Source organism: Saccoglossus kowalevskii, chromosome 19 (assembly GCF_978046115.1).
Source record: "Saccoglossus kowalevskii chromosome 19, keSacKowa6.1, whole genome shotgun sequence".
Classification (NCBI taxonomy): Eukaryota; Metazoa; Hemichordata; class Enteropneusta; family Harrimaniidae; genus Saccoglossus; species Saccoglossus kowalevskii.
Window position 1 is genome coordinate 10960770 of NC_140659.1, and position 121896 is coordinate 11082665.

General features: G+C 35.2%; 5 protein-coding genes and 1 long non-coding RNA gene across 6 annotated transcripts; 2 read left to right on the top strand and 4 right to left on the bottom strand.

The window, feature by feature from the left end:
- Positions 1–11400: 11400 nt before the first annotated feature.
- On the top strand, positions 11401–13165 carry LOC100369395 (vesicular acetylcholine transporter-like). The gene has a single exon (XM_002740716.2). The coding sequence runs from the start codon at positions 11451–11453 to the stop codon at positions 13065–13067; it is 1617 nt and encodes a 538-aa protein (XP_002740762.2). The 5' UTR covers positions 11401–11450; the 3' UTR covers positions 13068–13165.
- A 14618-nt stretch (positions 13166–27783) lies between these two features.
- On the top strand, positions 27784–54526 carry LOC100369252 (choline O-acetyltransferase-like). Its single transcript, XM_078014386.2, has 14 exons — positions 27784–27825; positions 28960–29154; positions 36119–36237; positions 36909–36962; positions 44047–44227; positions 44405–44582; positions 45483–45679; positions 45920–46020; positions 46384–46521; positions 46712–46834; positions 47424–47562; positions 47865–47927; positions 48979–49116; positions 50978–54526. The coding sequence occupies exons 1-14, from the start codon at positions 27784–27786 to the stop codon at positions 51245–51247; spliced, it is 1938 nt and encodes a 645-aa protein (XP_077870512.1). The 3' UTR covers positions 51248–54526.
- A 1072-nt stretch (positions 54527–55598) lies between these two features.
- Positions 55599–100528, bottom strand: LOC102807550 (protocadherin Fat 4-like). Its single transcript, XM_085493682.1, has 37 exons — positions 100463–100528; positions 98763–98954; positions 98005–98103; positions 97111–97230; positions 96298–96480; positions 94780–95032; positions 93968–94255; positions 93081–93462; positions 88835–89064; positions 88344–88453; positions 87969–88076; positions 86705–86882; positions 85984–86078; positions 84806–84952; positions 84482–84578; positions 81951–82250; positions 80774–80943; positions 77503–77701; positions 76625–76845; positions 75755–75961; positions 74534–74641; positions 72985–73102; positions 72051–72334; positions 71502–71642; positions 69988–70100; positions 69425–69582; positions 68734–68886; positions 67924–68063; positions 67134–67352; positions 66394–66482; positions 62393–62455; positions 61845–61925; positions 61236–61466; positions 60440–60526; positions 58836–58880; positions 57337–57445; positions 55599–57175 (listed from the first exon to the last, which is right to left on the bottom strand). Exons 1-37 carry the CDS (start codon positions 100526–100528, stop codon positions 56231–56233), a joined length of 6729 nt encoding a protein of 2242 aa, XP_085349808.1. The 3' UTR covers positions 55599–56230.
- A 355-nt stretch (positions 100529–100883) lies between these two features.
- Positions 100884–104613, bottom strand: LOC146730269 (uncharacterized). The gene is made up of 3 exons (XR_014927392.1): positions 104514–104613; positions 102510–102629; positions 100884–101022 (listed from the first exon to the last, which is right to left on the bottom strand). It is a non-coding gene; the product is annotated as an uncharacterized LOC146730269 (long non-coding RNA).
- A 119-nt stretch (positions 104614–104732) lies between these two features.
- Positions 104733–106676, bottom strand: LOC146730270 (cadherin-99C-like). Its single transcript, XM_085493683.1, has 3 exons — positions 106647–106676; positions 106318–106557; positions 104733–104936 (listed from the first exon to the last, which is right to left on the bottom strand). The coding sequence occupies exons 1-3, from the start codon at positions 106674–106676 to the stop codon at positions 104733–104735; spliced, it is 474 nt and encodes a 157-aa protein (XP_085349809.1).
- A 1600-nt stretch (positions 106677–108276) lies between these two features.
- On the bottom strand, positions 108277–121663 carry LOC102804449 (protocadherin Fat 1-like). Its single transcript, XM_085493684.1, has 19 exons — positions 121270–121663; positions 120856–120901; positions 120132–120179; positions 117211–117279; positions 116572–116711; positions 115094–115141; positions 114681–114773; positions 114110–114199; positions 113873–113995; positions 113173–113368; positions 112888–113021; positions 111540–111731; positions 111191–111361; positions 110214–110375; positions 109844–110052; positions 109477–109606; positions 109250–109341; positions 108692–108782; positions 108277–108465 (listed from the first exon to the last, which is right to left on the bottom strand). Exons 2-19 carry the CDS (start codon positions 120893–120895, stop codon positions 108277–108279), a joined length of 2217 nt encoding a protein of 738 aa, XP_085349810.1. The 5' UTR covers positions 120896–120901; positions 121270–121663.
- Positions 121664–121896: the final 233 nt, after the last annotated feature.

A 121896-nucleotide genomic window follows, 5' to 3' on the forward strand; every position in this document is an offset into this window, starting at 1 on the left:
TAGGCTTGATATTTAATTATTCGAAACCCAATAAGAATCCTTCGTTGAAATTCGCGGTGTGCACACTAATTGGCGACATGCTCAGTTGTTATTTTACTTTCCAGTCATGTTAGTTAACATTTATCAAATTCTCTAGATCTGAAAATGAATCAATTTCTAATTCAATTATTCAAATTACGTTAGCGTATATTCTTCACATCAGTGAATTTGTGTTGAAGTTTATTAATACTTTGGCTAGAATGAATAACCACATTATTGTGCTTATACTTCAATATATATTTTCGTTGTTGTCGGTATCACTGTTCTTAATTGATATAATTGTTTTCAAAGATTATACGACCAGTCTAATACGTTCACTTTCAACAACGATCGGACCAGTAAACTACCTATCTCGTCCACAGATAGTCAAGCGCACTTATACGCCTCCCAAAATTGAAAACATCTGAGCCCAGGTTATATATCTCCGTGTCGTATATTTAATTGAAACTGATAGCAGCGAGATTAAACTGTCTTTATTAGACCTATATATTAGCTGCCGTCGATCTGCGCCTTTGAAAGCTACAGCGTTGTTTAGCGATCATTGGGGAGTGAACGACCCGGACTATGAATATCTCCCGTTCTTACTTGAACGCCGTTGTTTCACCTATGGCTATGGCCGAGCATGCTTCTCTCCGTTTCAACTTCCTATACTACATCGTAGTTATACGACAGCCCGAAATTACCTCGATGCAACGTCAAAACTGTTGTGTGTTTTGCTAGCAGTATTTAATTCAATGATGCGCATATAAACCATTTAACCCGCTCTTTCCCATATGATTGCTTATCTATAGTAGGTAATTATGCAGGCGCCTCCAGTACGGATGACATACGTGCTGTCGTAAGTGATGTAAGACAATTGCATGTACATTGCGTCTTATCTATCCGGTAGTCTATCAGACGACTGGAAACAGTGGCATTTCCCGCCAAAAAACAAAACAAAAAATATTCCACAATTTTTTTTTGCATTAAATTCACGGTAACGTGACACGTGTCATTCGTTAAAGCAAAAATGTGGGCGGGATTTTGCGCGCATTACCTATTTCTTTGCTAGAGTGTAGAATTGTATGTACACTGTCTTGAGAATGCGTTTTTTTCTATTATTATATTACTTTTGAATAATTGGATTCATGACCAGTATAAATAATATTATCAATTCTCAGTTCTAACCTGAAGGCCACTCTACTGTTAACAAATTCGAAGCAATTGGTACTATATGTTTCACTTTGTAAAAACAATTTTCTATGCGGTCTATTTTTGTGATAATAAACTTGTAAAGCGGCAAGTGATGTGACAAATTACTCTCACGTAGATTAGTACGCGAGAGCAAATCAAAGCGCCGCTTCAATGGATTCAACTGCAATCTGAAAGGGGGATCGATACGGATAGAAATTATTTTTTTTTTTTCAAATGCAAAATAGCGTATACGATGAGCAACAAACGAGTCAACAAACTCGAAATAGTGTGAAATATCGGCATCACTGTGACAACAGTTACGGTGTATTACTTGACACAGTAACACGAGCTTCATTCGAATCGGAATCCGTGCTCCGAGTCCTATGAATAATGTATCTTACAGTGAGATTGTATTGGGTAAAATTCATGTTTAATATTATTTTTGTGGTTTCTTGTTTATTAGCATAGTAAACCACGTGACCAATGATTTTTAGAAGGTTGCGTCAAAGGAATTCGTGTGTCAAATAATAACAGCCCTAAATACACATGGATATTGTGAGTTTAAAATTGTTTGCGATGTATTCAAAATGCACAATTCAAGTTGTGATAATAATAAACTCAGTGATGGTTATTTGTTTAATTTAATTTATTTTAATTTAATTATGCTAATTCAATAATTGGTGTTGTAATCTGATCAGCATAGTATAAACTTATGAGTTTCATTGGCATTGTTTTTTACTCCACTTGGAGTTATGCGCTGTAAATTTAGCTAAATTCTCTGAAATTCAACGCTGGGACTGTAAAACAATCTGAGAGGTAAATAAGGCGGACGTGTCTGACGGAGGCAGCCCGTAAATGCATGTATGTTGTCTTGATTGCCAGCGATGTAAATTTCACTTGCTTTCGCAGAAAAAAAGTGACAAATGACGCTAATTGTGCGCATGCGCAGGTTATTATGTGAGAACATTGATGCATCCGTGTAGGAGTTTTGAGTGGTAAACATCCGTAAAAGCAGGCATCGCCGAAATTCAATTTTAAAACTGCTGACAGAGTGTTAGCATCGCCGCGTCGAAAAAAAGCTGTCCCAAGGAAACAGAGGTGAGTGTTGAAGTGATGTTTTCCATCGATGATTATATGTATTCCTGGCGATCGCGCTTAGCATGTGCTTCCAGTAGGAACGCGCACGTTATTTCTTCCTACAGCAACTAAATTCTTACACTAACTATAGGCTTCATTTTAAATGTACTTCACATCTTCGATCATAGCAACCATACATTTGTGTCAATCCTAGGCAATAGTAAGCTTCCAATTGTTCGCAACTTACACTCGACTTCCTTACGTATTAGAGGCACCGCGTTTGGCTGATATTAGGTTTGCAGGTCCTATGAAGGATCACCATGCCAAATGTACGTATAGGTCCCGCTGATGTGCGCATAATAAGGCAATACGGCGCACCAATCGGTGTTATGATTGAGCGGGTCTGCAAGAGACTGTCGCAATCATCGGGACGGTGTTTGCTCCATTCTTGATAACATTTAGCATTGTTTTGGCATGAACTCGGTGAATTGTAGCTGGCGGAAAACAGACTAAGTGCGTATTTAGGCAAAGTGAGACGATTCAGGATGTTTGAGTGCAGTGACTCTTCCGTTTGTATTGTGTCCTTGAAAAAAAAATCACGCAATAAAAATCTCCTGAAACAAACTCGATCTTTTGTTGAACAAAAGAGTAAAGGTAAAAAAGTAACGCGGTAATGCTTTCCCCGGGGCTAGATACGTGACTCTGTATATCATCATTCCAAAATAATATTGCGTCACACTGATCACTTTCCATTTGTTCACGTACATTTACGCCGCCAGCATTCATATCATTGGCAATTCGTCAATATTCATTTTGTGGGGTCGAAAGGACAGGTTAGTCACCATACACGCGTTCCACCAAGAAGAAAAAAAAACAATCGGTGCGAGCACGTAGTCAAACTGACCAGACTTGTACAGTAGACCACGTTATTGAAACAACTTTGGTATCGCTAATAATTTCATTTTTATTTATTTACAAGATGATATTGATCACAACTTTTGATTTTTAATATGAAAATGCACAGAAAATATGCGAACATAGATCCAATATTTGCCTTTCCATTAAAATCTAATACGTTGAAGGATGTGAGTTAAAAGCACGGCCGTAAATCATAGCTAACATGCAAATTAAAAAAAAAAAGACTTCTGATTGATTGTATGGACCAAGGAAAATATTCACTTCACTGTTTCCGACTTTAGTCTTTAGCCGGTCGTATGCCCACTGTTTTGTAAGATTGGCTGACGACTGCTTATTCAAATACCGCCATGCTACGGGAAACTCAAGATACAATGTGCACAATGCGCATGCCTGTAGCACAGATAACCTAAGTTTGATTTTCCAAATTTCATCAAATTGCTTTAATTGCAAATATTATTTGAAATTTGAAAGAAATCATGTCATTTATGGGTTGTTCAGGGTCTATGTGTTTAGTTTAAGATAGTGCCCATCGTATTCGATATAGCAGGTGAAATAACGACTGCCTACATTAGTTCATTGCCTAATTGATATGTTCTAGGATATTTTTCAGAAACTTAAGTGAAATGCTTATTGCCGTTCATAAGTACATGTCACATTCCAAAACGTTATTGCACGTATCTGAATACTCCAACTATTACCAAGTGCCCATCCGTTCATGTTGTGTTCCTTTTGAAGGAAAATGGCGCTCACTAGAGCCGGAGTACTCAAGCTTAAAGGGCGGTGGTCGACGCGTTCTGTTCGATATGGAACTCATAGCGACGTACACAATGCATGTAAATATACATTGTTTGTTTACATAAATTTCGAACACGCCTTTTAATAAAACTGAGAAAAAAAACTATATATATATATATATAACGGGTGAAGGCACACGAAGGCGAGTATTACAGTAAATTAATATTGAGGCGGTATCGAGAATACATTCTCTCGTATATAAAATCCATAATTTGAAAAAAAAAAAAAAAAAAAACGTATCACATAAATAAGAATCTTTAATTGAGACGTACCTCAAAGGAAACACGTATTTAAGGCGATTGATATTTTTCTACCCCCGGTAACTGTTTCAGTGGAAAAGATTGATGCTATCTATGTCTATTCAATTAGCGTAATGAAATACCTTTACTGTGTACATTTCGACGTCATACATATGCTAATTTATTTAAGTTCCCTTTCAATTACAACGGTTCCGTAGCACAAGCTTCGCGTTTCCAAAATGACGTGTTTTTTTTTTATCCTAGGCGCTTTGTCAAATTAAACAAACGTATTTACAGCTTGATTCAGATGGCTCGACGTTCTGATTTAGCAGTTTATTGTATTCAGACGTGTGATATGATTTCTTTGCTTCTCGCTGGCTGGTGGTTAATATATTTCGCAATGAAGAGCAATTTCTTCTTTTGAATAATCTGTTCTATATCCCGGGCGTATTTACGATGTCGTGATGAAATTCTATCGGCCTTTCTTTGTAGAATGTTCGCTTCGGTTAGCGATATTTGAATCATATTTTTTTGTCAATAATTATATGAAAAAGATACCCGTCTCTGTGAACAGCCAGCTGCCAATTTAAACATAACGCGTAAATTTGACGTGATATAGTAGTGGTGCCATGTTGGGAAGGACACGTTCGCCGATTAGACGAGCTCTCGTACGCGATCGATGCTAATTTTATTCTGTGATACGACAGAAATCGTCGTAATTTTCATTTCTTTACATTTCCAGGCCAGTACTTTCACATTTAATAGGAATGTATATTTAGATTTTGAAGGTAATTCTGTTGATTCGGGAGTACTCTGATAACAACAGTAAATAGATACACGCCGACTTGTGCTCGAATCGCCGCAGTTGTACGGACTTTAATTGAAGACTGACTTTTCTGATCAATACATGTTCACTGATATTTCCGAATAGGAACTCGGTGAAGATTGTTTGGTTTCAATCAAACCTTTGAATGTCCAATTCGTCGCCGAAAACATAAAAAAAAAACAGTAAAATAAGCATGACAATTGTCACGGTTGCAACAAAAAAGCGCGTGGTTCTGGGGAACATGAATGTCCTCTATGACACGAGCATTTATCTAATCTCCCCTAACTCAGACCTATCAATCGTTCAGCTGATTGATTACGTTCAAGAAACCAGTTATAGGCATGAACGACATAGTGTGCGGAATGATTTTTTGTAGTTCTCGTGATGACCTGTGGTTACCTTATCTGGCATGCGTCGACATTTCGTCGGTCTCTAGAAAAGTTAGCTACTTCTTCTATTTCTTTCCAAGGGGGAGATTCATCTCATCTACCAGAACGGTGAATCTTGACAACCGATCACAATCTATCATTCAGTCAATTGAGTCTGAGCGTTGCCCGTCGCAACAAATTACGTTTGCCCGAATTTGTGTTTCTGCCATAAAATTGACCCTGATCAGAGAGACATGTATTTAATTTGCGAAGAGATTGAGATACACATTCAATCGAATGGCCGCGTGGTAATTTCGTACTGGCGTTGATTAATCATGAGTCTGACTGTCTAGGACGTTGCTCGTTCTTTCACTTGACTATCTGCGCACATTTTATCGCACACGATTTGCATACGTCGCTACCCAAAAAGAAAATGGCTGCCAGTGACGTCAGAATAGGGTGCGCGTCGACTCAGTGTGCCGTATATGAGCGGATGGGGTACTATAATTAGTGAATATCTAAAATGTGCAAATAGTTTATTTATGACCGCCAATGGTACAGTAGTTTAGTTCCAGTGCTCTGTGAGCCAGTGTTTAAAACAAAACAAGAAATCTGACATCGTGACAAGAGCTGAAAGCAAACACTATATGTTGGTCGCCACGTGCCTTCTTTTATGTTATAGAAGTAATTAGAATGCGACGGTGCATTGGGAAGCAGACAACGCAGGCTATGATTGATGAATGTAATTTAATTCTGCCAATTGCATGCAGACATCCCATACACTGAATTGTAGGTTATTACCTGGCTGTATTTATGTCCTACTAAGCCATTTAATCCTCTATCTTAAATGGTGGATTAACGCCTCGGGGGTTTGGAGTTTCAACTAAATCCCCTCGTTGAGAGAAAAAAAAACTATAAATAGTGCATACATGTTGAGATCAGAGTGTCACGTGTGGCCTCATCGTAGCTGCGCAGGCAATACCATTAAAGATCACTGTTGTTCGATAACAGCTTTTTTTTTCGTTCTTGTTTTTATTTTGGTAGTTGGTGTTTGTAGTAGCAACATATAGACAAACATACCACATCGTGTTACTCACGATCTTAGCACTATTATTCTATTTCTGAGAAAGTCAGTAAACTGTCAGATGCACCCTTAACTTCAGTGGAAAATACAGTTGTTGGTATTATGTTTGCGCATGCGTTCTTGAAACTAGGTCAGAGTTGGCAGGTGCATATTAATTTTTAACTTCAGATTAATGAATAAACATCGTGGCATTAAAAAACGATTTCTGTTAAATTTGTTTCGTATACTCCGCGGAGATGTTACCTTTCAATTGAGTGGTTTGTGCATTTAAAGAAGCTGTATGAACGAAAACATATGTTTCAATTTTGTTCACGTTGCGTAATAATGTATGTAGTTGACAAAATCGTAAAAAATTCGTATTGTTTTTGCTGCACACAAACAGTATTCGATGACAAATAAAAAACACTTACACGCATGCGCAGTGAGAGTCACGTATCGACATACCCAGTGCTCATGCGTGTCAGATGTTGTGACTTTTCCATAAAAAAACAAAAAAACTTAGTTTTGTGTTGCAATAGTTTTTAGTTCATGATAAAACATATTCCAATGCTTTCAACAACTTAACATACATTAAAAATATTAATAATTATTCATATTTCATCTTTAGTCAGTATTTAACTCCAAAAATATCGATACGGATTACTATGGAAACACAATCAACTGTATACATGTATTGGCTTGCTCAGCAATTGCGCATCTAAAACTAGTTTCTCTTAATATTGACGATGTAGATTAAAAATGATTTTTATTGAATCTTTGAATCACAATAAGATCTAGTTCCTATAATGCGAATCACAAATGACGGCCATAAAACGTACTTTTTGACTAAGTCCTATAGCAAAACTGCATCAAAAATATTAAATAGATGACTGTATACTGAACGACGCAAAGACGAGCACTGCAATGCCGGGAGCAACTTCATTTAAATACTACTTTTTTTTAAAGTCATCTTCTTCTCGCTGAATACATTTTCAAACGCCACTATAACTGAAACGGTTGCATATAAATTTAACCAGACGCATATATGTTAGCAGAATTACATCATGTTCAAATCAACGCAAATATAAATACATCGCGTGATATTGGTAAGATGATATATCTTTCATTCATATTTGCAAACAGACACATTTGTAGAGCCATTGGCTGGCGACCCTGTGCCACAACCTTCAATTGTCAATCATTCAAACCAACATACTTTTTCGATTAAGTATGTCCTCGTTTTTTTTTTTCGTCCGACAAATCAAATCATATCATGAATTATACTATTACCTCATCTCTGTGAAAACTATTATACTCCTCTGCCGGCACAATACAAAACGTTTAATTTACAAAAAATACCATTGCTATAGTTGATTGGTCCTCGCAATGCCATGTGTTGTCAAAAAGCTTACTGTTGCACAGCGATAGCAACAATAAAGGTCGGGGAAACACATTTACGTCACAATCTTCGACCCCCTCAATGTAATATAAATCAGCGGAAAATAAAAAAAAGTTCTATTTATTAGACCGTGCTTGACGGCTCGTGCACTAAATAAACTGCTTGGTTATTATTATTTAATTTCCTCTCCCTCTTAAAAAAAACATTGAATCAAATGTTTCCGATAACTCGGTTCACAATTTTCTTTTTGTGTTTGGTCAGGTACTACACAGGATCACGAGTTATTTTACAACTGCTATTGTGCCTTGAATGACATTCGGTAAAATCAAACGAAAATTAGGTATAGCATGGTGTGGTTTAAAGGCATACATCTATTTGTTCTGAGTCATTTGACATATATTAATAACAACACGTAAATTAGAAGGTTAACTTCGCCACATGCCATGCTTAGTATCCAAACAAACCCATAATGCAACGTCGATGCGTGGCATTGTGGGATACCGAGACGCGTGACTTTGCCCACGTGAACAAAGCGGATATATTCAAATTAAGTGAGCTGGGATACCACGTTGAATCTGTGCTTTAAATCAAATTCAACAAATAACAAAATCGAATGTTTTGTCGAAATACATTTGGCAGTAATGAAGGACACCGAGCGTGATAAGCATACATTTAAAACGACAATTATTCGCATTGCTGCGATTATCATTTAAATTATCATAATTGTTTGATAGATTTGTATTTGACGCAGATATGCATTGTGAGCACCCATGCAAACACGTGAACTTGACGTGCAGCGAAATATTATTAGAAGTTTCTTTAACGACGTTATGCAAATTGACTACACACTACCAAAGTATCGTTAACTGAATAAACACGTCTTTGTGCACAGTGTCGCTGCCATTGACCTAAACCTTCATCGCTGATACATATGAGTTGTTTGTACGAACAATGAACTTGACGTTGATTTATTTCAGAGATGATCAACACACTATTAGCGAACCATTCCGACTACTAACAACGTCACGCTATATAAGGGCATTCACGCCATGCACATTGCGGATACTTTTAAATCGATACGATTACCGTAACGCTGTTCAGCCTCGGCAAAAACTATTCAATCGTTCTTCTCTATTAAAATTCCTAATAAGGCATACCGTTATTCTGCTGACCAAGTTTTATTCAATTCGGAACGCTCTTCGTTTATGTGTCTTTTTTGCGATTCAATTTAGGAAATAATCTATCAGAACAAATTTCCGCCATTCAATTAGAAACATCCAGACTGACAAGTGATTAAGCGAGCGTGACAGTAATGAATGGAAACAACAGATGTCAACATGGGACGAACTTCTCGCGGTTTGAGTGACCAGGAAAACACCGTGTTCATTTTTTCACCGAGTCCAGTAATGTATCCTAAATTATAAATGAGATATTATAATATAATATAATAGAATAGAATATAATATAATAGAATATAATATAATATAATATAATTTATTCGGAGGTAACTGCAATGTTTAATTGAAATCAGTGGATTTTTAAAATTGAAAATGTCCACTCGCGCGATGTGCGTTATATCGGCACATTTCTGATCGTACACATACACTACACCTTAGACCTTTCTTCATTCAACATCGTGGCACACTATATTGACATGTCGCAATTTGGTCTCATCTCGCAGTCGTCAGTCGCTTCCTGAGATATTTAAATATATACCCAAAGGAAGTGATCAATATCGACATTTATAGCTTACAGTTTACTGCCTCTTTTGTTTCTTCAACAAAGTAGCTGTCTTCGTCGCATGATGGACAACTCTCACGTTTTGTTTGCAAGAAACTCGATATCACGATGCCATATTTGCGGATTGGTTTATTAAAACGATAACATCCGATATTTAATTTGTTACATATGCATAGGTCATCTCTCAAGACGGATTTCTACTCACTACATAATATGAACAACTATCGAATATCACCAAATGGCATTACTCTAAAATATAATCAGTAAGCACATTGACATTGAATAAAAATACAAGCATTAATGCATATCCCAATGACTATACATTTAGAATGTATATGCCTCAATCACGTTTTTATCATTCAAGTGAATACATTAATTTTGATGAATAATATAAAATATAAAATTTAAACTTGACATTAGTTAAAATTTAATTAGAAATATTATTGGCTGCCACATTTACAATCGAATGTATTATACAACTAGAAGTATTATTTGGTTGAGATAACAATGTTTTGAAATCTGCCTGTGGAAACTATTATACTCTCAAGTTTCTTCTTCTTAGACTGTTTAAAGCAAGATCATAGCCGTACTCGATTTACTTATTGCTAAATAACAAGAGCTTGAACATTTATCGGCGGGGAAATGGGATTCGCCAGGGGATATTGAAATCCGATTTAAGCGTCAATTAAATAAAGGCGACATATTTCCGGGACTATGTCTTTTTGAATGTACTTTAATTTTGACTGCCTGCTGCTAAACCCAAACGAGATGTTTTAATAAGGCTATTTGACTTGTGTGTGGATTTAATGACAGTTGCGCTGCGGGATTTGCATCTGAGGATACGAGTGCACGTTACCTGTGTATTCTAAAGAAACTGTACATGTCAGCCCACTACGAGAAGAGTGTTTGCACAACTTCATATCCGATCCTTTCAATAAACATCTAAACAATCGCTACGAAAACAGTTGTGAATTGAGCTCCGCTAAACCAGTTACAAAATTTGTTATACAAATTAGCCGTGAAAAACTATTTCCCATATGCCTGAATGTTAGCATGCGAAATTTTGAAAACTATGAATTAGTGGTGTAACACCTGAATAATTATATCTATGTATTTTGTTAATTTAATATTGCATCTACAGTTTTTATGTAGAAGAATTCATTGAATAGTTTATTTTGAGAACTGTAATTATGCCACCATTCATATCTATTCAGTTTTTTTTTTATTCCGAAGTGGTAGATAAATTTGTATCTTTACAGACTTGCTTGTGCCGAGCACCTTGTATACTCGTGGATAATTCTAGCACGGAATACATTTTGTTATACTCAAGGATTTCACAGATATCTGTTAATTAAATGGGATTTAATGAATAATGTCCGCCTCCACTCGTAGACTCCACGTCACTCCGCGCAATAAAATGAACTCCGCTGAATCGCTAATAACATTGTTAATTGAGATCGTCTGTAACGCTTTCTCTAATTGCACTGAAGTCACAGTCAATTTGATTCCATCGATAGAGAGCTTATCTCTAGCTTTTAAGATGATTTGAAACTTCTGCAAGCACCGAGTTTGTTTTTTAGATGCGAGAAGTATGACATGGACTACAGTGGACGGTGAATGCTAATGATATTGGCTTTTGTTCCACCTGAATATAATCTCGCTGACTTTGGAACTTTTCTTTCTATTCGAAGGATAACTGACGGACGTTTTGCTTGCTGACTGGTTATTACGCAAAGAGTCGACGTGGAGTGACGGTGTGGGGATAAAGGCAAATCGCAAATAAGTAAAGCAAGTGACCGAGCTATCAACAAATATGGCAGTGTTAGGCATTCCCACAGAGTCGGTGACTCAGTACTGGCAGATGTTTCTGGAGAAGGTCCGTAGTCCTGAAACCCAGAAAAAGCTAGTCTTAGTTATAGTGTGTATAGCTTTGCTTCTAGATAATATGCTATATATGGTCATCGTTCCGATTATACCCAACTACTTGCGTAGTGTCGACGCTTGGAAAACAGTACAGACAAGCTACCAGTTGAACACTACTTTTAACTGGTCGCTCGTCAATGGTTCGGGACCAACAGAGACAACGATTGAGTACCAGAATGAAGACATCTCGCTCGGCGTTCTCTTCGCATCTAAAGCCATTGTTCAGTTGCTTGCAAATCCGTTCTCTGGGACTTTTATTGACAGAGTTGGCTACGACATACCAATGCTTATAGGTTTGGTGATCATGTTCGTTGCCACAGCAGTTTTCGCCTTTGGTGATACGTACTGGGTTTTGTTTGTCGCCAGGAGCCTACAGGGTGTCGGATCGGCGTTCGCAGATACTGCGGGGTTTGCCATGATTGCTGATAACTTCCAACAAGGTGAAGAGAGGAGCAGAGCACTTGGAATTGCGCTGGCTTTTATTTCATTCGGATGTCTTGTGGCACCTCCTTTTGGGGGAATCCTTTACGAATTCGCTGGCAAGAAAGTACCGTTCCTGATTCTTGCTACCATTTCTCTTCTGGATGGTTTTATGCTGATGTTTATTATCAAACCGTATGACCGTCAAAAACGTATTCAGATGCCAAAAGGAACACCTATTTATAAACTTATGCTTGACCCATACATCGCCACGACAGCCGGAGCGCTAGCCACAGCTAATATTTCTCTCGCGTTTATAGAACCAACCATTGGTGTCTGGATGAGAGACACTATGAACGCACCTAGTTGGCAACAAGGCATAATATGGCTGCCTCCTTTTGTGCCTCATGTCATGGGCGTAGTTTTAACTGTGAAACTGGCAGCCAAGTATCCACACTACCAGTGGTTAATTGCATGTATAGGCTTATTCACCATTGGTGCTAGTACAATGATAGTTCCTTTTTCAGAAACTTTTGGAGTTCTCATCGTCCCGTTGTGTGGCATCTGCTTTGGAATAGCTTTAATAGACACAGCGCTTCTACCAACTCTTGGCTTCTTAGTTGACGTTCGTCATGTTTCTGTCTACGGAAGTGTTTACGCTATAGCAGATATATCCTATTCTCTAGCTTATGCCTTTGGTCCTATACTAGCAGGTGAAATCGTACGGGATATTGGTTTTATGTGGTTGAATATAATAATCGGTTTGCTCAGCATAGCCTACTGCCCAATGCTTTTTATTATCCGACGTATCTACGACATGCGTCCTCAAATGTTTGAAGACACTGTTCTTTTGACGACTGATCCGCCAAAAGGTCTTTATCGCATAGCCTTGGCACAGAATAAGAAAGGGGACATTGGTGACGGACTTTATAAAGACGGTATCGTGAGAATGAACGGATCCATCAATGAGCCCCGTACTGACTCTGACGAAGAACCAGATTCTTCCCCGAGTCCAAAGCATAAAGTCCATGTTCGGAGAGTGCACCCGCGCGATCAGTATGGTACGTTATCTGCTGAAGAAGATTAGATAAACACTGGCCTTAGTCATCATAGACAAAACTTTAAAACTCTGCCAAAATTAGCGTTGTCGTCATTGGAAATGAGTATTTATCAGTATATATATATATAAACTCATAGTTGCTGTTGACATAGGAAGTAAAGTAAGCAAATAACACCGAATATACGGCAAGGAAAATACTACGTCAAATTATAGTAAACACGTACTGCGTGCGTGACTCGAACTGGCGCTCGCGTACGGCACCTAATCGCCTAGCTTCACGCTACTACACGCCTTCCCTTCGGCCACCGGGCATCCCCAATGTGGCACGGATCGCGTGGACGGGTTTCATGTTCTCTGCACGTAATAAGCTCGGTTATTAAGCATCCTTTTTGGGGGATGCCCGGTGGCCGAGGGGAAGACTTAAAGTGGCGTGAAGCTTGGCGATTAGGTGCCATACGCGAGCTCCGGTTCGAGTCACGCACGCAGTGCGTGTTTACTAAAATTTGACGTAGTATTTACCTTGCCGTATATTCGGTGTTATTTGCTTACTATATATATATATAACCAATGTTCACCCGTATGATGATAACTACCATAATAGCATCTTTGCATGCGTACAATAATTTACGAATACAAAAGTATTGTTGAATATTGAATTAAATTTCAAATCAATTCATACGAATTCATGAATTGTAAGTACCCAACATTGATATTCATTTTATATTCAGTGAGTTTTTCTATATTATATGAGGGTTTATTCGTTCGGTGAAAAATATGTCGTACTGATCTTTAACCCCCGCACTGTTCCTTGGTTCTAGAATATGCCATAATACACACTGTTTGTTTTCCCGTGTAATGTATATAAACGTTTAAGTTATTAGGAGAGATATTTATATTTAAGCAGATGAAAGTTCTTCAAGATGCAAGAAAATTGCGAATACTGCACAATTGTTTTGTTTTATTTTCTCGACAGCCGCATAGACGTAGCCGTATACACGGGATTGCTAAAACCCGGTATGTCAGTATAAAGCCGAAAGGGAATATATTCGGTGACAGGGCAAACAACTCGCTATTTCCGTGAACCTTTAATTAGGTAAATCATTGTTCGGTGTGTATTTTAATAGACTGATCGCTTCCTAAACTGATACATTCCAACAAGCCAAGTTCACAATTCGGTTAGTTAGAACAGGGGAGCTTATGAGAAGGAAAAACGCCCATGTGTGTATACATTACGTTAAAATTTGAATTTGACATCCGATTTTTCATGCGAACAAAACTGGTTTATTCTCGCACGCTTGTCCCTGTCCCAATATGTATGATACTGCCGTCTAAATACACTCACTGTAATTTGTTCTTTATTTGTCTCTCTGGGCATAACCATTGCTTCTTAATTCCTTGCATACTGCTTATCCAACGATTGCTTTATTGGCGTAACCACTTTATCTTAACCACACCGAATAAGACAGAGTATTCCACCGAGATACGTCTTTAAGTCAGTATCGTTTAGCCTCCGCATATATGCCCATAAGACGCTTGGCAGTGTATTTTCCCTAATATTGTTTGATGTATTTTATAACAGAACAGATCGAAGCGTGTGTATAATTCGTTCAAGTATGTCGCCCACAGTTTTAACATTCTCCCACTTTCATTTTTACAGTAACGGTTTATTTTGTTGTTGTTATATTACTGTTTCTCTGCCTAATCCCGTTGTATCTAACGTGCACCCCACACACGAGAAGAGTGTCAGTACGGTATTTGTTTTTATGCAACCCATCAAGTGTAAATGTACATAAGTGTATATGAACGTGTTTATTTGTGAATGTAAAATTGAATATATATTCGAGAAAAAATTGTGTTCATGATTTATTTATTCCAACATCTGTTTATTGCTTTTCATCTTTTGTTATGTTCTTCAACCACACAAAGTGGTTCTTATCACACATTGCAATAAAGTCAAGTCATTTCGAAAAAAGGTCTTCTAAATTGAGTTTCATGTCTGTCAAATCAACTAATTGAATCGCCGCTTTGCTTCCCAATGAAGCGAGCAAAATATTTCTGTGGCGCCATAATCTAATATCATGTAATTTGTATCGTCCTCTGTAAATCAGGTTGACGATGATTGGAAGCAAGGAGTTTTCCTCTTCGCGTGAATCGCCATGTGACGTCACTACAGCCTAATTATTATGCAATCTTATCAATGCCTGACAAATAATAATTAAAACCCGTTTTAATACGCAGCACTGTTGCGAAATATGCTGTGTACTGAGCATGCGCACTATGCGTCCACATAGAACACACACAGTCCCACTGTGATGAACACATACAAAAAGCACGGGAAAAGAAATTGTACACAGACATGACAAAAAAGTGTCTGGGTCGTGATGTGAATTAGTTACAACCACTTTTCTATCTTGATTAAACTATGTATTCAGTTTAAAGAATTTAATCTGGTTCAGTATAGCGGTGTATTTGAGTACAATTCTTCATTCAAGGTTTGTCTTGCTCTTCAAAATACACGTAACATAGTGATAGCAAATCACAATGGAAGGGGAAGCAATATATGACAATGCAATTATTGAAATGTTGATTTAATACTACCGGGACTCCTGAAACCTTGAACGAGTTTTCATTTATTTGTCGAGTCCTTCAATAATTGTTCAGGTCAGTATAAGAGGTTGTACGAACGTTCGAAACCACGTGGACTAGGTCATACTAATTAGTTGAATATTCCCATGTAGTATATTAACATAAATACATTCAGCCTCCAAGCAATGTGAACGTTTACTATCTCCGACAGATGTCTAGTAGGATGGAACTATGGGCATTTTGAGACATGGGAAAACTTTCCTTTGCACAAGATGTTGCCAATAAAGCGCTGTTATAGCACGAGTTTATAAGAGTGGGCGATATTTAAATTCGCTCGTTGGCAACCCTACTTGTTTATATTGCGTGTTCAATAGACGTTTTCAAGAAAGTGACGACGATAAAATGAAGATACCGGTCCACTCTCACTGCAGAAAACATTCAAAGTCATCATTACGACAACCATAACCCGGGAGGGCGTCACAGACGACGTCAATGTCACGAAGGATATATGCTGCTGATCTGCACTGGCTCGGAAGATGAATTCTGATTGGCTAAAAAAACAAAAAACTTGTGGCGTTGAATGCACGTTCATTCTCAGTAATGTTATGCAAATTAGAAATTCAAACTAGCTAATCATTTACAACCTTCCGAGCCAGTGCAGATTAGCCCGATATATGCGAAGCATATATTGTATGTATGGTAATTGATTCACATATGGGTAATCGCCAAATAAGAGGATTTGAGTTATTACGGGATCAATGTTGGGCTGGGAAGGCAAAGTACGCTAAACTCTAAATACAAGATCAATAGTACAAAACTACTTTTAAATGAATCTGAAATACGTAGACGACATGCATTTGTAAAATAAACATGTTGTCACCTCAAAAACAAAAACACGGCAATCAAACTTTGTCATGTGTAAAATCTCACCATGTAATGCGCATGCTCGTCGATTCAGTAATATGTACAAGAAATTCAAATTGCATTGATCATTAAAATGTGTTCGCTACCCAAAAAAAGTTAAGTAATAATCGTCTAGCATGGTATTCCACTCAATTGTGCATAAAACTACGTCATATACATGTGATAATCGTCCATATTACTTTGATTTAATAGTACTTACCATTATTTCACATTTGTGTCGTTAATTATTTTGTAGCCGAACAAATTTATTTATCGTAATCTAGTGTCAGATCAATATATAACAAATACTAAACCACTCAATGTTGTTCACATTAAGCTCATTCGCGGGCAATAGGTTTCAAAATGTTTCAACACTTTGGATGTTGTTTTTTTTCAAGAAAAACTGTATAAAAATTTCAAAAATGAATAGTTTAGGATATTTATCCATATGAGTCTATGTAAAAAATGTTGATATATGATGGGACCTTTTCACCATAGAACCAATACCAAATTGTGTGCGAACAATTGTTCACTGAGGTTTGCGAACAGATTCTTAAATTGAAACCTCAATGTAAATTACAAGGAAACCTGACGATCTGTTTTAATGACAGGCAAATGTTTTAACCTCATCCAACAACATACATACTCAATGGTCGATATGATTACCGCATTTTAGATAAACACAATGTTTCTATCATATTATATACAGAAGTTCAACACAAGATTCCCAAAGACAACACATAAAGAACAACAAATGTGTGTCTAACTCAGTGAGAGTTGTCGGCATATCAATTATCCGCTGACAGAAATGCGAGGGATAAAAGCCATTAATTTGCACCCGATAATCGATAATACACAATCAATATTTCGGTATTCGGTGTTTTATGAAAAAATCGATGACAACTTTGTTGATACATGTTGAATTAGTTATGCACGACATATGCAGATATCACCATGGTGTCTTTTAAATAGTTGTTATCGTGCAATGGACAAGTACAGCTGTATATAATGTAACAATATGAATATTAAAGACACACTTTCGGGCTCTTTAGTTTCATTATTATTACGATAATAAAAGTTTACACAATGCTTGATTCTAAGATATTCGATTTTAGGAATTTCGCAGCATTTACTGGGAATCCGATTAATACAAAATGAACAACAAAGGCGAACACCCGAACAAAATTGTTGAAACATACATATATGTTCCTTACTAATAAACAATTCTAATCTCATGTTTTAAATTGAACAGACAAGATAGTTGCTAAACTCTGATGCAAGCTGCACAATCGGGCTCATAAAGCTATTTTTGTTAACAATATTTTTTTATATCATACGATATCAAAAGTCACTGCCTTCTTCTGACGGTTGTATTAACAAATTCAAAGTGCAAGTTTTGACGATCGTGGAGTTCATTTTGTCACATAAACTATATTCTATGTTTCAAATTATGTTACAATGCACTGTGAACTTTTCGTATCAAAATGGCATTTCTGTCAATTAAACATGGATTAGCCGTAAATCTAGTTTTCGATCATTTTGATGATTTATACCGTACTTGTATTTACGACTGTTTTCAATCAAAACAATCAACTACAGCGACCATTTCAAATTTTAAGTAAATACCACCAAAATGCAATTCTCAAGATAAGAATGTGACCACATTTAATTATTGATGAATGCAGCCTTCAAAACGCTGCCAAAATACAACCGCTTTGCATTACATTCTTGTAAGGTAATACATACACAGCATCGATTACCATCCAAGAAGTCTCTTTATTAATTCCGAATTAAATGTTTAAGCATAGATTTACTCAACAACTAATTTTTGTTCAGTCATTTTCATGGAAATTTTAAAAATTTACGGAACGACGTGCGCAGCCATAGATAACGCCCAGGAGGCCCCAAAATGAAAGCGTGCCCTCTGTAGGTAATTAGACCGTAGCAACGCGTTGCGCCATACGTCGTTTTTCGGTTCTGTTGGAAGTTTATTTCTCTTTGTCATCATAGCTTACTTCAATATTTCACAGTTCTCCACATTTTTGGGTCTAATTCTGACGGTCGGACGGCCATAGCGTGTCGTTGTTTACAAACAAGCGTCTATCCGTGAGCATTTTCCTTTAGCGTGCGTTGTATCCCCCCGATTTAAACCCAGAAATTGCATCCATCTGGAAAGAATTTCGGCTAATGGATTTGGCCTCCCTATTGTGTTTGCGGCACACTCACCCATGCTTTTTTTATAGAGTTCAAACCTAGGTAGGATATTAATAATAATTCCGATGCTACAGTGTTGTTTTACCTTATTTGCATTTAAGTGTATATTATTTTGATAGAATCAATTATAATAACATGCTGAGAATTTTGTGCATATTCATTGCATTATACCGAAATTTATGCAAAAGAAACAAAACTGCTAAAAATTCCCAGTATTTCGCTACATCAATATTTTTGGGTACGTATAGTTAGTATTTACACTAGGAATCTGCATAGTCGATGATTACGAACCCGGTACGCCACTTCAACGTTATCAATCAGGACGATATTTCCCCCAGTGGACAAAGTGACGTCATTGATTCAATTTACGACGAAGATGCAACGTTCATTGAAGGTGTCAACTAATAAATCAGCATACAGAAATACATAATTGATTGGCAATTTGTTCGCTTAGTAGTCCAATCAATCAGCGGCGGAAAACTCGTCATTTATTTGCTTATTTTGTATTAACCTATAGTCGTACAATCCTCCGGCAAATTTAGTACCGGAAACGACGTACTCGGTCATCGACATACACAGGTAACCTGTAATAATGGAATTCACTTAAAGTTTAATTCACCTTCCCAGTTGATGAAACATTTCTCAAGTGTGAATGTGCTGGACATTGGCGGCTGTAGAAAAAGAAAATACCGCACGTTAGATATTCTGTTAATTCTGTCTATTTGGAAAAGCTGTTTTAAAAATTGTAGGTTTTTCTGTTGCAAACAATGTTGTATAAACAGTCCGGTCCCGTACACTAAATCAGGCAACTAAACTTTATGTCAATCCAATACTGTTGTTTCTTGGAAAAACATTTTCCTTTCCCCGAGGGATTACAGGAACATTTGCGTTCACGTTAATGTCAATATTTGTTTATTCAAAATAGTTAATTGACCCATGATAATTGAATATTCATAATTTCTATTAGTTCTAGTGTTACTTCCTCGTACTACAATTAAACTACCGAGAAGGCACATCCCATATCCGGCCGTTCAGCTAGCAGTGACGTTATTACAAGCTGTTAATTTAATTTGTAATCACTGAGAATAAACCGATCTATAAAATGCTCACTTTAAGTGGAATATGACATTAAGTTTACGTGCTCTCACGTAGGAACTTACGGCACGCGAATGGACTAAAGTTATGAGTCGTGGAAAAACGCGACCATGTGTGTAAGCATAATAGTACAAAAATATATACGCACAGCAAACGATACTAAAGAATTAAAAAAAAAACTTTATTCCGTTCAGATCCAATTAATGAAATGCCCTGTGACGTCACACCTGTCATGTAAACTCTCCGAAGATTTAGACGACCTTAAAACTGCTGATAGCTATAAATTAAATACGTGAATCCATTTCGAGCACTGTCGCACAGAGCGCGTTAATAAATTGATAGGCGTCAGAGGGCGCGGTGACGTTAGTAAATGACCGAACCCCATCGTTCACGTGTACAGAGACGTACTAAGTTTGAATGCATTTTTTTCCATTGTCTGTCAACTGGTCGATAAGCCAATTTCTCCTAGGACGCACAGACAAAATATTGGAAGCCGTACGATACTCCGTACAAAATGCGTTAGCACAATATAAGGCATAATTTTGGGTCATTTCCGAACACTCACATCTAACTACCATATTGGGCTTCATCTTGGATGTTATGTATTCCACCGATACTTTATTAGAAATGCCCGAAACATTTAATTAAGGTATCAGGGTTTTGTGTCTGATAATTTCAAGACACAGAAACAAAACGCTAGTATCGGTGGTTTTGTTTGACAGTTTCCAGACATAGGGGTATGTAAATGGTAAGCAAAATTCAGTGAGAAACATTTTGTAAGTCAGCAGAAACGTGCTCACCAAATCAGGTGAGGGATTTTTTGTCGTAACTGGTGAAGGGAGGTGATATATAAAATTGACCATCTGCACACGCGTGTTTCAATCATTTCATTAATGATCCGTTGGAGGGCGTTTTTTGCGCATGTGTAGAGTGCCAAATTTATGTTCGGTATCTTAGCACGTTCCAATCACTGATTCTAGCGGAAACTACCCGAAAAGGTTGGAAAAAGATTTCTATTTTAGTAATTTGTTCGACATTTTCAATTAATATATGAACTGATCGACACTCGGTAATAGGTCGAGCTAAAAAAATAATAATTGTTAAGGTATTTCGAGGTTGATGTTTCCTCCCTTGTTTATATTGTAAAGTAGCGGACCCATGGCCAGCCAGTCTTTCACAGATTTCTGGCTTTGTGGACACAAATAACGATTAATTTGCGAAAGTTAAAGTGTTGTGTGGTCATGATATGTATATTTTTTTAGTTTGGAAAATGTGTGTAGTTGCACGATCTCTCATAAACATACGTGCTGTGGAATAAGAGAGGCACTGTAAATGGCCTGTAATGTCGTGTTTACTCCAACAGCTATGTATATATTTTGTTAGCGATAGGTTTACTGTTGCCCAAACGTATCGTTTGGCTGTGAAAGCCCCCCCCCCCCCTCCCGATTTGTAGGAAACTGAAAAACCATTTCCCAACTCGTCTTTTTTAGTTTCCAGTCGTATTCAAGATGGCTGCCACTATATAGTAAATATAGTTTATTTTATTATCACTGTTTGCCAGCTGACTGTATACTAAAACACTGATAATTTGAATGCAAAAGCAAATATCCTGGTTATATTTATTTAGTAACACATAAAAGTGGCATAGTTACAATCGTCTGTCTGTGTGTTTATTTGCTAACATTCTTTTTCAACAACCACTTTTATAATTAGTAACAATTAGATATGGTAGATGGGGGCTTTGTGACGTCCTGCAGACCTAATCTTTTGTTTATATTTGCTCTAGCTACCTGTGAGTGTAAAAGATCTAACATTGCTGTTGTTTTTTATAATATCCCCAATTACATGTGTTCTTTTTGTGTTTTAGTATTATACTCATTGGCAGGACACTTATAACATTCCCTCAAAGTATTTAAAGGACGGTTAAATGTTTCTAAATTGCTTCATCGTTTGGGGGTAAGCCCACAAGACCTGGGTCGTTTTTTATTATCAACTTTATCCATAAGTGAAATATGGATAACACACTCGATATATTGTATTAGTCTTCTCGTAAGACATAATCCCGATGCTTTAACTTGCTGTTTAAAGGATGATGCTCGTCGTATAGCGCGTGTCAGAATTTCAAGTGAATAAACAATGTATTTTACACGCGTTGCATACGTCGCTATGAGTCCCACATTGAACAAAGGCTACACGACGATCACCACCAAGTGTCTGAAAACCGTCAACCAAAACCCGATAAAAATATTTAGAATTGAAGGGCATTTATAAAGAAGCCTAATACCGCATGCAGTTAGTGGGAGAGTGTTCGAAAGCCACCCTAAATGTTTTAAACTGTTTGGAGGCTGTCTATATATTGGGTATTGTATTGTAATGTTATGGGTTTCGTATGGCTTTCCATAAATACCTGGCTTCACTGCATTACACAGACCATTAGTAGCACATCTTATTTGCATAACGCTATATAACTTCTTCAATTTCAAACACATGTACAAGCCATAGGCATCATTCAATAAATTAAAAATGTTTGCAATTTTAAGGGCGGTGGTCATCGCGCAGCGCGTATTCAAATTTCATGTAAACAAACAATGTATTTTATACGCGTTGTGTACGTCGCTATGAGTCCCATATCGAATAGGAGGTGACACAAAGACCACAATTCTTTAAGAGGCTGGTTTAAAACAAGAAATTAAAAAAAACGTGAAAATTTGTGGTTTATGTACCAAATTTTGATATTTGTTATACAGAAGACCTTATTATACATTCATTAAAAGTTATGCTGTATCGCAGTGGGATCCTGTCACTCACCTGTAACTCAATCACATTTAATGACGCTACTGGGTAGACTGACATCCGGATATTTTTTCCCTTTCTGTAGGTTGTATTGTTACTATCGACAAGTCAAACCTTAATTTAGAACTCCAAGGAACCATCGTCGATTGAGGAAATCGTGACCCGCTGAAAGCAGGGCGAGTGTTACCATCGATGTCCAATAGGAGAAGAAAAGATTTCATAGGAAATAGACATCTCGATGGAGAAGATGATGTCGATGCGGATATCAAGGACCCGATTCTTACGGTAAGTCGAATCCTGTTAACATTTTGTTAACATTATGTGTAAACAAACAATGTATACCGAGCGGGCGACAAATAAAACAGGGGGACTACAATATTTTGTCAGAAATAAAAGAAAGTCTGATGATCTGATTGATTGCAATCTGGGTACATACATTACGATAGTATTTTGTTCGAATTCAAAATAGGTAATAGCTAATCATTGTCTTCTATGAAAAGCATTTTTTTTAATTCCATTTCCATTTAAATGCGAGTAAGATCGCCTCATTCTTATTTTGAACTAACCTGGAAAATATAAATTATACAAAGTATTTATTTTCACTACGAGAGAAAACCGGCGATATATCCATCGCGTGACTGCTTTATATATGGCAGCGGTGGCCTAAATCGTAGTTATTAATAAAATAAAGCTAGCATTCCCATATGTTGACTTTCATTTTCATGGTCGCCTGCGTGTTCTTGAGCAGTTGTCATTGTGATTAGTAATGGTATTTATACACAAAACAAATCTCACATGGAACTATTCTGAAATAAAATATGGTACATTGGGCAGGTTTATCTAAAACGACTTTTATCTTCAAAAACCTGTCTTTAATCTACACAAAAATATCCGTATGAGTTAATTATGCATTAATTTACATTTTGTGGGTAGTGATCGCTTCCACATCTGTAAATATATTCCATATATATCACCCTGATATTCGCTCTGATATATAGTGCCGTTGTCACCTTATATATATCAGAATGACAAGGCATACTTTAAAATGTCCAAATATAAATAACGTAATAAATGAATAAGGCACGACGACGAGTGACTGCGACGTAACAGCGGTTGTGTTGATAGTTTCCGAAATCTACAGACAAACCGCGGCCTCACTAACTTCTTGCGCAAGGCATTTGTATTAGCGCTGTCAAATGGAGTTTAATAATTGTGAAAAGAAGTACATACTGCTTTACAAACAAACGTCATATTCGACATTTATTTTTGTATTCAATTTAGAAGCACTTGTCAATCGTATGCTGATTGTCAATATAGATTTTCCTGATTTGTTCTGCTCTATGCCCGATGTCATATTTTGCCAGATTCATATCAGATGATCGTATTGTAAAATTTGCAACAACATATCTGAAAGTGAAGGCATTATTAAAAAAACACTTCCACCTCAAAATAAAACCGAGATAATAATTACCACTGAGTGTTACAAATACCACTGTAATAAATGAAAAAATGCAGCCCCGCTTGTTTTCAAGTCTCTTCACCACTCATAAGAAAATATCTCTCTGTATGCACTGAATCTGTCATTGAGTTTTCTGTCTCTATAAATCCGTCATTCTAATTTGATTTTTTTATTAATTTTGAGACTGACTGACTGACTTACTGATGTTTAATCAACTTTATCCCTCTGATAAACTGTTTAGGGTAATGTTAATTGGACATTTTGCAACAGAATTGAAGAAGTCGTGGTTCAAAGGAAATATTGTGTAACAAACTAAAAACGTTAGGTTTGAAGAAACCATATTAGGAAATAGTTTGTAACAACGCTGGGGAAACAACATTCTGAAAGCTTTAGTAACAACACTGGAAACGCTATAGCTTTAAAAAAAAGCTATAGACGTCAGTTTTTTAAAGAAACCTCAATGGAAAACATTTTGTAACAACAATCATTTTGTAATTTTTTTTGAATTTGAACAACACCGATAACATGGTTCAAATAAACCTCATTAGAAAATATTGTATAACGAAACTGAGGATGTCACGGTTTGAAGCAAAGGTATTAGAAAACATAAATCGGAAGACGTCATGATTTAAGGAAACCTTATCATTAAAGATTTCATAACAACACTGAGAACGACATGATTAAAACAACTTTATTAGGTAATCATTTTGTAACACTGACGACGTCATGGTTTGATTAAACCTCATTAGAAAAAAGTACTGTTCAACAAAACTAAGGACATCATAGTTTAAAGAAACTTTATTAGGAATCATTTTGTAACAACTGTGATGGCGTCATGGTCCGAATAAACCTCATGAGCAAATATTGTTTAACAAAACTAAGAACGTCATAGTTCAAAGAAACCTTATTATGAAACATTTTGTAACAACAGTGATGACTTCATGGTTTAAAATAAAAAACTCATCAGGTAATACTGTGTAACAAAATTGAGAACTTCATGGTTCGAATCAATCGTATTAGAAAATGTTGTGTAGCAATACATAAAACGATGGGTTTAAAGTATCTTTATTATAAATCATTTTGTAGCAACACCAATGATGTCATGGTTCGAATAACCCTCATTAGTAAATATTGTGTAACGTTGTGGGTTAAACAAACTTTTACTGATGACACCACTGAGAACGACATGATTTAAAAAAAAAACTTATTAGGTATTCAATTTGTTACAGCACTCATGGCGTCATGGCTCGAATAACCCTCATTAGCAAATATTATGTAACAAAACTGAGGTTATGGTTCAAAGAAACCTATTATCAACATATTGCGTAACCAACAATTGAAACGTCATAGTTTAAATAAACTGTATCAGGGAATAATGTGTAACAAAACTGAGAATGTTATGGTTTATAGAAAGCTTATTAGAAAACTTTGTGTAAGAACACCGATGACGTCATGGTTCGAATAAATCTTATTAGCAAATATTGTGTAATAAAACTGAAAACGTCGTGGGTTAATAAACCTATTTAAACATTTTGTAACAACACCGATGACGACAAGGAATAACAACAATCCCCAGGTAATACTGCGTAACCAAACTGAGGACGTCACGGTTTGAATCAACCGTATAAAAAATGATGTGTAACAAAACAGAGGACGTCAAATTTTAAAGTAACTTTATTATGAAATATTTTGTAACAACACCGAAGACGTCATAGTTTGAATAAACGTCATTAGCAAGTATTGTATCGCGTCATGGCTTAAAAAAACTATTAGGGAACATTTATTATCAATACTGATGACGTCATGGTTTGAATACACCTAATTAGGACATATTGTGCGAAAAAAGAAATACGTCACGCATGTTTGATGTATTATTTGAAGAAGCATTAGCACAGTTTTCTTTTAAATACCTATAACCCAATTTTAAATTGTCAGGCGGTTTCATTGGTAGACCACATACCTTTCCTGCGTCACGTACAAGGTGTGATTTGGTAGCAGCCATTATGAGTTTACTGATAGTTATTCTACGACCACGAGGACGCTAACGGTAGTTAACGGCCTGTTTAGGGTCAGGTTTATAGTAAACGTCCGAGGCCCGAAACTATATATCATTATTAGTATGTCAGATATTCATTAAAAAAAGTTGGTTATTTATTTAATGTATTCCTTATCAGAATTTTGGTCAAATTTAGTATGTACCATTATGCAATCTCACAACATCGTTAATCAAACTACAAATACTACGTAACTTTAAAAATGACAAGGTTCACTTCAAGGCGAGTGTGATACACCTATTTCAAGATTTGCTTTTGCAAACAATTTAAAATGTAAATGTTATTTATCGAACCGACAAGTTGTGCAAACATTTTTTAAACCAAGTCGTGTTCGGAAAAAATAAACACATTTCATCAAAGACGTCATTGTATTGTGACAGTACATTTCTAAAACTCATACGATATTGATTTCAAATGATACAGTAATTATTCTTAAATTATTTTTAGAGTGGTATAGTTAACATTAGTGAGGTGCATTTGCCGAGTTGTGAGTTCGAATCTCGTGCTGCATAATTATATGTTAGTATATGTGCCTGTAATTTCAATTTTATTCATAATACGTCTTTTCGTGTTACTATGACGTTCAGTCTGGTGGCAAAACCTGGTTAGGCATTATGTAATGGGTTTGGGCCACCTAAAAATGATCAAATTCAGAACGTAACTGTTACACCATCATTAATAACTGTGTAATTTAAACCCCTCGACACCTTGACAAGACTATTTTCAACCGATCGATGTCGTTGTTGTTATATTTATTTTGTTGTCCATGGTTTCATACGCTTAGGCGTAGGATATATAAACGAACCACTCTATAACAATAATACATCATCGGTGTGTAGTTAAGCCTGAAAATTAAATTAATAGACTATGAATAATCTCGCGTGATAATGAAATTAAAGCGTGTTTTACCCTGTTTTTCCGAGCCGAGCGGTACAGAGTTATACACGAAAGTCGAATAATTTCAAAGTAATATTTCGACGCCGTAAGAAATTTTCAAGAAAAGCCAAGGACATCACATGCTAGTGACAGTATGCAAGTAGCGTAAATTAAACGATGCAACATATAGAGAGTAGTTTATATATGCCGCCGGGCATTTTACTAAAGGAAGGCAAAGATGCATTCAAGTTATTAAAGACACATCGCATGAATGGTTATAATAAATATTGGTACGTCCTCTTTAGAAAAATGTATAAGTGTGAGGCAATTAGCATAAATTATGCATGCATGTGATGATCAATGAGACATCCACTAAAGACGATGGATGTAAAAGTAAATTATCATAAAAACGGCGTTTCATCAATGCGCATGTCTTTGTTCTAGCTCCAGTGATTACCAAATAGGCTCGAGTATTGTAATCTCCATTTACTGTTTAATATTTTATCCTATAAATATAATCGAGTGATTAGGCGAAGTGTTTTACAGAGACAGGATATCCGCTCGGGAAACGTACGACTTGTACATGGGTCTGCAAAAACCTTACAAGTGACAATTAAGAGAGAAGTCGTCTGGCGATTACTAATGTAGTGATAGAAGTTCTGGCATTATACATGATAGGGCAGTTGTATATGTCGGTGGATTTGTGATCTGTATTGTTTTTAAATAAGTGATCACTTCTTTTGCTGGATTAGAGTGAAAGACGATGCAGGCAGGTACCAGTGGAAATGTTCCCGACGAGACGCAAGTAGGTATTCCGCACACGTCACGGCGTCTGGAACGTGGTTTGCACATTTCTGTTAGATATTGTTTGTTACTTTTGAAACGAGTCGTTTTTAATTGTCTTACGGGATTGTCAGCCGTTAAATAAACACTTATAATTTCGATCACTATATAAAATTATAAAATCAGTTTGTATGCAACAAATTCTGAAACATTTGAGCACTAGCATCACCGAATCAGACATAATTTTGTCATTTTGTCAAGAGTCTCTAAATTCCATTTCAGGATTTTGTTGGTTAAGATATCTCATGAACTGTACAAACTATAAAGCATTTATGGTGATTACAGGGATTAGAGAGAGGTTTCTTTCAGATCATATAAAGTAGAAATGCAATTTCAACTCCAACAAAATAATATACACTTTATATTGATAAACTCCGTTGTATGTTCAGCAAATAATATATGGTAACTACAGTTAATACCGTCACCTACAGATTACGGGGAATATTTTAATTATTACAAATGTTTTTTCACCCCCTGCATCGATCGAAGTAGAGAAAATATACCAAAAATATATTAACACGTTTTATCCAACTTCTCAGTTCCTGAACCTAACGGTAGTGTCATATTTAAGTACTCGGGTCACGTATGACGTAATTATTAATCAGAAGAAAAAGTCAAAACCTGGCAGTATAATTACGCACATTAATTGCCGAAATAACTGTATGGAAACAACACCGGGTTTTGTAAATCGAACTTAATAAACACGTCGAAACAAATGATTTAAATCCTTGCGTGTTTGTTACGTTGTGTTTAAACTGTCGAAGTCGATTACACTTGTTATGTGCGTTCGATTTCACGCAAAGTACATTTACCACAGTTCCAGCACGGAGTCCACTGATGTTTGGCGATGTTTCTGTTGAATATACCGCGGTAATCTGACTCAACACGACTTTTTTTGAGAAAAATGTATATTTCGACCAATATCTCTTGCATGATCCATTAAAGGAATACATATTATGTTTATTTGCAAATTAATTTTATTTTCTATGCCTGGTTTTAGAGTTGGAGGTACTTGAGCATTGGAAGACAACTCACAAAGATGGGCCAGACACCTATATTAGTTAAATACATATTATGCATACTTGTATATTTTCAGAAGCCATTACCAAAATTACCAGTACCCCCTCTGAATGCAACTTTGGAAAAGTATTTACAAATTTTGAAGCCGATACTATCTGTGGAACAGTATGAGAACTCGAGGAAGATAGTAGAAGAATTTGGAAGGGCCGGCGGGGAAGGTGAGCGATTACAACAAAAGCTGTTGGAATATGCTGAGACGAAAAGAAACTGGGTGAGTAGCGGTCAGTGTGGCGCGACACAAGACTGTTTATTTAATGCGTTATGTGATTAGGCAGTCATCGCCCTTAGAAGAAAACGTAGTAATTACGTAAGACGCAGCACTAAAGCTTAATGAGTAGCACACTGCCGCCATTTTGATGAAAGTTATCATAACCCGCAATACGCATGCGCAAGAAGTTGGACGCGTCCACCATTGCCGTGCATGGATGCATAGTGTCCTTCAGATGTAAATCGATATATTACCTGTATTATGCGTTGCTTGAGCATTTACTAGCGGTGTTTCAATATTTCAAGTTCAAGAATCCCACTAGTCCGTCCGTAGCAATTGCACTACTACTCGGTCTATGCGTTGACTGATACGATTTAAGACTTTCATTGTCAGGGAAAATATACAGGACGTTATCTCTAAAATTACCCACAAATGACCTCTTTATCATTTGTGCAACAGCGTCTTTTCACAGCTTATACTGACAATGAGCAAGTTTGCGAACATTGAAAGTAAAAGATCGATGTATGCTGCAACGTTGGGCAGCACAGTGCCCACAATATTTATTGTTGTGTAATTAACAATAGAGCTTAAACTATCGAATGTTTGGAACTTTTGCCAAAATGCTGTGTAAATTAGAATAGTATATGTTTAATTTGCGAGCAATTTTAAATACGTACTTGTTTAGAGAATCCGCAATAAGACATCGAGAGACTCTTGCCGTACAGTGTTCGAAATTGAGCAATAAATTCGATGTACTCAATATCAATGTTGAAAAGCTGGAAAACGTCTTGCTACATACACTTCATTTATAATATCAACACACCCCTGACGTGAGTGGTTTTTGCCAAATTGTTTTTGAATAACCTATAAATAGTTTGATTGTTTCACTCAAGCATAATCTTATCTAGAATGCTTGGAATGATGACGTCATAATTGACTTGATTAGGTTGGCTCTATTCTGAGCATGTTTAGATCACGATGAATTATGTAATCAGTTGTTATACTGATAGTACTTATGACATCACCTTCGGCTTCCGGTAGTTTTATTTTCTCGTTTTACGTGCTCTGTATTATGACTGCGTACTATGTAGATACAGATATCGAGAGTGTGCGTGAATGGCATTTAGGAGATGATCGAAGCAATGCAGGTGTTTTGTATAAACACGACGTATATACGTGTCACGATCAGGTTGGGTAGAAAATCAAGGAATAATACTACGGTAAGGTTATTATGTCGACGATGTCCAAGAACAAAAAATAGAGGTCAAATCCGTTGATGAAAAACTTACACCGGTTCGGGCAAATTGGAATACAACTTATAACGTGATTCATTATATGGTTATTATAAAACATTTTGCAGTCATGCTTCTTTTCTATAAATCGATCAAAATCTATTCTAGGTGGAATATGGATATCTGATGGAATTTTTTTGATTTTTGAAAGGCTTTCAGAATTATTACGTGTCGGGAAAATGTTGTTTTGGTATCGCTGAGAAATGTATTAGTATTTATAAATAATGAAGAAATGAATGAGCTACCCGATCGTTTATGCTTTAAACTTATTAAATAATTTCTGTATAAACATTTGACTGGTTCCGTTAATATTTGTTGTGTGTGGAAAATTGTTTTTAGTTTTCTTATTTATCCTTGTCCACGCAAATGCTGTCTTTAAATAAAACAAGATCTCAAATATTAAGGCTTCATACAGGACATTAATTGAACGAGTTAATATGCTTATCATTAGTCATTCAGCCGATCCTAAGTGCTACCGCGAAGCAAATCTGATCGACTAGCTATTAAGAGAACATATCAGCTCTGTTTTAATTACTGATTGCAATCTACTGTCAAGTCTCTGTAGACATGACTTGCTTATCCAGACTCATTACTGCAAAGGATCGCAAACCAAGACGCGCAGAACATGGGAGACTTTAAGTTTGGGTCAGACAAAGAAATGGCTTGAAATTATTATTTTCAGATATTCTATGCTTTATTGACTTTAAAAATTAATGGGCACATGTTATTTCATCCCGCATAATTAACCAAAATGTTGGTTAGATTGCAATCGTAACCTTGTAGTCTTTCACCGAAGGAGGTGGTTTCTGTCATTATTTACTTTTCAATTATTGCGTTGGACAAATCGCTTACTGGTGCTCTGAGCGAGGATACAGACAGTCTCGTCCAGTACAGACAAATTAAGCAAATATCTAATGAAATTTACTTTAATGTAACAGTTTATTCAAACTCATTGAAGGGTAAAGATATTTTGAAGAAGGAATTCACTGGCCCAGACTATTAGTTGAGCGGCGCCGTATGTGTATCGTACTTTTGCTTCATGCATGATGTGCGTACATCCACTGTGTAGCGTAGTACAGAACATGTGCATACCACATACTTTGGAGTCACATACTGCCGAACTTGGCTCGCGCTACCAAATGTTTATACGACCCGCTTACCGCCCATTATATGCGTCGTTCAAACATATCGCTTAAAAAGATTCTGGTGAATTGTAGTGCAAAACACAAACAAACATACGTTCATGTGTAATATATCACTGTTTTGTCAACAACATTAGCATACTAGGCGGCGTTATATCAGCTATAGTTTCACTTTAAACACTGCGCCGTTTCATTTTATCGAACTGGAAATATACAAGTAATACATATAAAAATATATAATTATATATAAGTAAGCGATTACCGCCAGAGTGGAATCAATATTCGCGCACCAATCTAATTGCTGGAACTCTCGGCATTCACTCGTGTCTGCTGGCGTCAGTGGAAGTACCGTATTTTAGTATATGATGCGTATTTACAGTTGCATGATTTAGATATGACATCATTAATAGTCCAACTGATAACATTCTAAATTGTGCACAGTGCAATTCCCAACGAAGAGAAGATTTAATGTACAATAGTAATCATACCCAAGATCAAAATAAACATGTGTAATATGTATATAGGACATTATTAACAAAGTAACCATTTAATAGTACCCCTAGGTGTAACTTACATACATAGCACAAAGTAACCATTCAATGTACACTAGTAATGTCCCAGTTAAATAAACAAAAACACATGTTTAGGTAGTATCCCCACGTCTATATAGAGCATTATTAACAAAGTATTTATTTAATGTACACTAGTAATGCCCAGGTTCAAAATAAACATGTTTAGGATAGTACCCCCACTTTCTACATAAAGCATTATTAACAAAGTATTTATTTAATGTACACTAGTAAATTTACTAGTTCACAAACACCATGTTTAAGATAGTACCCCCACGTCTAATCAGAGCATTATTAACAAAGTATTTATTTAATATACACTAGTAATGTACTAGTTCACAAACACCAAGTTTAAGATAGTACCCTCACGTCTATATAGAGCATTATTAACAAAGTATTTATTTAATGTACACTAGTAATGTACTAGTTCAGAAAACCATGTTTAGGATTGTACCCCCACGGATATACAGAGCATTATTAACAAAGTATTTATTTAATATACACTAGTAATGTACTAGTTCAGAAACACCATGTTTAGGATTGTACCCCCACGTCTATACAGAGCATTATTAACAAAGTATTTATTTAATATACACTGGTAATGTACTAGTTCAGAAACGCAATGTTTAAGATAGTACCCCCACGTCTATACAGAGCATTATTAACAAAGTATTTATTTAATATACACTGGTAATGTACAAGTTCAGAAACACCATGTTTAAGATAGTACCCTCACGTCTATATAGAGCATTATTAACAAAGTATTTATTTAATATACACTAGTAATGTACTAGTTCAGAAACACCATGTTTAAGATAGTACCCCCACGTCTATACAGAGCATTATTAACAAAGTATTTATTTAATATACACTAGTAGTGTACTAGTTCAGAAACACCATGTTTAGGATTGTACCCCACGTCTATATAGAGCATTATTTACAAATTATTTATTTAATATACACTAGTAATGTACTAGTTCACAAACACCATGTTTAAGATAGTACCCTCACGTCTATATAGAGCATTATTAACAAAGTATTTATTTAATGTACACTAGTAATGTACTAGTTCTCAAACACCATGTTTAAGATAGTACCCTCACGTCTATATAGAGCATTATTAACAAAGTATTTATTTAATATACACTAGTAATGTACTAGTTCACAAACACCATGTTTAAGATAGTACCCCCACGTCTATACAGAGCATTATTAACAAAGTATTTATTTAATATACACTAGTAATGTACTAGTTCAGAAACACCATGTTTAGGATTGTACCCCACGTCTATATAGAGCATTATTAACAAAGTATTTATTTAATGTACACTAGTAATGTCCTAGTTCAAAATAAACATGTTTAAGAAAGTACCCTCACGTCTATATAGAGCATTATTAACAAAGTATTTATTTAATATACACTAGTAATGTACTAGTTCACAAACACCATGTTTAGGATTGTACCCTCACGTCTATACAGAGCATTATTAACAAAGTATTTATTTAATATACACTAGTAATGTACTAGTTCTCAAACACCATGTTTAGAATTGTACCCTCACGTCTATACAGAGCATTATTAACAAAGTATTTATTTAATGTACACTAGTAATGTTCTAGTTCAAAATAAACATGTTTAAGAAAGTACCCTCACGTCTATATAGAGCATTATTAACAAAGTATTTATTTAATATACACTAGTAATGTACTAGTTCAAGAACACCATGTTTAGGATTGTACCCTCACGTCTATACAGAGCATTATTAACAAAGTATTTATTTAATATACACTAGTAATGTACTAGTTCAAGAACACCATGTTTAGGATTGTACCCCCACGTCTATACAGAGCATTATTAACAAAGTATTTATTTAATATACACTGGTAATGTCCTAGTTCACAATCACCATGTTTAGGATTGTACCCTCACGTCTATATAGAGCATTATTAACATAGTGTTTATTTAATATACACTAGTAATGTACTAGTTCACAAACACCATGTTTAAGATAGTACCCTCACGTCTATATAGAGCATTATTAACATAGTATTTATTTAATATACACTAGTAATGTACTAGTTCACAAACACCATGTTTAGGATAGTACCCTCACGTCTATATAGAGCATTATTAACAAAGTATTTCTTTAATATACACTAGTCATGTACTCGTTCACAAACACCATGTTTAGGATTGTACCCTCACGTCTATATAGAGCATTATTAACAAAGTATTTATTTAATATACACTAGTAATGTACTAGTTCACAAACACCATGTTTTGGATAGTACCCTCACGTCTATATAGAGCATTATTAACAAAGTATTTATTTAATATACAGTAGCAATGCCCAGGATCAATATAGACCCTCCTTATCCAATCATATTTATGTTTGGTAATTGATTTAAGAGCGACAATATATCATATCTTTGACATAATAGCATAGTTTTGGTTGTGGAGCTCGAAAAATAGTTTTATTCGAAATCAGGGTAAATATTGCTAATTTTGTGTACATTTATTTAGATGTTTCCAAATTTAGATATATATATACATATATATATTCTTCTTAGATAAGCAGTTAGGAGTTATTTTTTGAAACCTGGCCTATATTATTGTATGGATGAAAACAGATAAATAAAATGATTAGTAAAGCGCTGTTGTTCGTTAACGATTGGGGCTATTTATATAGGCTGAAGATCATGTGACTTTACATTCAATGGCGTTAAAACGGTAGAGTAACTAAGTCTATAGACTTCATTCTACTGCCGGAAGCATTTTCAACCAACCTCTGTTCAGCAAATTGATTATTTTTCTTGTATTGGAAATTGGATTGGTTTTGTTGTGTATAGAGTAATTTAATTACCCAACCTTGGGAAAATGTAGAGCGTGTTTTTTGTTTGAAATTAACGCCGATTTGATTATTTTAACGAAGAAAGTACGGGTATGGAGTTTCATTCTTGGCAAGAAATTTAATAAAATATTCCGAGGTTGTGTTTTCTTTTCAATTACAAATAGAATTCAATACACAATGTAATCTCGGTGTACGGTGCTGCATGGAGTTCCACCGTGCCCTCTACTAACTAAATCTGCGCGAACAACTACCTGTGAATAGAACGTGATCAATTAATTCGAAGTAACATTAACATGGTTATTCAACAGACTTTGGCGGTTTAGATTTTTCAGTCTAACATCAATGTTATGGTTACATTAGAAACTACGATTTCCCCACAATATATAATGTCGGCAATGTTCCGATTTATGTTTTTTAGTAATAATATTTAAATGTAACCAAAACTGAAAATACGTGCCAAGGACTGCTTTTAAAAAAAACAAAAAAAAACAACGAACACCTCAACACAAAAATATGTACTAGTTATATGAGTATAGTTATCGTTGTGATACGACAATAAACGTGACATGTCAAAGATCCATTAATTAATTCATCTACAATGTGACTGCACTGATGTTTTTTCATCGCGGACAAGTAACTTAAGTGTCCTTTCAATGCTGCGATAGTCTATTTTCCTTGCTGATTGTACATTTCTTATTTCACCCTATTATCTTATCATTTTCTCAAGTCGGCGATGTACTGTATTGGTAAATAGCTAGAATATGGCTGGCAACGTGTGTCCAAAATAGTGTAACATACTGGTATTTGATTGTGTCGCCAATCGTTGATGTGGTTGTTAAAATTACTCAGTGTTGTCTCTTACTGATGAAAAATGCACACTCGATTTGATTGGCAGTAAATGGAAACGCATTTAATTGCCACTTGAAGTGTTGGGTCACTGAAAGTATTCATTTTGTTGTCTATACTATTTGATGGGTCGGGATTAATAACATTTGTCGTTACTAGCTGGATCACAACTTAATAAAACATTTCCAAGATCGTTTTTTTTTTTTAATTTACCAGGGGTATTTTAGGATCATTCGGCTATTGCCTTTATTTTTTATCTTTCTCAGGTGTACGATTGGTGGCTTGACGACATGTATCTTCGAAATCCGTTACCACTACCGATAAGTTCTAACCCTGGCATGGTTTTCCCGAAACAACCGTTCCATGATCAAGCTGGACAGTTAAAGTAAGTAGACGGAGGGGTGTCCAAGGCCATGACAACAACTCACGCTAAAATCGCAAAGGTTCAATTTCCGTATAAAGACTCCCCCGCTTTAATTATTAAAACTCATGTCACGTACGTACTCCGCTGAGTCGCATATACCCATGCTGGCACGGCATTGGCAAGAGCGCCACCAGTGGCATGATCGTCACAGATGCAACGTATACTCTCGGACTGGTTTTATCAGATAACAAGAACCTTTGATTGTAATCCCTCTAGCAAGAAACATTTACAATATATTCAGATCCATTAGTGATGCAGAACAGTTGTCTTACACTGTACTGAGTGATTAAGCGAAATTTACCTGAGAGATCTTTCCACTAAAAGATGAATGAAACTCAAAAGATTGACTTGGCATGTTTTCAGATGCGCAATAAAATTGTAGGTCTTCAAACGTAGAGTGATAAAAAATCAATACTAAAGGCGTTTAGAGAAAATAATTTATTTCAGCTGGAAATAATTTTCACCGAAAATACGTTTTGGGTGTTTTGTTTTGATGAGTTGAATGTAAAATATAGGAAAGAGGTATATTCACTGGATTTTATTTTCACTGAATCATTCCTTCAGCGAAAATCAATTTCAAGCGAAAATGGAGTATTTGACAGTATATCACATGTGAAGTTTTCTATTTGCAGGTTTGCTGCAAGGCTAATATCGGGTATATTGGACTATAAAGTCGTAATTGATGCGTAAGTTCATGTCTATTATTTTCTAGTATGGAAGAATGTATTAAAATTGATGGACGACAAAGAATTAAAGCAATATCGGCGATGTAAACAAAGTTTCTTACACCCGTTAACGTTACAAAAAACTGCATCGCTAGAGGGCGTAATACAGAGAATAGGTTATTTGTATTTCCAAGTAAGGCTAAGAAAACTGTTTCTATTCCAAAACAAAGTGCGGTGCGTGTCTTTTTTTCTTACGTTTGTGCCTTCTGTCATTTTACAAATCTTTGCTTTTTTTTTGCTTAATGCAAATAAACAACTGAAAATCCAAAAAAAGATGTATTTTCAACAAACATCGAAATGAAACAATTGCACATTTACAATGTTGTTATAATAGAGCGAAGACAACCACGATTGCATCAGCTGCCTGACTTAATACAGTTCTCAACATCGCATTAAATAGTTTTCAAAGAAGAGAAACTGTTCAGAAATATAACCCTCGATATTTCCGGAAATCGGTTGTGTGAGGTTTTCGATAGCACCCGGCATTCGATTAGTACTTGATATTCCATAGACTGAAACTGCGGAAGACGTAGTAATGGAAGCAAATCATCACGTAGACGAATTTGTTATTTTGTATACATTTAACCTTACTTACCCTACACCTAATCGATATTAAGTTATCGATTCAAGCAGAATACAAAGGTATTCAAAGGAATACACCTAAGTGGCGGCTACTCTGTCTGAAGTTCCAAATAAACAATTGTGTCAATTCGAAATCCTCAAAGTGGTTCAGACCTACTGTCCTCTGGAATATTTCTGTCTAATAATGGCCGATGAAGATATTCTGTTAGGGAGACTTTTTAGCAGTTGATGTGATCAAAGACATTATCTTTGAATCAATGGCGTCATATGCTTGAACTATAGCCCTAAGCTCGCCCTGTATTATTTAATAGTGGTTGGTGTAATGTTTTTTTTGTGTGGAACTAAAGTCAGAGAAATACAACACGGGCAATGGGTTCCAGTGTCTGTTGGTCTCCAATCACGTTAATCAAATAACCATCCCCATACGTATTCATCAGATATATCAAGATAAATTTTTGGTGATGCCTGGTGATGTTGTTGAACACATGTATATCAACATTTGGATAGAGAACTCTCTCTTAGGTAATTGTCGGAGAGCCTCCAATCATGTAAATAGCGCCAGACTTATGGAGATCGACTTATGATAGAGATATATTGCATTTGTTATCAAAAGTGACAAGAGTAGTAGAAATCAAGGACCCAGTTGCAAATTCATGATCAATACTGTCATATAGTGTTTAATGTACCTACTACCTTCCCTGGTATTTCCTAAATCTGAATTAGACCTAGCAGTGGCTCACCCTGTCAGAGATATCTGGAATGCCAAATTGTGCTGTGAACAATTTTGTTATTCGACAGGCCTATTTTTATCAGTGTACTTCTGCATTGATATCCTGGCGATAGTACCACAGTACTAGTTCTCAGAGTAGTAAGTTGTTGGGTCTAAAAAAAATGAGCCCTTCCAGTCTAAGTTTCTTAGGTTTATTTTTACCTATTCAATGAACTGTTTTTCTAGAGAATTATAGTGTTTAATTATTATCATGTCTCCCCAGTTGTAAAGCGACAGTTTGTGCTATTATCTTCTACCTAAGGTCAGCTGATTTTATATGTAGTTTCCGTGTTAAAGGACTTAGGCACTGCAAAACCTGGCAAACTGCCTGCCTCGGGGAGTCCTGTGAATAATGACTTGTATTGCCGCCTTTATGTCATTATACATAGTGTGTAATGTAGAAACCATGTAAATCATGTAGAATAGAAACTTAAAGGAAGCATAGGTACATTTGTTCAGTCACTAGAAAGGCCGGCTATAGTGAAAGAGCCTAGTGCCGCCAAATGCTAAACTCTCTTGGACCATTGGACATTCATGTTTGCGTGTGGTCCACGTCCTGCGGCGTATGCCTTACTCGTATTAGTTTGACACTCTTCTAGTGTCATTAAAAGATTCCTTTCTTGTCTAAGCACATGTAAGCGGGTCCATTCGATGTAGTGCTGTTGGCATTATGTTCTGTTCTATAAAGTTGATAAAGACAGTGGTAGAGGTATTGCTGAGATAGCGGTAGAGGTATTGCAGAGATATCAGTAGAGGTATAGTGCAGATAGCGGTAGAGGTATTGCAGAGATAGCGGTAGAGGTATTGCAGAGATAGTGGTAGAGGTATTGCAGAGATAGCGGTAGAGGTATTGCAGAGATAGCGGTAGAGGTATTGCAGAGATAGTGGTAGAGGTATTGCAGAGATAGCAGTAAAGGTATTCCAGAGATAGCGGTAGAGGTATTGCAGTGATAGCGGTAGAGGTATTGCAGAGACAGCTGTAGAGCATTACAGAGATAGTGGTAGAGCTATTGCAGAGATAGTGGTAGAGGTATTGCAGAGATAGCGGTAGAGGTGTTGCAGAGATAGCGGTAGAGGTATTGCAGAGATAGCGGTAGAGGTATTGCAGAGATAGCGGTAGAGATATTGCAGAGATAGCGGTAGAGCTATTGCAGAGATAGTGGTAGAGCTATTGCATAGATACCGGTAGAGCTATTGCATAGATATCGGCAGAGATATTGCAGAGATAGCAGTAGAGGTATTGCAGAGATAGCGGTACACGTATTGCAGAGATAGCGATAGAGCTATTGCAGAGATAGTGGTAGAGCTATTGCAGAGATAGTGGTAGAGCTATTGCATAGATAGCTGTAGAGGTATTGCAGAGATAGCGGTAGAGCTATTGCATAGATAGCAGTTGAGGTATTGCAGAGATAGCGGTAGAGGTATTACAATACTGTTTAATATTTTCCCTAACACCTATTTTTGCTTGACCTTCTGATAGAGTGGTGATTTCAAGAAATTCTTTGTTAATCCCAGCCTAATCATTGGTCAATACAGACCATGTGACCCACATCATGAATAACATGCATAGTAATACTTGACCATTTTCTGACCATGTAGAAGTATTCCTACAGTCAAAATGGACTGCTAGGCGCCTCGGAAAGGACTAGCGGTAGAGCTTTGCAGAGATAGCGGTAGAGGTATGGCAGAGATAGTAATAGAGGTATTGCAGAGATAGCGGTAGAGGTATTGCAGAGATAGCGGTAGAGGTATTGCAGAGATAGTTGTAGAAGTATTGCAGAGATAGCGGTAGAGGTATTGCAGAGATTGCGGTAGAGGTATTGCAGAGATAGCGGTAGACGTATTGCAGAAATAGCGGTAGAGGTATTGAAGAGATAGTGGTAGAGATATTGTAGAGATAGTGGTAGAGGTTTTTCAGATATAGCGGTAAAGGTATTGCATAGATAGCGGTAGAGGTATTGCAAGATAGTGGTAGAGGTATTGCAGAGATAGTGGTAGAAGTATTGCAGAGATAGCGGTAGAGGTATTGCAGAGATAGCGGTAGAGGTATTGCAGAGATAGCGGTAGAGGTATTGCAGAGATAGCGGTAAAGATATTCCAGAGATAGCGGTAGAGGTATTGGAAAGATAGCAGTAGAGGTATTGCAGAGATAGCGGTAGAGCTTTGCAGAGATAGCGGTAGAGGTATGGCAGAGATAGTAATAGAGGTATTGCAGAGATAGCGGTAGAGGTATTGCAGAGATAGCGGTAGAGGTATTGCAGAGATAGTTGTAGAAGTATTGCAGTGATAGCGGTAGAGGTATTGCAGAGATTGTGGTAGAGGTATTGCAGAGATAGCGGTAGATGTATTGCAGAGATAGCGGTAGAAGTATTGCAGAGATAGCGGTAGAGGTATTGCAGAGATAGCAGTAGACGTATTGCATATATAGCAGTAGAGGTGTTGCAGAGATAGCGGTAGATGTATTGCAGAGATAGCGGTAGAGGTATTCCAAAGAAAGCGGTAGAGGTATTGCAGAGATAGCGGTAGAGGTATTGCAGAGATAGCGATAGAGGTATTGCAGAGATAGTGGTAGAAGTATTGCAGAGATAGCGGTCGATGTATTGCAGAGATAGCAGTAGAGGTATTCCAAAGATAGCGGTAGAGGTATTGCAGAGATAGCGGTAGAGGTTTGCAGAGATAGCGGTAGAGGTATTGCAGATATAGTGGTAGAGGTATTCCAGAGATAGCAGTATACGTATTGCAGAGATAGCCGTAGAGGTATTGCAGAGATAGCTGTAGAGGTATTGCAGAGATAGCGGTAGAGGTATTGCAGAGATAGTGGTAGAGCTATTGCAGAAATAGCGGTAGAGGTATTCCAGAGATAGTGGTCGAGGTATTGCAGAGATAGCAGTATACGTATTGCAGAGATAGCCGTAGAGGTATTGCAGAGATAGCGGTAGAGGTATTGCAGAGATAGCAGTAGAGGTATTGCAGAGATAGCGGTAGAGGTATTGCAGTGATAGCAGTAGAGGTATTGTAGAGATAGCGATAGAGGTATTGCAGAGATAGTGGTAGAGCTATTGCAGAAATAGCGGTAGAGGTATTTCAGAGATAGTGGTAGATGTATTGCAGAGATAGCTGTATATGTATAGCAGAGATAGCCATAGAGGTATTGCAGAGATTGTGGTAGAGGTATTGCAGAGATAGCGGTACAGGTATTGCAGAGATAGCGGTAGAGGTATTGCAGAGACAGCGGTAGAGGTATTGCAGAGATAGCTGTAGAGGTATTGCAGAGATAGCGTTACAGGTATTGCAGAGATAGCGGTAGAGGTATTGCAGAAATAGCGGTAGAGGTGTTGCAGAGATAGGGGTAGAGGTATTGCAGAGATAGCGGTAGAGGTATTGCAGCGATAGCGGTAGAGGTATTAAAGAGATAGCGGTAGAGGTATTGCAGAGATAGCAATAGAGGTATTGCAGAGATAGCAGTATACGTATTGCAGAGATAGCCGTAGAGGTATTGCAGAGATTGCGGTAGAGGTATTGCAGAGATAGCGGTACAGGTATTGCAGAGATAGTGGTAGAAGTATTGCAGAGATAGCGGTCGATGTATTGCAGAGATAGCAGTAGAGGTATTGCAGAGATAGCGGTAGAGGTATTGCAGAGATAGCGGTAGAGGTATTGCAGAGATAGTGATAGAGGTATTCCAGAGATAGCAGTATACATATTGCAAAGATAGCCGTAGAGGTATTGCAGAGATAGCTGTAGAGGTATTGCAGAGATTGCGGTAGAGGTATTGCAGAGATAGTGGTAGAGCTATTGCAGAAATAGCGGTAGAGGTATTGCAGAGATAGTGGGAGAGGTATTGCAGAGATAGCAGTATACATATTGCAGAGATAGCCGTAGAGGTATTGCAGAGATAGCGGCAGAGGTATTGCAGAGACAGCGGTAGAGGTTTTGCAGAGATAGCGGTAGAGATATTGCAGTGATAGCGGTAGAGGTATTGTAGAGATAGCGATATAGGTATTGCAGAGATAGTGGTAGAGCTATTGCAGAGATAGCGGTCGATGTATTGCAGAGATAGCGGTAGAGGTATTCCAAAGATAGCGGTAGAGGTATTGCAGAGATAGCGGTAGAGGTATTGCAGAGATAGCGATAGAGGTATTGCACAGATAGTGGTAGAGGTATTCCAGAGATAGCAGTATATGTATTGCAGAGATAGCCATAGAGGTATTGTAGAGACAGCGGTAGAGGTGTTGCAGAGATAGCGGTATAGGTATTGCAGAGATAGCGTTAGAGGTATTGCAGAGATAGCGGTAGAGGTATTGCAGCGAAAGCGGTAGAGGTGTTGCAGAGATAGCGGTAGAGGTATTGCAGAGATAACGTTAGAAGTATTGCAGAGATAGCGGTAGATGTATTGCAGAGATAGCGGTACAGGTATTGCAACGATAGCAGTAGAGGTATTGCAGAGATAGCGGTAGAGGTATTGCAGAGATAGCGGTAGAGGTATTAAAGAGATAGCGGTAGAGATATTGTAGAGATAGTGGTAGAGGTATTGCAGAGATAGCGGTAGAGATATTGTAGAGATAGTGGTAGAGGTATTCCAAAGATAGCGGTAGAGGTATTGCAGAGATAGCGGTATATGTATTGCAGAGATAGTGGTATATGTATTGCAGAGATAATGGTAGAAGTATTGCAGAGATAGCAGTAGAGGTATTGCAGAGATAGCAGTAGACGTATTGCATAGAAAGCAGTAGAGGTATTGCAGAGATAGCGGTAGATGTATTGCAGAGATAGTGGTAGAGGTATTGTAGAGATAGCAGTAGACGTATTGCATAGATAGCAGTAGAGGTATTGCAGAGATAGCGGTAGAGGTATTGCAGAGATAGCGGTAGATGTATTGCAGAGATAGCGGTAGAGGTATTGCAGAGATAGCGGTAGAGGTATTGCAGAGATAGCGGTAGAGGTATTGCAGAGATAGTGGTAGAAGTATTCCAGAGACAGCAGTATACGCATTGCAGAGATAGCCATAGAGGTATTGCAGAGACAGCGGTAGAGGTGTTGCAGAGATAGCAGTAGATGTATTGCAGAGATAGCGTTAGAGGTATTGCAACGATAGCGGTAGAGGTATTGCAGAGATAGCGGTAGAGGTATTGCAGAGATAGCGGTAGATGTATTGCAGAGATAATGGTAGAAGTATTGCAGAGATAGCAGTAGAGGTATTGCAGAGATAGCAGTAGAGGTATTGCAGAGATAGAGGTATTGCAGAGATTGTGGTAGAGGTATTGCAGAGATAGCAGTAGATGTATTGCAGAGATAGCGGTAGAGGTATTACAATACTGTTTAATATTTTCCCTAACACCTATTTTTGCTTGACCTTCTGATAGAGTGGTGATTTCAAGAAATTTGTTGTTAATCCCAGCCTAATCATTGGTCAATACAGACCATGTGACCCACATCATGAATGACATGCATAGTAATACTTGACCATTTTCTGACCATGTAGAAGTATTCCTACAGTCAAAATGGACTGCTAGGCGCCTCGGAAAGGACTACTAAATCGGCTAAAATTAGTATTGGAACTAATTCCAAGGTGTTGGTCTGTTGTTGGAGCGCAATCGAACACCAGCAATATGGGGATGGGGTTATATATTTCTGAATTGAGGTCATGATCGAGTAATGCCTAAAAGTAACGCCTGCCTATACTTGGTTTTACAGACGCGCATTGCCGGTCGATCGAGCGAGATCACGAAAACCTGGTCAGCTACTATGTATGGAGCAATATTACCGTTTATTTTCAACCTATCGTGTACCTGGAATAACAAAAGATAGTCTAGTATCACCCGGATGTAGTTTAATGCCTGAACCGGAACATATAATAGTAATTTGTAGAAACCAGGTACGTTCAACTAATGTCTGTTATCCGACTAGATTTAGCTGAAGAATTAGTATTTTTGTATGGCTACTACAACAATATCATTCTAGACATCTGTGTAAATCAAATCTTGACTACAACATGATGTTCCTGTCTGTGATCTCATCCAAGAAATTTGATTTTAGTTTCTTATATTTCCAGTTCTTCGTCCTAGATGTCATAGTTAATTTTAAACGTTTAAGTGAAGAGAATTTATTAACCCAGCTAAAGCGAATAGTAACTATAGCAATGCAAGATGAAGAAGACCCGCCACCTGTTGGTATCCTAACAACAGACGGAAGACATGAATGGGCTGCATCAAGAGCACGACTTATGGAAGGTTCGTTTCGTAGATGACTTGTGGGTTACAGCATCACGTGATGTTTGTGTCCGAGTGCATCATACAGTATGCTGTTTGTTGCCAATCATTTATTTATCGCTTAAAACGGTCTCTAAATCTAAAAAAATGCTTGCACCACCGCGAGAGTGGTGATTGATTAAATATTTGAAAAACCTTGAATCCTGTAAATGTTGCATATTCGTTTGCAATGGCCATAATATAGTATATCAAGTCGTATAGTTAGTTGATCTTTCAGACAATTCAGTACACTGTAAATCTAGGTGTTTCAAAATATGACACATTTACAACTTAGGTTGGCAAGACCATATAGGTTGGTGCTTGACATAAAATTATTTGTTGAAGGTCATGTCATGGCCCATCTCATTATGTGCTGAATTAAATTACGTCACTTTCGATGATTGTCTAGTTGGCATATATATCATAATGTTTACTCACGAAGTGTTTTAATACTTCTCGCATGGTGTTTGATGCACTAGTCCCTGAATGTTCTATCAATAAACACTTCAATGACATATTTATATCCCCGTGTGTTTACAATGTGCTTCATTGGAATCAAAAAGTGTTTTAATAACTCCCTAAAATACTTGTCTAAAAACAATAAAACACTACTGTGTTGATAGAAAATACAATTATTTTAGTATATGATACACATGTTTTTAATTACAACAGTATGCTTTCAATTAAAACGGTGTGTTTTAATGAAAAACATGAAAGTGCTTCCATGATTTACAGTGATATTTATATTACTACAAAGGGAAAAATAGATCTTCCACCGTCTTCAGGAATTTTAGGAAAGACATTTGGGCACTATTAATGTGCAAATACTATATATGAAATTAATGTGATAAACTGTACTCACTAAATCTTCTTCACCTTTAGATTCCACAAACCGAGATTCGTTGGATATGATCGAACGATGTATATTTATGGTATGTTTAGACCAGTCGTTAGGTTTCCCAATGACCGATATCGACAAACCAATCGATCAAGACGATGTCCACATGGCTCACCAGATGCTTCACGGTGGTGGCAGTGATAAGAATGCAGCAAATAGATGGTACGACAAAACTATGCAGGTACGAAACATACATTTTAGTCTTCTCAAATGTTTCAAAACTCAGCTTCATAATTTTTAGCTTTTCGATGACACTGATTTTTCAAGAAAACTTTTTATGTTCGTATTATACAAACTGCTATGTTAAGTGTATATCAAAAGGTTGTTAAAAATAAAACATATTATATCAGTGATCGATGAAAGTAGGTTAAATAATGAATTCTTGACACTAAAATTTGCATTATATTTCTCGTTCCATTAGTTCATTGTTAGCGACGATGGTGCGGCAGGTCTTGTATACGAACATTCGCCATCGGAAGGTGTCGCTGTAGTACAACTTATAGAACATCTACTGAAATATCTGTAAGTAAATTCCCGAGTGGGTTCATTTGTATTTGTTCATATAACTCAATAAAGCTCATGGTGGGCGTTGTAGAAATGCGCATTTATGTCGGGTATATCGATAATACATGCAGAGATTGCCAGATGATGAATTTGTGTACACGCCGTAAAAAGTGCAGGTGCCCTCTGTTGGCGAAGTGATGAAAGTGTAAAATGCGTATAATATAAAAGCAAATAATCACAAAACTCAAACTCCGGGATCTGGCTGTGTGTAAATCTCATTCAAATAGATATGTTGTACTGGATATACGACTATTGTAAATAAGTCTAGTCAAGCAGGTTGGAATTAATTAATAAATTGTTTTTTTTTTCTTTTCTACACAGAGATTCTGATACGAGAAAACGGAAACTTCTCAGAGCGCAGTCGATATGTGAATTACCTTATCCGAGGAAGCTACGCTGGAAACTGCTTTCTCAACAATTTTACGATGATTGCGAAATTGCCAAACAAAAAATTGATTTGTAAGCTTACATCTCTGCCAACTTTTCATACTTCGCCATTTTTACGACACATGGTGTTTTAGACCGAACGATGTAAAGTGAAGCTCAAACCAATGAACACGATTCTATAATATTATTATTGCCGAGATGACGCAAAAGGTAACCTATTCCGAAACCCTCAAATTGAATGTTTCATATTTCTTTCTCATAGGCTTGCAGAGGATCTCGATCTACAAATAACAAGATTTACGGATTACGGGAAGAATTTCCCCAAATCACAAAATATGAGTCCAGATGCTTACATCCAACTTGCTTTACAAGTCGTATATTACAGGTAAATATTTTTCTTATTCTTGAAAGCATGTTTTCATTTACTAATAATACCAGACAGATTTTAATTAGTATTGAATCAGTCGATGTTGACGATTCATAGAATCCTGTTTTAAAATTTCGATTTACTTTTCTTGCACATTCTATAATTACGTAATTGATGGTGGTAATAAGTAATTTACAGCGTGAAAATGACTTTTAGGTACGTACCGAAATGTTAGTTGCCTTCAAAATGTGTATTGGAATAAACAAGCTTGTATATTTTTGACGTAAGTATTGTACAACGATGAACATCGGCTTCATATTTCTCTTTAAACCTTGAAATCAATTGCAAGATATACTGATTGAATGGTATACCGAGATATGAAATAACAGACAACATCACTGCACAGTATTTTTTTCTGAAACAATGTTTGTTTTACATTTTAAAGAGTCGCGTGTATCTCATGGTGTTTCATTTTAACATGTACATATAATTTATTTCTGAATGTTATCAAGTGAAAACAAAAGGAAAATCATGTCCACATGCGGTTGTTATCACGCTGGAGATACATAATCAATAATTTTGATAATATACGTTTAAATATTTACAGAATGCACGGCCATCTAACACATACATATGAGAGCGCCTCCCTGCGGCGTTTTCAGCATGGAAGAGTCGACAACATCAGGTCTGCGTCAATGCAAGCACTTTGGTTTGCCGAGACAATGAGTGGTAAACGTTATGCAACGGTAAGTCACGACTGTAATAGTTAGGAACTCGAATTATTTAAAGGGAATGCTATTGCAGACATGCCAATGTACCCCTGTTTGCATGACGTTCAAATCACTTCTTTTGTCTGCAGCTTCCAAGTAAGTGTTATTGGTAATTCCGAGATTGCGGATCTTGCACCATCTTGCATTGTCAAGTGCTTGGCGTTGCAAAAACATACGCATACAATTGCGGTACGTGCTTTGCATTATGGCATCCGCTTATTGACCACATCATATTTTCAGAAACGTTAATGCATGTTTTGTGTATGTTCTGTTCGTAGGTTCATGAAAAGAAACAGCTAATGAGAGCCGCTATTGATCATCAAACGGAATACATGGTGCAGGTAAGTGCGAAGTATATAATCAGTGTTTAGCGAAATATACAGTGACAATGCCGAGCTTCTTGTATATCTGCGCTGCATGCCCACAAAAGAATTTCCCCCGATAAATGATTAAACTTGTTTTAAATTGTAAATAAGTCGAGTGACAATCAATTTGTCGATTAACAAATTTACTTATACGAAATCCAAATTACCCGGATTCAGTTGTAGCAGTTGCGCTGTGACAACGTTTTGTTCTGCTCTCAAATCTTAAAATGCCTTGAGATATGTACGCTTTAATGGCATACTAATTATGGTGCTTCACTCAAACCGACACCCCATATATCTCATTGTCGCCATTTTCCGTTTAATGTGTGCACTAATTAACACATGGCATAAAAGCTACAGGAAGCGATAAATAGATTATGTAGTAGACGTTTTTTTGTAATCGGTGTTCCGAACTATTTATCCACAGATAGCTATACGTTTAGAGTAACGGGCCTCCATCGTGAACAGATGAACGGTTATATTTGTTTGTATGCAACATGTCGTCCAACTTTATAAAATATTGGACTTAAGTGTTATAATCTACATACGCAATCTAGACCAATCAGCATGCTTCATTTGCAGTTTTATATTAGACCAAAAAAAAAACTTATGTCGAAAAATTTAAAAATTTGGTAGGTCGGTCGCTTTTTTTAAAAAAAATCGTGAAAACTAAGAGTATCGTAAATAGCCAAGGTATGTGAACTTCAAAGAAATAGAGATCAACCCGAGGTTCAAATTCGCCACTTACGGGGACTCTGGGAATCAAAAAAAAAAACGGTCCGGGATCCTTAATTTTTTGAGGAAACACTTTTTTACTGCTTAAAATGAAGAGTTTTTAATATTTGGGCCCATTAAAAAAAAAAAAAACGCGACCCGATATTTCATATTTTTCGGTCGGTCGCTGAGGGCAACAAAACAATCTTTTTTGGCATTATGTATTTCGTCTTTCTTTTCTGCTTCATCTTCAAATTTCAATCTATAAATTTGTGAGTAATTTTTTGTATAATTGAGAACATTTTTCTTTCAGACTATTCTAGGCTACGGCGTAGACTGTCATCTCCTCGGTTTGAGGGAACTAGCGAAAGAACTGAAATGGCCGACACCAGCAATATTCGCAGATGTAGCCTATAGAGACAGTAACTTGTTTCCATTATCTACCAGTCAAGTACGTATCACTATGTATAATGCATGTATCTGTGTGTTTGTGCACAGGACCGTGGTTTGTGATAGCGTTAATTATTTCGATAATGAGTCGTACATTGTACTTGAATGGACAGGTATTTCAGAGGCAACATCGCACAAAGTAATGTTTACCCGATTATTACATTCACAACGAAATGTAGAAAACAAAAACTAACGACTTGTGTTCCTTGCATGTGCCTTCACAGTTACCGGAGCGATCTCCTAACTCGTATCTGCCTCTGAATTGAGTTGAGCCAATCAAAATTTACTGTATTCTACATAACACGCAAATGAATTCGACAGAAAGAAAATTACCGCCCGTTTTGTTTTCATCATCATTTCGCATTTTCTATAAATTACTTTTGGGAAGCTAAACTTTCACGTCATCAACCTTTCATTTTAGGCAGATAACAACATTTCATTTGACAGGCTAAATCTTTAAAACCCGTAAACTTTTTATGGAAAATTCACCGTAATTTATTCCCAAAACATCAACAACAAGGTTTCATTTCAATATTGTTTTAAATGGCGCTTTTAATTTTTCTGGATATAATCCTGCTGGAAAAGACAATGCTACCAGAACTCAATGTCTATCAGCGACGGTCTCGTTTCTTAGTGTGAATGCCTACGACCGTGTCAGTTTGTTAGTACATGTGTGCACCGCATTCGACCAACCCACCAACATATACTTCGCATGGGAAGTTGTTTGTTTTGCGAATCAGATATAAGGTATTATGTAACACTGATCTAGCACACATTTCCGAGAATGTTCGGTATTACATTTTCAATATATTATTTGTACTAAAACCCTAAGAAGTTAAACCGCCAGAATATAATGTCCCGTGATACATTACACGCACAAATGGCGACATCATAACACCCAGAATCCCCTGCGCGCATATGCAATCGTCATATCGTTTGTTGCACACAAGAATGAACATGTGATGTGGAAAATGAGGTAGTGTTACCCACTCCCTAAATTCATTGCTTCGATGACCTATAGCTGACGTCATAGCCAACTCAATACCATGATGCATTTCACTAAAGGATATAGTGTGATATTTCGGTATTTAGTGGATAAAATCGCAACTGAAGTGGCAAAGAGATGGATAATATTCGCTGACTGCGAAATATTGGTCAGATGTCGCATATTTTGTTCAGGTGATGTACGCACATCTACTCGCAGTATGATAAGTGTTGCGCTGAGCTCTGTGTAGAGAACGCTTATTGGTTGAATGTAAGACACGGCCTTCAATGAATAAGAAGTCTATGTTCATTCTATATAGGTTATAGAATGACAATCGATCTATACAAGTGAGTGGGCATACCAATTCTACTCTTAAAATGATGAAACCATCATTGCTGCGGTCAGTGCTGTCTGAAAGTCGAACAAGAGGAATGCCACCCCCCACCTTCGTCTACACTTTATATGGTCTACTCATTTGCATCATGTCCCTTTTATGGTCATTCCCACACCTTATTTGTACATTCAGAGCCACCAGATGCTCTTCACATACTTATTAGGGGGAAGGAGATCCTCTTTCCCTACAGAAAAAAAAAAATAACTTGGCTATTACATCATTGGACACACACCGACGAACTATAGTAATGTCATGTAATTGCGCATGCACACAAATGATTTTGGATGTCCTTTGGCAATGTTATGTCACCGTCATAATGCATCGTGTGGAAAATGAATTGCTTGCCGGGCGACAAGTTCTCATATACTCGCGAGTGACATATCTGCACGTGTTAAAGTTTGGTAAATAATAGTATAACTACCACTGAATTCTTCATTTCAACTACTAACAGAGAACTGTAATTTGTATTTTTATTTCATGCAGGTGTTAACAAGATTGGATTGTTTTATGTGCTACGGTCCCGTGGTACCCAACGGCTATGGGGCAGCATATAACCCACATGAGGACTACATTCTCTTTGCTATTACTGCACTGAGAAGCAACCCAGAAACCAGCTCTCTTGTGTTTCGCGAGACCCTTAATACGGTACTGCTCGATATGCAGGAATTGCTGCTTAGTCCATCAACTAATGGCGATTGTGAGTGCAATGGACACGCTGAAATAAATGGCAAAGAAAATGGAGAATGTCACTGAACACAGACAGTATCTTACGCAATAGCTAAAGGGTTTGGTGTTGTTATATTTAAGCATGGTTTTGCTGCAATAAATTTCCTGTTATTGTGTGTCATTTCAATATGCAAATTAGGCAGTTGTTAATTCATGTGATCTGTATCAGAGATTTGAGAAAACAAATTTCATATTTTGTTAATCTGTTCATTCATTGAACTTTTAAACGGTATTATGCGTTCATTCAATCTAAAATAAGCTCTATTTCCTAGCTATATTTTGTAATTGTTGATGAATATCATTCCAAGTGTTTGTTATAGTTTTTTTTCCATATATTCTTTATATAATAATTAATATAAGTCACACGAATCTATTTTGCATATTGAATTGGTTACCAAAACTAATATTTCAACAATTGCATTCATGTGGGAAAAACGATACAGGAATCCAGTAGACAAATGTGTTCCCTTTGCGATTCATTTCTTTTTTTATTGGCTGGCTTGATTGATATTTTGTTGAACAGATTTTGAAATGCAATGATTTCATTTATTTTATGTTAAAATGTTCAGTATTTGGTATACACACGTAGTTAGCATGCCAAGCAGATGAGGGAACATAATTTTGCAGCTGACTTATGATTCTTACCCGGGGTAAGGTCCTATTTTCCCCCACGATTACAACCTGCAGTACTGAGAGTTTAACGTAAGCATGTTTGCTTAGTTGATAGACAGGTTGTTTTCTGTCAGTTTAAAGTTGATTACTAAGACAATATGACCCATAGCCCCTAGCTGACACTTGACATAGAGCTCCTGCATTAGCCTGAGTTGCTCTGTCAGCTTAATCGAAAGATTAAATCTAACAGTATTCAATGTTTGTATAGTATGTGGCCTTATGATGATTATAATAGTGTGCGACACGGTGATTATGCATCTGCCATGCCCAAATGCTATGCTAGATGCATTCAAAGATGGTTTGAATTCTGTGTTTACCCAATCCGTAAGAGTATATTGATGTGGGTATGACGTTAAACAGTCAGCAACAAAATCCGATTACATTTCTTGGTATAATGTAAATCACTTCACGCCAGTGTAAAAGGTCACGTGAATTTGGGAAATGGCAGGTAATACTCACGTGTCAAATTAGTTGATTGTTTCACAATTATAGTTAGAGGGAAGGTGATTTATATTTGATAAACTATGCTGTATCTGGCAACAAACTAGTAGTCATGCTCTCCATTTTGCAGATACATCACGGTTGAACAAATTAATCACGAGTTTCGCGCATTCGCTAAACAAAACAAATTTAAAAAAGCTAATTTACAAATAATTTGTGCTCATTTAGAAACATATTTACCTTTATTTACCAGTTATACTGGCACTAACTCAGTCAATAATTTACACATTTAAACTGTAAATGAAATAGCTTCTTGGTGTAAGTATCGTGTACAGATGATTCATTTCGTGTTGGAAAGTGAAGAATAAAGTGAATTTTTGAGTTTAAATAATTATGTAAATATTTGTCTGATGATAAAATTTGGTTGGTCTAGCAGCGAGACATTGTTCAGAACGTAAACAAAGTATTAATAGAGTTGCCACGGTTATAGTTTCTGTAACTAGTCTCCTGCTGCCATGGTTATCTTGAAAAAAAAACAGTTGTGTGTCTGCCCACGCATTCATGAACTGTATATGCACTAGCTGGGAGACCTGTTGCTGATATTGTTGATGAAAACAATTACACCGGTATATTATTTTTTTTTCTCCGAGAGATTGTGTTGGAGGAAAACATTATTTCCGAGTATGTCGTCTACTGAAATTAAAACATTTGTGGTCACAAAAATGAGAAAATTGACAAATCTTAATACTAAATTTCTTTGATTTTCGTATAATTGTGGTCAATCTCGAGCTACAATCATTGCCCATCTTAGCAAATTTGTTACCCAAATTTGCGGCACAACCCTTAATATTTTAAACTAGAAGTCCATTGTTTATTTTGTGAATGGCAAAACACTGGTAGCAGGTCATCTGGCGAGAGTCAGATGAGATGGCTTTCAATTCAATGGTATACAGAGTTATGGCATGTTACTGAGCATATTATTTAATCATAATTGTACTTAAAGAGCAACTGGGCGTAGTTTTATTATATTAAAAGGTGCTGATAATGCCTGTTATTCTGCTGTGATTCATAGGACGTATAGAGATATCGTCTAGTGTAGTACTTACTACTTGTATTGAGTGCCTCCAACATGACAAGTTGACAACGTTCACGCTGAGGGTAACAAGTGTACGTTAGTGATTTAATAATAGAATGTAATTATAGTAAATCGCCATTAGGTCAGAAACATACACCATTTGTAAATGCAAATACAGAATTCGACATGGATATATATATATTACATTGTCTTGTCAATGTCGAAGTTGGAGATTTTTAAAACTAATTCCCAGTTTTTGGTTTATTGTATTACGTCACTTCCACACATACATCACAAGTAGAGTAGCCTAGCTTTTAGAACAAACAGCGTGAAAGTTGTCAATACGTCATCAAAGGCTTTTCATAGATGACTATATAAAGTCATTCTACAATGTATTAAAAGCAATAACATGAACGACTGTGATGCATGAGGCGGTGGTGGCGCTGTTAACCCCAGTGTACACTTACGCACTCTGTGTTTTATATGTGGTAGTAGTATAAACATGTTAACCTGTGCTCAACGTTCAGTAAGCGTAATGAAAACCTGACCCACTGCCCTCATTTGATTGGAACTTCTTCTTAATACACAATTAGGGCTTTAGTAAAACAAAATACAATGCACAGTGCATTTATTTGCTAGGCTTATGCTGTGGACTGAAGGTGTTTGAGGTATATATTATTAGAATAGTGTGTTCATAACATGGCGACGCACTGATTAATCAGTAAACAAGTTAGAACAACACTTCTAGCACACTAGCGAAATATTTCACAAGATTTAAAAACAGATAATATAATAGGTCCGCTTGTTTTGTGTATCAACCGTACTTCAACCAAATGGTAGTCGTGCAAACCTTTACGAAAGTCATTAATGATACAACGAGTGGCAGTTGAAACATAGGTGTGTTAGAAATAAAGTAGACAGGTAACACGACATGGTGATAGAGACACCTAACAACAGCAGCATTATTTGGTATGGTTTTAAAAAGTATTCATATTTGTTCATCTTATTGCACGTCCACAAAAGTACTAATTTAGCTTGAATTGCTTGTCAATTGAACGACCATTGTGATGTAAACAATGTATGTAATATAATGAATAAAGAAAATGGTTAAAACATAAGAGTACATTTCTGGTGTTATTTTGATTTAAGTAATGCATTATTGCAAATGGAACTATATCGCTGGTATATCTGTGTGTATAGCTCACAACGTACAATTAATTTCAGGTCTAGCAAAATGCGCAAATATTCAATAGTTTTATTTTCTATGATAGCAGACTTAAAGCGGTAGGGTCGTCACCTGCGCACACGCGGGAATTGAGTCCCACGCGACAATAACACACGCTAAAACGCAAAGGCTCATGAGTAGACGCTCGTTTGTAAACAATGAACCTTCTATGGCCATTTGACGCATGCACAGGTGACGACACCCCCGCTTTAAATGCAACGTAAATGGGTAATATTTTGTAATTGATGTAACGTGTCTCATGCCACTCAACAATCAACTACTATAGTTTACGTTGAGTATTGAATGTTATTTGAACTTCACTAATGCAGTGTGTCTACAAAACAACCATACTACACAGATATAATGTCATAAACAGCCATGACCCACCATGATCTGATGAGTATTTCTGTAAACGTACATCGCATCTTCATTTTCTGAAGTACATTACAACCTATTCCGGCAGTATTACTCGATCCATAACGCCGGTTCAAAACATGACATTTCCTTACGTAACCATCAACCCTCTAGGCAACTACATAGTGGGCATCGTCTGACCAATATAGAAGTTCATATGTTTAGATTCACTACAGTCTCTATGCCAACCCACATAAACAGTTGGTATTTGGGATTATGTTACAGACATGATCCTTCATCATAATGGCATTGAGTTGTATTGCATTAGTACGATGTCAACAGGTACAGGCAATCAACTGTAGACTTTTAAGCAAAAGTTCGTGTCCATCAGTTAGCGAACGGGGAATCTTAACCAGTCGACCAATTTTAAAGTTAACCTTCAACTAAGAAATCTAGATCATGATTTCTCTTCACCAGTGATTGGCTAAAGCTGATATTTAACATGTTGTATTATCAGCTGTTTATGTCAACGTCTAGTATAGCAATGTATAAATAATGTATAATCACAAAATTGATTATTTAGCGAAATAAAATGAAACGGAACATGAAAGTTCTTGCTCAAAGCTGAATGTCTTTTATTTTAAATTATTTGCAACAACTGTGGGAAAATACAATTTATAACAATTTGTATATATCAACTCTTGAATAAAGTACTTATATAGCAGTAAATCTGTTGTAATTGTATATAAATATTAGACAGTTATAATTGGAAATGAATTCAATGGCAATAAAAGTAAAGCTGCAAAGATTTAACAAAAAAAATGGATATACATTACAAATCTAAAATTTCATCATTTGTTTCACTTTAAATCCATGATATAATTTACAATCGATATATACTTAATTACTACATAGCCAGTAGTGTGTTTTGTCAGCACTTTGGACAGTGAAGCATAGATAGAAAGCTAGGCTATAAACCAGGTTGTTCTGTTTCTATAAGCTTTGCTTCTTACAATTGTGAAAATCAGTTAAAATGTACTGTATATTATCTACCTCCGTATCAATGTTTATGATTTGTTAAAGAATTTATATCATATTAGACCGGATGATGCCTTTGAGTGATAGTAAACAAAATTGAAATAAAATAAAATTCTAAGAAAAAAGTACAAGTTACAGTGTTCTTATGATGAAATTAAAAAAGCAAAAAGGCATAGCAAGTTATATATGGGTGTGTATACATCGATTAGAACCAGGTAAAGCCATCTTTCGCTTCATCGATAGGATCATCAACCACAGCAAAAGATACAGACTTCTTATTCTTTTTATTCTTCTCATCATCACTAGAGCTGTCATCATCACTATTGACATCCATTTCACTCGGATTCATATCAACAGTTGAGATGACAGGTTGGACAACACTGGTGTCTTGTTTAGGTGTTGGCTGGTCTGTGTTAGGTGTAGATTCTATTTTGTCATTCAGTGGATCAGGAGCCTGGTTGTCTCGAACAGGTTCAGGATTGGCAGGTCCATTGTCACACTCTGATTCAGATGGAGGAGATTCCTGATGGTCCTCATATGGATCTGGTTGAGTAGTAACGGGTAGTATGGGTGCACGATCAGGTACAGTAACTTTGTTGTCATCAGCAGAATCTGGTGGAGACGTAGTTGCTTCTGCATTGGTTGCAAGATCAGGTACAAAAGGAGTTTGTCTGTTGTCATAATCAGGTTCAGGAGGTGAGCCCAGAGTTTCATAATCTGGATCAGGTATATCTTCTAGTTTTGTGTAGTGGTCCTTTGGTTGAGGAACAGAATTCTTAACAAGTTCAGTGTCATCCACTTGATTTATATAGTCAGGAGGTGGGATAACTGGAGGTGGGATAACTGGAGTTGGATTATCCAGTACATCGTCCCTAGGTGGTATTGGGGGAGGTGGTGCTTCCTCATCACTGTCATCATGTGTGCTCATTACTGGCTCAGTTTGACGAGTGCTCGGTGGCCTAGCGGTGGCATACAAGGCAGCGCCTCCATTGTCATCAAAGGCGCCACTGTCGAATTGTTCATCATCAGCTACAAAACCAGGGTTTACAAAAGTTAAAGGTTGTATATCTTCAAGAGCTTGCAATGTACCCATGTATGACCAGTCATCACCAAGATCTGACGTGTCCTGGAAAACATCCATGGACATTTCCTGGAATTGCAAAATAAAATAATAATATTTGAGTTAGTAAACTAAATAAACTTTCAAATTTCCTAACTTTCAGTTCTAAACTAACAATTTGTCACACATTTTAAAACAAATTCAAATTACATAAAAACTGTACATTTATCAATTGTTTTTACCCAACATACCTGTTCTTCATATATAATAGTTTTTGGTGCTGGTTTTTCTAATTCTATTGGTTGTCTAAATGCTTCATCCATAGCAGTTCCAACATCTATGAACACCACCTTGTCATCACTGCAAAAGAATGTTATGAAATTTAAGTCGAGAGACATGATACATTTGTTCTGCGCAAATGTTATGACATACCCTCTCCTTACTTTGAACTATACGACACGTGTTTCATGGATACATTTCATCTCATTTCATTACAAAATCCTTTAACATTTAACAGGTTCACTAGTTAAGATTGATATTGATTTTTTGATTTTTAAATATCTATCATAAAATCATGGTCGCCTTTTTATTTTATGAGCAGATTTCATGATATGCATGAATATTGTATGAAAGGTGTAAATCATTTATCTTTGATAGAAAGTAGTCTCATTCCCAGATTAGTTTATCGTGAGACTGTGGTCATATATGTACCGTGATTGACATGCAGGCTGAATACAATAATGAAATACCATATCCTACATTAGTTGTACAGCATCCTCTAGAAGAAACGCATTCATGATTGCATCTTCTCAATATTTACACTACTTAATTAACAGTTTGACAAATCAAACAAACTTTTATGGAGACTATACAATTAGTAGGCAGTTAATGGAATGCTTTGTTACATGATTTGATCTGCTAAAACACTTTTTTTTTTCTGTGAAGACTTGAGGATGCACCAAACAACTATATTTCCCAAATCTGTTGCTTCATAAATAATAAGTTTCTGCTGATAAAATGCTAGTAATATACCCTCACATATAGACATATACTAACATTACAAGAAACGTGATAAGTAGAACGAGACAAACAAAAGTTGAAAGTTGTGAAAACAAAAATAAACAAACCAAAATCAATTTAATGTTATGATGGTGTTAGGAAGAAGACAAACACTCCTAATAATGTATACCTGTGAAAATTCCTCAGCTAATACCTACATTCCCTACCTACACCAGAGCTGCATTTATAATCAGCATGACAGTCGTTTCTGGCAACAAGGGTAGATTTAATGGTACACGTGTACAATTTTATATGCACTTTGGTTTTACAAGTTAATGAAATGAAGTCCCTGGAAGCACAGAAACCTACTAACATGCTGACTGAACAGCGTTCCCAAAACACGCCTAACAACCATCTTATACCAACCCTATAATGCAATAAATCTACAACTATTTGCCCTTAAGACCTTTGCACCCATGATAAATGCAGAACTGTTCACTATTATTAACTACATACTATTGTCGGCAACATGTTTGTGAACAAGCTTAATCAACAGATCTACATCCACCTATATACAATGTCAATCTGGGGTGCACATAAACTTTATCTTCACGTCTTTGTTTGTCATTGTCACAGTGTTATTTCAATATGATGGTCTGGTTATTTCTTGTTACTTTATTTAAACATGAAACGATAAAATGTGCCCCAATTGACAGCTCATTTATAAGTAGGCCGTCACTATCAAACTTACCTAGTCTCACCAGCATGGTCACCACCAATAGACATTTGATCACCTCTGTAAAGTTGATGATTCAATGATAATGATCATTCATGCATATGGTAGGATGTGACGGGAACAGGATTAATGCAGCAATGTTATATATTATAATGAGTTGAAATAAAAGGCTCTAATACTATTTATTGCATAAAAGGCAACTGTCATGAAATAACATCTTTTGCCGTAGGAATTCGAAGATATGGCTAGAAAATGTATATAACAGACATGGCATAAATTATCTTGTCATACAAATGTGGTACAGTAGTTTGTCTCTAAGTACATTGAATATTTTGCCGAATGTCTCTGTGCAGAGGCAAACGCTTTTATTTAGGTAGTAATTTACTTGTTAATTGTAGAGTTTTTATATATCTCTGATTATGACATTAGTGGTGGGGTCAGAACGTACGTTAATGATTAGCAACAAGTCAGTGAATGGTAATATTTCCAAAACTTAGTTATCAATATAGAATATCTTTTTTGTTTTGATGAAATACACATACTATATTTTCACATCTAAAATGCAATCACATTGTCTGTGATTTACTGGAAATTGACGCACACAAATAATCTAATCAGAACACACTTGAAACGTGCCATAGATGCTTAATTATGATTTTAACATTAAAATGTTTGACATTCAGTCATCTTGTATCTGATCTTCAAACAAGTACTTGTCCATATTGAGAGATATTCCTCTGGAAAAGCATTAATAAAAACAAAATGGCCACAGGTTCAATCAGTCAAAGAATGTCAGAGATATGGCCCTAGAACTGGATTCATTAAAACATAATGGCCACCAGTCGGCCATTTTAAATTAGGTCTGAAAAATATTACATGCATTAAGGTCCCACAATATAGAAGCTGAGTACCAGACCTTGATGTAACTGATGTAAGATTGTTACCACTTGCCTGGGATGTTTATTGCAGCCAAAAAGAAATATTCTAGCTAATAAAGAATACCACAAAATCTATGACATTGGAAAAACCATCATGACCTCACACTATGTACACCATTATCATATCCTTCTGCCATGAAAAAGTACAATAATCACCAGAATAAAATATACCACAAATCCGTTATAAGCCTATACCAAAATATATTGAGTCGATCAGGAGAACACAACAATTAAGCATTATACTCAAACTAAACTTTAGAATTTTAGGGCTAATTTAATATATAAAAATACTTAGGGGGTAATGACTACATCATCCTTGAGAACATACTTTTGAACTATTAAAAACATGCTGACTCAGGTCAGAGAAATAGATAATGGACAGTTGAAATATACTTTGTTTTTTGGGACGAAAATAGCTGCAAGTCTGACAGAGGTCAACAAAGCGAAAAATATAATTGACGGATGAGAATGGTATAATGTAGTATTTTGATAATACAATTGCTTTAGGAAGCAGGGAACAATGTGAAAAATGATAAATAATCAATCCCACAATTCTTTGCAAAAAACAGGAAGTGATGTAATAGGAAACTGTTATGTGATGCGAGTAGTGAATGAGAAAAAATGAAAAAAGTCATTAATCTCACAATTTTTGGAAACAAGAAGTGACATAATGATACTTACAAGGCACCATACGGATTTTGCATAGAGGTCATTCTGATAACTCGATCCCATTTTTCTTGTTGATCCATGAGCTTGTTACGATCTCGTCTACCATTACATAAAAAAATAATTGAACATGAATACCACAATGTTTAAGACTCCATGTGTGAAAACATACTGCAAACTGTTTTAACTTCACAAGAGACAAATTTTAAATAAATAAAAATAAATAATAAATGAGTAAAATAAAAATAGCAGTGAAGCAGGGAAATTTCCAGAAGTTGAAATTAAAGAGTTTACACTCAGACCACTAATAGAACAGACTCTTTTAATCTAATGCCTACCTGAATACCCGTTTTCCGAATTTAATTTTGACAGAATGCTTATTGTGATAAGATATAGTAGATTAACTTATCATAGGATTTAGTACAACTAACACTGATTGTGAGATTGCATGAGACTTGCGCAGTGATTTATAAAAATCCAAGGCATGATTGGTAAAACTAAAACAAAGCTGAATATGTATTCTACAAACATTGATGGTTGTATGCAACTGACTGGCGCGAACATAGGTCATTTGATTTGGGGGAGATAAATGATTATGCCAAAAATATGCAAAACTAAAACGAGCAACATGAAAATGTACACGAATTTACATAAAAACATTTGTTCAAAATTTAGCACTCCAAAAGTTCATTATATTGGGAGTGGGGTAATTAGCACCAGTTATGGAAATTTCACATGTGTGCCAGTTTTAATTAACGAAGGCTCCTGAGCTACTGCATATCAATAAAAGTTTGGAAAAACAATGCCTTACCTGTCAGTCACGATCAGGAACAATATCGCAAACAAAGCCCCACAGAAAATGATTATTGCAAGTACAACAACAGCAATTTCCACAGATTCTAGCATGTAAGGTTGTTTCTCTCTTTTTTCTTCAATCCCAACAATGTCATTAATTTTCCACTTATCTTCAAAACACTCTGGATCCGAGATGCAATCAGCGCGTTTAGTTCTACTACTTAGTGAACTGCTTTTAAGATTTTGCCTTTAAAAGAATATAAATGTATGTACAGATAAATGTTAATTTAAATATCCAAGGAAACTTCTATCTTTATATTCACAAAATGTACAACATTTCTCCCATATTTATTTTTCATAATGTTGATGACAATTCTGAATTGGATCATATCAAGTGCACATCAAGAAAAAACATTTTATTGTATGCCGGATCATTAAAATATGATATCAAGTGATTAATTGTACTAGGTAAATTGACTAGTAATAGTAAAAGCATATATGGTATGTGGGTTTTATTGTTGTGAAATAAGACAAAGGATGACTTTGGCATTCAAAGATTTAATTGTATCAATGAAACATATTTCACTTATATCAGAAAAAAACAAACATCTTAATTGAAACTCACCAATTGGTAACAAAATCTTCATATGGCACTACTGAGTAATCAGAGTTATCCAAAGCGTAGAACCAGACATCTGTGTAATTCCTATCAAAATACAAAAAGTGAAATTATTCTTGTTAGTAACTATAATTAAAACACTGAACCTAATTAGACATTGCATTCTGGGAGAACATATAGAAACATGGCAGCCTGATATATAAAGTACAAGTACAGTGTCATAAGACACGAATTTAGTACTTTTTCAATTTTACATCTAAAATACCAACTGTTGGCCATAATTAGCTGTGCATATGTAACACAAAATGTATCATTTTTGTACCAAGTTTGTCAGGAATGGGTCAATGCATTTCTGAGAAGCATGCGTAAATGCACAAAACAGGCAGACAGAACTGAAATTAATAGTCTGTTTTCTGACTTCATTCAAAGAGGAATTTCTTTGAAACATTTGAAACCTATTGTTTAATTGAGGAAAACAGGATTAAAACAATACAAAAAGGAACTTTTGCGTTTTGACATATGAATGCAATGATTAATATTGTAAATTGACTTACTGATTATCAGCTGGACTCACTAAAATGATATCTATGCGATAATGTGAGGCACTTTGTAAATCCCTAAACAAAAACAAATAATAATTATCATACATGTACATGGGGTGTTCATATTCATACTGTTATTACAGTGCATATATATCATTGGCATAATTAAAAATCACAAGTACACAGGGATAAATATACAAATTTGACAAGCGCTGAAAAGAATAGTACCGTATTCTATTCAATTTGTCTTTGTATGTATCTCATACAATGTATGTTCTATTTAATAAGCATTCAGTTATGTATACATCATCTCCTCTTCCAAGTAGTTTATTAACCATTTTAGAAAACATGCAGAACCAAATGTCCACAACAAAATATTTATTTTCATATGCTGTTGTATAGACTTATAGACCTTCACTATAACAAACTAATTGTATGTCTCCTAAAGAGTTCGTTATAACGAGGCTACAGTTTATTCAGATTTTTAAAATCAACAAATAACATTTTCCTTGAATCAAGAAAAAAACAACAAAAAGTTTATGTAACCTGTTTTGCAAAACAAGACACATCTGCTTGTAACATGTGTTCTAAAAGATCTAAACACAACTTGTATAGTTAGTTGGCCAGATGTAGTTAGAGGCCATATGCTACCGACATTAAAAGTGACTGAAGCCTCTACCTACATGTACATTGTTCTATACTGCTCTTTGCACAGCATTGTTTTTTTCAGTTCTAACAAAAATGAAATTACTATTCTCCAGGATTTTGTATATAAGTGTGTGAGGGACAATGTAACTTCAGATAACAAAATAAAATACTAAACAACATTCCATCAAAGAATTCTAAAAAAGAACAGGATATTGGAGGAATTTGAAAGTAGAACTACGCAATATTTAAAATTAAAGATTAGTTGAAAGAACTGCAAAAACCTGTACACACAAGGTTATTTAATATGCATGGATTCCATGGTCTACTGAATATATGCAAAGAAGGTAATTAACATGCATGGTTTCTTTGGTCTGCAGAACCTAAAAGAAGGTAATTAATATGCATGGTTTTCATGGTTTGCAGAACCTATGCAAATAAAATAATTAATATGCATGGTTTCTATTGTTTTCAGAACCTATGCAAAGAAGGTAATTGATATGCATGGTTTTCAAGGTGTGCAGAACCTATGCAAAGGAGCTAATTAATATGCATGGTTTCCATGGTTTGCAGAACCTATACAAAGAAGGTAATTAATAGGCATGGTTTCCATTGTCCTCAGAACCTATGCAAAGAAGGTAATTAATATGCTAAGTTTTCATTGTCTTCAGAACCTATGCAAAGAAGGTAAATAATATGCATGGTTTCCATGGTATGCAGGTTATCCAACGAGATCTAAGTTTCATTGTTAAGTTCAATGAAAGGTTTTTGAGAGAGCAGTGGAACAATATTGATATAGTTGCATTATGTTTGAATTAAAATGCAACTCTATATAAAGTTGCGAATTAATGCAGTTTAAAATTTGCATCAATTTTAACAAAAATTTACAATCAATTGAATATGAAAATTTAAATGAGTCAATATTAAATAAATAGCATTTACATGCACTATTAGTTCACAAGATATTATTAAAAGAATGGCTGCCACTAGTCTGCTATCTTGATTAAAAAACGATGTGCATATACGAAGTGGTTTCTGTCAATCTATAAAATTTGAAGTGCACTCATTTTGAATAAATGAGAATCGACATGCCAATAGACTGGACTTTACTGGGTTTGGACTGCTTTGGGGCCTTGTCAGGTAAGAGTGCGGTAGCTGAAAAGAACTGTTTATTATTGGCAGGACTACCATAACTGCCAGTAAAATAACCAACAAAATGCCACAACATGCTTCTATTAATTTTACACCAAGGTTCATTCGCTTGGAGTCGAATAAAATTGGTTACAAGATATTAACAAAAATTAAAAACTAATTAAATATGAAAATGAGCTCATTAATTAAATTGAAACTCAATATTGCATATCACATATCTTATATTGACAGATAAAGTAAGTCTATAACAAGTTTGGTCTTATTTGGACTATTAGTTCACAAGATATTAACAAAACTGCAAAATTAATTATATATTCAAATTAGCTCAATAATTAAGTTGAAACTCAATATTTCATAGCACATATCTTATATTGACAGATCAAGTAAGTCCAAACCAAGTCAGGTCTCATTCGAACAATTAGTTCACAAGATATTAAGAAAAATTAAAAATTAATTAAATATGCAAATGAGCTTGCTAATTAAGTTGAAACTCAATATTGCATAGCATATATCTAATATTGACAAATCAAGTCTCTAAGTTTGGTCTGATTTGTACTATTAGTTCACAAGATATTAACAAGAATTCAAATTAATAGTTAAATATGCAAATGAGCTCATTAATTGATTCCTTAAAAAAATAAATCAACGTGCATCTGTACCAGTGGGACTCTAGCTTTGTACCAAGTCACAGCAAAATCAGCCAAGGCATCTCAGAGAAATGATGGACACACCCAAAAAACTGGATTTTACAGGATTTTGACATTCAAAATGGTCACCAGGCAGTCATATTTGATCAAATCAGGAATAAAATTCATGTGAATATGTATACCTCCACACTGTTTCTTTGTACCTAGTATCATTGAAATCAGTCAAGGCCTCTCTGAGAAATATCAATGACAGACAAAAGCCAAGATTAACAATCCAAATGGCTGCCAGATGGCCATATTTGATCATTTCAAAAACAGAACAAGTCTGAGATGTGGGTTTAGAAGCCCATTCATTAAAGCAAAATGGCCGCCAGACAGCCATTTTGAATCTGATCTGAAAAATAAATGATGTGCATCAGGAACCTGTAAAGTCTAATATATGTACCAAGTTTGAACGAAAGCCATCTATAAATGCACATAAATGCTTGATATTTGATGATTTTTTAGCACAAAAATGGCCACCATTCGGCCATTTTGAATAGGATCTTCAAACCAATAAATCTGTCTATCTATGACATGATGTATAATGAATATTTAAAATTTGAACATAATCAGTAAAAGCAAGTCAGAGATATGGCATGAGAACCACATTCATTAAAACAAAATGGCCGCCAGTCAGCCATTTTGAATCTTATCTGAAAAACAAAATTAGTTGCATCAAGGTCCCATAATGTCTAATGTATATACCAAGTTTGAACAAAATCCATCTGTAAACAGCAGAATTATGTTTGATTTTGATGATTTTTAGCACAAAATGGCCGCCATTCGGCCATCTTGAATCTAATTGTAAAACAAAATGATGTGCATCAAGGTCCTATAATGTCTAACGTATATACAAGGTTTTAACAAAATCCATCTGTAAACAGTCGAAAAATGCTTGATTTTGATGAGTTTTAGCACAAAAATGGCCGCCATTCGGCCATCTTGAATCAGATCGTGAAACGAATTGACGTGCATATGTATAATATCATGTATGATGTATGTGTGAAGTTTAAATGTGATTGGTCAAGGCATTTCTAAGATACAGGTTCGAACGCATGCATTGACGCATGAACGCACGGAGGTCAAAACATAAGTCCCTGTTTTCGGACTGCGTCCAAACAGGGGAATAAAAACAACGTGCATCTGTATGGGTGGTCCCCTTTTTTGGTAACAAGTCTCAACAAAATTAGTCAAGCCATCTCGAAAAATGACGACACACAAGGGCCGAATTTGACTAAATTTTGGCATTTTGGCCATATTTGAACGAATCGAAAAATAAATTGACGTGCATATGTATGGTTGACCATTATGTCTTTGTACCAAGTTTCAGTAAAATCGGTCCAGCCATCAAAAATTGTGGTCCGGACTGAAGAAATTACAAAGGCGAAACTACAAGCCCCCTCCCGGACTTTGTCAGAGTGGGGGGCTAATAGACTGCATAGACTTCCATTGTGTACTTTGCAGTTATACATGCAGGTCCAATGCTTTTCATTCACAAAAAATAATAATAAAACACCCTTGACTTACAGTCTGAACTCCTCCAATTTCTGATTGATATAAGAAGGATGGAATCCTGACTCTGCAATACAGTATTCTCTTAAATGCAGAATATGAATCTAGTGAGAAAAGATATGCATAGAAAGATGAGATCTGTAAATATTTTTGCAGATTAATCATTGTCAAAGTTAAGTTGTGTCATCTTTCACATAGTACAGGGTGTATTTATTAGTTCAGTTTATTTTTGCTTCTTCATACTTAAACAATGGATTATATTGTTTCAGTCACAAATCTGTGAGTTTACAACCTAGTTAATCAAATCTGCTAAAGTTATATCCAGTTAACATTTTCTCTATCTACATTAAACCAGTCAGTATCGATGTTTTTCCATATGGTCTTTCACTACTTAACATAATGCACAGAATCAATATAACAACATTTTTTTTTATTATTTTTTTTTATTCCTATATTTAAATATGTTTACATATAGGATATTTTCATTTGTCCATTCAACATGTGAAAGTCTGAAAATAGAAGTAATCAACCACTAATTGAGTTCAACTCCTGGTAACCAGTATACAATTGAAACATAAAAGGGCAAAGTTCCATAGTAACCAAGAAATAATTATAATACACATACAAAATGTGTATATAACAGATAATTCTCATATATGTATTAGTATAACTATGTTGATGTGAACGAGATGATAGACAGGCAGCATTGACTCCTTAATACTATCCTTAATAAATATTTAGCGATATATACTTACAATAACCTCTGCACTATTTGTTGACAGGTTAGGTTCGGTATCAGTAGGCGTATCTTGTGCAGTTACATCAAAAGTACAATTACTTCCAACGTAGTCAGTATAACTCGATTGGACAGTATGTACATCACCCTCTATACAAGAAACACTGAACTTCTCATCGGCTTCCTCACTAGCAGAGTAACATAGTCTGGCATTGTCACCTATGTCATCATCAGAACCCTGAAAATCAAGTCGAGTTTACACCTAAATAGTTTTTAGACATTCAAAACATGTGAATGCATGCCAGACATGAAAATGGTTTATCTATTTCGATGACTGTTAAAAATCAATATTAAATAATATATTAACACATTCAGTTTTCATTTTTTTTAATTTCATCTTGCACATTAATGAGGGCGTAATGCTATACAGTATTTTCTCTATTAGGTGTAGTATTTCAAATGATTTAGTATACAACACATTCTGCAGTTTGGGATGCGCTTGTAATAGAGCAAATACGATACTTTTCTGCTGTTACCCACAATTAAGCATAATGATCACATCATTTTTGGATTTGAAAAGTTCATAAATATCTTTTTCCATTTTACTAACTGCAATAGACCATATACATTTGTTTTGTGCCTGAATTATTTCCAGGTCAATCATTCCCCTTTACTTTGATTCACTCACTTCAATACACTCACATAGTAATATACACTGTCAATGGTGTTCAGTGTTATTTGTGTGCTTTGATTTACTTCCTATGTTGGAAGCACATTAAGTAATACTGTACACTGATTAAGTCACTTACTTCAACTTGTAATATTGATAATCCATATCTAGTGTTATCATGAATTCCTTTGACATAAATGGTCTGTGTGAAGTACGGCTTGTTGTCATTAATATCCGAGATATTGATCTTTAATATCATCTCATTGGTTAGTAAATCAACTAAACAAATAATTTAGAAGAAATAAAATAATTATTAGTACATTCTTGTGAATCAACATATAATGTAACTTAAGAGTTGCATGTATATTTCAGCAAAGTAGCTTGATATTTTAGCCTTACATTGTCCACATGTGAGTGTGTTAAATTCTGAGGGATTAAATGCAGGGTAAATGTTAAAGCGAGAGGGTCGTCACCTGTGCACATGTGGGAATTGAGTCCCAAACGACGATAACAACACACGCTAAAAACCAAAAGGTTCATGGCTAGACGCTTATTTGTAAACAGTGACACGCTATGGCCATCTGTTGCACGTGCAGGTGACGACTCCCTTGCTTTAGCAACAACAATTTAACTCGAATCAGAAAAATTATCTGATATTCTGAGAGATCAATGAGTTGATTGTCAATTATTTCAGAACTCGCGCTTAACTATTTTCACAGGTAAATTATGTATACAGCAATTGGTATGAAACAAATTTTCAAAAATATTGTAAACCCTTTCATATTTGTGAATTGTGCGAGTAGCATTGCTTATCTCACTGAATAAAAGAGAGTATAACCACAGAACACACCCCTAAATCACAAAATTTTCAATGATGACAATTTAATAAAATAAAAGTTATTTATTTTTTTTTTAATTAGAGTACTACCTATGACTAATACTGACTTACCACAATTTGTAGAAGGATTTCCTAGAGAATCTGATTTGTTTGATGCAGCTATTTTGAAAGTATACTCATCAACGTCTTCTCGATCTAGTAGCTGTGTACTACAGATCATCAGATTACATGTATTATCGTCAGCAGGCCCAAGAACAAAACGATCTACAGAGTTGACAAAAAACAAAATGCTATACATGTATATATCTATATACATTTTATACTCTCCTCGCAATTACCTACTGTTTCAATTTTTGCTGTGAGAAATGTTCACAAAGTCAGTCATTATGACAACATATAGCAAAATTTTGTAGCAGAGAAAATTTCTCCTAAGCACGAACTGGAATTAATTCTCACTGAAAAGACATTAGGTTGTTCTGTATGGAATTTATTTTCACTGTGTTTTGATGAGTTAATTGTAAAATATAGGTACTAGGTTTATTCACTGGAATTTGTTTTAACTGAATCATCCTGTCAGCGAAAATGGTAAAAATAGGTTCCAAGTAACAGTAGCAACATTTTCTAAAACATCATGCTAACTAAAAAAAACGTGTATTTATAACAGTATTTATGCATAATCAATGAAACTAGAAAATTAAAAAACAAGGTGTTCCCTGATAGGCTACATGGTTACATGTTCAACCTGGATACAGCCAATTAGATATGATTTTCTATGTAAAGACCAAGATCTACCTGTACATACCTTCATAAGATGTTGAACCACAGTCAAGCAAATTTACACTATACTTGGAATTATCACAGCATGATTTGTCATCATTGCCACAGCATATTTCATTAAAATGAGCACCTGGTAGCAGCTGACACTCTTCTTTGAATTCCTCTGTCTCAGTCATGGTTATACTATGTAAATAATTCAATTATAATAAATATGGAATATTCATAAACAATTACAAAATGTGTATAGAATATCCACAACGTCTTATAGAAAGACTGAAGAAATTCTATATAATGATAGTAGATATGATTAAACTTGAAATTTCTATGAAATATGTTGATAGAATTCCATAGTAAGTCACGTTTGAGACTTTTTAGAACGTTTTCGTGATGCCCTTCTGATTTGGCAAATCTGTTATTTGCTCTATTTAAAGAGCACATAATGGAAAAAATATGACTAATATTGACCACAAAAATGCAGACAAATCTTTGACCATAGACACGTCTCTTTCATGCACATGAATGTGCATGTGCTATACCAGATCAAACAGTATAAGATTTATAAAATGGTGTGAGTAAAATATAATATACCTATAATAGTCATCACAGAAGATTGGTTGGTTACTTTCATCAGTTACATATACTTTGGCTGTAGTGACATTCATTTCTCTTGGAGATCCTTCATCATATGCCACTACACTGAACTGTTAATATAATTTAGAAACGTTTTTAGATCAATGCATGTAAATATCAACATAAAAGCTAGTAAGGAAAACAGACAGGTGGACTGATGGACCATAACTCTAACTATAATATTATTCACAGTTTTCCAGAATTTTGTGAAGGATGATTAACTAGGTTTGTGGAATTATCATAAAACTGACTTAAAATGATATTAAATAGAACACAGTTACTTGTAAAACTGAACAAAATAAACAAAAACAATTTTGTATTCATACATAATACTGGCACAACATATACAGTTATTTCACAGACTGTATACAAAATTTGTTTCCAATGACAGTGGTGTGAGTGTCATTAATAAACAGGAAATCATTTAGTGTCTTGTATGTCACACAAGTGCAGCACATTTTGGAATTAGAATTGACATAGACATAGACAAGTACAAGGTCAAGTAATGTAAGAGAGTATTCACTAATACAAAATGACCATTAGTTGGCCATTTTATATAGATAATTATGTGCATCAAGGTCCCATCAGTTGAAATATGCTCATATATTGCGATCAAGATGAAGTCCCGGATTATGGCACGGATACTTGATTTTGCTGCATTTTCAACTTTAAAATGGGGTGTCATTTGGCCATTTGGTATTCTATCATGAAATGCATGCATGCAACAGTTTCATGATGATAATTTACAAGTTTGAATGTGAACAGTCAAGACATATGTCAGAAATATGGCCCTGCTACTGCATTTGTTAATACAAAATTACTAGCAGTCAGCCATTTTGAATCAAATCTGTAAAACAAGCAGCCTGTCAGCTGAGATAGATCCGCTGTTAGCAATGCACATTTCAATTAGAGAACAGAAAATATCATTGGAAAATGAACAATATGTATGTATCAAAGCAATCAGACTTTTCAACACAAAATTTGAAAATATCACTTTTTACCGAAAATGACAAAAATATTCATCAAAATTAGATAATTGAAGATATCATCACAAAATGAACAAATCTGAGAGAGGTCTACCCAAGGTACATTATACACCAAGTATCAAAGCATTCCGGCTTGTAGTTTTCAAGAAGAAGTCGAAAAAGTAAAAAGTTGACACGGACGACGATGATAGCTCCGCTCGACAAAGTCAACAGCAGAGCTAAAAAATTAAGTGCATCATTGAGAACTCAATGTATGGAATTTTTAGCAATCAAATGACGATGGTCAATCCATCATTTTCATAATGGAACAAATCCATTTGCTTAATATGTATGATATGATGTGTGTGGGAAATCTGAATGAAACCCGCCCAGGCATGGCTTTGATACAATGTGGACAAACAGACTGATAGCAAGTGGATGCACAGAGGTGAACTTATAAGTCAACATTTGTGGATTCAGAAATCAATTAAATATTTCAGTACTTACCAAGTAATTTCCGTCCTTGTCTTCTAAAGGAGCAGCTAGCGTTACAACTCCAGTGGTAACATCGATGCTAAAGTATTTCAGTGGTTCAGTGTCATCATTAAAAGCTTCCAAACCATATTGAACTTTACTGTTCAATTCACTCTGTAATAGAGACAACATGGTTATTCATAGATATAATTAAATAGGAAATTCTGATTTCATGTATGAAAGTGAATATTAATTTATCGTACAGAGGTTTGGGCAGAATGTAATTATGTTAAATCTTGGGTTCATATCATGCAAACTGAGTTGAATCTTATCAATACATTCATATGACAAACAGATATACCGGTACACATGTTACATACTAGTAGACAAACATACATTTTTTAAACTTAGTAAAGCACATTTTTTTCCACTACAAATTGTTATTTTATATATAAAATTGAATACATTGTAAATTTAAACATAGTTTTCCCACTGGGTACAAGTATTGAACAAATTTTTCAAATATATTAGAAAAAAAAAAAAAACTTTGTGAATGGTAACAAAAATTGACAATGGCATTACCTGATCTGCATCTGTTGCCATGGCAGTGAATATCACCGTGCCGACAGTTGATGTAAAAGAGATACTCTCTGTATATGGCAAATTCTCAAACTGAGGCGTGTTATCGTTTATATCATCTACTGTGATAGTGACACTTATCTCATCGTTGTAGTCTGAATTCCACACGGCATATGAGTTGGTTGCTGATATGGTCAGTGTGTATACGGTATTTTCTTCAGCATCTAAGCTTGTAATACCATAGATCTGACCAGTCATCTCATCTACTCGGAACTTATCAATGTCTCCTGTATAAAGGAAATAACGCATGCACACACTTAATATAGTATAATGAAAACAATGTACCTGGTATAAATAGTATTTAAAGCGGGAGGGTAGTCCGAATTGAGTCTGAAGTGATAACAACACATGCTAATAATGCAATGGCTCATGGGCAGACGCATGTTTGTAAATAATGACACGCTATGGCCATCTGACGCATGCACAGGTGACGACTCCCCCAATGAAAATTAATTTATGTTAATGAGCCAGCCAATAGTCTTCAGCTGAAACAAGACAATGATAGATACCATATTTAGAGACACACCTAAACAAAATATTACATTTATTATATGCTGAATCATTAAAATATGACTTCTTTTTTATGTTTTTTCTTTCATTTTAAAAATATTTTGGAAGACCCAGAAAGTTGTGAGCAGCTCCATTTGAAGCTCACATTGACCAGAATAAGTCCTTTATTAGTTTGTCCTAATAGAGTACAATATTTAGATGACGGTATGGTCTAACAACTGTTTGTACTTGGCATACGGTATTTCATATATCATTTCTACTGACTTGGCAAATCACACTAAAAATAAAATAAAGACAACACATTCTACTAAATGCTGTTTATTGAAAATATTAGATATCTTTTAAAAATGCCATAAGTCAAACTTACCACTCTGAATTTGATATACTACTTGAGAGTTATTACCACTGTCTATATCAACAGCGTGCACTTTACCAATGTAAACTGAGGCTTCAATGTTTTCATCCACGTAAAACTCTGTCGTAGTCTTTGGAGTAAAAATACAGAAATAAGCTTTCACACATACATGTATTGAAGAATGAAGTTAGGCACTGGCTGCCTGTATATATGGGAATTGTTGGGTAACAATGTAGATATACAAATTTATTTCATATATATCATTGCAGTTCAGGGTGATAATTTGCTTTATCAGATTGATCCACGCAAAAAGACACTTTGACATTATGGCTGGCTATCTAGCTAATGTATCCTAAGGTATTGGTGGTTTTACAAAATATTTATTGAATTATTATTAATAATTGTAATAATTTGAATAATTATAGTAGTTTCAGATTTTGGCTAAAACATGTGTGATATAAAAGGTGCATGTATGCGAGATGTTGTTTCAACTTCTTTCAACCTCAACTTCTCAACACACATAAACTTGTGGTGATTTAAGAATTGCGAATATGACCACAGTTTGAATTGACTAAAAAATTAGTAATTATGTTACCAATGCATAACTGTAAATACGTATAGAGAAGACTCCAAAAATAATATTTTTTAATCGCAATAGGTTAAACGAACAAGAATCAGCATTCATGCACAGTGCAAAGTTAATATGCAAATGAGCCATGATGCTCTACGATGTCTTGAATATATCCACTCACAAACTAAACATACACCTTTCCTTTAGTTTCTAGTTTTCAGAAGTTGCAAAAAAGATACAATTATTATCAGATTTATTAAACTTGACAATGTGTGTTTATCAAACTCGCCAAGGGCTCAGAATAAATGAAAATTATTATACACTCGTTTAATTAATCTGAAAATGTAAGAGTCAGTCATGAGATATCTCCTGTGTGAATGTCTGTGCTAACCAACCCATCAATTAGGTGTTAAATATTATCATGTAAACTTGATGAAATCATGCACATGTGTGTGGATCTGTGTTTTCTGTTATTGTCATTTATGTAAACAATTGGATCACTAATTTAACATATATATATATATATATATATATATATATATACACACTGTAGAATACTTTATTTTCGCTTAGAACTTATTTTCGCCATTTTCGCTAAAGGGATGATTCTGTGAAAATAAAATCCAGTGAATATACTTGTTTTCCTATATTTCACATTAAACTCATCAAAAATCAGTGAAAATAAATTCTATACAAAATGCCCAAAAAGCCTTTTCAGCGAAAATTAATTTTCAGTATGTATTTTGCAATAGCATTACCAAAAAATGGCAGTGGTGTTTTCAGTCTCAGACTGTCATCATAAGGGTCAGTGTTATTATGAATGAGCCAATCATAATTTCCCATAACCATATAAGAAATAGTCTCAAATTACTGTTATCATAAATGGGCCAACAATAATTTCTCACTACCATATAAGGGACAGTTTTCAAGAATAAAATTAATCATAATCAATAAGTTCATGGGCATATATGCAAAGTCAGACAAACTTACATTTTGTAGGAACATTGGCTCATTATCATTGACATCAGTAATGTACACATCAATTGTGGCATAACCCGTCCTGGCAGGTGTACCACCATCTTCAGCATACACAGTCATCTGGAATAATCAAAGAATATTTAGAAGATGAACATTATAGCAAAAAAAAAATACAACAAAGTATACATCAAATGGGACATATTTTGTACACGGCACGGCAACTATGATGTTTGAAAAGCATATGACTGCAATAATGAGAATATTCAAATTTAATTAATTAGGCAAATTACAGATAATACACATATACATCCCTGAGAACTAAACAACAAGTCAAGTTACATGTATCATATTTATCAACAAGTAGCCTATCGACTGAGATAGTTTGGCAGTTAGCAATATCATCACAAAATGAACAAATCTGGGAGAGGTATATCTGAGGTACCTATATGTAAAATATCAATGCAATCAGACTGGCGATTTTTAGCAAGAAGTCAAAAATATTCCTTTTTATCAAAAATGACAAAAATATTCATCAAAATTAGAGAATTGAAGATACAACGTATCATGAAATGAACAAATCTGAGAGAGGTCTACCTGTAGTACTTATATGCATAATATGAAAGCAATCAGACTTGTGGTTTAAACAAGAAAGCGAAAATATCACTTATTACCAAAAAATGGCAAAAATATTCACCAAAATTAAAGAATTAAAGATACCATCACGAAATGAACAAATCTGAGAAAGTGAAGTGAAGTAAAGTCAGGTGTTTCAAAAAAAGACAAGCATGTGGCACGTACCCACCATTTAGCATCCTGAGTCATAATCAACACAAATATTAGAAATATGAGAAATAGGATCAATGGATAAACTTTATAGCAGGGTTACATGTATGTACTAAAACATAAGCATCCTCAGTTTAATAAAGCATATTCTATTCTTGTCTATTTCAATTTATTCTATTTTACAATTCTACTATACATTGTATTATATTCTACCATTGCAGTATAAACATACAATACCACGTGTTTTACTACAAATAACTAGACCAGGGTACTAGTAACTCACGATGGGCAAGAAAAAACATTAGAACAAACACAATCTGCATTCCACAATGTATTAGTTTTACTGTCAGTTATTGTAACCACAAGAAAAAGACAATTTAAGTGAAATTCAACATATGTATATAGTTTGCCAATCTATGATGATACAGACAAGGTAAGAAAATTGAGTACCTGATAATATCGTTCCCCTGCTTCATCAAAGTCAAATGTGTCTGCAGTGAATATTTCACCTGATGTCTCGTTAATAGTAAATTTATCTAGCCCATTCCTAGTGTAACCACCGACAGCGAGAATTCCATACCGTACTATCACACCTTCTGGTCCTTCATCCATATCCGTAGCATTTATACAAATCACAGAGGTGTTAACAGAGGTATTCTATAAATAATGAATGGTAAGAATGCTCAACATAAGTATTAGGTCATGCCTGGCTAATATTATAACTTTCTTGCAGCAATTTTTTATTTTTCAATATTTCTCGAAATTAACCATAATTTTGGAACCACCAGACAAAATGTGGGTCAATTTACAGTTTTTACTCTATTCGACCCTGTGAACTACATTTGACCTCAGGAATTTGGCTGTTTTTGTTCCAAACTTCTGAAGGAAAGTGAAGAATATAAACAGAAATATTTTGCGAATTTGTGATGAGAAGATGGAACTGGTGGTAAAAAGGTTACGACTTATAATTTTGCAGTTTCGGTTAATGCATCACATGCCTACAACCAAGCCTGACTAAATTTGTTTAACTCCCGAAATGCAAAAAAACCTTCTGTCTCTTTCCACACACACACAAAAAAAAATTATATTTCTTGAACAACTTTGAGCACGACTGTAGGCGATGGGAAATTATGTCATTTGGATCGAAATTAACAAAAAAAGTTAATATACAGAAAGATAATTATATATTATTTTTTTTTTAAAAATGTACATTCTACAAAAATACAACATCCAAATAGTTTTAAAACCATTACTTTATAAACTAACAGTATTACTAGTCTGAACTAAACCTTTAAAATAATGTATGCACAAGTCTCTAACCTCATAGAGTTCTACTTCATCAGATTCCACTACTGGGGTATATTGGTTTGCATCTTTAAACAAGATGGTGACAGTCACATTTGCTGTGTCCTCTAATGGATCTAAAGCCCCATCTTCAGCAATGACTTCAAAAGTCACATCGTCTTCTTGGTCAAATAGGTCATACAGATCGCCCTCGCCTTTGTATACCACACCACTGAACTCATTAACAACAAAATATTCTAGAGAGATGAAAAATAAGCCATGCATGGCACAGTCCCTGTTAGTTATCAAATTAAGATATATAGTTTTGTTTGTAGTAATATAGTTGGAAGATAAACATGTCAGAGATATGGATCCAGAAGTTGATGCTTGATTATAGATTTTTTAACATTAAAATGACTGTCATCTTGTACCTGACTGTCAAATTAGTGCTTGTCCATATTGAGAGATATTACTCTGAAACAGCATTAATTAAAACAAAATGACCACCGATCAAACGAATACATATTTATATCTATGACATGATGTGTAATGAATATATAAAATTTGAGCACAATCAGTCAAAGAAAGAACTACATTCATTAAAACAAAATGGCCACCAGTCAGCCATTTTGAATCCAATCTGAAAAACAAAATGAAGTGCATCAGGGAACAACAATGTCTAATGTATGTACTAAGTTGACATATACAGCTTGTTGAATCTTTCAATTTTGTTTTTTTGGGGTTTATATACATAGTTTGGTCTTGTATTACTTGATTTGACCAAAAAACTGTTTGTTTTAAATCTGTAAATTATCTTGTGGTATTTCTAATATATGCTCAAGAGCAATGTAGTGGAGGCGCATTCTCCAATTTAATTTTGATATAGCACAATTTTTATATGGAAAGGTACAAACCTTTAAGCGGGTCGTCAGGATCAGCAAAATAGTAAAATACATCCCCATATCCCAACAATGGGTAATCTGGATCGGTAGCATTCAGTTGTACAATAAAAGTACCCAAAGGATCGGTACTATATACCTCACCAGTATATACATCTTCAGTGAATTCAGGAGGGTTGTTAGTATAACTTGGATCAACAACATAAATAAGAACCTGAGAAGGAGACAAGTAATATTTAATAATTGTCACAGTGTCTGATTTTAAGAATCCAGTGTTGTATTGAAACAGGTATGTATATTTATGGGTACAGGTTTACAAGATCCATTTATTAACCATTTGTATATAGTCATTACGTATATGATTAATTTGGTCTGAAAAAAATCCCCAACTGATTCCTGAAAACAAATATTTTTACAATTTTTTGTAAAACTTTTGTTTTTCTGTCAAATTTTCTAGTTCCAAATTTGTAACAGCGAGTTGGAGAATTTTTCCATCTCGCTGTTACTGCATAATACATACTACATGTAACAATGGTTATTGTATTGATACTACAGTTCTGTTTAAATGACTTTTTCATTTCTGAGGCTGTGGTTTTAGAAACTGAACTACTTTGGGATGGAATTTATTTTTCGCTGAAGGAATGTCTTAGTGAAGATAAAATCCAGTGAAAATACTTTTTTTCCTATTTTTTTTATATTCAACTCATCAAAAATCAGTGAAAATAAATTCCATTATATATTATGTATATTGATAATATATGATTTGATATTAATGATAAACATATAGAAATGCAGCCTTATTTTAAATGGGCGACAACTATAGATGAGTGTAAATGAACCAAGTTTGAATGAAATTTGAAAACACATGATTAAGACCTTATTGGCAGAAATGCGCGAGTTTGGATGAAATTGTGAGATAAACCAGGAGTGTTTGTGGACTAAAACATCGACCGACTAAAAACCAATATGACTAAAACAAACATGGAGGTGAATCTATAATGTTTGAATATTATTATTATTATACAGCTGTTTACATGACTGTGCATATCCAACTGCCTAGGTGTTGTTTGCATGTACACATATACAGTTGTCTAGGTGATGTTTACATGTACACATACAGTTGTCTATATGTTGTTTGCATGTACACATACAGTTGTCTAGATGCTGTTTGCATGTACACATACAGTTGTCTAGATGCTGTTTGCATGTACACATACAGTTGTCTAGGTGATGTTTTCATGTACACATACAGTTGTCTAGGTGATGTTTGCATGTACACATACAGTTGTCTAGGTGATGTTTACATGTACACATACAGTTGTCTAGATGCTGTTTGCATGTACACATACAGTTGTCTAGATGCTGTTTACATGTGCACATATAGTTGTCTAGGTGATGTTTGCATGTACACATACAGTTGTCTAGGTGATGTTTACATGTACACATACAGTTGTCTAGGTGATGTTTACATGTACACATACAGTTGTCTAGGTGATGTTTGCATGTACACATACAGTTGTCTAGATGCTGTTTGCATGTACACATACAGTTGTCTAGATGCTGTTTGCATGTACACATACAGTTGTCTAGATGCTGTTTGCATGTACACATACAGTTGTCTAGATGCTGTTTGCATGTACACATACAGTTGTCTAGGTGATGTTTTCATGTACACATACAGTTGTCTAGGTGATGTTTGCATGTACACATACAGTTGTCTAGGTGATGTTTACATGTACACATACAGTTGTCTAGATGCTGTTTGCATGTACACATACAGTTGTCTAGATGCTGTTTACATGTGCACATATAGTTGTCTAGGTGATGTTTGCATGTACACATACAGTTGTCTAGGTGATGTTTACATGTACACATACAGTTGTCTAGGTGATGTTTACATGTACACATACAGTTGTCTAGGTGATGTTTGCATGTACACATACAGTTGTCTAGATGCTGTTTGCATGTACACATACAGTTGTCTAGATGCTGTTTGCATGTACACATACAGTTGTCTAGGTGATGTTTACATGTACACATACAGTTGTCTAGATGCGGTTTACATGTACACATACAGTTGTCTAGATGCTGTTTGCATGTACACATACAGTTGTCTAGGTGATGTTTACATGTACACATACAGTTGTCTATATGTTGTTTGCATGTACACATACAGTTGTCTAGATGCTGTTTGCATGTACACATACAGTTGTCTAGATGCTGTTTTCATGTACACATACAGTTGTCTAGGTGATGTTTACATGTACACATACAGTTGTCTAGGTGATGTTTACATGTACACATACAGTTGTCTAGGTGATGTTTGCATAATGTACACATACAGTTGTCTAGATGCTGTTTGCATGTACACATACAGTTGTCTAGATGCTGTTTGCATGTACACATACAGTTGTCTAGGTGATGTTTGCATGTACACATACAGTTGTCTAGGTGATGTTTACATGTACACATACAGTTGTCTAGATGCTGTTTGCATGTACACATACAGTTGTCTAGGTGATGTTTACATGTACACATACAGTTGTCTAGGTGATGTTTACATGTACACATACAGTTGTCTAGGTGATGTTTGCATGTACACATACAGTTGTCTAGATGCTGTTTACATGTACACATACAGTTGTCTAGGTGATGTTTGCATGTACACACAGTTGTCTAGATGCTGTTTGCATGTACACATACAGTTGTCTAGATGTTGTTTGCATGTATACATACAGTTGTCTAGGTGATGTTTGCATGTACACATACAGTTGTCTAGGTGATGTTTGCATGTACACATACAGTTGTCTAGGTGATGTTTACATGTACACATACAGTTGTCTAGATGTTGTTTGCATGTACACATACAGTTGTCTAGGTGATGTTTACATGTACACATACAGTTGTCTAGATGCTGTTTGCATGTACACATACAGTTGTCTAGGTGATGTTTGCATGTACACATACAGTTGTCTAGGTGATGTTTACATGTACACATACAGTTGTCTAGATGCTGTTTGCATGTACACATACAGTTGTCTAGGTGATGTTTACATGTGCATAGCATAAACATTTTAAATTTCAACTCATGTGTGTTCATTTGGTACGTACCACAAAAATAAAGATAATTTTAGCTCAGTAGTACATCGATCAAAAATTAAAAAAATGCAGTATCGCAGTATGGATTAATTAATACATACCCAAAAAGTTGAAAAAGCAATTTAAGGTGCACATCTTTTATACATACTAGAAAACGACATATTTACACAATGTCAGATTCACATACCTCTGCTGTATCAAACATATCATCTACTGATTCATCAGTTGCTTTGACACTTAATGTATACTGTCCAACCTCTGACTCGTCTAGTGGATCTTTTAAAGTGATGTCACCAGTAGTTGCATTGATGACAAATACATCCTCCGTTACTACCACTGGTGTGTCATTTTTAGATTCTAATGAGTAATTATTTGCATAAAAACACAATATCATAATTAATTCTTATAATCACAAAATTAACATTTGTCACAAAATAAGCCTGCATCACTTTTTACATTTTAATTCAAAAAAATATAATCAAGACTTGCAGGCAATTAGAGATTATGTGTGTTTAATTAAAATTTTTTTTAGAAATTTCAATTTTGTTTTATATACATAAATGTTGCACCACAATGTTAGCCACATCAATTATGTAATTGACTGTATTAATAGAATTATCAACAAAACTATTGGGAAGCTACTGAAAACTACTTTGATATTACAAAGGATTATTAAAAATATACTTACTTTGCAGACAATATATTTACTAGGATTTATTATTATAAAATTAGAAACTTAATTGGAAAATTATTTTTATTACAGCACATAGTGATCATAAAATGGTGAATATGGTTAAAATAAAGTATGAAGTAAATTTGTTTAAAATTGTCTGATTTTTCTCTGACATTGTAAACAGTGTCTACCGTAAAATCTGTATTAGAAGCCGCATCCCTAATAAAAGTTGCACCCATTCTTTTTGAATAATTGAGAACCAAAAAATCATCATTTCTCATTTGTGTAGATGCTCTAATAGAAGCCGCATTCCCTTGGTTGCATTGTACCATTTTAATAGAAGCCGCAGCTTCTAATACAGATTTTACAGTAATTATTTTATTTAAGTGTCCATTTAATTTTTATTGAGTTATATTAATTTGGCAGCAAACATCAATTTTGCAACTCATGGCTGAAATTTTTTTTTTCTGCCAAAATTTCAGCTAAATTTTTCTTGTGCCTATAGTTTGATCAAATTGTTGCTAAAAATGTTTGGGAGTGAGTTTATTTTATTCCAAATTACCCTGTAATAGATTTATACTACATGTATATAGAAGTGAATAAATTACTTTTACTGAATATAAATGTATTTCCTCCTCTTGTATCTTTTGACTGCAATAGCAAAACAATTACAAGTTGACATGTAACTCACTTAAATAGTTCTGCTCGGTGATTTCATATACTGTGTGCTCAGACTCCTCACCACCATAGGTAGCGGTAACTGTTATTACTACATCATCAACGCTGTGCACGTAACTGATTGTCTCGCGATAGATGTCCTGCTCAAATAAGAGTTTTTCCTCATCAGGAATAGGATCAGTGACAACGATCGTCACACTTGTCATGTTAGACAAGCTTGGATCATCTTCATTGTAAGCTTCAACATTCAATACGTAAGTGCGTCCAGAATGACCAGTTAGCTCAATTACGTTTTTCACTACACCAGAATATTCTGTGAAATAAGAGAAATAAAATTGGTTGAAATTGCTGAAACCATTTCCCGGGTATAGCAAACACAGGACACTGAAAGTAAAAATGACAGCGTCCTCAATGGTGAAGTTTTATTTTGCTTTTGCTTGTATGAATGTGGTACACCAATGTCAGTGCTCTCAATGTAAATTTTTATGTTTGTTTTAGGTGTACAGTATGAAAGCTTGTCCATCATAACCATTTTCACTATACCGGGGAATTCTCGACAAAATATGAATATACAATTTTATAGTTATTCTTTTTTTGTTGTTTCAGAAGCATATTTCATAAAAATATCGTATTTTTTTCAAAAGCCTCAATTTTTTGGAATGGTTTGTAACCAAGACAAAATTAGTTATATTAATTTTTAGTCTTTGGTTCCAAAAAATGCTGGAACATGCATTTACTGAGACTTAAATATATAATAACACATAATAATACAATGAGTGTACCAAAGATAGCGCCCCCAGTGGCAGTTTTTACTTTGCTTTTGTTTAGCATGCTTATTTTTTCAAAAGCCTCAATTTTTTGGGATGGTTTGTAGCCAAGCCAAAATTAGTTATATTAATTTTTGGTCGTTGGTTCAAAAAAATGTTGGAACATGCATTTACTGAGACTTAAATATATAGAATAAAATAATAATACATTGAGTGTATCAAAGATAGCGCCCCCAGTGGCAGTTTTTACTTTACTTTTGTTTAGCATACATATGCTTAACTCTGACGACCAATATATTTAAAATGCAAAAGATAATATATTTTGTATCCCTGTAAACATCAGAGGCAGGCGGCAGGTAAAATAAAACACAAAATTAGTTCTTTCTTTATTTGATCTTTCTGTCCATTTTTTTTTCTAAGCTTAGGCAAAGTGCACAACTTGTTTTTTTCTACATATTTTGAAGGGGTTTTTCAAAGTATAACTCATGAAAACATCAACTTTAAAATTTTATTATGCCCAAGTTATTTAAAATTGAAAGAATTTTCAACTAAGTAAGGGACGACGTCAAAAGATCGATGTCGGTTTTGACCTCAAAAACGATTTTATTTTTTAATGAAGTCAAACAAATCTTGGAGTATTTGTAGTTCGCTTTTCTTTTATCCAATCATAGACAGAAATAACAGAAAATGAAAAAAACAAACATCTAGGACGAGAAAATGGTTTGAGTGTAAATATGTGCGTCAAATGAGGTGCATTTGTAAAGTCTTTTTACACCCACCCGACAACCAACTGGTATGCCATACTACTGTCTGATTATCAATTTGTATTTAATGGTGAATGTAGTCTGACGCCATGACCAATATTTATCAATTAAGTTTCAGTGGGGGGTGGGGGGTTTGAAAAAAACTAAAGGAATTATATTTTTTTATCCGACATCGATCTTTTGACGTCGTCGCTATGTGCTGACAATAATGTCGCGCGTTATCTAACATGAAAAAATGTTACTTTCTTTATGATGTTAAGTTAGTTTGTAATTCCAGACATTGTTTTGATAACCACGAGTTGAGCCCTGAGAGACTAGATCGGTTTCTGTAGCAACCGTGACACTATATCCAAACATTCGCTACATTGTTTCACATTGCGTTCTCACGGTACTTGTCTGTCCGCCCAAAATTCCCACCAAAGTTCTACCTCGTGTTAGTCGCGTGTCACTCCTAATATGGAATGACAGCGTTATGTTTCGTTTGTATGCGCCAATCATTAGCATTGTTTTATTTTCGGAACGTTTTGGCATGATATATTTAAGAGTATAAACACGTGTTTGGCACTTCTTCGATTAGCTGTCACCAAGACAAATGCCGCTCTAACGTTGATAATTACATTAACCAGGCAAAGCGCTGTTGTGAGAAGTCCGATTCAGGCCATCGCTGTAATTCCTCCTATGGTAGCTTCGCAACTTGATGCTCGTTATGCACACCCTCCTTTCTATGCTCTCTACGATGTCAACTCCTCATGAAGCTATTATTTAGCGATCTATATTTGATACCAAGAAGTATTTGCTGTACAACGTATTGATGTTCATGTTGAGTACAAATAAACAAGTTTGAAATATACCTCACGTCTGTTCAACTCAAGAAAACACAACGCAATCGATGTCCATTTCAATAACAATTCCGCATGTTTAGTCAGTTCGTTTTATGTGACAAAAAGAACACCCAAACGCCTAGTTTTGCGATATAAACTTATCCACCACACAATACAACTTAAATACATTACCTTCTACACGGAACAGATCTTGTCGTCCATTAGTTATTGAGTACAAAGTTAAATTATTCATTCCAAAGTCAGGGTCTTCAGTCTCCACCGTCACAATCTATAAGGTATACAAGATATAGTTTTACAATTGTACTTAAAACCAGAGCTGTGTTTAATACAACAAGACATGTCAGTTTCTGCTTGAATGCTGGTATTATTTGTCAGGCATATACCACTAGATAATGAACACAAAACTGTCACGATCCTTGATGTACAATACCTGTCAGTGATCCACATAACAAATATATAATCACAATATTAATATTAACTGTTTACTATACTCACAGATTTTCCAATAGGATCATTTTCTGATATTGTTCCTTCATATGGTGTGTCTACAAATGTTGGTGAGTTATCGTTAGCATCTAATACAGCAACATGCACCTCAACTGTAGAATTCAATCTGACATTACCCAGGGGATTGTCCTGAGCCTGCAACCAAAGAACAGCTGTTAAAACCATGTGCTGCAATCAATTCAATTCCTTGTCTGTATATCCCTATACTTTACACAGTAACGTGGCATGTGTACAAAACAAACATCCTACTCATCTCACTCTCACTCTGGCTCATAGTCATATTCAAGTGCCCGGGGTACTCAGCTCAAAATCATGTTGTTTTTACGGGTGCTGGAATAAAATTGGAATATTATGTGAAGATTTCTGTTTCTTTAATGTAAAAGTGTCAATAAATTCAACATAATTTATTTTGCAATTTCATTTTCCCCCCAAAAAATTATTTACCCACATGATGAACAAAAATTGTCATTTTGCTCTATTTTGATACCATCAGAATTTCTGTGTAAACATTTCTGAGTAAACAGTAAAAATCAAGAGATTCATTATTATTTAGAATGTTTTGATTGTTTGCAAACTCTTGATGCAAAGAAATTTCTGCCATGATGTTTTCTGTGCAATTTGACATGCAGCAATGCCCTCTGACCCGACAGTTCAAGTCAATTTGAATGCTGTACGTGCCATACATGTACATAATTTTTGAATATTGACAATGGCTCTCTTTTCAACGAAATGCAGAAGGTTGATATTTAAAAATAATCTGTTGCACTGATTTCAACAGAAAATAGCGAGATTAAAAAAAAAACGTTTTGCCCACAATTTTTTAGAGGTAATAGTATTCTGAGTATTCAACACAACAAGTAAATGTTTTATACTCGTTCACATCCCATTCATCAAAGACACAATGGACACTGTAAATATTCAGAAAAAGAAAACAATGTTCAATGACTGGGATTCATGACAGTTTAATTTGAGGTGTTTCTGAAGTTGTGAGCGCTAAATTAAACGTATCCCGAATACAGAAGTCTCCAAAAGTGGGAAGAGGGCACTAAGTCATGACGATTATGGTAATAGTCACATACAGTATTCATGAAAGTATTCCTTCAGTCAGCATGTGCATGTACAAGAAATGGTCACACTGATCTGTCCACTGTTAAAAAATTACTAACCATAACTGTCAAGCTATATTCAGGATAGTTTTCTCTGTCCAATTCACCATTCACTGATAACACCCCAGTTGTAGCATTCATAGAAAAGTGGCCATCTGAAATGAAAAAAGAGAGCAGAGACCAAGACAAATTACCATCATTGTTATCATATATATATATATATATATATATATATATATATATATATATATATATAGTTGCTACATCTGTTTGTCAGATGATTACAAAGTTGGTAATAAACTTAGTAAGTACTGTAAAATACTTTATTTTAGCTGTAATTAATTTTTGATGAAAAGACTTTTTGAGTGTTTTGTATGGATTTTATTTTCACTGAATCATTCCTTCAGTGAAAATAACGAAAATTAATTCCAAGCAAAAATAAAATATTTTACAGTAACTAAGTCAGCTGGACTAAACAATTTTATTCTTAGTGGAAGCTCAATTAGGATAAAATCCTTGTTCACCTCATTTGCAACACACTGACTAAAAGTACATAGGCATGATTTCGAAAATTAGAATAACATTGTATAGCGCCCTCATATGCGCATGAAGAAAACTCCTGCTTACATTTCAACACAGAAATAGCCATCAATGCCAATAAACCTTGTAGACTGTACTGTAACACCAACAACGCCCTCAGTGTCCAATGTTTAAAAATTCAAACACAAAATGTTTGTTACATATAAGGAACGAAAAAAAAAAAGAAGTGAATTTGACAAACCATCATCCCCATCAATAATACTGTACTCTATGTTCGCATTTTCTGCCAGGTCAATATCCGTAGCAACAACATCCCCAATTGTTAAACCGAATACAGCATCTTCAGAAACACCAAAAGAGTAATCAGATGAGTTGAAGTGAGGAGCATTGTCATTTTCATCTTCAATCACTATGGTAACCTATTGGAAATATCAAATAAATTAATTATGTACAAAGTTCCTGGATTCATGGTGAAAGATTGGCTAAGACTTTTTTATTGCAGATGAAAAATTGAATGAATGTTAAGCTGGTCCTTTGTGCTTTGAGGGAGAAAAAACAACACTATGATAGCTAAGTCAAGTACTATTAAAAGCACAGTGTAAGAAATGAAAACATAGAAGCGCCATGCTTACAGTGGTACATGTCTGTGGGTTAGGAACCATACGAGCTATAGCTATGACTATTAAAAGCACAGTGTAAGAAATGAAAACATAGAAGCGCCATGCTTACAGTGGTACATGTCTGTGGGTTAGGAACCATACGAGCTATAGCTATGACTATTAAAAGCACAGTGTAAGAAATGAAAACATAGAAGCACCATGCTTAAAGTGGTACATGTCTGTGGGTTAGGAACCATACGAGCTATAGCTATGACTATTAAAAGCACAGTGTAAGAAATGAAAACATAGAAGCACCATGCTTACAGTGGTACATGTCTGTGGGTTAGGAACCATACGAGCTATAGCTATGACTATTAAAAGCACAGTGTAAGAAATGAAAACATAGAAGCACCATGCTTACAGTGGTACATGTCTGTGGGTTAGGAACCATACAAGCTATAGCTATGACTATTAAAAGCACAATGTAAGAAATGAAAACATAGAAGCACCATGCTTACAGTGGTACATGTCTGTGGGTTAGGAACCATACGAGCTATAGCTATGACTATTAAAAGCACAATGTAAGAAATGAAAACATAGAAGCACCATGCTTACAGTGGTACATGTCTGTGGGTTAGGAACCATACGAGCTATAGCTATGACTATTAAAAGCACAATGTAAGAAATGAAAACATAGAAGCACCATGCTTACAGTGGTACATGTCTGTGGGTTAGGAACCATACGAGCTATAGCTATGACTATTAAAAGCACAATGTAAGAAATGAAAACATAAAAGCACCATACTTACAGTGGTACATGTCTGTGGGTTAGGAAGCATACGAGCTATAGCTATGACTATTAAAAGCACTATGTGAGAAATGAAAACATAGAAGCACCATACTTACAGTGGTACATGTCTGTGGGTTAGGAACCATACGAGCTATAGCTATGACAGTGATGTCATAGATATCTCTATCTTCCCTGTCAAGTGGCTCCTTAGTTGTGATCACACCCTGTTGATTAATATAAAAAAGTATGTATAAAACATTGCCCTTAGGTGAATTTACCATATTTTTTTTACTCACAATGAAAAATAATTAACACGAAAATAATGTTCTTTCAGTCTTGGCTGAAACATGCACAGCCACAAAAGCACATTCCAAATCATCAGTTAGTTTTATTTTTTGAGTGTCAGATATACTAATAAAGCTACCCATGATCTGAAATATATTTCATCATAATTAATGCATCGAAAAATTACAGTTACTATGCATACTTACAGAGATATGATTGATTTGAAATTTGTCGTGTTCTTCCACCATATCGTACGTAACGTTTATCTTGTTATCATCCAGTATCATCGCGGCATATACAGTTGTCACATATGAATCTAAAAATACAACAACAAAAATTAAATTCTAAAAGACAAAAGTTAAGTGAAATAAAATTTAAAACCAAATCAAGCCTTAATTAAATTTTTATATTATCATGAACATTCTTTAACCACCCGGAATGAGTTCAATACCCATGCATAACCCTAATTCTAAAATTCCAGCCTTTAATGTAATTGTTTATGCCCCTCCAGATAACTATACATGTCCTGAAGTGGGTCTTATGAAATTAAAAGTGCAAGGGCAGCACAAGAAGGGCAGGGTTAGGATTAGAGTTATGGATAGAGGCGGCCCTAAGAAAATCTTGTCTACCCCTCCAAATAGCACGTCTGTCAGGCTACATTATATACATTTTGTAGTGCACTATATACTACACTAACCTCCTGGAAGGTTTTCCATCACTGTATCCTGGTATGTAGTTTGATTGAATTCCGGAGAAGCCCAAAGTGAGTCATATATAATAATTGTCACATCAGCAGTTCCCTCTAGTGGCGGAGATCCAAGATCAGTAGCAACTGCTTGAATGGTCATGCGGTATAAAGTTGTATTTCCATTCTCATCATCTTCCACAAAAATCTCATCCACGACACCGTCAGCCAACATCTGGTCACTGCAAAGTACATGCAATAATATTTAACAGTTAGTTCTCACTTTTACATGCTGGCAATGAACAGACAATACTATATTTTTGAAAATGCAATATAGTCGAGAATATGCATCATAATGAACTGAAAATGACATTCTTGTAGCTCATATCAGAGTATTTGTTCAATGAAACAATGGCATTTATTACGGTAATACCCATGTGCACTGGTTGTATATATTAAGACTTTTAATCTAGCAGATACTGTTGTGTGCAAACAGAGCATTTTTAGTTTATGATAAATCATAACCTGATTTGGTTTACAGTAAGGAGTCAAAAAGGTCACATACTTGTACATTCTGGAGGTACATAATTATTAACTATCATTGTAAATTGGCAGATTTCATTTCCAATATTAAAATGCAACCAGTTGTCATTTAAGATCAAACAAATTTGAAACAACAAAGATTTAGGTAGGAATTGGAAATTAAAACTGTTATAGGGCAGTAATACCGAATTCTGCCGTAAATTCACCATCTGAAAAAATCGCCCTGGGCGGTTTCACGGCTGGTGGGCCCTTATTTGGGGTTCAAATAATTATCATCAAGTATTTTTAGGGGTCTTATATTTTCATTGAAAAATCCACCTACACCGATTTTCAACACCGGCAGTTAGACCATCCAAAACGAAAGAAGCAGAAGCAGGAGCAGAAGCTAATCTAAAATTGTATACATTTTTTCTAGCTCGATTAAAAAGTAGATCGCTCATCTTTCTCCAAAAAAAAAACACATTAACGAACCTTGTGAGCCAAATACAATTATTTTTGTTTCATTTTATTAGTAATGAAAGTATATTCTAAAAGAAGTTTCAAATAAAAACGAACACAACTGCATTGCTTAGTACAAATAGCAAATTATCACGGTAGCGCAATCCGGTCTTCCTGCTTTTTACAATTGTTGAGAATTACCTAGTAATGATTATAGTAACGTACACAAAATAAATTCGTTGAATTGTTATGAAATGCAAATAAATTTCAACTTATTTCATCGATTCCGATCGCATTTTCAACACTCGATGCTGTAGAAATGAATATTTGCCATGTTTTGACCTGCAATGGTGTTTTTTGACCTGACAGGTTAAATCAATAATTAACCAATAAAAACGATTGATGATGCCAATGTGTTTGAATTACCATAGCTCATTTAAATATGTTAATGTTATTGAACGCAGCACAGAAGAGATTTTCCGATGTTGTTGTCCGATCTTTTGGCTTGGATTTTGATGGGAAAGTGGCATGATTTGTTTTTAAATAAAAAAAATTAGTTGTTTTCAAAAGATAAACTGAGCATTTGTTCACAGTGATAACAACTCATTGTCGAAATCAAACTAACCCATTCACGCTAGTCGCAATAAACATCAATACTCTTGAATAGGCGTAAATGACTATGGCAAAACTTTTAGGCAACAGAAAAGATTAAAATAACACCTTAAAAAACTGCCAAAAATCGCCCTGGGCGGTTTCTTGGTCCCATTTTTTTTTCTAAAAACCCAAACTGTCGTTTAACGGCCCTGGGCGAATTTAAGGCAGAATCCGGTAGTTCTTAAAAAGTGCCAGGATTTATGACCTTAAGGTTTCATTCATAGTAACAGAATGGATGTCCTAGCTTTAGGGGGCCATGCACACTACCAGGATGTGCTATCTTTATGGGTCATGCATAGTACTAGGATGTGTAACCTTTCAGGTTCATGCATAGTACCAGGATGTGTGACCTTTATGGGCCATGCACACTACCAGGATGTGCTATCTTTATGGGTCATGCATAGTACCAGGATGTGTGACCTTTAGGGGCCATGCATAGTACCAGGAAGTGTGACCTTTAAAGGTCATCCATAGTACCAGGATGTGTGACCTTTCAGGGTCATGAATAGTACCAGGATGTGTGACCTTTCATTGTCATGCATAGTACCAGCAATGGTGACCTTTCAGACCGGGTCGTGCATAATACCAGGATGTGTGACCTTTCAGGGTCATGCATAATACCAGGATGTGTGACCTTTCAGGGTCATGCATAATACCAGGATGTGTGACCTTTCAGGGTCATGCATTGTACCAATATATGTGACCTTTCAGGGTCATGCATAATACCAGGATGTGTTAGCTTAAGAGCCAATCTTCCATGCAGAGTTCTTTTTCTACGAATATATCTCTGCCATCACGCAATTATATGCTTTTCACTGATTGGTCTATTCATACTACTTTCAAATACACCCACCAAAATATTGCCATACAGGTGTATGAAAGCATTCGCGTTGTTGTAAATTCTGCTGTTTTCAAAATGAGAAGCTCATTTATTACATTTTACCGAGTGGCAGTAGGACGAGTTAGCCGTCAATAGCACAAAGTACTTTCATTTGCTTATATTTCTTTGCCTAGCAATCAATAGGACGGTCTGCTTGAAGAACTGGGTAACACCTTAGTACCCGTGTTATTCTGCAATTAAATTATTTCATTGTAAATTATAACTATTTCACTTTTTTCTTTGCATTTATGAAAAGATCATATTTTTAAACTTGTTTACAGTAAGAAGAAATTAATGCTCTCTAATAAAAAAACATGGGGCGTTTCACCACAAAATGGCAGTGTGTGGTGGCAGAGATATTTTTGTCATAGTTATAACGAACTCTGGAAAAGAGAAGGCGTGGTCATGCATAGTACCAGGATGTGTGACCTTTAGGGGTCATGCATAATACCAGGATGTGTGGCCTTTAGGGGTCATGCATAATACCAGGATGTGTGGCCTTTAGGGGTCATGCATGATACCAGGATGTGTGGCCTTTAGAGGTCATGCATAATACCAGGATGTGTGGCCTTTAGGGGTCATGTATAATACCAGGATGTGTGGCCTTTAGGGGACATGCATAATACCAGGATGTGTGGCCTTTAGGGAACATGCATAATACCAGGCTGTGTGGCCTTTAGGGGTCATGCATAATACCAGGATGTGTGGCCTTTAGGGGTCATGCATAATACCAGGATGTGTGGCCTTTAGGGGTCATGCATAATACCAGGATGTGTGGCCTTTAGGGGACATGCATAATACCAGGATGTGTGGCCTTTAGGGGACATGCATAATACCAGGATGTGTGGCCTTTAGGGAACATGCATAATACCAGGCTGTGTGGCCTTTAGGGGTCATGCATAATACCAGGCTGTGTGGCCTTTAGGGAACATGCATAATACCAGGCTGTGTGGCCTTTAGGGGTCATGCATAATACCAGGCTGTGTGGCCTTTAGGGAACATGCATAATACCAGGATGTGTGGCCTTTAGGGGACATGCATAATACCAGGATGTGTGGCCTTTAGGGGACATGCATAATACCAGGATGTGTGGCCTTTAGGGGTCATGCATAATACCAGGCTGTGTGGCCTTTAGGGAACATGCATAATACCAGGCTGTGTGGCCTTTAGGGGTCATGCATAATACCAGGCTGTGTGGCCTTTAGGGAACATGCATAATACCAGGCTGTGTGGCCTTTAGGGGTCATGCATAATACCAGGCTGTGTGGCCTTTAAGGGTCATGCATATAAATACCAGGATGTGTGGCCTTTAGGGGACATGCATAATACCAGGATGTGTGGCCTTTAGGGGTCATGCATAATACCAGGATGTGTGGCCTTTAGGGGTCATGCATAATACCAGGATGTGTGGCCTTTAGGGGACATGCATAATACCAGGATGTGTGGCCTTTAGGGGACATGCATAATACCAGGATGTGTGGCCTTTAGGAGACATGCATAATACCAGGATGTGTGGCCTTCAGGGGACATGCATAATACCAGGATGTGTGGCCTTAGGGGACATGCATAATACCAGGATGTGTGGCCTTTAGGGGTCATGCATAATACCAGGATGTGTGGCCTTTAGGGGACATGCATAATACCAGGATGTGTGGCCTTTAGGGGACATGCATAATACCCGGATGTGTGGCCTTCAGGGGACATGCACAATTAAGCCTTATTTCATAATTTTCATACACACACCTGTTTATAGTCTGGTTGACTTGAATTAGCCCAGTGACTTCATCAATCTTGAAGTATTCACTACCTGCACCAGAAAGTGAATACCGGATCTCAGCATTGATGCCTTCATCATCATCGCTGGCTGTCACGATAAGCACTATCATACCCTCTCTACTTCCATCCCATACAGCTGTGGTGTAAGCATCTTTGTAGAACTTAGGATTGTTGTCATTGACATCATCAATGTCAATCCTTACTGGAACTGAAGCACTCAGGTTTCCACCGTCTATGGCAATGACGCTAAAATTGTACTGTGATATGTCTTCTCTATCTAAGCCAGCACCTAAAGTGTCTACGTATATATCTCCAGTAGTTGCATTGATGTTGAACGGGACATCATCATCTGATTTTAAGAATATTGTAAAAAAAAACATTAGTTTGAATTGTCTTATATATTAACCTTTTCATCACCAGTTCCCATTTTTCATCACAAACTCACAAGATACATGTAGTCCTATTTATAGTCTGCACTTTCCTTCAGAAGTTTGGGACAAAAATAGCCAAATGTTTTGAGTAAAAACTGAAAATTAACTAAAATTTTGCATGTTGGCTCCAAAATTAGGCTTCATTTCTAGAAATATTGAAAAATATAAGAAAAAAATGCAGAAAAAATTTGGCCAAAACATTCTGGTGGTGAAAAGGGTAAATTTATGCCATTAATCCTGAAAAAACAAAATGGTAAATAATCTTAAATATTATATTATATTTTATTATTTTGAAACAAAAAAAATAATATTTCCATGACGAGTGCAAACATTAAGTGAAATAAATTATGATTTTATGGATATAGAATTCTTTGAAAGCATTGCTATATAATATTTTGAAAAGGATCATTAAAGTTTGCATACCTGGGCTAATAATGTATGTCAGTTCACCATAGTCTTCTATAGTATTGTAGTCTTCTGCATCAACAGTCATCACGTAATCGCCATCATCAGCATCTTCAGAAACATTGCCTCGATAAAAAGGTCTAGTGAAGTAAGGTGGTACATTGTAATAATCACCAATTTCAATAGTAACAATTGTATAATCCTCCAAGTTCTGGTCTCTTCCAGAGTTGTACGCTAAGACAGTTATATTGTAGGTGTATCTACCAGTGATGTTTCCCAACAAACTGTCAGCCACAGTGATGTTACCTAAAACAGAGATTGTTTTTTTTAATGTAAATCTGTTTACTAGGCTCAAAAATTAAACATCAGTCGAGAACTACATGAACTTGTGCACTCTCATCAAAGAAACATGGAAGGGAATCTAACAAATAATATCAATAAAGTTGGCAAAAAAATATTAAAAATTAAACCAAATAATCAAATACTGTAAAATACTTTATTTTAAGTGGGAATTACCGTAATTTAATTTTCGTTGAAAAGACTTTTTGGATGTTTTATATAGAATTTATTGCTGATTTTTGATGAGTTGAATGTAAAGTATAACACAAAATGTATATTCACTGGATTTTTATTTTCACTGAACCATCCCTTCATCAAAGATATATTCCAGGCAAAATTAAAGTATTTCACAGTATACAATTTTTTGTAGGAAAATAGCAAAAACATTTTAAACTGAATATTTTTGTGTTGGCGGAGACTATGATATATTGCATTCAGGATGACATGGTGTTACAGAAGACTTCTCAAGGTAATAAATATCTGTACTGTACCTGTTTCACGATCTATGTCAAATTTCCCATAATCACCATCAACAAAGTAATAATGAATGCCATTATTCCTATCTGTTGCATCTGCATCATGAGCTGTCACTGTTCCAACTGGGTAACCTATTGGCTCCACCTCGCTGACTTCAAAAATCTCTGTCTCGTCAAATATTGGTGCGTTATCGTTATTGTCAATCAGGGTTATGTTCAGTGGTACTGATGAAATAACAGCAAAATCAGCAGCGTTGCTGGCTTCTACCTGAGGAAGAAATATTGTATTGAAATTTAAAATGAGTTATGCCAGGAAAGCTGATAGTATTTAAACCAAAACAAAGGAACACTATTTCCATGCTATCAGCATATGTTTATATACACTTACTCTGTAACAGTATTTAGTGTTTAGTTTATAAAATATTGTCTTGAATATATTTCTTATCATGTCAACAGACACAAGGGTTTGTATCGATCCAAAAAATGAAAACAGAGTATGTGACATGTTCTGTCATATTTCATACTGTGAAAGTATACATATTCTAAATGCAGGAGTCTCTCCTTGCTGAGGAAATCAGTCTAATCCAAAAAACATTTCCAATTCAGTCAATGGTCTGAATACAAGTTATGGACCGTTTAATGGGATATACATGTATCAAATCATTGTAATTGTGTGACTTTGAATAAAAAAAACAAATTGATATTCTCAGTGTGGGAGAACGATTCACAGCATGGGGGAAAACAGTAGTGATAATTAAAAAAAAATCTTTGTCTGCATTTGTTTATTGGTTCTGAAATGTTTAGGGATTGCAATATTGTTCTGAGAATGTTAACACCATCTCCATGCACTAAAGAGTGCAACTTTGGAAGAACAGTGATTAATATTTAAAAGTGCTTTTCTGGTTGATGGTGAAATAGTGCATTAACTTTTAATAACTATTATTGTAGGAATTAGTCACAATACATGGTCATCATATAGCATAAAATATGGTTTCTGTCACTGTACTAATGAATAACACTTAAAATAGCACCCTCTATAGTTCAAACATATAAATAAACAATATTTTGTTTTCTAACATTTCCTATCTAATAATACAATATGGACATTTTATATTAAATTGTAAGAGTTTGTCAACCTTTTTATATTTGCTGAGTAAATTACAATTCAGAAGTTGAGCATGGGAGAACGTTTAGCATTTTGGACAATCTCACATCAGTTTATTAGCCTAAGGATGAAATAACCCATTTTTAGAAAGATATTATCAATGGTGAGAGGTGAGAAAATATGATTAAAACAATACTTTTGTTCCAAGTGACAACTCCTGAAAGTCACTTTCTCTCTCTCATAAGAACATCATGGCAATAAAATGTCATATCAGTGGTACTAACATTCCACCAAAATCACATTTCATTAAATTCCCAGACATCACAAGTTATCTTCTAAAATAGATATCAGTTTATCACAATTTAGGTGTCAGATAAAATAGAAAGATTAAAAAAATTGATCAAACGTTCCCCGAAATGAAGACTTACTGTAAATTGATACATTTCTACATCTTCTCGATCTAGATCTCCATCACCTGAAACTGTCACTCTCGCAAAGCCAGAATCAGGTTCAAAGGTCACATTGAATAGATCACTGTCAGCGCCATTAAGACGTAAATTGATCTCAGCATTCGTACCAACGTCCTCATCAGTTACTATCATCTCCGGCAGCTGTAAACAAAATTTAAAACCAGAAAAATACTTATTTATTTGAATAGCCTATATCTTCAGATAATCAGGTTCTATATCACAATACTTAAAAAAAGAAAAGAAAAAAGGGCTGATAGTATTTATATAAACCATCAAGAAAGTGTCAATCTAATGTTTTCAAATTATTCATGTATATAAAATGACAGATTTGATTTGATTCTATGGCAAAGCCAATATTTTGCTTTGAAACTGTTATAGTTTCAGCAGCGACGTTAATAAACCACAGTCGTGGTATAATTGTGATGATTTTGAACATGAATTTTTAACTCAATAGTCATCTTACTAAAAGTGACAATAGAATAGTTGCAGTTATTTTATCATCTGACATGTATTTATGTTCCAAAATCAAAATGGCTTCAGTTGTCATGACTACAAGAAATTGGCAATGGTTGTCGCACTGTGTCCTGCTCAATATGGGACTCATAGCGACATATACAACATGTGTAAAATACATTGTTCGTTTACAGAAAATTCGAACAACACCATCACATTTGATGATAACTCCACATACGATTATCCACCATAATGACATTACGAGATGTCATATGTCTTTCCAACATGACAATAAGAACTAAGACAATATTAACTTACAATAATCACTAATTCACCAGCAACAGAGTTTTCATCTATTGTTCCTGAATATTCAACCTCAACAAACTCTGGTGGATTGTCATTCAGATCATCCACTGTGATTACTACTTCTGTCACAGACTGAAAAAGAACAACATGAGATTATGAAATTTAAAATGACAAACTAAGTCTAGCAAACAATCAATAGTTTGCTCAAGTTTGCAATAGTATGTGCATATCTGTCAGTGATTCAGGTATCAGAAAATACCCATGATGCACTTTTGACCAAAGTGCACTTTACTCTATTCACAACTCAATTCAGCTCACCTCATTCAACCATTGACCATATACTGATTCATTTACATAATTTTCTTACTCACCACCAGTGTGCCCTATAAGTCATTTTGACACGTCACTGATAAATGAGTATTCCAAATAACATAACCAGAAATTGAATTTTGAAATTTACTTTTTCTAAAAAAAAGGTTTGGTAACATCAAAACATATCATAATTTTGAAAATAAGGCATGAATTTATTGATTTAATTGTATATAAATGGCACCAGATGTCACCTAGAGTCAACAACAAAAATTGATGAAGGGGGGGGGGGGCAACTATCATACTCTCCCCCATGCTTGACAAATCAAACAAGAAATAATACTACACAATGTGTAGAGGTGCTATGAATCATTATTATCATTATCATCAAATTATTTTTTTTATTTTTCAACAATCACAAATCACTGTACGTTAGAAGGTACACTGCTCACCACTCCACTCACTCAATCCCTCCCTCTTACTCAAGCTCACATTTACACACCCAATGCTAATACTCACTACTCATACTCTCACTCTCTCAGTAATTCACTAACTAATTACTACTCATTCAATCATAACTATACAATGTACACTCACCGTCCTTGAAGGCACTCCTTCATCTTCACCGCTTACAGTCAAAGTATAAGCATTCTTCTCTTCTCTATCAAGAACCTCAGCAGTTGTGATGACACCATCCTAATAAAAGTATATACAAAAATATAAATTATATAGATTCCTGTCACACAATATAATACAATGTAATTATTTCAATTTTCATGATTACCACACTCTAGATACAAACTGTGATACTATGCACATTTGTGGAAAAGAATGGATTCCTTTTGAAGCTGTAAATTTGGCATATAGAGGGTTTATCTTTTATACAAGGATATAGCTGATATAAATGTTTCCTAGTTTGTGGAGATCCGGCACATAAATTTGATACTATAAGTACACTACACTAAAAGGAGAATTTGACAGGAAACCATTATTGCCATGATCTGTAGAAATTTGTTCACTTATCTCTATAAGCTTTGGATTTTGTACAGTTCATGAGAAATATTATCGAACAGAATCCTGAAATCAAATTTAGAAAACTCTCCTAAAATATAGTAAAAATTAATTTGAGGGATTAGAATGACAATTGTTTTGTTGCCATGGTGATTATAGTCACCATGACTTTCAGTGAAGGCTAGCTTCAGTGCTCCATTTTTTTAATGATTTGTTGCCATACCAACAAATTTTATCATTTTTTATGGTAATCACAATAATCAGTGGTTTTCTGCATTTAATACAAAGTGAGAAAGCAACTTTAACATTTATTGCAATAGAGATATAAATCAACAAATACTTACATCAGAAATACTGAACTTTTCATCCTCATTGCCATAGATGATATCATATATAGTAATAGGATAGAGAAGATCTGGATCAAAAGCACTGACATTACCTACGAATCTACCAATATTAGGATGAGGATCGTCTTCAGACACCAAGAAACTCCATGAGTCTTCATCAAACTGTGGATCAAACATGTTACAAGGTCCCTAGAGAACAAATATATAAAACACTGTTACATTTCTCAAGTAAACACTTGAAGTATGTGATCATGAAATTCTGTATACAATCCACTAATAATTACAAAACGTGAATTGTCTCTTAGGCCACACCGACTTAATTTTATGGATGACATCCGCGCGCTCATTAGTTTTCGCCTGTTCTCAAAAAAAAAAAAAAAAAAAAAATCTCCAACGACGAGTCTCCACAGATTGGTTTTCTGTCCAGAACTTGCCGACTCATATTGTCGCAAAGCGCCGGCTTGTCGTACAACTCGTTTTGGACTACCTCAAAACGTGCCAATTTTGTCGTGAATGATCTTCTGCACGTGCGTATTGCGTTGCCGGGAATTCCAACTTGGCGACCACGCCACCAAAATACGTGAGCATAAAAGTTCAGAGGAAAAACTGAGGGATTGTTGTAGACTGGTACGCAATTGACGTCGGCCAGGGAGATGTGACGTTTACACAGCTATACGAGAGATTGGTAGCAGCAAGCGAGTTTCGCCCAGACAACTTTCAGGACATATTGTCCAGAGTGGCTGTCCCGCGTTTCTTCTGCAATGATGAGAAAAATGGGAGAGGAGTAGAGGTGTATGGTGGCCTAAAGGTCAGTCAGGCGACAAGTCAATTCGGTTGCTTTGTCCGCATTGAAGCCGACAAAACTGCAACATTTTCTGATTTGGATAATTTGCTTGCACACACAGTCAATAATATTTTGATCAGATGACAAATTTTCATCAAGATACATGTACATAATTTTCTGCATCCAAATTTTTGTTGGTGTTCTTTTTCAATACCGAGCCTCTTATAATTTGTTACATAGTTGAAGTAGTTCTAGAGCATTTGTGTCTACACTTAGTCTATCTGAAGTGTCACTTTAAAAGCTGTAGTTTGAATGTCAAAGAAGTTAATTTCCAGGTTGCTGTCGACAAACTTATTGTTCATTTTTAATTCAATTTTTTTTTTCAATACAACACAGTAAGTTTTTTCTTTATTTAATATTTATTTATTTCTTGTTGTTTTTATGATACACTTGGTTCTGTAGTTCAATTCGTAATTTTTATACCAGCTCCGTAGTTCTGTGGTTTTAGCAGCATTTTATTTTTTTAGCAGTTTTTTTTTTTTTTTCGCCCTCTCGCATTAGATGTGGGGTCTCCAGAGGATGTCATCCATAAAATTAAATCAGTGTGACATTTGAATACAACCTTTTCATCTAAGGCAAGCAATCGCTCAAGAATGCAAAATTTTGCCCAGGGGATTTAAAAAATACTTGCTTGTTTTTTATTTTATTATTTCACAACACATTGAAATCACTTGCATAACTCGCTTCCATGCTTTTAGGAAAGCCAGCCATTTCCAGCCATTTTTAAATAGCAAGGTCTGATATAACCATGAAACTCCCAGAAGCTGTATTTTGTGGCATTTATACCCTTACTTCATCAAAATTGACTATCATCAAATGTGTACAGCATGGAAATATCCCCTAAAATACTTACACGTTTCTTGAATCCTACGATGCTATGACCATTGTTTGTTCTGTTTTTACGCTCGATTTCACGCATAGCGTGGGATATCGAAGTGAACGGAAAATGGTCTATTGTGGTTTATACAACACAGTTTTGTTTGTAATCTCTATATGCACTAAAATAGCTAGAAATGAAATCTAACAAGCCTTGCTGAATCGACATGCTGTAATTTCAGTACATGTATTTAGCAAATTGGTTTACATCTAAGTTAGGATATTTTCAAATTATCTCACTATAGGTATAGTCATGTGAATCAAATGACTAATTGTGTGTCTAAGATAGTGTTATACACTCACCTCAACAATTATCGTTACTAATGTTGTGTCGTTGGTAGCGCTATAACCAACGTATGGCACTACATTGTATGCAACTACCTCCAGCTTGATGGTGTCAGTCTCATTTGCATACAGGACCTCGTCTAAGTAAATCTCACCAGTGTTATCCTTGATTCCAATACCATACTCACTACTAGTATTGCTGGTGAATGCGTAATATACATCACCATTCACATCAATGTCGTCATCAACAGCCTGGTAAACGTAATATAGAGTTATTACCAGTAAAAATGTGTGCTTTTACTTGAAAATTTACAGACTATCACTGTTAATGCAATGAAACAGTATTTTGGCAAAAAGTTTAAGCATAATTCACATAATTTAATTAATGATTAAGGTAGAAGCATAATCATAATTTTTGAGTAAGTTTGTGATAAATCACATAATATATAGTTGTCATGGTAACATGGAACAGCATCCTGTTGCTGTGCTATGGTGCGACATTTCAAAAACTGGCCAAATATTTTTAAACAATTATTATTTGAGAAGAGTTCCTAAAATACAAAAGCAAAAGACTTCAACTCAAATTTAGGAAAACACATTACATGTACATAACTTCCCCACCCTACAATGTATATGTCACCAGCCTACAATTTGAGATATGGCATTATACTTCTCCACCATAGGAACCAATTGCAAAAGGGTTCTAATACTGACAAAACCGTCATTCACTAAACAAGCACCCTTGTAGTAAAGCTCTGCTGTAATTAACAAATGCAGAGGGCAGTGGCAGTTACTAGGTGGATAGGAGAAGTGAAATCTATGACAGTTAAGTAATCTTCCAAGACAATGTGTACTGAGAAATCCTAGCTTCCTACTGATACAGTTGTCTACTGAAGTCCATACAGTATACATAGCCCCTTTATATGGAACATATAACGTATCATAATGTGAAAAAATCCACAAAACTAATTACAAAAAAATCATAAATTCCACAAAAATGAAGATATGCTCATCAAATGACCAAACTTGAGCGAGAACCAGTCCATGTGTCTACATTATGAATTTCATAGAAATGTGAAAATGTGCCAACAAAAAATGTTGAAGATGCACTAAAAATAAACATTTGCATATGGTGCCATGGAAAGTCTTAATGTATTCGATGTCAACAAAATTCATACCAAATATCAAAGCAATCTGACAAGCGGTTGTGGAAAAAATCATTTTCAACCATAAATGACAAAAATATTCCTAAAAACTAGAGGTTTACATGTGATGTGATGAAATTAACAAATCTGAGAGAGGACAATCCCAGTTAGGCGTGATATGAATAGCAAGGCAAACAAGTTGACAGTTTTGGAAAAGAATTTGTTTGAATGAAAAAGTTGACGGACGATATACACCGTATGACGAATGGAAGACGACAGGTGTGGTCAACCAAAAGGTTGGCGATCCACAACTTCCTGATATTATTTATTGCAAAACGCAAAAATCCTGGTATCCTAGTATGAGTAGCCTTCAACCTAAGAGATTAATTTATATGCAGAAAGCTTTCAGAAAAAAAATACCTAGCTGTGTAATTATATTATAACATTACAGTACAATTAAAAAAGGACCTTTAAAAAGTTCTTTCAAAGCCTTCAATACAATGCAGTTATAGTTTTATTTAGCAACAAATTCATTTCTAAAACATTCTTTTTCTGCCAAAATTATTTAAAAGCAACCAACCAGTTTTAACATACCGTGACATTGACAATAACCCCACGTGTTCCTTCTCTAACTGTCACATTATATGTACTTTGCACAAACTTGGGAATATTATCATTTACATCATCAACTTCCACCACAACTTGTGTCAACCCCTAAAAGAGAAAAAAAAAAAAAATACAATATTTACTTTGATACTGGAATAAGTAATATATGTAATTGGACTGCATGCATTCATAAGCAGAAACAAAAGATTACAAATGTATCATTATACATCTCGCACTGAAAACTTGTTCCAAAATATACCAGCATTTGTTCGAAAATTCAAATTTTGCTTATTGAAAGCTGATTTGAATTTCTTTTGTTTACATTTGATGCAGAAATACATGCTATATTGTATGACGGGAATAGGAATCATGTCACTGAAAGCAAATGTTCACACAGAGCAAAATTCTTTCATTGCCATTTCAAGCTATCTTTCATTAAATTATTACTGCAAGCAGGAACAAGCAGCCTCTCGGCTGAGATAGCTCCGCTGTTAGCAATGCACATTTCAATTAAAGAACAGAAGATATCATTAGAAAATGAACAATATGCATAGTATCAATGCTATGGGACTTGCTGTTTTCAACAAGAATTCAAAAATATCATTTTTCACCATAAATGATTGTGGTTTTTAACCAGTCAAAAATATCACTTTTTACCAAAAATGACAAAAATATTCACCAAAATTAGAGAATTGAAGATATGATCATGAAATGAACAAATCTGAGAGAGGTCTACCCAAGGTACATATACACCAAGTATCAAAGCATTCAGGCTCATAGTTTTCAAGAAGAAGTCGAAAAAGTAAAACATTGACACAAACGACGAATGAAAGACGACAGACGACAACGAACAATCATTCATATGATAAGCTCCGCTCGACAAAGTCGACAGTGGAGCTAAAAAAAAGTATAATAATAAGGTTATTACAAGGAAAATGCATTCTCATGATAACCGTATTTTTTTCATTACAGAGCCATGAGTGAGTTTTTGCCCATCAAATAATGTTCAATTTTCTCCATAACAATATAATCATCAAAAACAAATCTAGTGTCTTTATTTCACACACACTCTCAATGAGATCTTGGTGGCAGTTTATTACAGAGATGAGTGAATTCCGTTCACTGAGAGATCTCGCGTAATGCATTAGTGGCGTCAATCGTCTGCCACAAAAATCAAATGATTTGATTTTGAACCTGAATTTTCCTTTTTTATAGTTCAATATATCAAAATTCTCTCAGAGAGGAATTAATTATCAATACCTCATCAACACTGACCATAATCAAATGATTATTAAGTGTGGAAATATCCTAAATATAGTTTCACATTTGTCAAATCCCACACAATGTTTTGACAACGCTATGACCCTTGTGTGTCATGTTTTTACATTTGATTTCACTCATGCAGATTTTGAAAGCAAACACACTACATGTTGTACATGAATTGTAGACATGCAGTTGAATTTTCAGACAGGAATTGTCTGCAGCTTGAGTTATAAAAATCACAGTTAGTCTGTGAATCCCTAGTCTAAAGTCTGATAGCCAGTAAAATTGTCACAACTATATAGTTTCCTTTCTTCAAATAAATTATTATTTTAACCAAATATTACCTAGCATACCTATAAGGCATGTAATAATCAGCTGCTAACAGTGAATATAATATACTATTATACATCTGTCACCGTAACACCAAAAGTTACAGCGTGCCGTAATTTTGCGGTATTTCATGGGGTATTTTCATCCTACCATATTAGAAAATGCAAATTTCTGTTCTAAACATTTTGAATTTTGATATTCCCATGATGTATCCTTGGAAGGAAAAGATGTATAATAATAAGGTTATTACGAGGATATCTGAAAGTATGCACTCAGACAGTACACTGTCGCAACAACCTCTGCTGCGCGTTGGTCGATACTCCTGCTGTACTGTCTTCATGCATACTTTGAGGTATCCTCGTAATAACCCCATAATGTCTAGGTAGTTGCATGACTTACAGTTCTAGGAGGTATCCCATCATCCACAGCAATGACATATAACTTGTGAAGAGGTTGAGTCTCTCGATCTATCTCTCCTGCTGTTGTAATACTGCCATTCTAATGCAAGAAACATATTAAAAATAAGCTAATGAAACTAAGGACTGACAATTGTTCTGGATTAATGCATCAATTGATATGCAACTTTCCCTATAATGAACAGGGCAAGCAAGATAAATCTTAACTTACCATCGATATATTGAATTGGTTGTTTTTGTTACCATATAGTATATCATATCCAACAACTTGGCCATCAAAGTCAGTTGCATATACCCAGCCAACTGTCACATCGATATCAGCACCACTATAGTCATTCTCTGCAGTGTTCATAGGATATGATGTGGCACTGAATTCTGGTCCATAGTCATTGGATGCATTGTATTGCTGAAAAATATTTATAAATAATTAAAAAAATAAACAAAAAACACAATTATCATGATTTACACATCTTTCTATTCTGCCAGAGATATATTTCAAAATATTAACGGGTGGCAGTTGTCGCACTGCGCATGTGCGACATTAGTGTTGATAAACATTGATTTTCCCACAATCGAATGCGTTCTTCTAATGGGAATCGCAAGTATGAGATTTGACCTGGGCGCAACTTGCACTAATTACCGCTGGTGAATTCTTTGACACCTTCCAATCATCTAAAAATTACCTAAACAAAACTTGGTAATGTCAAAGTTGTCATCTTTTTTCATATGAGACCCTTATATCTCGCCCATACGTGGCACGATGATCGCCGCCCTTTAACTATGTGCAGAGAAGCCCTTGTTTGAAATAAAGAACAATGACAGCATTAATTTTTAGATTTTAAATTAATAATGGCTGAATTAATTACATATTTATTGCATTAAGGTTGCATATTTGTCACATTTGAGTTGAAAATTTATCTCATTTGTGTCACATATTGGGTCAGGCATTTCTTGCCTTTCCAATCACGCTTGCTTCACACATCTTAATTAATTAGCCACTGCAGCGGTGATCTAAACTTACTTTGGAATAAGTCATTGTCAATGACATAGTCCTCATTCAGTTTTTATTTGTGATTTTTACAAAAAAATTGTCGGTTAAATTTGCAAAATCTGAACAATATACGTGGAAGTGTACCAAAGAAAAAAAATTGACATGCATATGTTTCTGAATATGACTTGCTTTTTTAACAAAATCAGTCCAATCATGTCTAAGAAATGATGTCAGATGAATTATTATAATTATGAAATATATTTTTTTTTTCGATGCATTAATTAAGTTAAAAAAATATGATAGTAATGACCAAGCATTAAACCCTGATCGAGCATAATTATTCTCTTCATAAAATATATACAGAAATATATTATTAATTATGAATTAATAAGGGCACTTTAAAAAACACTGAAAAGCCAAAAATATAATTACCAGAAAGCCAAAAATATAATTACCAGAACCTAACAGTTCATATCTTTACAAAACAATTAATTACATATTTCCAATTTTGCACTAGAGAACAAGTCTACAACAAACTTATGATTGTAACCATTTTTTTTTATGTATTTAAAGCAAACAGAAAAAAACTAAAAGCAAGTCATATTCAGAAACATATGCATGTCAATTTTTTTTTTCAATCTTTAATGCATGTATTTAATGAGCAATATTTAATAAATATTAAATGTTGAACAGATAGTTTTAGATTTTGGTATTGAATAATCTTATTACAAAAAATAATTAAAACTGTGCAAAGAAGTGGGGGAGGGGCTTATAGAAATGAGTAAAAGTAACTAACCAGTAATGTGACTGTAATATTTGTTGTACCATTGACAATATCATCAGATGCATAAGGTATCTCATTATATGCTTCTATCTTCACTGTTAGCCTCTCTCCCACATCCTCTATCGTCACGAACGATGTAATATACACATCGCCAGTTGTCTGATCTACATCAAAGTATTCATAGTCTGTACCATTTTCAGCAACAACGGCATAACTCACAACGGCATTTTCATCTGCGTCAATGTCATTAGCCTAAGTGATGAGAATATAATGTATATAATGTGTATGAATTGATGTACACTGATAGACAGGCACCAATCATAGATACTGGATAGCATTACCAAAAAAGCCACAAAGTTTACACTACACATATATATGTATGTATGTAAGGGGAACAGTGGATGTCATGATGGGAAAGAATGAAATATTTAACATTTTCACTGATATTGATATAATATTTTGTGATTTATGTTATTTATTTTAAAAGGGTTGTCAGACTTTAATTCTTTCAGTTCACACTGCTCTAAAACGTTTTCAACATTTTTTAACCAAGAAGTATTTATTTTCATTGAGTCAACTAAGGATGTGGTTATTAATTTATGTTATTATGTATTATTGTACGATTACTTATAATTACCTTCACAGTAATGACGAAAACATCTAATGTCTGCTCCGGTACAGCTGCTTCATAAGAATCTGATTCAAACACTGGTGGATTGTCGTTGATATCAGCTAGTGTAACTGTCACATAAGTCTGTCCGGAACGAGGACTTTCACCATGATCTACAGCAAGAATATACACCTCATACGTATCCTGTTCTTCTCTGTCAAACGCTTTCAGAGTTGTCACTTCACCGGTTGTGCCATCGACAGTGAAGTCACTGAAAAGAAGTCCAATGGCATGCTATTATTCGTCTATTCAGAGGTCAACAGGTGACTATTTTTTAGGGCTAAGGTGTGTATCACCAAAGTCCGCAACAAGGCCTGCAATGACGCCATTATCGTGAGCAACGAAATAGCAACAAAAAGACAAATTGGCATTGTTATCCGATATGCGTGGTGATAACTCGGATATATAACACGTCTAGACAGAGTTCTGACCAAAATGACGTGCAATAAGAGGTGGAAATGTAACCTGACAGTGATCGGAAAGTATCAAGTCGTCACGTGATGCGAACTCGATGACGAACTTGACGCATTAAAGACCGAATCATCAACATTCACACTTTTCTACGATCCTTTGTAAGATGGTCAATCAAAATGTTAATAGTTCTCATCCGGTAGTTCTCAGTGGCGAAGCGGGAGAAATTAATACATCATCAATGCGTTGTCTGTCTACCCAGGTCCATGTGTCGTCTTCAACATCAACGACTGATGTCGTCTGTTTGAAACAGGAGGGCGCTTTGCGTTCGAGTGGTTATTTCAGTTGAACTTCTCGTCGTTTGAGATTGAACAAACTTTAACGAGAAGATTGAGTTGCGTCTTATAATTCCATAATGCTATATTACAATATTTCTGGTTGCGTTGCACAGTCACTTGGGGGCTGAAAATCAATATATACTCATTTTAAATAATCCGCTATACGCATTTTTTCAACCCCCAAGTGACTGTGTTGCATTGCTTTTTCGTTCACAGCGTGCACAGCTTGGGCGTGCATATAGCCGGCTCTTACCAAGTGTCGTGAACACTGTAATCTTTCGTTTTTTAATCACTGCGCGCCTTGAGTGGTTTCACACTCAATGCGCACCAAAACATAAAATCAATAATAAATTAATAGAACATACTTTTACCCATTTATGCAACGTACTATACTCACTTAGACAGTCTGTCAACGATTGTGTAGGTCCATTCTGCATTTGTTCCGTCGTCTTCGTCTGTCGCCTGTAAAACAAAAGGACACTAATTTAAACTAATGCACATGAAACGGTAATGAGTTAAGATTCATAGTGAGGGATATGAATAATAATTATGTTAGCTATTCAAAACACGAATACATGTACCACCAAATTGAAATAATTGTTCATCACATACCGTCACGTACGTAATGATTACACTTCCTGCCTCCTCCTCTGGAATCATAACACTGGAGTCGTTCGCAGTAATTACTGGGTCATTGTCATTAACGTCAGTTACTGTGACTAAGAGGAAGGTCGTGTCATTCTGAAAATAAATAAATGCCGCAGATCTATTAAACGACGTATGTTCAAGACGAAAGCTTGTGCACGTTTTACCCCTTGCACATATTTACTGATTGGCTAGAATGTTAGGTGTCTGGACTAAGTAGCCAATGGGAAGATAGCTTAAAAGTTACAAGACCCAAATTTTACTGGAGTATTTACTAACTTCATTTGTTATATATAATAGAATTGAAAATGATAATACTTACATGATTAGGATTCTCGTCACGTACACATAACGTCAAATTGTGGTAGGTCTCATTCTCCCGGTCTAGTAAGTCTATTAGAGAAACCTCGCCTCTGTAATTACAAACCAGTTATAGTTTTATTGCAATTACAAGCTCGAAAACAAGCACTATGCATAAACAATGCACTCCGGTTATTCACTTTCTAATTTCTAGCACATTTGTCGGGTTAGTGGAATTATACTTCTAATTAGTAAGAATTATAATCGCTGCAGTATTGACTATAATAATGCATTTTCTATAACAAACAAATACTTCCCATATAATAATAATGTTGCCTATCATCATATTAAACATTCTGCAAATTCTCTTAATTAGTCAACTATTGTTTAAACAATACATGACATCTTTTTTAGCTAGTATGTTAAATTAGTTTCGTTACATTTTATTCTAAAATTGTTTAGTGCATTGATCTAAACTGGAATGTTGCTATAATGTGTATTGAAACATATAGTTAGATATGTGTAGGGAAATTAAAAGTATAAAAAGTCTTAAGTAATGTTAAAGTGTTCCATTACTCACGTGGATGATGAAATGTGAAAGAGTCCATCAGTCGTCTCTGATAAACCATCCTCAAATGTAAAAGTGAGATTATCACCATCTGCATCGACAGCCTAGTAAAATTAAATAACATGTGATGTTGGATGAAAGGCCAAAAGTTTGAGTAAATAGCTTATATCAGTCAAAACTCGTAGTGAAATACATATACGGAATTGAATTCGCAATCAACCACAATACTTGATACTAACCGTTGCTTGATACACCGATGCACCGATCAGAGCGCCCTCACTGATGCTTGCATTGTACGGGTCATTAAGAAAGATGGGCACTTCTTCATTGACATTGCTGATATCGACAAACACTTCTGCAAGATTGGATCTATAATACAATCAAGTCATATCCGAATTAAATGATTAATTAGCTAGGACGGTGGATAGTTGGTATACTAAAGAGGCACTCTAAACAACGAATCGATTGAAACTCTTATATATCTCATATTCTATAAACATTTTTTATTTATTATCTATCAGCTAACAACCAGTTTTCTCAATGCACCAACATTACGAATTCAAATACCTTTATACATTTTGCAATACAATCTTGAAATACACATACCTTGGAATATCCCCTTTGTCGGTTGCCATGACAATAACAACATAATTATCAACAGTTTCGGCGTCTAATAACCCATTATCATTATTTATATACAGTTCTCCAGTACTGTTGTCGATTCTAAAATTGTCCATTCCGCTATCAGTCACTCCCCATATACTGTATTCTACTTCGTAGTTATTAGCATCTTGATCGTCATCCACAGCTTCGACCTGAAACACAACAATCGATCAAACAAAGAGAAGCAATGTTTGTTATATTACGCACAATGATGTCAACATTTCCAGTTTTAATGATTGTCAGATTGAGCAGAAAATATAGTATACCGCATAACACATTCATACTACGCATGCTATTGTACATGAATAGTTACCGTTATTAGAAATGTTTCTTCTGTGATGTCTTCACTGACACTTGCACTATATGGCTCTCCTGTGAATTGCGGTGAGTTGTCGTTGATATCGAGAACAGTGATCGACACAGTGGAATATTCACTTCTCCGTTTTTCAGGCGTATCTGTTTCAATCGCGTACACCTGTGCAGTAAATCATTATACAAACACATTAAATAAACTATGCTTTGCAGCGTAGGCCTAGGAAACAGGGGTGTTCATCTGTCGGTATTTCTTTCAGGTAACCTTTTTTTATAATCCCCTACTCAATTAATACTTTAGGAAGACTGACAGCAAAACCAATGTTACATCGTCTCCTGTGCTATTAGCCAAACTATGCTGCCAGGGCGTAGCTACACCAAATGGGCCAACTTTGTGATTAGAATACTATGAGAAACAGAAAGGAACAGTTTTCTCTACAAGGAAACGATATTGCCTAAGAGAAAACAATGACCTGCCAAACGTTTTGCCATTATAACAAGTGAATTTATTCCCATAATTAGAACCGATACAGTCCCGTCCACCTGTTATTCTGCGACAAATATGAATATTGACACAGCATAACTTATCGAACATACAAAAAGCGTGAACAAGTAACAACTTAAACTATTTCAGATGTTAAATCAGTCAGTTATATTCATTAATGGGATTAAATGTACTAGAGATTATAATCCACGTTGCACAAAAGAAGTTGGATTTTCTCAGACAGAATTTATACGTCCCTGTTTTTAATTATCACTTTTTTGTAATAAAAGAGTCACGGTTCTTAGACAATGCAACATCTACAATGCGAAATAATAATACACGTTCGTTCAAGTCTTTTACTTCTTTTTATATATATTGTAATTGAATAAATAGACTGTGGATGCAAACTTCAATGAAATTATTAGACAATCTGGATACTATTATAAGTGTATTGCTTGCAATACTGCAAAAATTTATGACATGGGCATGTTTACCTTGATATCCAGGGTTCCTGAGATATTTTCGGCATCCAAATATGCAGGATCATTAACACGAATAAAACTAATAGCAATGGTCGGTGTTATGGAGATAGGATCATCTACATAAAATGTGTTCCCGTAAGCAAAGTCAGATTCTACGACAAATTCAAAAACGGCATTCTCACCCTGAAATAGAGGGAATTAGAAAGCACATTTTTCAGATTTCTGTGTTTGTTTCTTCCCGCATATATCAAACAATCCAATAAATCAGGCCCATTAAGATCAGCAGAAGAAATACAATGAATTATTACAAGTTGAAGTATGCTCAGTATTCAATAATTTGCCAATCGTATAGTATACGTACTTCGTCTATATCTGTAGCGCTAACTTCGCACACAATTGTATCCTGTAGCGAATGTTCAGCAACTTCACCATAATATATAGGAGAACTCATAATAGGAGCATTATCGTTGACATCAAGTACTGTTACTACCACAGTAGCATAGCCATCTCGATATGTATATATATGGTAATCACGAGTATCATTTTGAGAAGTCTGAAAAACAGCATAACTTGTTGCAACAAATTTATTTGAACAATGTATATATAAAGTAATAGTATATTGCATTGAATGAGTCACGTTATTGCCTCAACTCACAATGGGTTATTGTGACCTTTATTTTGCAATCTAACAAAGGTCACAAAAAGTGATTGAGTGAACAAAGAATGGTTGAGTCAAGGATGTATTCCAGCTAGCTAACCAAATGTCTGATATCGACGATACTAAGAATTGATAGAAATCGGAAATCAAATATTATTAAATTGGCAACAAATCGGTCAAACAAACATGATTCTATGTTGTGCCAATATGTTATTAAGTGAAAATTTAAACTGTGAGCTTCAATATACTAGCTTCAATGATTCGCCAAACAAGCTTAGATATTGTTTAAAGCTTGAAAACTTTTCCCCCTATGACATGTAGGACACATTCGTACATGTACAAGATGATGACATGATTATTGCTCTGACATTGTGCAAATATGACAAAGTTGTGAACTGTTTTAATTTAGCGTAACAAATTGTATTGAATTTGGAGAGTTAGGAAAAACTACGAGCAAATTGTAGCAATAATGGTTTCACTTTTTAGTATTTCAGGAAAATATCGTTGGGTATATCTTTGACGCAAATGGCCGCCGATATCTTGGCGCGAGCGAGATTGTCACGAGACTTGCTTTTGCCAATTAAATAGTGTACCTAACCACAGTCCCTCCAGGGACTATGACCTGACCTATATAACCATGGAATGTTTAACTGTAAACTTTATGACGGAAGAAAAAGAAACCTAATTTGAGGGGCAAAATAAGTTTTGTTGTCCGGTTCGTGGCTTTCCCACTCCTTGTTCCAGGTATTCACATAGTAGTGTTATTGATTAAAGTCGAATTTTTGTCTGCAGTGTGAGTAAGGTAAGGTATAGTTCCCATGGGACGTGTTGACGTAAGCCTGGGACAATTAAGCGTTCCTGCAATTTAACTATTGGATCAATGAAGGAGGTATAACTGTTACCTCATATTCTAATGTTAATGTTAAATGGAACAGAATTAACAGATATTATAAGGATTTTTAAACTATGTTTTGGAAGTAAATATTTTAAATGTTCTATGGTAAGATTTTTATTACTGTGTTAAATTAGTTGTGCTGTAGATAACTCATACCCTCAAAACTTCCGTAATCGTACCAGTCTGCGTAGCTTCTCTGTCGAGTTCTTTGATCACAGTTAACACGCCAGTGATGGTATCAATGTGGAAGTACTCTGTTTCAAATATTGTTGTATTCTCTCTGTCGGGGTCTGCAATAAAAGCACTAATGTCAACGATTGATACTTAGCAAATAGATACTGTGTCTATACATAAATCAAATCAGCTTATACATTCCGCAACGAGCTGACTTCTAGTGGTTTGCAGAATTATTTGTTGTTAAAGACAATAAGTGTTCGTTACCTGCAAAGCTATAGTATACTGGCTCATTTATTCCAAAATCTAAATCAAAAGCATCTATATTCACATTTAGCGGACCAGTGAAATTTTCATACACACTATCAGTGTAAATGATATCCTGAAATGCTGGACTCAAGTCATCTGCATCATCGACCTGGATGTATAATGTGGCGGTATCATTCAATGCAGATGTACCTCCCTGTAAAGAAAAATGTGCTGATAAATAATTCAGATCACCAAACAACATCAACTCCACGCATGATCAGACTAAATCTACATTCGCCACTTTATTCATAAATGAATACTATTTTTAAAAGCAACAAACCGGCACAACCGGCACGTTTATGTGTATTTTAAAGCATGGCAAACTAAAGGAAATAAGACAATTTGTCTGCAGTAGTCAAGAATATACAAATACGAACAAACATCTAATTAAATTACCAAGGTTTGATATTAGTAGCTGTCTTACGCGATGTCGGCTACCACACGCAATATTGGGTGGAATGTTATTTTTGGTAATATACTATTTATGAGTGGCCCACATAATCAACCAAATATAAAAATGAATTTCAAACATGAATGTAGTCTACAAAAAGGTGTCTAAATACATATTATATTTTCTGCAATCAAACTAATGTTTCCTTGAAGATGTTAAATAAATAATTATAAACACACGATTCATCAGTATGTAAATTATACTCACGTTGTCATCATATACAATCAAAGTAAGATTGTAAAATCTATCAAGCTCGTAATCGAGAGGCTCGGCCAGGAAAATCTCAGTATTTGATCTTGCAGGGATTGTAAAATGATTTGAACCTGGTCCCTTTAAATACAATCAATACAATTAAATACAGCTTTCTTGTGCAAGTATATTTCATTGACTGAAAGAATTGTTATCAACACTGAATATCGTATCTATAGCAGAAACACATCGTACCTCTTCAATGAAATATAGAAGAATGGTTTTTGTACAATCACCATCTACTGCGCTAAAATCGCCGAATACGAGTGTATCAACCGGTGTCATCTGAAATGATAAATATTACGGTAAATACAAATACAAGTCAGTGATATACATTTTTGTATAAGTATTTATCGATTGTTACGTGGACGCCCTAACACGTACTTAAAGGACTCAATACTTTGTCAATCACATTGGTTGTTTACATCAACAACCTACTACTTTACTACGTGGTTATATCATGAAATGATATATGATTGATCTAAAAATATCTGTTAGCACTGACCGGAAGGGAGTGGTATTCTCCAGTCTACCGATGCAGCATGAACCCCTTGACCATGAACTGTCAAACTACCACTTTTGCACTACAGTGTTAAACTACGTCTTGGTCTGGAATTTTAAGCTACCATCCTAATCCAGACTACCAATAGAATACTCAATTTGAAAAAATCAATTCAAAGTATCATGCTCGTGATTTCCGACAACGTATGATTGTCATAGGAGATACCTGTTATATTATCTTACAAACAGACTGATTGCACCTTACCTCGTTTAATTTGGTAAAATAAATGTCTTTGTTAAATACAGGAGGAATATCGTTGACGTCATATATGTCAATAATCAAAGTATATTCGTTTGACTAAAAAAGAAACAGAACCAACACGACACAAATGGAATCGTTCATTAATTTACGCTAATATCTATAGTTTTTATGTAAACTCACACAATAATAATATAAAATGTGCCACATATTCAACAGGAACTAGAAAGATATTGTAAAATCATATACGTGTTTGTTGTACAATCATTTGCATCAAGTTACAAGTGAGAATAACATCATAATGATCGACTCTTCCCATGCATGTTGGGAACTAGCGAGTAGCGAAGAAACATGTGTCAATATATAAGGGGCACCAGCGGCTAAAACATAACAAATGGAATTCATTTATTTAAACTTACCGGGTTGGGCTGACAACCAATTTTCAAGGTAAATTGGTCTTCGTCACACTGTAAACAAATTGATAATCTTGAACTTACAGGAGGCACAAACACAAATATATTAATATGAAACTTGCAAATCGGTAAACGCGGTCACACGTCCTCGAAAAAGCCATCTTGAAATAACGCCTGCACAATGAATAGATGAACATGCGCATTTTAAATACCCAACATCACAAACAACGTGTAGAGTATAATTCTACACTCAAATAAACCTAGTATACTGATGACGTGAACACCAACTTACGAACTTCCTCGGGAACAAATGCGTCCACCATGCAGTGAATATCACCTAATTGCATCTAACGATGAAACTTAAGATTCAAAAACACAACACGACAAATGCGCCTTCCCACTGTAAGCAGACACACTCCCTTATGCCACAAAACCATAACATAATGTACTATATACATGTTATATGCAGCATAGTAAGTTTAGTGTTTAAAGAATTTATAAGTCACAAATTCTCCATTTGCCACAAAATACAAACCAAATATAAAAAAAACTTTCTGTTTGAATAAAAATAAAAATTGATAGCCAACCCACGTGATGAATCATACTATGTCTTGACTATATTTCCTCAAAAACTGTATCACATTAGGGGACATGAACATTGATACCAGCGTGAACGGTTCAACAATTGGCAGATATATTGAACTTTTGAACAGTTATAATTTTGCACAAATAATTAATACTCCAACTCGAGCCACCTCAGATTCCCAAAGAGTTATCGACCATATTCTTACTAATATCTCCAGTTATTTCTTGGAAAGGCCGGCGAATTCTCTGGTTTCGATTTCACAGCGACACTTCATTCTTTATAAATCATCATTTGTATATACAAATATTTGTATGTGTATATGCTGTTACACTTAAAATTTCCTCGAAAATTGCTCGAACGAAATGACTTTTGTTGTAAAGATCAATACCCAATCAATTAGAATATTTTTTTTTTATTATGACCGCTCAAGTGATATATTACTATTTTACATTAATGCCACTTAAATAATCTAGTCACTGAACGAAAACATTCGCGAATTTCCTTTTCCGTTGGCTGATTTGGGTTATATCTCTTATTAAATTATTACTACAAACGGAGTAAGAAATATAATAATAAAGATTTTTACAAAAAAAAACCAGAAATATGTAATCAGGCAGTACAGGATTGTATTCGACCTCTGCTACCACTCATCCATAAGATCATCAGTATGCCTTCATGCATACTTTGCTTATACCGTAGCTATACAGAGAATCTTTGGAATGCATTAGGGAGGGTGTCATATGCTGATTAACCAACACTGATGATGATCAAAGTAATAAATAAAGCCTTTCTAAAATGAGCAACATAAGAAGTCCCACTGCATCACTAGAGCGAAGATATACTGCTATCGATATAGATCATATTCTGTATAATTCATAATTGGAGTGTTCAAACTTACATTATTTTCCAGATCGTACACCTTTCCCCACTCAACATATGTGCCGTTAATGACAAACAATTCGTTATAATCAGTACCATCTAATATTTCAAATGAGGTAGCATCGCTGCTGACATTTAACAAGTCATAAATAATAGTTCCTGAAAAAATAATGTTCGTTAGAATAATAAAGAACTTGCATTACGGCCGCTGTAGAAAACAGAATATTCAGTTCCTTAAAACAACGTGATTACAATCGCGTGAATCATGGAATATATTATTAACAGCTAACATATGCATGAATTTTACAATATTGACCAAACATAAAGAAGCAGTTAATTGATTTACTGATAAACATGAATATTTCACAATCATGAATTGACACAACAATCAGTTAAAAGTGTGTCGCTGAACAAGGTTTTGCAGGTTTTGCAACAAAACAGGAACCTCGTCCATCACACTCTGGAGTTTTGACACTGCAAATTACGGCTGACACTCAAGTGTGACTGTTACGTGGCACAAATCATGGTTAAAAAGAATACAATAGAGCAAGTGACCAATATGTGTAACGGATGGATACCAAGTGCCATCTTTTGACAATGCTACAAGAACGGGTTTCAGTGGCGTTTATTATTGCTAAGACACTTAAAAATGTCTTACCTATAGGTTCCTCTTCATACTCGGCTTCAAAACCAGTGTCAAGTTCAAAGGTACAAGACTGTGGTTCTCCTAATGAATGGTGTGATAATACCATATTAATACAGCTGTTTTCGACAACTGAATTACCGTTTCATCAACATTTTCACTAATACGTAGAATGAATATATAAAGCTCGATAAACACATTCCAAAATACCACACATGAAGGTGTGACAATAAAATTAAGTGTCGAAACATTTTGGACGATTGTAATTGATATCACATATCGCATAACACAACCTTTACTTTTTGTGATGTTCTATGGTCTCACCAATGCAAACATGATTACACCCCTTTTATCTCTTTTTGTACTTCTGGCGAATGAAGTTAACAATCATTTCGTTGCATGAACGTGGTTAGTAAGCCAATTTAAGGCGTGACAAATAGCGATCGTGACACATTTTACCCCTTTAAGCGTTACGGTGATACGCGCCCATTTTCAAGTTTAACATTTGGTTTTAAAACATTTATTGTTGCGAGGAGATACTGATGCCAGATTTGAAAGTGAAATTGTAAAGGAAAATTAAGTGAGATGCGAATGCATTCCATGGACTATGGGCATCCATGGGGGGGGGGGTATTGGGTGTGATGGAGTGTTGGTTCAATTACTATATTGTTTTAGGGTGTATACTTCTATAATATCATTAATAATGTTGCTAAATTTTGATTTGAAATATATTTCATTTAATATTCCGCCTATCATGAATTCAAATTCTTTCATCTTTAACAGGATCGTTCATAAAACCGTACAATCGGCAGTTAGGCAAGTGGGCGTTCTCCGGAATAATTTGCAATAATTAATTAAATCACGATGTGATGTGTTTTTTACGTAACGCGGATTCAAGGCGAACCGTCTCGTACTAGGAAAAACACCCACGATTGGACATGACACGCCCAAAATTAGACGGAAGTTGCAACCAATCAAGTGATCAATTTTAACGTTATTTCATGGCGAATGTCGATAATTTATTATATAAGTTTATTAAAAAAATACGCTCATCATTTTTTTACTTTAAATTTACCCACTCATCGAAAACTAACTGATTGTCCCAAGATCTATTTTTACACTTTTGATTAGGGCGGCTGTGAGAGGCTATTACATACACCGAAATCGCAAAATTGCCCCACATTTTAAATTTTGAAATGCTATGCCACGATTAAGAGACGATGAATGAGACAGAAGGGAGGATGGCGAGGCGTATACTAGTTAGCCAACCCTGCAACAAAACAGGGTCACAAAAGATGTATTTATTTATTTATTTATTATCATGTACAGATAATTCTATCACTCCGTCGATGAGGGCGCAGTGACCCCGCTTATTGCCATAAACGTGGAAAAGCTCAAGGAGTCAAAGGGGTTTATTCTGTAATATGTAATATTTATTATCGTGACAAATAACACACACATGATTGATCACCCATAGTTCCCTATTCTGTGTTCATAATTTATATCAAAGATTAGGGCTGCTTATTTTGCAATATTTAAATTTTGAGACACTTTCTGAAGGACAAAACGGGCGGTATTGATATTATATTTGTAGTGTTGTATTTGTAACAGCAAATTAATGCGCAAATAAATAAATAAATTACCAATTTAGCCACCCGTGTAAAATATTATTATACGCCCACCATACATATTACACTATAACTTACAAGGAAGGAGCCTAATACAAGCAGAATTATTTTGGGAATCTTTGAATATATAAAGTACAATATAGAGTCATCTATCAATAAATCATCTATATACGGTTGAATATCACACGATGTAATTTTTATAACGCACAGTGGTCTAGAAGGGATGGTCACCTCTTTATATATACAAAATAATTATTCTACAAATAACCTGGAACAAGAATAGGTTACTAGACAGAGACATACCATTTTTATAGTTAAATCAATAGTAATCCTTTTGAAATCCAATTGGGGAAATTTATAATTGAGGGAAAAAATCATAACCTCACAATTCACTTGACTACTTAAAATATATTATTGCGCAATTTGTTTACGCTGACCATTATATGAATTTAATTCTGTATGGGCATTCTGTCTACGTATATAATAACCTCTGATCTTCTTTTAAATATAAACTCAGATTTTTAGAGATCCTTGGTCCATGTTATTCTGGGTATTTGAGTGATAGTAAGGTGAACAAACAGATTTTTTGTTAAACAAACATAGTAGACGTGATGTACAGTGCCTCGCACTTATGTACATATTTACATATTGGTCTAAAAAAGGAAGGACCATAAAACATTCAATTTTGGATTTTACACCTTTAAAAACACAACAGATACTTCAATCGCACACTTTTCCATTTCAAATATTGTATAAAATATTTATATTTGCATTATGTACACCATATGTGAAACCGGGTAAACATATTAAAAAAACAGTAAATAAGTTTAAGTTCAAGACTAACTTCGATGCGCATATGTACATTAATATATATATGTCAGTTTGTGTACTAACCTTGAACAAAAACGGAAACGAGGAAGGACAGAAGAATAGTAATACAATAATATTGTATAGTATAATTTGAATCAATTTGGGAAAGAAAATTACATGGGTGGATAATCACCATGCGTGATATATATATATATATATATATATATATATATATATATATATATATATATATATATATATATATATATATATATATATATACGATGTTTTATTGAATTCAGTTCTTGCATTCACGAGAAGCGAAAGGTTGATATGATTTAACGTTATGACTATTTTATTTGGTTTGTACTAATTGTGCATTGTGATATCGGACATAGACCATGAACGCATGCTTGGTCAGACTCACAGACTATATCTCTAATTTGACAACTCAGAGTAATAAGAATAAGGAAATGGTAGAATTTAATGTCCACATACCTTGTCGTGCTAAAAGAACTAGTAGGAGCAGATATATAAATTGATTACCTAGAAACAACAATATGTTCACGTTATCAAAGAAAATATGTATGTTAATAATGTAAGTATTTCAAATACTATATCTAATTCAAAATTATAATGATGCATTTGATTATACGGCTTGACACTATTAATAGTTCAAACATCTCTCGACTGATAAAATATCATAATGTTACAAATACTGGATATATAAACATGTATTATGTATTGTCTAATAGGAATACAAATTTAATATGTATTTTTTCGAAATAATTGGCATTTGTTTTTGTTTTTCAATCTTTCGATTATTTTGTTGTATTTTTAAAAATCAATGAAACAAATTTCAAAGACTTTCGCGTAGTCTAATTACCTCAAGACATTTCCGCACGGCGAATCAGGCTGTGACCCTCCACTCAACTAAATGTGTTCAGAGTGTTCTTTTTTTAATATTAACCCTAGCATTCTGTAATTGAATGTAAACTGAAATGTCCCGACTCGAGTGCATATTACTTGATATTGCAGATTTGAATTTACAAATTAAATGATGTACCTTTTCAAATTTAATTAATGTCGAATCGAAGTGGAGGAAATAAGGGGTTATATAAATAAAATCCCAAATAACAATGAAGTGACACTCCACTCACTAAATGAGTTCAGGACATTATAACTTTATCAAGTATACACTGATGTTATTTAATTTACTTACAACTGAAAATATGACAGCAACTGCTTCTCAAAACCTCCATTCTGATCTACAATTATATGATAAAACATTGAGTTATTTGACTGTAATGTCTGGCATTGAAATAACAGTGAGCCGGATGACTCAAAACTACTTATTCAAATATAAGCAACTGCGCAACCCAGTCACGTGATTCAGAAGGAAGTGTTTTTGTCGAACTTATTAGCTGGGTCATATACAGTATAATACTTTGATACAGATATAAAATTCAAACCGGAGATTTAAAACGAAACCTAAAATATACGTGTACAAGACAACCTCCGTATTATTGGCATGGCATGTGATATTACTTCCTCATTTACTTCATACTCTTATACACAATGTTATAGAATGGCGTTATAACAATGGAGCACATACAGTTAATGCATTATAACTTACCTCTGACGCCGCCACACACCGGCCACCCGCGGCTAATGATTTCTTTCTTTAGATAACAGTATATATCGCGTAGCTACCGACTACATTTAACATTAGTCCACTCACGAAATGAGGTAGGTAAATTTTTACCAAAGATCCGAGTGTTCAGGTAAAAGAAAGCCGCCAAAATACCAGACTTCTGGTTAGAACGACTCTGCGACACACCTATATAATATGGCTACCTTCACTGCAGTGTTGCTGTGCGTATCATAGTAAAACATTAGTAGTTAGTTAACAATTAACGAACTAGCAAATAATTGATCCTAAAACAAACTAAACAAACGTGACGTCACTATTATTGATCATAATGTCCAGCACCATTGCCTCAGCTCAAATGCAATGCGAGGTTGACCCACATTGTGACGAGGTCAAACGTTGCAGAAGTCGACACAGGATTTCAACCAAATTAGGTTTGTGTAAATAAAGTTGAAATGTACACCCCTCTACATTGTTATGCAAGTGCATTCAATAAGGACTTTACAGGTCAATAAATTCATACAATGGAGAAACGTGGAAAAACAAGCCTATTTGCGTTCTACTTGAAAATTATAATTTCAGTCAAATAAAACATGTATCTCGTATATAGTA

Bases quoted from the DNA above. Each gene is read 5' to 3' on its own strand.
- LOC102804449 (XM_085493684.1), bottom strand. From the start codon at position 120,895: ATGGAGGTTTTGAGAAGCAGTTGCTGTCATATTTTCAGTT. The intron at 117,280-120,131 runs GTATGTGGACAT...ACCATTCATTAG, and splicing joins AGTTCTTTTAGCACGACAAG to GAGAACCACAGTCTTGTACC. The intron at 111,732-112,887 runs GTATGAGTTATC...GCTGTTTTTCAG, and splicing joins CGATTACGGAAGTTTTGAGG to ACTTCTCAAAATGATACTCG.
- LOC102807550 (XM_085493682.1), bottom strand. From the start codon at position 100,528: ATGCGTGAAATCGAGCGTAAAAACAGAACAAACAATGGTCATAGCATC. The intron at 86,883-87,968 runs GTAAGTATGGTG...TATTTCCAATAG, and splicing joins ACCCACAGACATGTACCACT to GTTACCATAGTGATTGAAGA. The intron at 73,103-74,533 runs GTAAGTTTGTCT...TTTACTCCAAAG, and splicing joins AGCCAATGTTCCTACAAAAT to ACTACGACAGAGTTTTACGT.
- LOC100369252 (XM_078014386.2), top strand. From the start codon at position 27,784: ATGCAGGCAGGTACCAGTGGAAATGTTCCCGACGAGACGCAA. The intron at 47,563-47,864 runs GTAAGTCACGAC...TTCTGTTCGTAG, and splicing joins GTGGTAAACGTTATGCAACG to GTTCATGAAAAGAAACAGCT. The intron at 49,117-50,977 runs GTACGTATCACT...TATTTCATGCAG, and splicing joins TTCCATTATCTACCAGTCAA to GTGTTAACAAGATTGGATTG.
- LOC100369395 (XM_002740716.2), top strand. From the start codon at position 11,451: ATGGCAGTGTTAGGCATTCCCACAGAGTCGGTGACTCAGTACTGGCAG.
- LOC146730270 (XM_085493683.1), bottom strand. From the start codon at position 106,676: ATGTGTAGTGTAAACTTTGTGGCTTTTTTG. The intron at 106,558-106,646 runs GTAATGCTATCC...CTCATCACTTAG, and splicing joins TAAACTTTGTGGCTTTTTTG to GCTAATGACATTGACGCAGA. The intron at 104,937-106,317 runs GTTAGTTACTTT...AATATTTTTCAG, and splicing joins ATATTACAGTCACATTACTG to CAATACAATGCATCCAATGA.